The sequence below is a fragment of the Megalobrama amblycephala genome, linkage group LG14 (genome assembly GCF_018812025.1).
Source record: "Megalobrama amblycephala isolate DHTTF-2021 linkage group LG14, ASM1881202v1, whole genome shotgun sequence".
NCBI lineage: Eukaryota > Metazoa > Chordata > Actinopteri > Cypriniformes > Xenocyprididae > Megalobrama > Megalobrama amblycephala.
In genome coordinates this window covers 3,096,436-3,240,226 of record NC_063057.1, presented here as the reverse complement: position 1 = coordinate 3,240,226, position 143,791 = coordinate 3,096,436, and the positions used below count along the sequence as shown (strand labels likewise).

General features: G+C 38.3%; 9 protein-coding genes and 1 pseudogene across 16 annotated transcripts in view; all 10 read left to right on the top strand.

Moving 5' to 3' along the window:
- LOC125246176 (adhesion G protein-coupled receptor E1-like) overlaps positions 1-12,734 on the top strand; it is a 13,816-nt gene extending 1,082 nt beyond the window's left edge. Inside the window, exons 2-23 of one of the 3 annotated variants that reach the window (XM_048157088.1) lie at positions 472-510; positions 629-955; positions 1,153-1,461; positions 1,686-1,991; positions 2,222-2,527; positions 4,836-4,892; positions 5,012-5,068; positions 5,186-5,242; positions 5,364-5,420; positions 5,538-5,594; positions 7,751-7,785; positions 7,945-8,022; positions 8,118-8,307; positions 9,396-9,512; positions 9,659-9,840; positions 9,933-10,103; positions 10,259-10,465; positions 10,543-10,775; positions 10,968-11,034; positions 11,118-11,209; positions 11,297-11,459; positions 12,048-12,734. In XM_048157088.1, the coding sequence (XP_048013045.1) occupies positions 477-510; positions 629-955; positions 1,153-1,461; positions 1,686-1,991; positions 2,222-2,527; positions 4,836-4,892; positions 5,012-5,068; positions 5,186-5,242; positions 5,364-5,420; positions 5,538-5,594; positions 7,751-7,785; positions 7,945-8,022; positions 8,118-8,307; positions 9,396-9,512; positions 9,659-9,840; positions 9,933-10,103; positions 10,259-10,465; positions 10,543-10,775; positions 10,968-11,034; positions 11,118-11,209; positions 11,297-11,459; positions 12,048-12,107 (3,162 nt within the window). In that variant the 5' untranslated portion in view covers positions 472-476 and the 3' untranslated portion in view covers positions 12,108-12,734. The remainder of the gene's footprint in view (positions 1-471; positions 511-628; positions 956-1,152; positions 1,462-1,685; positions 1,992-2,221; positions 2,528-4,835; positions 4,893-5,011; positions 5,069-5,185; positions 5,243-5,363; positions 5,421-5,537; positions 5,595-7,750; positions 7,786-7,944; positions 8,023-8,117; positions 8,308-9,395; positions 9,513-9,658; positions 9,841-9,932; positions 10,104-10,258; positions 10,466-10,542; positions 10,776-10,967; positions 11,035-11,117; positions 11,210-11,296; positions 11,460-12,047) is intronic. The other 2 variants (XM_048157089.1, XM_048157090.1) reach the window with 2 other exon arrangements.
- Positions 12,735-27,608: 14,874 nt separating this feature from the next.
- On the top strand, positions 27,609-29,791 carry LOC125245561 (deleted in malignant brain tumors 1 protein-like). The gene is made up of 5 exons (XM_048156216.1): positions 27,609-27,642; positions 27,770-28,096; positions 28,338-28,643; positions 28,836-29,144; positions 29,391-29,791. The coding sequence occupies exons 1-5, from the start codon at positions 27,609-27,611 to the stop codon at positions 29,750-29,752; spliced, it is 1,338 nt and encodes a 445-aa protein (XP_048012173.1). The 3' UTR covers positions 29,753-29,791.
- A 9,133-nt stretch (positions 29,792-38,924) lies between these two features.
- Positions 38,925-44,861, top strand: LOC125245560 (adhesion G protein-coupled receptor E3-like). The gene is made up of 10 exons (XM_048156215.1): positions 38,925-39,102; positions 39,704-39,820; positions 39,952-40,133; positions 40,226-40,411; positions 40,567-40,773; positions 40,851-41,083; positions 41,291-41,357; positions 41,442-41,533; positions 41,624-41,786; positions 43,924-44,861. Exons 1-10 carry the CDS (start codon positions 38,925-38,927, stop codon positions 43,981-43,983), a joined length of 1,485 nt encoding a protein of 494 aa, XP_048012172.1. The 3' UTR covers positions 43,984-44,861.
- Positions 44,862-46,840: 1,979 nt separating this feature from the next.
- Positions 46,841-80,256, top strand: LOC125245559 (annotated as a pseudogene).
- Positions 80,257-82,259: 2,003 nt separating this feature from the next.
- LOC125246177 (soluble scavenger receptor cysteine-rich domain-containing protein SSC5D-like) lies at positions 82,260-91,922 on the top strand. Of its 3 annotated transcripts, XM_048157092.1 has the most exons (16): positions 82,260-82,538; positions 83,488-83,526; positions 83,676-84,020; positions 84,235-84,543; positions 84,770-85,075; positions 85,181-85,279; positions 85,615-85,713; positions 87,953-88,051; positions 88,371-88,469; positions 88,762-88,860; positions 89,180-89,278; positions 89,556-89,654; positions 89,945-90,043; positions 90,421-90,519; positions 90,738-91,093; positions 91,265-91,922. In XM_048157092.1, the coding sequence occupies exons 2-16, from the start codon at positions 83,493-83,495 to the stop codon at positions 91,268-91,270; spliced, it is 2,247 nt and encodes a 748-aa protein (XP_048013049.1). In that variant the 5' UTR covers positions 82,260-82,538; positions 83,488-83,492; the 3' UTR covers positions 91,271-91,922. The 3 variants fall into 3 exon arrangements, with proteins under 3 accessions (XP_048013049.1, XP_048013051.1, XP_048013050.1); XM_048157094.1 differs by lacking the exon at positions 83,488-83,526 and having other exon boundaries at positions 91,265-91,921; XM_048157093.1 differs by lacking the exon at positions 82,260-82,538 and having other exon boundaries at positions 82,555-83,526.
- Positions 91,923-101,584: 9,662 nt separating this feature from the next.
- Positions 101,585-109,095, top strand: LOC125246183 (adhesion G protein-coupled receptor E3-like). Its single transcript, XM_048157101.1, has 6 exons — positions 101,585-101,753; positions 102,550-102,666; positions 102,817-102,998; positions 103,091-103,261; positions 107,604-107,810; positions 108,801-109,095. The coding sequence occupies exons 1-6, from the start codon at positions 101,585-101,587 to the stop codon at positions 109,035-109,037; spliced, it is 1,083 nt and encodes a 360-aa protein (XP_048013058.1). The 3' UTR covers positions 109,038-109,095.
- Positions 109,096-115,767: 6,672 nt separating this feature from the next.
- LOC125246178 (deleted in malignant brain tumors 1 protein) lies at positions 115,768-121,117 on the top strand. Its single transcript, XM_048157095.1, has 9 exons — positions 115,768-116,371; positions 117,353-117,385; positions 117,543-117,881; positions 118,066-118,374; positions 118,590-118,898; positions 119,138-119,443; positions 119,545-119,640; positions 119,872-120,227; positions 120,401-121,117. The coding sequence occupies exons 1-9, from the start codon at positions 116,200-116,202 to the stop codon at positions 120,404-120,406; spliced, it is 1,926 nt and encodes a 641-aa protein (XP_048013052.1). The 5' UTR covers positions 115,768-116,199; the 3' UTR covers positions 120,407-121,117.
- Positions 121,118-121,425: 308 nt separating this feature from the next.
- Positions 121,426-130,180, top strand: mapk11 (mitogen-activated protein kinase 11). 2 transcript variants are annotated; one of them, XM_048157099.1, is made up of 12 exons: positions 121,426-121,683; positions 125,937-126,066; positions 126,215-126,273; positions 126,482-126,593; positions 126,707-126,736; positions 126,910-126,957; positions 127,065-127,179; positions 127,451-127,522; positions 128,446-128,525; positions 128,676-128,754; positions 128,845-129,018; positions 129,243-130,180. In XM_048157099.1, the coding sequence occupies exons 1-12, from the start codon at positions 121,571-121,573 to the stop codon at positions 129,314-129,316; spliced, it is 1,086 nt and encodes a 361-aa protein (XP_048013056.1). In that variant the 5' UTR covers positions 121,426-121,570; the 3' UTR covers positions 129,317-130,180. The 2 variants fall into 2 exon arrangements, with proteins under 2 accessions (XP_048013056.1, XP_048013057.1); XM_048157100.1 differs by having other exon boundaries at positions 121,432-121,699.
- A 1,028-nt stretch (positions 130,181-131,208) lies between these two features.
- On the top strand, positions 131,209-138,816 carry mapk12b (mitogen-activated protein kinase 12b). Of its 2 annotated transcripts, none has more exons than XM_048157098.1 (12): positions 131,209-131,637; positions 132,645-132,769; positions 132,890-132,948; positions 133,112-133,223; positions 133,307-133,336; positions 133,617-133,664; positions 135,492-135,606; positions 136,257-136,328; positions 136,620-136,699; positions 136,793-136,871; positions 137,586-137,759; positions 138,331-138,816. In XM_048157098.1, the coding sequence occupies exons 2-12, from the start codon at positions 132,755-132,757 to the stop codon at positions 138,405-138,407; spliced, it is 861 nt and encodes a 286-aa protein (XP_048013055.1). In that variant the 5' UTR covers positions 131,209-131,637; positions 132,645-132,754; the 3' UTR covers positions 138,408-138,816. The 2 variants fall into 2 exon arrangements, with proteins under 2 accessions (XP_048013055.1, XP_048013054.1); XM_048157097.1 differs by having other exon boundaries at positions 132,640-132,769.
- A 2,157-nt stretch (positions 138,817-140,973) lies between these two features.
- LOC125245513 (hemagglutinin/amebocyte aggregation factor-like) lies at positions 140,974-143,290 on the top strand. Of its 2 annotated transcripts, none has more exons than XM_048156109.1 (5): positions 140,974-141,098; positions 141,185-141,263; positions 141,545-141,733; positions 141,816-141,968; positions 143,177-143,290. In XM_048156109.1, the coding sequence occupies exons 1-5, from the start codon at positions 141,044-141,046 to the stop codon at positions 143,220-143,222; spliced, it is 522 nt and encodes a 173-aa protein (XP_048012066.1). In that variant the 5' UTR covers positions 140,974-141,043; the 3' UTR covers positions 143,223-143,290. The 2 variants fall into 2 exon arrangements, with proteins under 2 accessions (XP_048012066.1, XP_048012065.1); XM_048156108.1 differs by having other exon boundaries at positions 140,984-141,098; positions 141,176-141,263.
- The last annotated feature ends 501 nt before the right edge of the window (positions 143,291-143,791 follow it).

Below are 143,791 nucleotides of genomic sequence, written 5' to 3'. Positions count from 1 at the left end.
TGTGATGGAAAATTGAGGGGTTAGTTCCCCTTTTCGTGAAAACTGAATGCACCAATGAAAATAAAAACTGGCCTTTGTTCAGGCCATGTACAAGTCTACTACTGCAGATGTGGCCTTTTAAAAATATCTGTACTTTATCACCTGATTAATTTGCATATGCCAATGGAAACTTTTAGAAACCCAATATATGCGTGTGCAGTAGATTTAGAAAACAAACTTCGAGAAACAGTTCATGAAGAGAAACACTAAATGGATATTTCCTTCATACAAATATAAATATATATATTTCTATATAAATATAATAAAGATGTTAAAACATAAACACGGGAAAATTAATCTTCTCTTCGCCCTCATCAATAGTTATTATTTAAAGTACTGTAGAAGATGCTTAAACATTGCAATTATTCTTTCATGCTTTCATTATTGCTGATATTTAAGAACCACATAATCTAATATGAAATATATTTACAGAGAATATGTTGTGGTCCGTGCAACTCTTTCTGCTTCTGGGTAAGGAGACCAACATACTGACACAAAACATAACCGTTCTCTGTCAGACCAATAATATTTTCTCAATTTAAGAGTTCATTGTAAAACTCATCTGCATCTGTGACTTTAACAAGTACAGGCTGCACAACTGTCATTGGCACTGACATCAGACTGGTGAATGGTGACTCCTGTTCTGGACGAGTGGAGGTTCTCTATAATGGAATATGGGGAACAGTGTGTGATGATAACTGGGATCTGTCAGATGCTGCAGTGGTGTGTAGAGAGATGGACTGTGGGAATGTGATAGAGGCAAAGAGTTTAGCTTATTTTGGACAAGGATCAGGACAGATATGGATGGATGATGTAAACTGTGCTGGGAATGAATCCTCTCTAAAGAACTGTAGGACACCTGGATGGGGAATAAGTAACTGTGGACATTCTGAAGATGCTGGAGTCATCTGCAACTGTGAGTTTAAAACATTAATAACTGAAATAAAAAAAAAATAATAATGTACATTTTGTAAGGAATGGCCATGATAAGAAATCATGAATTAAAGAAGGACTGGATTGTTCAAATGCCATATGTCGTTGGTCTTTTTAAAATAAGGTACACAAATATATGCAAATATATAACTTGCGTCTTTATATTATTTATGTGGATAGTATCTGTCAGGTTGGTGAATGGCAGTGACTCCTGTTCTGGACGAGTGGAGGTTCTCTATAATGGAACATGGGGAACAGTGTGTGATGATGTCTGGGATCTGTCAGATGCTGCAGTGGTGTGTAGAGAGATGGGATGTGGGAATGTGATCGAGGCAAAGAGTAAAGCTTATTTTGGACAAGGATCAGGACAGATATGGATGGATGATGTAAATTGTGCTGGGAATGAGTCCTCACTAAAGAACTGTAGGACACCTGGATGGGGAATACATAACTGTGGACATCATGGAGATGCTGGAGTCATCTGCAATTGTGAGTCAGAAACATTCATAACTGAATAATTTAATATTGTACATTTTCTTTTTTTTAAAGAAATGACCCCACAGAGCTAAATAGAAGAAATCTTGAATTAAAGAAGGTCTTGTTCTTTCGAATGCCATATGTCACTGATCTGTTTCAAATAAAAGAAGGCAAACAAATATGTGGGGGGAAAAAACAACTTACTCATATCTTTATATTATTTGTGTGGATTATAGCTGTCAAGTTGGTGAATGGCGGTGACTCTTGTTCTGGACGAGTGGAGGTTCTCTATAATGGAACATGGGGAACAGTGTGTGATGATGGCTGGGATCTGACAGATGCTGCAGTGGTGTGTAGAGAGATGGGATGTAGGAATGTGACAGAGGCAAAGAGTGCTGCTTATTTTGGACAAGGATCTGGACAGATATGGATGGATGATGTTCAATGTGCTGGGAATGAGTCCTCACTAAGGCACTGTACGACAAGAGGATGGGGAATACATGACTGTGGACATCATAAAGATGCTGGAGTCATCTGCAACTGTGAGTTTAAAACATTCATAATTGAAGCACAAATTTAATATTGTACATTTTATTTTGTAGGAATGACCCTAGAGAGCTAGATATAAGAAATCATGAATTAAAGAAGTTCTTGTTCTTTCAAAATGCCATATGTCGCTGATCTTTTTTTAAATAAAAGAAGATAAAAAAGAAGAAGAAAAAAAAAACAAAAAAACATACTTGTGTATTTATATTATTTGTGTGGATAACAGCTGTCAGGTTGGTAAATGGAGACAACTCCTGTTCTGGACGAGTGGAGGTTCTCTATAATGGAACATGGGGAACAGTGTGTGATGATGGCTGGGATCTGTCAGATGCTGCAGTGGTGTGTAGAGAGATGGGCTGTGGGAATGTGATCGAGGCAAAGAGTTTAGCTTATTTTGGACAAGGATCTGGACAGATATGGATGGATGATGTAAACTGCACTGGCACTGAGTCCTCACTAAAGAACTGTTGGACACCTGGATGGGGAATACGTAACTGTGGACATAAAGAAGACGCTGGAGTCATCTGCCAATGTGAGTCAAAATATTCAAAGAATTTAAAGGTGAAAATGTAAGATTTAGGTTAATGTAAGATTTTTTTTTAATGTTAAAATACAGTCTTCTAACCCAGTTTATCATTCATTGACTACTATTAGTATGCGATCCATGGGTTTATCTCCCCCAAAAGTATAAACATTAAGTCCCCTAGGCACCATCAAAACAGCGAGAGCAGTCTGCACAGATCCGTCAATAACTTTCAAGCTCTAACTACAGCAAGAATTTAGGGTGTAGCTACTGTAATGGGCTAAGAGTGGCTGACGAGTTACATGGAAAAAGACTGTGAGCCAAATTTTGCTGTATTTAGACCTTCAGAGATTAAACAGTCATGAACATGTCAAAGCGAATGTGGCATTGCAATGCTACGAGCTTCAATGGATATTACAATGCTGTTCAGAAAGACCAATGTTATAAGGTTTACTTTGAGGTGTCCAGTGTAGACAGCCTCAAACAGTCAAAAAATGCGGCCGGTGCAGATAAGCAAGACACTCACATTAGCTGTAGTAGACAGAAGGTGTGTTCGACTTCATGCAGCGCTGTGCAGACAGATTGGCGAGATTTGCAGCTTGCAGTCTGGGGCGGAATTGAAAACAGAGCCATCAATTCTGACACTGTCGGCTTCCTGTAGTGACGGTGTTTTATCACAGACAAAATGGATTAGACATTAGAAATGGATCATAGACATTTAAGACGTTTTCATGAAGCAACAGAAACACTTCTTATGTACTACATAATACAGCACCATCTGTACAAGAATAAAGTTTAACATAAGCCTATACTATTTAAATATGAAAAAAAGTGGGTCTCTATATTTTTTTTTATCAGTTATTTTGATAAAAACATGACATAATATAACATTATGGTAACATTAAAAGTGTTTTTACTGTTATAAAAACACAGATTTCAGCATTACCCACATGGAAAGAACCTATATGTGGATATATGCACATATATGAAACCTATATGCAGTGTATATGCACATATAGGCAAAAATGAGGTGCATATATGTGCATATACAGGAAATATAGGTCTCCTGTATTGCTTCTTCATATCCACATATAAGCCCTATACATACAAGATATGTCTTCTATATAGCTAATGGCAGGATCTGATCATTTTGTAGCTCATATCTCATTTTTGACTCTCATACATGATGCCTAGCTCATATTTTCTATTATCAAGGCAAAAACTAAGAATGCAAGAACTTATGTATGTGCGAACACGTGAAATTATCACATGTAATTGGCATGTTATGGAATTTCCCACATGGAAAAAACCTATATAACATATATGTTTCAATATAGGTTTTGATATAGGTTTTTAATATATGTGACATATATAAAATTGGCCGTTTTCCTATATTATATGTACATATATGTACATATATGTACATATATGTGTACATATATATGTGTGCATATAAAATTGGCCGTATTCCTATATTATATGTACATATATGTACATATATGTGTACATATATATGTGTGCATATATGTACATATATGTACATATAATATAGGAAAACGGCCAATTTTATATATGTCACATATATTAAAAACCTATATCAAAACCTTTATTGAAACATATATGTTTATATAGGTTTTTTCCATGTGGGTTAGTCGAACTGAAGGTGGCATCTGTAAATCTGGCCAATCGTGAAACAGATGCGTCATCATCAGAGCTTGTGCAGCCGATCTGGAGAAGCACTATGACACATAGCAACACAGCTAAAAGTATATGTAAAATATGTTGGACCTTTTATTGAAAGTAGCCCGAATTTATCTGTTGTAACATGAATTCAAGGACCCGTAAGAACTGTGATTGTGATGTTAGAGTTGGGGGAGGCGCGACGTGTGAAAGGGGCGTTTGCAATTTTGTTTGATGGTTTACATAATTACCTTTAAATAATGTTTCACTTAAGCAATAAGGTACAAGAGGCCATACTGTATTGTGAATATAGTCATGGCTGAAGGGGTCAAGGAGGCACCCTGCTTCATGTTGTGCCTAACAATGCCCTTCAGCTGTGACTTTTAGCACAATACAGCACACCTTGAGTACCTTTGGCTTTTAGCGTTTATAAAATGGTTAACCCAATACAAATTTAGAAGCCGAAAATGTATATATGAGCTGTTTTACTGTACATATCCATTTAGGGTGGATAGTATTTATCATTATTTCAATACTGTGCTGGTAAATATATTTACATGTGCCCTTTGCATGCTTCAGTATCATTTTGTTTGTTTGTTTGATGATTCATTGTTATTCATCAGTCCTTTTTTTCCAGCTGTTACTGACATCAGCAGCACAGATACAACAATCATACCAGAGACAACCTCAGCTGGTAATGTAGTCTGATGTTTCCTCTGTTGGATTGTGTTTTGGTTGAATGTTTGTGGATCTACAGAATTGAACAGGTGTGTGTGTGTGATTCATTGTTATTCATCAGTCCTTTTTTTCCAGCTGTTACTGACATCAGCAGCACAGATACAACAATCATACCAGAGACAACCTCAGCTGGTAATGTAGTCTGATGTTTCCTATGTTGGATTGTATTTTGGTTGAATGTTTGTGGATCTATAGAATTGAATAACAATGAATCACACACACACCTGTTCATCAATCTTTTTTTTCCAGCTGTTACGGACATCAGCAGCACCTATACAACAGTCAAACGAGAAACAACATCAGTTGGTAATGTAGTCTGATGTTTCCTCTGTTGGATTGTGTTTTGGTTGAATGTTTGTGGATCTACAGAATTGAACAGGTGTGTGTGTGTGTGATTCATTGTTATTCATCAGTCTTTTTTTTCCAGCTGTTACTGACATCAGCAGCACCTATACAACAGTCAGACGAGAAACAACATCAGCTGGTAATGTAGTCTGATGTTTCCTCTGTTGGATTGTGTTTTGTTTGAATGTTTGTGGATCTAAAGAATTGAACAGGTGTGTTCTGTGAACCATTGTTATTCATCAGTCTTTTTTTTCAGCATTTACTGACATTAGCAGCACAGATACAACAGTCAGACCAGAAACAACTTCAGCTGGTAATGTAGTCTGATCTCTCTGGCTCCTCCACTGCCAACCACACTTATGGCTGCATTCATTTATTTTTAAGCATTGCTTTTAAAATATTTTGATACATTCTGATTGCTACCAATCTAAAGATGCTAAATGTGAGCATATTCATGTATTGTGTGAACAGCTTGTAACAAAAATTGTGTTGTCAATGAAAGCCTGTAGATGTGACAAATAAATTAGGTTTTATTAACAAAGTTCGGGAGGAGCATTTAGAAAATTAACCTAATTAAGTGAATGCAAACCAAGGGAAGTACTCTGGGTTCAGGCCAAATTCCGAGCTCGGACAGCATGTCAAATATGCATAACCATTATGCAACCATCTAATTATTTGTAAGAGTGATTCATAAAATGAAATGTTATGTGATGAACTCGGGACGTTTCTGCTAGGAAAATCAAAAGGATGTGCCATTCACGCACGCTCCCTATAGCCTTTTTTCCCTTCTATGACATGAAACAAATGCATATGCAATGTTCAAGATAATGCCAAAAGAGACATTATTGTACTGTAAGTGTAATGTCAATGTGTCATGCAAAGAAAAAAGATTAATTCAAAGTACTGTCTCATATAGTCAGAAATATATAGTCTCAAATATACTTTATAACCAAATATCATAACAGTGTAACAGTCTATGCAAAATCATGAGTATATCGGGGCCTTGAATCATGTTCAGTCTTTTGTGCCTGCAGTTCACTTAATGGCCACCGGTGTCACTGATGACAATGGTTTCTGAATTTTAAATATAGCCCCTTTCTTGCTGACATGTAGTTGCTTTATGGGCTGTTTCCTGATGAAAAATCTATAAGTGAAAGAGAAAACACTGACTCCATGGGAGTATGCCCATCCGGTCTACATGTGCTTTGTGGATCTGGAGAAGGCATATGACCGAATCCCCTGGGAGATACTGTGGGAGGTGTTGCGGGAGTATGGGGTGAGGGGGTCCCTTCTCAGGGCAGTCCAATCTCTATACATGCAAAGCGAGAGCTGTGTCCGGGTGGGGGTTTGCCTCCATCAGGGCTGCGCTTTGTCACCAATCCAGTTTGTGATATTCATGGACAGGATATTGTGGCGTAGTCGTAGTGGGGAGGGGTTGCGGATCGGTGGGCTGAGGATCTCATTGCTGCTTTTTGCAGATGATGTGGTCCTGATGGCATTGTCGGTCCGTGACCTGCAATACTCACTGGGTCAGTTCGCAGATGAGTGTAAAGTGGCTCGGATTAGGGCTGGGGGATATGTCGCATGCGATTGTCACACGCATTTCGTCAGTAAAGCCGGTTCCCTGATTACCGCTAAATCGCCATCACCTGCTTTCAAATGGAGCGGCATTTAATAGACAGAGCCGCAGTACACTGACAAACTACGCAATATCACGTTCATTATCGAAGGCGATTCATCTGCGATAATGAACGCGATATTGCGTAGCTTGTCAGTGATCTATGGGGCAGTCGTGAAGGTCATGTGATCTATGGGGCAGTCGTGAAGGTCCCCTACCTATGGGGCAGTCGTGAAGGTCATGAAGGCTGGCTCATCGCTGGTCATACATACAGCCGAAATGGGTTTCCTCAGGAGGGTGACTGGCCTGTCCCTTAGAGATAGGGTGAGAAGTTTGGCCATCAGTGAGGAACTCGGAGTAGAGCCGCTGCTTCTTTCCGTTGAAAGGAGCCAGTTGAGGTGGTTTGGGCATCTGGTCAGGATGCCCCCTGGGCACCTCCCTAGGGAGGTGTTTCAGGCACGTCCAGCTAAAAAGGAGGCCTTGGGGAAGACCCAGGACTAGGTGGAGAGATTATATCTCCACACTTGTCTGGGAACGCCTCGAGATCCCCCAATCAGAGCTAGTTAATGTGGCTTGGGAAAGGGAAGCTTGGGGTCCAGTGCTGGAGCTGCTGTCCCCGTGACCTGACCCAGGATAAGTGGATAAAGATGGATGGATGGATGGATAGATAGAAAACTGAATTTCTTTCACATACAGTGGTCATAACAGAATGTTCAAAATTAATAAAACACTGTAAAAATGGATATGAGGACATTCTGATATTGGTTATTTTCCATAGTTTTGTCTGACCCTGCTGAATTTTCATTTGGAGTTCTGTTCTATTGTCTTCATGCTGATTTCTGTCATTGCAGGTTTAAATATAACGCTGCTGCAGAAAAAATGTGATGTAAGTTGAGTTTCTACTTATATGAATATGTAAATTTGAAATATGAATGTGATTTTCTATTTATTCTTGATGCATTTTGTTTGCTGTTAATGTTGCAAAACATGATTAAAATCACAAAGTCTGTTTTACTTACCATTTAAAGCTTAATTGTGATTTCAGAGACAGACCTCAGGAGGCTGCATTCAAAATCTTCTTAAGCAGATAGAGAACATTACAGCTCAAGTGCTCTCTGTGATTGTAAGAGAAAGAGAAAAAGGATAAAATAATCAAATCTGTGTCAGTTGATATAGTTGACATTTATAGTAACTGTATTCATCTGATCAATAAATTAGGAAGTGACCAGCATTTTGACTATGGCCTTCAACGCTTCAGAGAAGATTTTAGAGACGTCATCATCAGCCAACCCAAAAGAACTAACATCTTATGGAAACGACATGTTAAAAATCAGTGAGAAACTCATATCTACATTGGTGAAGCCGACAGACACAAGTGAAATTGTCAGTTTTACTCTTGCTGCTGTAGGTGAGTGGAGAAACTGTTATTATTGATGATGAAACTGAGATTATATATGATGTCAGGGACTTCAGTAAATAGAGCAGAGAGCAGAGGTGGATCATAGGAGGCAGACAGCAACAATGATAAATCCAGCTACAGTTGTAACATTCGATTTACATAAATAAAACGGGATCAGATTACAGTGTGTGAGAGTTTGTGTTTAAAAGGTGAGACAGAATACAATTATATAGTGAATAAATGAAGTGTATTTACAGTTTCCACATGGAACTTAAAACAACACAATATAACTACTTCAATATAACTACAGTTCAATTGGTGACCTTGATCAAATAAGACAATCTCTGCCTTGATTGTTTGCCTCCTTTATGCTGCTTTACTTCCTGATTCATGTCATGTGATCACTCATGATGTCTCATTTAAAGACATACAGACATTAAAATAGGTAAGATGAATAAAATGGCTAAGACAACATATAAACCTATTAAAACTGAAATATACATAAATTCATTATAATATATTGAGAGGTAAAACAGTGTCACACAGTAACTATAATTGAGTATGAGCTACAAATGTTTTAAGTGAGAGCAGAAAACATTGGCTGTATCATTTGTTTTTGATATCAGTATTTCTTTTGTTTTTGTGATTATTTCAAGGTCAGTTTTTTGGTGCAAAATCATCATTTGGTGGAAATGTCCTGAAAAACCCGAATCCTAAAAAACATTGAAAAAAGAAATAAAAACATTAAACACAGGTTCATTTACAGTAAGAACTTCATGGTTCGTTGTGGTGTGCACAATGTGTTTTCTAAATATTTGCTCAACAATCAACATTCACAAGACATTTACCAAACTCTCAAATGATAAAAACAGAAAGTCAGTGCCGTTTATGGTAATAATCAATAACAGTGTTTTAAGGACATCATCCAAACTACTACATCTGAGATGTATACCCCAAAATAGTGAATATGTGTTTTATTTATTTGTCATGTGTGCAAATTGAATGATTGAATTGGACTTTCTTAAAAAAAAAAAAAAAGAAAGAAATTTTGCAAATAAATTGATATAGCAAATAATTGCTTGTTTGTTTTTAATCAGAGGGACAAGTCTTCATGGTTGGACCAAAATTCACCTTAGATAAAATCCCTCGACTTAACACAACAAATTCTTCTGTGGACATCGATCTCATTGGGATCGCCAAGAACAACACTGGAAGTATTTGAAATGTTTTCATTTGATTAAATTAAAAACAAATCATAAAAAGTGTCATACCATCGCCACTAAACCACATTTACTTATTTTTTGATAGTTCATGTTTTAACATAATATTGCATAATATCGCTTTTGTTTCTTTCACACAGGATCAGCTTCTGTGGCATTCATGAGCTACAACACAATGGAGAATCTACTGCAGCCAAACTTTTTCAACACACCAAATGACACTGATAAAACCATGATGTCCACTGTGATCTCAGCTACTCTTCCTAAAACCACCAACACTGAACTCACCAAACCAGTCAACTTCACCCTCAAACACATCAGAGTGAGAGACTGAAATGTGCTTTTGTCCAACTCCAACAACATCTAATATTCAGTGTTATAATATTTTCTGCATGTTCTTTCTTCTTTTTGCAGGAGCTCGACCCCAACGGTTCTCTGTCCTGTGTGTACTGGAATGTCAGTGAGTGGGTTGTAGATGGATGTTCTGTTTTAAAGACCAACAGCAGCTTCACCGTGTGTTCCTGTGTTCATCTGTCAACATTCGCTCTCATCATGCAAACCCCATCAATCCCACTCCCACCAGAGGTACAAAAGTGAATAAGTAAAACTCCTCAAAAGATTGAAACATTGAATACACTAGCCGAATTCAAATGCAATCTAGAGCAGATGGTCAACATTTATAGTGACCATTCAAGAGCAGCACAGATTTGGCACACATATCCTCTGACGTCTTTTCTCAGAGCGACTCACTGTTGGAGCGGTTGAATCTGGTGTGTGTGATCGTGGGGCTGGTGTTCTTCAGTTTGGCCCTGTTGTCCTTTGCTCTTTGTCAGTGGAGTCCTGGAGTGAATAATGTGGCTCGAGTCAACCTCTGCATGAGTTTGCTGTTGGCTCACCTTCTCTTCTTGCTCACACAACAGTTTCTGAGCCTCATACGCCCTCAGCAGGTGAGAATGATGAAGGAGCCCTACAGCTCAGCATACCCTCACTGAGAATCATCATAACCCTCTCTCACTGTCTCCAGGTGTTGTGTGCCGTGATATCAGGAGTTCTGCACTTCCTCTTTCTCTCCGGCTTTGTGTGGATGTTCATTGAAGCTGTGCTGCTCTACGTCTGTGTGACGAACCTATCACGGATCAGCTCTAAAAAGTGGGAGGTGCTTAACAGTGGATTCCTGTGTGTGATTGGATATGCGGTTGCTCTGGTTGTGGTGGGCGTGTCTGGCTGGCTGGTTCCTGATGGCTACGGCAGTGAACAGTGAGTTGTTGTTGTTAGTTGATTTGTTTCGAAAGATAATAAAGCAGCTCTGTGCTTTTGTGACATTTCTGCTATCTGTTAAAAATCCATTTTTACATACACTGTACCAACGTCACGGACGAGATTAAAATCATTAATGTTTCAATAGTCAACTTCACTCACAGTTATTATATTGTGTTTTCCTCTAAACAGCTGCTGGATTAAAGTGGATAAAGGTTTTATCTGGAGTTTTCTGGGTCCTGTTACTGTCATACTTGCAGTAAGCACATTTTTTTATTTCTTATGATTTAATTTGTATTAAAGAGAAAACAAGGTGGTTAATTATTTGTTTTCTACTTTCAGTTGAACATGATTCTCTTCATCAGCATCATCATCAGTCTGAGCTCAACTCTCAAAAATCTGAACGTTGAAATTTCACAGATGAAACAAACCAGGTATCAAACGTTCAGATTTGAACACTCCATAGAAAATATACATATATAGTCAATAGAGACACATAAACTCTCTTTCTTTCTCTGCAGGATTATGGTATTTAAAACACTGGCTCAGTTTGTGGTTCTTGGTTGCTCCTGGATTCTGGGTTTCTTCACTAATGGCAGTAAGGTGCTGGAGATCCTCTTCCTGATCTTGAACTCCCAGCAGGGAACCTTCATCTTCCTGATCTATTGTGTCCTCAATAATGAGGTTAGACCTCACTCAATTTACCATCATATTCCATGAAAAAAACTGAATATGAAAGACTATTACAGTTGCTACCGTTAACCATTTCACTCTGTCTCCAAAACAGTATATGGAAGAAAAGTAAAGTATCAGTATTCACTTCTGAAAATGCAAATGCAGTCTCTTAAAGAGATCATAAGATGCTTTTTAATCTGGAAGCCATTGATGATTATAGTTTATAAAGTTTTAAATATAGTTTTTCTTACAAAAAAATCATCGCTTTACTTCAGAAGTCATTTATTAACCCACTGGAGTCGTATGGATTAGTTTTATGATGGTTGGATGAGCTTTTTGGAGCTTCAATTGCCATTACAAAGCTGGAACTGAACTTTTAAAATAGCATCATATGACTCCTTTAAAACACATTTTCTTACCTGTTTATTATAAACAATTTCATTTTGGTTCATGAGTTCATTCATGTCATACTAGTAGTATATAGCATATTTCTTATTTCTCATGATGATTAATTGTTCCTTTTCTACTTTTCATTTAAACATGTTTAATGTTAAACTGATCTCATGAACTCACTCAGCTCCTCTCATTCTTGTCCAGGTCAGGCAGCAGTACAGAAACTGCTTCAGATGTCTTTGCTGTGCACTCAAAAAACACTGAGGACTACAGCATCATGTTCAGGAAAAACCTGATACAGCAGGCAGTTACCGATATGGTGTTGTGTAATCTGTTCCTGGAAATCTACTGACAAGGAACTACATATGTATGAAATTACATTTCAATTAAAGGAGGTTTCCTTATAATGATGATGGACAGATAGTAGCAGTCTGTTGTGTCAGCTGAGGATCACTGTATATCAGCTTGTATACTGTATTTCTGTTAATAATGATACTCATCAATCTCTTTCAATCAAACACACTGTAGCATGTGCTGAGGTGTGATTTGTGTGTTGTTTAGTGGAGTAATTAAGGCTCTGACCAGATCAGGACTCTTACTGTAAGTTCATTTATATATTTAAAGATGTATAAATCTTTACAATTACTCCAGAGCTCTCGTAGATCTACACTAATTTTCAGGTCTGATGTCCTTGGGAAACAGTTTGTGATTCTAAGATAATACATTACAATCTAATGACTTGTTTGCTTATATTTTAAGGATTTGTTGTTGTTGTTTCACTCAATTTTTGTTGTTGTTGTTGTTGTTGTTGTTGTTGTTGTTGTTGTTTTTTCACTCCAAAAATACAATTTACAACTTATTAAATAATATTCATGAAATACAAAGTTTAGAATGGCTATTATTGTTCAATAAATAATATTTCATAATATTGGCGTACCTGGTCTGTGTGAGTGATTTACCATTGCAGGTTATATTTTTATGCCAGTAGGATGCAGCAAGGGACTGTCTTTATGAGTGCAGCAGGGAAACAACTGTCCTTTGTATTATTGTTTTTTTACATGTGAACTTAATTTGACCTTCTCTAAACTTTTGAATGGACAAGTCCAACTGTTCAATGTTTCAGCATAACATGCTGTTCTCAAACAAGGTGATTAACCGCAAAAATCACAACAAGTGTCCGATCCATGAATCGACCACTAAATGTTCTGGTTCAATGAAAATTTGTATTTAAACAGTCCTCTTCATCATGCTGTTCACATTTTGACATCATGAGACCAAGACGACACCTAACAATTGATCAACAGTAGGTGGCCATTGCGAGGCTTCAAACGGGAAGTTCTCAGACAGTTTAGAGTGTCACAGAGTGTCATCAGCAGGTTGCAACAGAAACACAGAGAGACTGGAAGAGTCACAGAAAGGCATAGAAGTGGGCATCCTTTGGCCACATCCCATGCTGATGACCACTTCATTGTGAACAGTGCCCTGCTGAACCGGATAATGAATGCCACTCATCTGTTAAAATTTTGTTTAACAAATATATTTGTTTTTAAAGTAGTTGACAAGAAAATCATGTCTATATGTCTACAGCACTTTTCAAAAAGGCAGACTCGATCTAAGACGAAGAAGAATAAGAGGTATTAATAACATCAGATTTTTTTTTTTTTTTGCAAATTACTTGTTTTTTTATTTTGTGATATATTTCATATAGCTACCTATGCTTGTATTGATAATAGATTAGAGGGGTTATTGTTAAAATCTGTCTACTTTGTACAATATGCACAGCATACTGTAATGTATATTCAATTACAATATGACTAAATACTGTACAATTAGAAACACTCAATTATTAATGTAAGCACGGAGACACAACAGGAACTCTTCTGACTTCTTTCTAGAGGTGAAGTTGGTGAACACGAACAACACCTGTCAGGGCACAGTGCAGGTGTTTCATGATGGCCGCTGGGGGACAGTGTGCCACAACTTCTTTACAGAGATTAGAAATGTGCTCAGGATTAAAGTGAACGCTGACTCCGTCAACCCCAACGAACCTTCACACATGACAAAACTACTGAACAAAGTAATGAATGTTCAATCTAATTTATGTTAATCTAGTATACGCTTTAATCCAGTATGCCATAAGGCAGACATTTATGGCTATACAGCTCAATTCAAGTACACAGGATGGATCAAGGTTAAAACATAAAATAATATATACATAACTTTCCCTGGTATGACAAAGATGTGACTGAAAATAAGCAAATAGACTACATAATCTGAACCTAGAATCTTATAATTCCAAGGGGACGAACTGTCCATTGTTTGTTCATGTTAGTTCACAGTGCATTAACTAATGATAACAAATACAACTTTTGATTTTAATAATGTATTAGTAATAGTTAAAATTAACATTAACTAAGATTAATAAATCCTGTAAAAGAATTGTTCATTCATAGCCCATTTATCTAATGTACTTAACTAATGTTAACAAATGAAACCTTATTGTAAAGTGTTACCGGCATCATAAGGCATTTCTCTGTGGGAAGGTCTGATTTGATTGACTAGCGCTCAGTTAGTGTTACTTGAGCCCCACCTACCACACTTTCGATTATAATTATTAATAATTAAGTGTGAAGAGAAAATAGCATTACTCCATTATAATTAGGGTTAGAGTCTGTGTTTTCTTTCCTCTCATTCAAAAAAGACCTGTAAATATAACAGGTTCATGATTAAAATATTGAATTATAATATTTACATACAGAGATACAAAACCATTTAGTTTACAAACCTGAGGCTGTTCTCTGTTTGTGAAATATCTGTTCATCAGGCTGCGGAGGGAGCCCTCTCCCGAATACTGACTGTATGCCGCTCCCTCTGCTTCTCTGATCACATCCTGTTTGTCTAGCATTTAAGCATGGCTAGGTCATCGCTTAGTTGTGAAGTATTGCCAGTTTCACCTGCCTTACCGAACGTTTCTTTCATTGATTGTTTGCCATCTTGTTATGACCATTGCCTGTTTGATTCTGTTTCTGCCTTTTGGATTACCCCTTGTACTGTTGCCTGGATTGGACTGCCTTATTGTGTTTGAACTTCTGCCTGCCTTACGTTTATGCCCTTTGCCTGTTGATTTGCATTTGTTTGCTGTGGATTGTAATAAAACACTGCACATGGATTCTAACGCTGCCTCAGCGTCCTTACATAATACTTCGCCAACGATGAATCCAGCAGAAGTTTCCAGTCTACAGGCCGCATTCGCTTATCAAGGCGATGTGCTCAAGGAATTCAGAGACCAACTGGCTAAAGCTCAAGCGGCTAACGACTACCTCACTCAACATCTACGATCGCTACCACCGCCCATGCCCCGGAAGGTAAGCCTTGCTTTACCTGGTAAATTCAATGGTTCAGCGGAGCAATGTAAAGGCTTTCTCCAGCAAGTCGACATCTATTTCATGCATCAGGGATGTGACTTTGATACTGAAGAAAAGAAGTGTGCATTTTATCATGTCTTTATTAACTGGTAAAGCGATCGAGTGGGCCGTGGCCGTCTGGGAATCGGACCCATTGTTCCGATCATCCTACACGTATTTTGTTAAATGACTCAGAGATGTGTTTGAGTATCCAGCAGGTGGCAAGGATATTTCTACTCGTCTCATACAACTAACCCAGGGCCGCAGAACAGCCACAGATTACGCCATTGAATTCAGAACGCTCGCTGCACAAAGTGGCTGGAATGATGTTTCTCTCAAGGCCATGTTTCAACGCAGTCTGAACCTCCAACTACAGACTGAACTGGCGTGTAAGGGTGAGGATCTCTCTTTCCCTGACTGTGTCACATTGGCGATCAAGATTGACAATCTCATGCGTAGCAACCAGGCACACTTCAAGCCATTGTATCAGGGAAATCTGCCCACCCAGCCAGTTTCCAGCCCTATCCAGTCTAACGATCAGGCCAATCCAGAACCCATTCAACTAGGAGTCACCAGACTATCAGGTGAAGAGAGATCACGACGGCTCGTCAATAATCTGTGCTTCTACTGTGGGGAACCCGGTCATCGCAACTCATCATGCCCACTCAAAACCTGGAGGAGCACCATCAAACACAACTGGGTGAGTGTTGATAACCTTCTACTTCCTAACACTAAATCACTCACTACAACAGTACAGATCTCTACTGATAGTGACTCCTTTGAATTTACAGCGCTGATCGACTCTGGCTCAGCTTTAAATCTGATTCATCAAGACCTCATCACGACATTCAACATTCCCACGCAATCCTGCAACCCTCCACTTAAAGTCAGCGCTGTCAACAATAAGCCCATCGGAAAAGGCATTACTCAGCAAACTCTGCCCATGCAACTCCAAGTCGGACTTTTCCATCAAGAAACGATCACATTCTACGTCATCAATTCTCCACGTCATGAGATCATCCTTGGATACCCCTGGTTATCTGTTCATGACCCAGTCATCTCCTGGCTCCATGGTGAGATCACGCAATGGTCACCGTTTTGTTTTTCCCACTGTCTAACCCACAGCATCCTGAAACCATGTTTAACCACCAGCATCGAAAGTCCTGAGTGACATCCCGCCATGCTACCAGGACCTTCAGGAGGTCTTCAGTAAAGCCAAGGCAACACTGCTACCACCTCATCGTCCTTGGGATTGTGCGATCGACCTCCTGCCCAATGCCATGCCACTTAAGAGTAAGATTTATCCACTGTCACGTCCTGAGAGTCAAGCTATGGAGGAGTACATCGAAGAGGCCCTCAATTCTGGTTTCATTCGCCCATCTACCTCTCCAGCAGCTGCAGGTTTCTTCTTCGTAGAAAAGAAGGATGGAGGACTTCGGCCATGCATTGATTACAGAGGTTTAAACCAAGTTACAGTTAAGTTCCGTTACCCACTACCTGCAGCACTCGAACAGCTACGTGAAGCCAGGATTTACACCAAGCTTGATCTTAGAAGTGCATATAACCTCACCAGGATTAAAGAGGGTGACGAATGGAAAACTGCCTTCCTGACCACTAGGGGGCACTATGAATACCGGGTTATGCCGTATGGCCTGTCCAATGCACCTGCTGTCTTCCAATCCTTCATCAATGAGATTTTCCGGGACATAATGGACAAGTACGTGGTCGCTTACATTGATGATATCCTGATATACTCCAAGACTGAAGAGGAGCACAAGAATCACATCAGGACCGTACTCAACAGGCTACTGAAACACCAACTCTATGTCAAGGCTGAGAAATGTGAATTCCATGTTCAACAAACTTCATTCCTGGGGTACAATGTCAGCTATCATGGTGTAGAAATGGATAACTCGAAGATCACAGCGGTCACCAAATGGCCCCGACCTAAAACAGTAAAAGACCTTCAGAGGTTCCTGGGCTTCGCCAACTTCTACCGAAGATTCATCCACAACTACAGCATGACAGCGGCACCATTGACATCTCTGCTAAAAGGTAAACCGTCACGACTGAAATGGACTGACCAAGCCACCCAAGCCTTCAATAATCTCAAGAACAGCTTTACAACTGCACCCATTCTGAAACACCCAGACCCGAATTTACCATTCATCGTAGAAGTGGACACTTCGGACAGTGGTATAGGAACAGTGTTATCCCAGCGCCATGGACAACCAGGCAAGCTGTTCCCATGTGCTTACTTCTCCAGGAAGCTCACGGATGCAGAGCGCAACTACGATGTCGGGAACAAGGAACTCCTAGCCATGAAAGCTGCTATAGAAGAATGGAGACATTGGCTAGAGGGATCTATTCACCCCTTCCAGACCATTACAGATCATAAGAACCTTGAGTACATCAAGAGCGCAAAGAGACTCAATCCACGCCAAGAACGATGGTCATTGTTTTTCACGAGGTTCTACTTCACGGTCACTTATCGTCCAGGCAGTAAGAACAGCAAGGCTGATGCACTATCCAGAAGACATGATCACCCACAAGCTGACTTCAAACCAGAACCCATCCTACCACCATCCATCATCATTGCTGCAGTCACATGGGATTTAATGGAGGAAATTCAACGAGAGCAACAAAATGAACCCACACCACCAGGTTGTCCACCCAATAAGCACTATGTTCTGGCAAGTCTCCGAGTCCAAGTTTTGCAGTGGGTCCATACATCGCTCTGCTCAGGCCATCCTGGTATCTATGTCAAGTCTTGCTCTGTCTGCGCTCAGTCTAAAACACCCAAGGAATTACCATCTGGGTTATTACAGCCATTGCCTATCCCTCAAAGGCCTTGGTCGCACCTCTCGATTGACTTCGTCACTGACCTTCCTCTGTCTAATGGGTTCACAACCATCCTTGTCATTATAGATCGATTCTCCAAAGCCTGTTGACTAATCCCTCTGAAAGGTCTTCCCACAGCCATGGAAACTGCCCAAGCTATGTTTCATCATGTCTTCCGAACATATGGTATACCTGAAGACATCGTATCTGACAGAGGAACCCAATTCACGTCCCAAGTATGGAAGGCGTTCTGCAAACAACTGGACATTAACGTGAGTTTGATTTCAGGCTATCATCCACAATCGAACGGTCAGGTCGAGAGGTTGAATCAGGAAATCGGCAGGTATCTCAGGTCATTCTGTGGTTGTGAACAGCATCGTTGGTCCGAGTTTCTACCATGGGCAGAGTACGCACAGAATTCACTGAGACATTCATCTACTGGACTCACGCCATTCCAATGCGTTCTAGGATATCAACCCCCCATGTTCCCCCCATGTGGTCAGGTGAACCATCTCTGGTACCTGCAGTTGACGACTGGATCCAACGTAGCGAGAGGGTGTGGGACAGTGCTCATGTGCGCCTGCAACGAGCGGTCAGGAACCAAGAAATCCAGGCCAACTGACGACGACGCCCACATCCTCCCTACCAACCTGGACAAAGGATCTGGCTCTCGACGCGGGACCTCAAACTGCGGCTGCCCAGCAGCAAGCTCAGCCCAAGGTACGTAGGCCCATTTAAAATCTTGAAACAGATTAATGCGGTTACCTATCAGTTGGAGCTTCCTGCTAACTATCATGTCTCTCCATCCTTCCATGTTTCCCTCCTCAAACCGGTCCACCTGGATGCTGACCCCAACGTTGAGAACCAGGAGCCACCTCCACCGCTGGACATTGATGGAACTCCGGCATATGCGGTAAAGGAGTGGTTGGAATCCAGACGGAGAGGGGGTCAACTCCAATATTTGGTGGACTGGGAGGGATACGGACCAGAGGAGAGATCTTGGGTGGCCGCCCACGACATCCTGGGTCCATCGCTGATGGAGGAATTCCATCGAGCCAGACCCAACCGTCCAGCACCACGACCACGGGGACTAGTGATGCGCGGGTCGTCTCATAACCCGCGGACCCCGTGGGTAACCCGCGGGTCGGGTTGGGGCGGGTAAAGAAATTGTCACTTTATTTGCGGGGCGGGTTGGGGCGGGTCATTAAAAACAAAATAAATAAATAAATCCATGTTTGTTGCGTGCAATTCCCTATAGCCTATATTAAATATTTGGGAATATCTATTTTCATATTTTATTAGGTTCTTTGATAAGGTTACAATACGAAGGCCGTAGCAACATAACTTGCGTGATGTCCCCAAACCTTTGGCGTCACGTCATAAAAGCGGCGCACCAAGCAGCTCCCGGCGCCAGCCACAACAACAAAAACGGAGAAATAAAAGTGAAGATGGAAGATGAGGTGTGGGAGAAATTGAGGTCGGGAATTTACATAATTAAAAGAAAAAAAATTCTGACTGCTAAATCTAATGTTTGGGACCGGTTCTCAGAAATAGCTGCAGCAAGAGACAATCGAGACAGTATCGGCTACGACGTGAAGTGCAACTCGTGTGAAACTCGTGTGAAAAAATATACAAACACGAGAGCCACAAAATGAGCACTTCCAGCATGTCAAGACATATTTTCCGTGTGTTAAATAAAACAAAAGTTCAGTGGTTATGTAGCGTAGGCTGTAAACTGTTGGCCAATACAAATCTGAAATAAAAAATTATTTAGCCTGTTAGATGAATACAGACGCTGCTTTGTAAATGTTGAAAATGTTTATCATTATCTTGTTATTAATATGACCTGATTTATGGTTCATATTCATAATCGTGTGTTGTTGCCTGTTTACAGGGCGATGTTTCCAAGCACTTTCAGGCTGAAATAAAGGCTGTTTTCATTTATATTACAATGCCTAGTATGTAGGGTGACCACCTGGCTATTGATCTGTTGCAGGACAGTAGATGTGATTTTGCTGGACAATGCGAGACACGTGAGACAGATAAATTTGTAAATTAAAATGTAAATAGTGATTTACACTTGTTGGCAAACTTGGCATATGCGCCGATTAATGTTTCTGCCGGTGGGTGCCCACACTACAATGTTGCTCTTATGGCAACATTAAATCCTGGAGAGAAGAAAATTCTAGATTCACGGCTGCACATGCAGGAGGACAAATTTTGAGCGCGCAGATGTAATATCTGAGCGAGAGCGCGGGCGCGTCCAGTTAAACCGCCTGTGAGCGGAGATTGCTCGTGAATTTGATGCGCTCTCGTGATACAATAATGTGCTCTCGACATTTTTCATTATAACAACGCCATAGAACCCGCATTAAATGAACTATAAACGTGAGAAGAAAGTCGTGTCAGTCTGAACGTCGCAATTTTGTATTGGTTAAAACAAATGGAGAATATAGTGCTCGACCATTTCCGTGTGTGGCGCTTCGCTGCCGTTCGTTGGAAATATTTGCCATCCGAATGGATGATTACATGCTTTAAATCCTCGATTTAGGCAGCTTTGAGCAGCTCTTGAGGTTCTTATCTAGTATGTGAGATGAAATCCTTGCTGGTGTAGTTGTGTTTAGCTACTGACTCAGTTGATGTCCACTCTCTCTATGATTGCATTGGTTGGTTATTTTCACAGCTAGAATATGATGGCTGCACAAACAGATTTTTAAATGCCAGTCATAGTTTTTATTATATTTCTTACTGTTGTATTGTAATTTCAGGGATAAAAAAAAACTACAGACGTAAATGAAATGCTGGACACTACTTAAGTCTTGCGGGACGCGGAACAAAGCTCCCAATTTCGGGACTGTCCCGCGAAATGCGGAACGGGTGGTCACCTTACTAGTATGTCTATTTAATGGCTGCGGGTGCAGGGCGGGGCGGGTTGTAAAAATAGATACAGTGGTGCGGGGCGGGCTGGGGCGGGCCAAATAATTTCATGAAAGCGGGACCCGCGGGTTGGAAAAAAAGCCGACCCGCGCATCACTAATGGGGACGTCCTCGTCGAGCGCCAGGAGTCACTGGGGGGTCATCGCTTAGTTGCGAAGTATTGCCAGTTTGACCTGCCTTACCGAGCATTTCTTTCATTGATTGTTTGCCATCTTGTTATGACCATTGCCTGTTTGATTCTGTTTCTGCCTTTTGGATTACCCCTTGTACTGTTGCCTGGATTGGACTGCCTTATTGTGTTTGAACTTCTGCCTGCCTTACGTTTATGCCCTTTGCCTGTCGATTTGGATTTGTTTGCTGTGGATTGTAATAAAACACTGCACATGGATTCTAACGCCGCCTCAGCGTCCTTACAGTTCTCCAGTTCACACTATACTTCCCCGTTCTTTGTACCACCTTCCTTATCTGTGAAATTCAGATAATAAGAAAACACTCAAGCTACACATCACACTTATTGAGCACATAATGAACCTCACCATGTCCAAAAGATTCTTCTTGATATCTGGGTCATTGACATTGACTCCAGTCTTGGCCTTCACCACAATCCTGACCAAAACTCGTCTCACAGTCTCTGTGAAGCAAAACATTGACAGGGGCTTTAAAGGATGAATACGGTTTGTTGTAACGGCATATTTTTGTTGCATTTGCCAGGAAAACATCAGAGAACATGTGATGTGAATTATGTAATACATAAAGTCTGTGAGAAACTGAATTTGCGATAATTTTTTCTTCCTAATTATGACGTATATCGTAGCTTCTCGAACAAGAAAAACTGTAGGGCGGGACTTGATGTCAAATGGGAATTGATTGGATGGTTCTGATTTGCTATTGGTCGATCTCATGTGAGTCACAGGTTGTCCCGCCCTCACGTCAATAAACACATTATCAGATAAGAAGAGGGGAAGATAATTTTAGTAAAGATTACGAGGGCAAGCAAATTTTAAAAAAATAACGATGTGCACTGATAAATAAAATAAATCAACATTCTGTAAAAATAGGAATTGTTTATTTTGATTTCATGGTGACTTTAAGATATACATCATTTGAGAAGCTGACTTGTAAGATGATCTTACTTTGGCAAAAAACTCCCGCATGAAGGTTATTCAAACAACTGCTCACACCCCAACCAGTAAAAGGACAATCCTGCACAGTTCGCTCATTTCCTGTACAGGCCACATTATCCATCCAAATCTGCCCGACTGAGGGAGCCAAATACGCCTTTGGCTCTGCAGTTTCTCCACAGTCCAGCTCTTGACACAACACTGTAGCATCTTCTAGTGTGACACACTGCGCCCCATTGCCCACGATACCGAATCTGAACACTGCCTTCACATGCACTGAAACCATTCACCAGCTTCACATCTGTTGAAAGAGTGGTTTTACACATAAAGCCTTACAAATTGCAGCCATTTAATATTTTAAAGGTAAAACAGACAAAACCTCTTTTTAAATGCAATTCTGATCTTGAACTGCTTTTGAAAAAAAAAAAAGACTAATTTATGCGCAACTTAAAAAACAACAGGATATTCTTTTAGAATGACAAAAGTAAGCAATGAGTAATGACATTTTACTCTGAACTCTGCCTTCAAAGCAATATGTAAAATGTGTCAGGCACTTTTTTAACTCACTGTTACAAGTGACTCCAGCATCTTTTAAATGTTCACAGATCTGTATACCCCATTTTGTTGATGTACAGTTCACCAATGAAGCCTCACTCCCAGTTCATTATGCAGCGTTCATCCATACCTAAACCTGGTCCAAAATAAGCACCACTCTTTGCCTCTTTCACATTCCCACAGTCCATCTCTCTACACACCACTGCAGCATCTGACAGATCCCAGCCATCATCACACACTGTTCCCCATGTTCCATTATAGAGAACCTCCACTCTTCCAGAACAGGAGTTGTCTCCATTCACCAACCTCAGAAAAGCTTTGAATGGAGGTCCATTTCTGAAATCAATAATAAAGTGTGTTACACAAACCATTAACATATTTCTTAACAATAAATTAAATCGTTCTTAAAAGTACACTGAAAAAAAAAAACGTTTAGACATTGCTAAATTTTACAATGAATTAAATGTGAAATTTTGAAGTCAAAAGAAAAAAATAGTTGTCACGGTGCACACAAGAACAAGATGTTAGGATCCAGTTGCAGCATTTATTTAAAGGGTAATCCAAGGTCAAAATCCAGAGAACAGGCAAGGGTCAAAATCCATATAACAGTCCACAAAAAACAGAAAGCCAGAGGTAACAAAAAAAGTGCACGTAACAATACAACAAACCACAACCAAGGACAGAAACAACTGAGTATAAATAGACAGACACTAATGATGAACACAAAACAGCTGGGTGCAATGACAATGAGATAATGAGTCCAGGGAAGTGAGTTATGGGTAATGTAGTCCAAGGGGTGAAAACAAGAGTCCAGGATGGAGTGCCCTCTAGTGGCTGACTAGGGCACTCTCACTAGTGATCATGACATTACCCCTCCTCAAAGGAGCGGCTACCAGACGCTCCACCAGACAACAAAAACGAAAAACACAAAAACTCAGGAGGGAGGTGGACAGGAGGAGGATCAGGGGGAGGGATGGTGGGCCAGGACCAGAGCCCCCAACCGAAGGCCAGGGGGGAGCCGGTGGAACAGACCACGGGGGCTCTAAGAGGGTCGGGGTCCTGGCTGAATGCCAGGGCGGCACTGGAGGAACTGACCAGGCGGGTTCCCTGGGGTCTGGAGTCCTGGCTGGTTGCCAGGGCGGTGCTGGAGGAACTGACCAGGCGGGTTCCAGCGGTTCCAACGGCCGGGGCAGTGGCAGCAGGGCAGGAAGCCTGGACGACGGTGGCAGGACAGACGGCTTGGTTGACGGCGGCAGGACAGAAGGCTTGGTTGACGGTGGCAGAGCAGACGACCTGGGCGGCGGCGGCAGGACTGGCGGCAGGGCTGGCGGTAGGTCTGGCGGTCTGGGCGGCGGCGGCGGCAGGGCTGGCGGCAGGGCTGGCGGCCTGGGTGGCAGCAGGGCTGGCGGCAGGGCTGGCGGCCTGGGCGGCGGCAGCGGCAGGGCTGGCGGCCTGGGCGGCGGCGGCGGCGGCAGGGCTAGCCAAGGGTGCTCCGTGGTCGTATCAGGGAGAGCGGGCAGCTCGGTGACGACAGCGGGCTCAGGCTGCTCGGGCTGCTCCGGGACGGCAGCGGGCTCAGGCTGCTCGGGCTGCTCCGGGACGGCAGCGGGCTCGGGCTGCTCCGGGACGGCAGCGGGCTCGGGCTGCTCCGAGTGCATCCTCCAAGCATGCAAGGCCACCAAAACATAAAACGTGTGGACAGCCCTCTTGGCCATCACTGGACTGATAGGGAGAGCCTGCAGGACTGGAGTGAACTCACTGGCTGGAACGGGCTCACTGACTGGAGCGGGCTCACTGACTGGAGCGGACTCACTGACTGGAGCGGGCTCTGGGAAAGCCTCCAGGCCTTGAGGGATGACTAAAGCCTTCCTCCTCCTCCTTTTACGAGTGTGAAGCGGAGACTCAGTGCCAACCTCCTCTGAGGCCTCTGAAGCGGATTCACGGGCTGGGACACACTCATGGGCTGGAGCAGGCCTTGGAAAGGACACACGGGCTGGAGCGGGCTTACGGACTGGAGCGGAGTCACGGGCTGGAGCGGGCTCTGGAGTGGACACACGGGCTGGAGTGGGCTCACGGGCTGGAGCGGGTGCTGGAGGTAGTCGAAGCAGCCCATTCCCATGCAGACGCAGGTAATTGGAAAAATTCCAAAAGTTTAACCCCCTTACCAGCTCCATCTCCCACTGCGGCAGAGGTTTATCCAGACATTCATTGAATATGTCCTTAAGGACCACATCAGGGAGACCATACCCCTCCGCCCGCGACCAGAACTTCTGGACGAATGCCCGCACTCCCATTCTCCTCTGACGAAGAGTTGACAACAGGGCCTGAGCCTCCTCAGCCCCCACCGATGACCGGAGTCTCCTGCTGCTGGATCCTTGCATGGTGGTTTGTTCTGTCACGGTGCACACAAGAACAAGATGTTAGGATCCAGTTGCAGCATTTATTTAAAGGGTAATCCAAGGTCAAAATCCATATAACAGTCCACAAAAAACAGAAAGCCAGAGGTAACAAAAAAGTGCACGTAACAATACAACAAACCACAACCAAGGACAGAAACAACTGAGTATAAATAGACAGACACTAATGATGAACACAAAACAGCTGGGTGCAATGACAATGAGATAATGAGTCCAGGGAAGTGAGTTATGGGTAATGTAGTCCAAGGGGTGAAAACAAGAGTCCAGGATGGAGTGCCCTCTAGTGGCTGACTAGGGCACTCTCACTAGTGATCATGACAATAGTACTTTCTTTGACAACTTTACATTGTAACTTTATGATATAGAAAAAGAGAGATCAGTGTGTTTATGTCTGCATGTTTCTTTATACCCAACACAAGAATGAGCCACAAGAAATTGAACATTGTGCCTGAAAGAAATAGAAAATTGTGGTCACGCTTTAGTTTAGCTTCCAATTCTCACTATTAACTATGACCTTTTCCTCAATAAACTCTTAATTACTGCTTATTAATAGTAAGGTAGTTGTTAAGTTTATGTATTCGATACGATTAAGGGATGTAGAATGGTCATGCAGAAGAAGTCATTAATATGTGCTTTATGAGTACCAATAAACCGCCTAATAGTGAGAACTAACCCTAAAGTGTTACCACAATTATTAATGTCACTGTTTTGCCTAATAAATAAGAAAACGTCAACTTCATGGTCTGTTCTATTGTTTAAATATAGTTTCTGTTACAAAATAAAATAAAAAATAAAAATGTTTGCAGAATCAGATTATAACACAAGCATCATCACATTTATTTTTTTGCAACTAGAAAACTGTTTCATTGTGCTTTGGTCTAGAATCTTACCTAGCAGAGTTCAATTTCAAGCCAGTTGAAAAATTCAGTAACTACAAATTACACAATCAACAGATTGAGAAAGGGAAAGTGTTTTGATAAGCATTTAAGGCACATAAAATCAAATATAATTACAAAAATTGACAGTATCTAATAAAAATTCTTCATTATTAGATGTCTTTAACCTGCTAATGTCAGTCCTTCCGGGAGCGTCTTCATCTCTGTGATGGTGTGAGATCAAGTTTCCAGGTGATATTATTTGTATGTAGAAGCTGCCTTCTTGGCTCCTCCCTTCAGATGCCTTTACTAGACAATGATCAACATCAGAAAGAAAGCTCTTACTGTGCAACAGTTCATATTCAGAGTCATTGAGAATGTAACCTTATTAAAGGCTCAATTAGTCATGAAACCAAGAGTGAATTTCTCATCTGCAATATGTAAGAACAACATTCAACATATTTTTTCATGTCATGATTTGATTTCAATGCAAATCCACTCAGTTATTTGGGAATTAAGGGAATGCTCTGCTCTGTGTAAAGGAGATCTGTCAGTATTCAAATATCTTAATGATATCATTTTAGTGGGCCAGTTTCATTTAAATTCCTGTGAAAAGACATGCAAAGCACATGAAAACAAAATGTCAAAAATTACAAACACTAGAACTATAGATTTGTTTGTATTTCCATGGACATCCTGGTCAACCCATCATACGAGCAAAGTTCACATGTATGAGATGAAGTATTGAAATGGAATAAGTTTACCCATCAGATGCAATAAAAACAGTTCCTTTATATACTCTATATATGCTTGGTTAAACATGTAAACACAGTAAACATGTTCACATCATGTCAGAGAGTCTGTTACTTACTTAGTTCTAGTCATGTCACTATAAACAAATGCATCATACAGAGCTTTCCTTAGAATGGGAAGTTTGCATATTTTTCAGGTTTAAATAGTAATTTGATTATGCACAGGTATTGTGTGAATTTCTAGATGTTTTGTTAATCAAATGTGGATCCCAATGTTATTTTTATGAATGGACAAAAAATGCACATGTAGGTGTAAATTCATGTTTATATGAAGCCATTTGTATGGCAGAACCAGCAGGTGTTCAGGCTGTAGAGTGGCTGTGAACAAGAGGAAAGCAGTCGGTTTAACTGTCACACGGCTCACTTTTCAAGCAGACGACCGTCTAACCAGGTATTAACATAAACTCATTAGCATATGCATATATATCATCAGTGTGTTTTTTTTTTATGTACTTTTGCATTTATGTAATGGGCTATGTTTCAAATATTATTTTAATAATATTTTTGTCTTACATTTACACTGACAGTCCACACTTGGGATGTTTGAGAGTCATTTTAAATGATTAATTTTACAATTTTACTCAGTACTTACATTTATAATTACATTTTAACAAGGGCACCTTAAAATAAAGGGTTGCCAGTACATTTAACTGTAAACACTGCATTTGTGTGACATATTATTATTATTTAAAGTACTGTAGAAGATGCTTAAACATTCCAGTTCCTTCATGCTTTTATTCATTATTGCTGATATTTAAGAACCACATTATAGTTATCTAATATGAAATATATTTACAGCAAATATGTTGTGGTCTGTGCAACTCTTTCTGCTTCTGGGTAAGGAGACCAACATACTGACACAAAACATAACCTTATACATTATTCTGTCTGATGATCAATAATATTTTCTGAATTAAGATCTCATAGAAAAAATCATCTGCATCTGTGACTCTAACATGTACAGGATGCACAACTGCCATTGACACTGCCATCAGACTGGTGAATGGTGACTCCTGTTCTGGACGAGTGGAGGTTCTCTATAATGGAACATGGGGAACAGTGTGTGATGATTACTGGGATCTGTCAGATGCTGCAGTGGTGTGTAGAGAGATGGGCTGTGGGAATGTGATAGATGCAAAGAGTGCTGCTTATTTTGGACAAGGATCGGGACAGATATGGATGGATGATGTAAATTGCACTGACACTGAGTCCTCACTAAAGAACTGTAGGACATGTGGATGGGGAATACATAACTGTGGACATTATGAAGATGCTGGAGTCATCTGCAACTGTGAGTTTAAAACATTCATAATTGAAATACAAATTTATATATTGTACATTTTCTTTTTTAAGGAATGGTCATAGAGAGATAGATATACAGTAAGAAATCATAAATTAAAGAAGGTCTTGTTCATTCAAATGCCATATGTCATGGCTCTTTTTCAAATAAGACAAGGTAGGGCCTACACAAATATAAGCGAGAAAAAAACAGCAACTAACTTGTGTCTTTATATTAATTATGTGGATAACAGCTGTCAGGTTGGTGAATGGCAGTCACTCCTGTTCTGGACGAGTGGAGGTTCTCTATAATGGAACATGGGGAACAGTGTGTGATGATGGCTGGGATCTGTCAGATGCTGCAGTGGTGTGTAGAGAGATGGACTGTGGGAATGTGATAGAGGCAAAGAGTGATGCTTATTTTGGACAAGGATCAGGACAGATATGGATGGATGATGTAAATTGTGCTGGCACCGAGTCCTCACTAAAGAACTGTAGGACACATGGATGGGGAATACATAACTGTGGACATCATGAAGATGCTGGAGTCATCTGCAACTGTGAGTTTAAAACATTCATAATTGAAAAATAAATTTATATATTGTACATTTTCTTTTTTTTAAGGAATGGCCATAGAGAGATAGATACACAGTAAGAAATCATAAATGAAAGAAGGTCTTGTTCATTCAAATATATATGAGGTAAAAAAAAATAGCAACTTACTTGTGTCTTTATATTAATTATGTGGATAGTATCCATCAGGTTGGTGAATGGCAGTGACTCCTGTTCTGGACGAGTGGAGGTTCTCTATAATGGATCATGGGGAACAGTGTGTGATGATGGCTGGGATCTGACAGATGCTGCAGTGGTGTGTAGAGAGATGGGCTGTGGGAATGTGATAGAGGCAAAGAGTGATGCTTATTTTGGACAAGGATCAGGACAGATATGGATGGATGATGTAAATTGTGCTGGCACCGAGTCCTCACTAAAGAACTGTAGGACTCCTGGATGGGGAAGACATAACTGTGGACATCATAAAGATGCTGGAGTCATCTGCAACAGTGAGTTTAAAACATTCATAACTGAAATACATTTTATATATTGTACATTTTCTTTTTTTTAAGGAATGGTCATAGAGAGATAGATATACAGTAAGAAATCATAAATGAAAGAAGGTCTTGTTCATTCAAATGCCATATGTCATGGCTCTTTTTCAAATAAGACAAGGTAGGGCCTACACAAATATAAGTGAGAAAAAAAAAACCAGCAACTAACTTGTGTCTTTATATTAATTATGTGGATAACAGCTGTCAGGTTGGTGAATGGCAGTCACTCTTGTTCTGGACGAGTGGAGGTTCTCTATAATGGAACATGGGGAACAGTGTGTGATGATTACTGGGATCTGTCAGATGCTGCAGTGGTGTGTAGAGAGATGGGCTGTGGGAATGTGATAAAGGCAAAAAGAGGTGCTTATTTCGGCCAGGGATCGGGACAAATGTGGATGGATGATGTTCAATGTGCTGGGAATGAGTCTACACTGAAAAATTGTTCATCAAATAGATGGGGAGTACACAACTGTAGCCATCAACAAGATGCTGGAGTCATCTGCCAATGTGAGTCCAAATATTCAAAGAATTTAAATGTCAAGTATTTAAGATTTTTTTGGTAACACTTTACAATAACGTTTCATTTGTTAACATTAAATAATGTATTAACTAACATGAACAAACCATGGGCAATGCATTTGTTGCTGTATTCGTTATTTTATTTTATTTTTTTATTGAAAGAGTGAAAGGTGACATAACATAAGAGGCCAATAGGCAGATAAAAAACAGAAATAAAAAAAAGATAATAGAACAAAGATACAGAGATACATAAAGAATAGCATTCAGGTTAGTATGCATTAACGAGACCGAACAATGACTGAGTGACTGTGAGTGTCTTTTATAGTGCTGTTGATTGAGCTGGTGATGAGTGTCAGGTGCGTGTGATCAGTACTCTGGTGAGGGAGTGCGCCGTGATTGGCTGGGTGCAGAGCCTGGTGTGTCTGTGACATTACCCTCCCTCCACGGTCCGCTGCTGAGGACCGAGGAACCCGTCGACGTGGTGGTCGGCCTCTGCCTCTTGGAGCTGGTTTGTTGCGATGCCTGGTATGGAAGTCCTCCAGAAGGCTCGGATCAAGAATGTCAACTCTGGGAACCCATGATCTCTCTTCGGGACCGTATCCCTCCCAGTCGACGAGGTACTCCAAATGACCACCACGACGACGGGAGTCCAAGATCTCCTTGACGAGGTATGCTGCTCCGTCTTCCACGATGATAGGAGGAGGGGGTTCTTCTTCGTCACCAGGCTCTGTGGAGGGGAGAACAGATGGGTGGTAAGTTTTCAACAGTGACACATGAAACGTGGGATGAATTCTTATTTCAAGAGGAAGCTGTAACTGGTACGTGACAGGGTTGATTTGTCTGAGGATGGTGTAGGGGCCAATGAATCTGGGACTCAGATTTTTGCAGGGAAGGCGCATCTGGATGTCTCTTGTGGATAACCAGACCTTATCTCCCAGTCGATAAACAGGTGCCTGCGAACGGCGAAGATCCGCTGTTAGCCTGCGTCTCCTGAGGGCTCGCTGGAGTTGGAGGTGTACTGAGTCCCGGACCCTTTCGCTCTCCCGGAACCAGTAATCCACCGCCAGGACATCTGATGGTTCCCCATCCCAGGGGAACAGTGGAGGCAGATAGCCGAGCACGCACTGGAAAGGGGTGAGACCAGTAGAAGGCTGACGGAGAGAGTTTTAGGCGTACTCGGCCCAGCCCAGGAACTGGTTCCAGGAGTTCTGGTGGCCATGACAGAAGGAAACGGCCAATCTCCTGAATCTTCCACTCCGTCTGCCCGTTCGTCTGCCCGTTCGATGGTAACCAGACGAGAGGGGGATGGTCATATCTAAGAGCTTGAAGAAGACTTTCCAGACGTACAAGATGAATTGTGGACCTCAGTCTGACACAATATCTTCAGGTAATCCGAAATATCTGTATACATGGTTAAAAAGGAGTTCAGCTGTAGACAGAGCTGTAGGAAGTCCTGGGAGTGGAATCAATCGACATGACTTGGAAAATCTGTCCACTACAACCATAATGCAGGTATGTCCATCTGAAGCCAGGAGGTCTGTGACAAAGTCAACTCCTAGATGTGATCACGGGCGAGTTGGAACGGGCAGAGGTTGTAGTTTTCCAGAGGGAAGATGGCGGGGGCTCTTAGACATGGCACATTCCCTGCACCCCTTTACGTACCTCCTGACATCACTTGCCATATTGGGCCACCAGAGGTGCTGTTTAAGCAGCGAGAGGGTTTCATTGACCCCTGGGTGGCCAGTGCCCAGTGACGCGTGGGAGGAGTGAATGAGTGGGATGCATTGTGCCCGTGGAATATACTGAAAACCTGGGGGGCAACCCGGCGGAGTGTTGGTGGAGGCATTGGACTCGGGTAGTGTCTCCTCAGACCAGGTTATGGGACTGACTATGAGGCTCTCGGGAAGTATGGGCTCTGGATCTTCAGGACCTTCCTCGGGACTGTGGATACGTGATAGAGCGTCAGCTTTCACATTCTTGGAGCCAGGATGATAGGAAATGGTGAAATTGAAATGTGTGAAGAACAATGCCCATCTTGCTTGACGTGGATTTAACCTTTTGGCTTCATGCAGGTACTCCAGATTCTTATGGTCAGTAAGTACTAGGAAGGGATGTCGGGCTCCTTCGAGCCAATGCCTCCACTCTTCCAGGGTGAACTTGATGGCAAGTAGCTCCCTGTTGCCAATGTCATAATTAATCTCCGCCGGGTTGAGTTTGCGGGAGAAGAAGGAGCATGGATGGAGCCTACTCGGTTTCCCCTGCTGCTGAGATAGGACCGCTCCCACTCCTGTGGTAGATGCGTCGACCTCGACCACGAAAGGGAGTTCTGGATCCGGATGGACAAGGAGGAGAGCGGTTGTGAAGGCGATCTTGAGGTCCTCGAAGGCTTTCTTCGCTGCTGGGTTACAGGACAGAGACTTGGCTTACCACAGAGTAGGTTGGTGAGTGGAGAAGTGATGGTGCTGTAGTTCTTGATAAATCTTCGATAGAAATTGGCGAAACCAAGGAATCTCTGCAGTTCTTTGACAGTGGTGGGAAATGGCCAATCCTTGATAGCGGAAACCTTCCTCTCATCCATGCAGACGCCACTGTGATCGATGTTGTAACCCAGAAACTGCACTGAGGGCTGATGGAAACTGCACTGAGGGCTGATGGAAACTGCACTTCTCTGCCTTTAGGAACAGGTTACAATCCCTCAGGCGTTGAAGGACCTCCACAACAACGTGATGGCGATGGTCGGCCAGGCTCCGGGAGTAGATGAGGATATCGTCGATGTACACGATCACTGACTTGTGCAGGAACTCCCGGAGCACCTCATGCATGAAATCCTGGAATACAGAGGGGGCATTGACGAGTCCATACGGCATGACCAGATACTCGTAGTGTCCAGTAGGGGTCACGAAGGCCGTCTTCGATTCGTCCCCCTCACGTATCCGGATGAGGTTGTAAGCGCTGCAGAGGTCCAACTTGGTGAACATAGTGGCGCCGTGGAGATGTTCCAGCGCTGATGGGACGAGAGGTAGGGGGTATATGAATTTGACTGTTATTTTGTTTAGTGCCCAGTAATCAATGCAAGGCCGCAAGCCTCCGTCCTTCTTGCCAACGAAGAAAAAGCTGGAAGCAGCAGGGGAAGTAGACGGACAGATGTAGCCTTGTGATAATGCTTCAGTGATATATTCCTCCATGGCCTTCTCCTTTGGGATGGACAGGGAATAGATCTTTCCCCTGGGCACTGGCTCACCTGGGATGAGGTCGATGGCACAGGCCCATGGCCAATGGGGAGGCAGCTGAGAGGCCTTCTTGGGACAGAAAACATCACTGAAGTGGGAGTAACAGTCAGGAATATTGACGGATCTCTTTTCCAATGGACTCTCAATGGACGTGACACAGACAGGAATCTTCTTAGATCTTGGAATCCCTTGGAACTCGACTTGGAACTCGACTTGGAACTCGACTTGGAACTCGACTTGGAACTCGACTTGGACCTCGACTTGGACCTCGACTTGGAACTCGACTTGGAACTCAACTTGGAACTCAACTTGGAACTGGTAGTGCCGGGAAACAACCAGAAAAACAATTATTACCCCACTTCTGGACGTCTCCTGTCCGCCAGGAGATGATGGGATCATGCTGCTCCAGCCAAGGGTGCTCCAGAATCACGTCAGATGTTGAATCCTCCAGTACCAGCAGATGAATCTCCTCCTGATGAAGAACGCCAATCTGCAGACCCAGAGGACCCACCATGTGACGAACTTGACGGAGAGGACGACCAGTTACTGCATGGATCTGGTAAACTTTCGGCGAACTGACGGTCTTGATGTTGAGCTGCGAGATGCAACCGCACACGGGGATCCAAACCTTGACGATATCTGGAGATGAGGGCTTGTTCATTCCAACCACTCGCTGCCGCTAGAGTTATGAACTGTAAAGCATAATCAAAGACAGATAAAGCACCCTGTTTTAAATTACACAGTCTCTCACCTAGGGAGGAGTCCCATGAAGGTTTTCCAAAAACTTCCTTGAAATGATTAATAAAGCTTGAGAGTGATTGAACGACAGGACTGTCCACAGGGGTTCCGCCCAGTGGAGTGCTTTACCGTCCAGCTGCTGAATCATGAAGGCGACTTTCGCCTTATCATCAGGAAACAGGTGCGGTTGCATCTCCAATACCAGTGAACATTGCAGGATGAATCCGTTGCAATCCTCCGCCACGCCAGAGAAGGGCGCCGGTTTGGCCATGGGACTAGCAATCACAGACGGAGAAGAAGATGCAGCGTGGAATGCGGAAGTGCTCGCTGTTGGTGCTGGCGTGGATGTACTGGTGAGAGTGCGACGAAGTGCTGTGACTAAATCCTGGAATGGATCTGCAGTGCTCATCGTGGTTGCTCAGCGGTGTTGGTCCGGTCGGAGACACAGGTACAGTTTACGATGTTTATTGAGACAACCAGATAAAATATCAAGACAGTAATACTTGACTTGATCTTCACACCAGATTCAATGAGGATTGCGAGACGTGGAGTAGGATCAACACATAGACACTCACAGAGGACTGGAGAACACAGAGGATCTAGGAGACACACTGAAGACAGGTAAGTAGTCCGAAAGGTAAGCATTCAGGTTAGTATGCATTAACGAGACCGGACAATGAGTGACTGTGAGTGTCTTTTATAGTGCTGTTGATTGAGCTGGTGATGAATGTCAGGTGCGTGTGATCAGTACTCTGGTGAGGGAGTGTGCCGTGATTGGCTGGGTGCAGAGCCTGGTGTGTCTGTGACACAGAGCAACACAGCAAGCATTTCAAGCACTCAAATGTCTGAGTTGTAGCGCAATGCGGAGCAAGAAGAGCAAAAACAGCAGAAATTGAATGTACATGAAAGACAGCTGGTTCAGAAGTAGAGGTAAGAATGAGCTCAAAATGACCAGAAGCTGAGATGAAAATGAACACAGAATGAACAAAAATAGATTTAGTTCTAATCAGAAGAAGAAAGACTAGTACAATACTTATTGGGATAATAAAGGAATTGAAACAACACATTACAAACAATTTAAAAGTTGCCCCACACAGGACTCAAACCCACAGTCTATGGATCTGGTGACAGACACTCAACTCACTGCACCATTGGGCAGACACTGACGCACACCTGCCAAACTTCAGTAGTTCATGACCTCACAATGTAGATGTTTTTTATAAAAAAATAAATGCACCACATGTTATATTTATTCATTTTTAGTTTAGATCATTCTAGGAAACACTCAATGTCTGGAACAGAAGAACTTTTTTACAAAACAACCAATTAGAATGCTAAGCTAACTAGCATAAGACAACAATCAGAGGCAAGGTCACATTCAGAGACAAATATCTCGGGAACTGTAGCGAATATCAAAAAAACCGTTCAGTCTTTTCTGTGCAGCTCGGTCCAAAGATCATCTGAGCCCATTCTGGACAAAATTGGACATAACCTGTGGGAGGAGTAGCGAAAAAACAGTTTTTCATATACTTCAATATGGTGGACAGGTACATTTAAGGAAAATGAAAAATGACACATTGTCAGAATTGGCATTAGCCAGGAAATAAAATGACATAAACCATACAAATTTTTGATAATGTTTTCAAAAGTTATAAGCATTTTTGAAAAATTTGTTATATATCTGGAATACTAGGTGGCATTGAGTTCAAACTTCTCAGGTAGCTTCAGGATATTCTGATGATTATATGTACCAATGTTTGTGAAAATATGTCAAATTGTTTAAAAGTTATTGCAATTTATGACAAAATTAAAAACGGCAGACACGTGTTTCATCTGATGTTGACAAATTATCCACGGATATCCACGGATTCGACATGACCCAAGGAATCCATAGACACTAAAATCATGATTTTCTGACAAACTGTTCAAGAGATATTGGCCAAAATAGCCATTTTCCAGATGTCATGAACTGTAGGTGGCGCTGTTCCCAAATTGGGTATGGACCCTCAGATCCTGGTTCCGATGAAGCCTGCCAATTTTGGTTTCGATTGCTCAAAGTTTGGCCGCGATGCAGCCTCTGAACAATTTTGGGTCAACCTTGTTAAGTTTGTGACATCATAACTTTTGAAAAAAGATAAATAAGATAAATAAAAAAAACCTGTTGAGTCATTTCTGTGCGGCTCAGTCTAAAGATCATGTGACCAAAGTTTGGACAAAGTTGGACAAAATTTGGAGGAGTAGTAAAAAAACGGCTGCTGATTCTGATAAGATACTGACTGATTCTCTAGGTGCTCCTTAAATACTTCCGGGTCGCGCTATGATGATGTCACAGGCTGTCGTCGGCCAATAGGATTGGAGTGGTTTGATACTTGGCTTTCAGACATCAGTTCATGTGTGACGTTCCCCATATGCGGTAAACACAGAGGGCCCTATAATACACCCGGCGCAATGCGACGCAAGGCGCAGCGCAAGTGTGTTTGCTAGTTTGCGTCCGGTGCCGTTCGCGTTTTCCCGTTCAGCGCCACGTCCTTAAATTAGTAAATGCATTTGCACCAGTTAGTGCGCCCATGGGCGTGCTGGTCTAAAAAAGAGGTGTGTTCAGGCGCATTGCCGGCGCATTGCTATTTTAAGGAGCTGAAAATAGACTGCGCCATAGACCAACTCAAACCTGGTCTAAAGTCTAAAGTCAATGGCGCAATATTTTTTTGTTAGAGCGCGTTGGTAGAAACTGCGCCTCTGGGCGCGTCCACAGTGCGCGTTGACTTTGCTTATTACACACAGGGATGCGCATCACACAAACATGCCAAATATTAAAAACAAAAGGATTACAGTATAAAACAATATTATTGTGTAGGCTACATAAATATAAAAATGTAATGATGAATAGTCATTGCGTGTATTAGAATTAGGCTACCTATTTTCAATTCAGCCTATTACTACTTATAATGATGAACGAAATTGGCTAATTAATTGTACAATCGTGCCAATACACACACATATATATTAACTGACTCATCGCACGAGCAGATCGGTTTCTTCGCTTGAAAAGCGTTCAGCTTTTCCGCCAACAAATTCCGCCATGAAAATAGCAATCCGCCATGGCGCGAGCGCATCTCGCTCTTAAAGGGAATGGGAGATGACACTCTGATTGGTTACGCCCATTACTCATTAAGAGAATAGGGACAACCCATTTCAAAAATGCGCCCCGGCGCACGGACCGTTTTTCCGTTGTTAAAATAGCAAAAGTGGATTTGGACACGCCCTGAGTGCACCTGCGCCGTGCGCTTTACACTTTGCGTTTAGATCGTTAAAATTGGGCCAAGAGTCTCATTCCCTGTTCTCAGGGAACCATGGTTACATACGTAACCTGAGACATTTTCTCTAAAGCATGGTACTCGCAAAAAATCAAGAAAATTAGATTTAAACAATAAGACTAAATGTGTTGAGCTATATAACAACAATTAGTTTTCTGTCTATAAATACATCAAAACAGTTGTTCCCTTGTCTATTAAAACGTGTAATATATTAAAGCGTCTTTGGTGTTTCCATGGTTTCTACAAAATAAAACTGGAAACCGAGGGTAACACGGGTATGACGCATTAATTCTATAGCCCTACTCTATTTACTGACTAAGCAATTTCTATGTTTAAGGCTTGGTCAGGCACAGTGACCATTATTTAACATACTGTGCCGCTAAATATATTTACATGTGCCCTTTGCGTGCTTTAGTATTATTTGTCTGTTTATTGATTCATTGTTATTCGTCAATCTTTTTTTCAGCTGTTACTGACATCAGCAGCACCTATACAACAGTCAGACCAGAGACAACTTCAGCTGGTAATGTAGTCTGATCTCTCTGACTCCTCCAATGCCAACCACACTCCTGACCACTTTCATTTATTTTTAAGCATTGCTTTTACAATATTTCAAAATCTTTTTTTCATTCTGATTGCTACTAATCTATACTGTGTTTAAAGATGCTGTATGTAGAAATATTCATGTATTAATTGCATTTCTTCTTGGAAAATAAAAAGGATATGCCATTTATGCATGCTACCCTCTTTTCCCTTCTATGACATGAAACAAATGCTTATGCAATGTTCAAGATAATGCCAAAAGAGCAATTATGTACTGTTGATGTAATGTCAATGTCATGCAAAGAAAAAAGGATTAATTCAAACTACTGTCTCACATAGCCAGATATATAGTCTCAAATATGCTTTATAATCAAACTATCATAACTAATTTTAAATCTGTCATCATGATGTCGGTGAATTACATATCCACATCGCACAAGCAAATGCTTTCTTAATTGCTGCTTTCTCACCGCTGTCATTTCTGTTGGGTGTTTTTATTTTGTTATTGAGAGGAAAGCACACAGCACATATTTACATATTCATCCAAACATAACTCTCAGCAATGTGGATAGTATTGGAGTGTTCTTATATCACTGCAAAGGTATTTCCAACTTCTTTTTCGTTCTAAGCAAAGAATGAAAAAGAACTTAGTCGTGAGTATATCGGGGCCTTAAATCACGTTCAATCTCTTGAAAGGTTTACATAACTCCTTTAACACTGTGAATTATTGCAGAAGTGTAGCTGCTAAATATTGCTTCCTGAAGCGACAATTTTTTTAAGTGAGAGAGAAAACACTGACTTTCCCTCACATATACAGTGGTCATAACAGAATGTTCAAAATTAATAAAACACGGTAAAAATGGAAATGAGGACTTTCTGATATTGATTATTTTCCATAGTTTTGTCTGACCCTGCTGAATTTCCATTTGCAGTTCTGTTCTACTATTGTCTTCATGCTGATTTCTGTCATTGTAGGTTTTAATATCACGCTGAAAAAATGTGATGTAAGTTGAGTTTCTACATTGTATATATGAAATATGAATGTGATTTTCTATTTATTCTCGATGGTTCTGTGCACAAACTACATTTTTTTTTTTTTTTTTTTTGCTGTTAATGTTTCAAAACATGATTAAAATCATTTGCTGTTTTACTTACTGTTTAAAGCTCAAATGTGATTTCAGAGTCAGACCTCAGGAGGATGCTTTCAAAATCTTCTTGATCAGATAGAGAACATTACAGCTCAAGTGCTTTCTGTGACTGTAAGAGAAAGAGAAAAAGGATAAAATAATCAAATCTGTATCGGTTTATTGATATAGTTATGTCACTCTCTTGACATTTATAGTAACTGTATTCATTGATCATTAAATTAGGATGTGACCAGCATTTTGACTATGGCCTTCAACGCTTCAGAGAAGATTTTAGCGACATCATCATCATCATCATCAGCCAACACAACTGAACTAATCTCCTATGGAAACCGCATGTTAAAAGCCAGCGAGAAACTCATATCTACATTGGTGAAGCCGACAGACACAAATGACAGTGTCAGTTTTACTCTTGCTGCTGTAGGTGAGTGGAGAAACCGTTATCATTGATGATGAAACTGAGATTATGTATGATGTCAGGGACTTCACAGTATATAGAGCAGGGAGAAGAGGTGGATCACAGGTGGCAGACAGCAACAATGATAAATTCAGCTACACTAACTATAATTGAGTATGAGCAACAAATGTTTTAACTGAGAAAAGAAAACACTGGCTGTATCTTTTGTTTCTGATGTTAGTATTTTGGTGCAAATTCATCATTTGGTAGAAATGTCCTGAAAACCCTAATCCTAAAAATCACTGAAAAAAGAAATTGCAACATTAAACAAGAATATTTTAAGAATATTTGCTGCCTTGAGAATAGAACAATCAACATTCACAATTTACCAAACATTTACCAAAATCAGATTTCAGAAAGGCAGTTTATGGTAATAATCAATAAGTGTTTGATTTTTTCATTCAAACTACATCACAGTTGAAGAGACCCACCTATAGTGAATATTCATTTTATATATATGTCATTTGTGCAAAATTGTAGAATTGTATTTTCATAATAATAAATAAAAAAAAATAATTATGGCAAATAAATTAACATAGCACATAACTACTGCTTTATTTTTAATCAGAGGGACACGTCTTCATGGTTGGACCAAATGTCACCTTAAATAAAATCCCTCAACTTGACACGACAAATTCTTCTGTGGACATCGATCTCATTGGGATCGCCAAGAACAACATTGAAAGTATTTGAAATCATTTGATTAAATTTAAAGAGATTTCATGCCATCACCCCTTAACCACATTTAATTATTTATTGATTGATATTTCTTGTTTTTAACAGTAGTGTATGTAAGCATTTGTTTCTGTCACACAGGATCAGCTTCTGTGGCATTCATGAGCTACAACACAATGGAGAATCTACTGAAGCCAAACTTATTCAACACACCAAATGACACAGATAAAACCATGATGTCCACTGTGATCTCAGCTACTCTTCCCAAAACCACCAACACTGAACTCACCAAACCAGTCAACTTCACCCTCAAACACATCAGAGTGAGAGACTGAAATGTGCTTTTGTCCAACTCCAACAACATCTAATATTCAGCATTAAAATATTTTCTGCATGTTCTTTCTTCTTTTTGCAGGAGCTCGACCCCAACGGTTCTCTGTCCTGTGTGTACTGGAATGTCAGTGAGTGGGTTGTAGATGGATGTTCTGTTTTAAAGACCAACAGCAGCTTCACCGTGTGTTCCTGCGTTCATCTGTCAACATTCGCTCTCATCATGCAAACCCCATCAAACCAGCTCTCATCAATCACACTCCCACCAGAGGTACAAAAGAGAATAAGTAAAAACTCCTCAAAAGATTGAAACATTGAATACACTAGCCGAATTCAAATGCAATCTAAATAGATGGTCAAAATTTATAGTGACCATTCAAGAGCAGCACAGATTTGGCACACATATCCTCTGACGTCTTTTCTCAGAGCGACTCACTGTTGGACTGGTTGAATCTGGTGTGTGTGATCGTGGGGCTGGTGTTCTTCAGTTTGGCCCTGTTGTCCTTTGCTCTTTGTCAGTGGAGTCCTGGAGTGAATAATGTGGCTCGAGTCAACCTCTGCATGAGTTTGCTGTTGGCTCACCTTCTCTTCCTGCTCACACAACAGTTTCTGAGCCTCATACGCCCTCAGCAGGTGAGAATGATGAAGAAGCCCTACAGCTCAGCACACCCTCACTGAGAATCATCATAACCCTCTCTCACTGTCTCCAGGTGTTGTGTGCCGTGATATCAGGTGTTGTGCACTTCCTCTTTCTCTCCGGCTTTGTGTGGATGTTCATTGAAGCAGTGCTGCTCTACATCTGTGTGACGAACCTATCACGGATCAGCTCTGAAAAGAGGGAGGTGCTTAGCAGTGGATTCCTGTGTGTGATTGGATATGCGGTTGCTCTGGTTGTGGTGGGCGTGTCTGTTGGGCTGGTTCCTGATGGCTACGGCAGCGAACAGTGAGTTTTTTGTTGTTTTTGTTTTTAAGTTGATTTGTTTCGAAAGATAAAGCAGCTCGGTGCTTTTGTGACATTTCTGCTATCTGATAAAAATACATTTTTACATACACTGTACCAACGTCTTAAATCATCTATTAATGATTAAAATCATTCATATTTCAATAGTCAACTTCACTCCGTTATTATATTGTGTTTTCCTCTAAACAGCTGCTGGATTAAAAGGGATAAAAGTTTTATCTGGAGTTTTCTGGGTCCTGTTACTGTCATACTTGCAGTAAGCACATTTTTGATTTCTTATGATTTTATTTTGTGTTGAAGAGAAAACAAGGTGATTAATTATTCATTTTCTACTTTTCAGTTGAACATGATTCTCTTCATCAGCATCATCATCAGTCTGAGCTCAACTCTCTATAATCTAAATGCGGAAGTTTCCCAGATGAAACAAACCAAGTATCAAATTTTTAGATTGGAACACTCTATAGAAAATATAAATATACTATTTAGTCAATAAAGACACATTAAGTCTTTCTTTCTTGACAGGACTATGGCATTTAAAACACTGGCTCAGTTTGTGGTTCTTGGTTGCTCCTGGATTCTGGGTTTCTTCACGAATGGCAGTATGGAGCTGGAGATCATCTTCCTGATCTTGAACTCCCAGCAAGGAACCTTCATCTTCCTGATCTATTGTGTCCTCAATAATGAGGTTAGACCTCACTCAATTTACCGTCATTCCGTCACTCAATTTTCCATGTCAAAACTGAATATTAAAGATTATTACAGTTGCTACTGCTCTACAGGAAAACCATTTCACTCTGTCTCCAAAACAGTATATGGAAGAAAAGCATCAATATATAGGCTACTTCTGAAAATGCAAATCTATTCTCTTAAAGGGATTGTAGTAGTGTTAAAGTTCGTGTGTGGGAAGGAAGCGGTCGGGGACGGCGAACAACTGCTGACTGAGCTTTTATTGAGAACAAAGTTCAACAGAAAGACTGTGCAACGCACAACAACAACAACACAAATAATCCACAAAGGGCTTCACTCCAAGATACGGTAGACACAATCCACAAGGGCTTCACTCCATGCAACGCGCTGTGCCTCAGTCAGCAGTTCCCCTCTCTCTCACACACTCCTGCTTCTCACAGCGTCTTATCCTGTCTCCGCGCCAGTCACTAGAACGAGACACAGGTGTTCATGATTTGTATTCAACCCACTCACTTACCAAGCATCTCCCGCTATTCTCTCCGGTTGCAGACCTCGCTGAACCACGCCCCCCTCACCAAAGGGATCATAAGATGCTTTTTAATATCGTAGTGTGTAATGTATCTGTTTGTGCACATATCTGATCTGCGAAGTTACAAAGCTCAGGTTTTTCAGAGTCAACTCCCAGAATCGACTCCATTTGCTCCATTTATTTTAAGTCAAAACAGGGATGGCAATATAAGAACACAGGATTGCCATTATTATTACATATTAAAGGTAGGTTATTTTTTTCCCCGACGTAGGACATATGACTTTGACGTAACGTAAGCTTAGGTGAGAATTGACAAATGCAGAAGTGCAGAGAATAGATTAAAACAAAAACAACAGTCACTAATTAGTAGTCTAAAATGAGAAGTTTAAAAAAAATAAGGGGTTTCGATATAAGAGAAGAGGAGCTCTGAAGTCAAGTCAGAGACTCCACTGGAACTCGCTTACGACCCTTGCCAGAAGCCAGTGATGATTATACAGTTGCAAGAAAAAGTATGTGAACCACTTGCAGAATCTGTGAATAAGTAAATGAAGATGCTCCAGAAGGAAACACGATGCGTTAAGAGTCGGTGGTGAGAAATGTTGAACCTAGAAATGTTGATTTGTCCAAATTTCTCTTATTTTGTTTAAATCTCTTTTTCTTTTTTTTTTAGTACTGCTCTTCTGACACAACAGAAGATACTTACATGTTTCCCAGAAGACCAATTAAGTACAATTGGACCGGGTCTTAATGCATCATGTTTCCTTCTGGAGCATCTGTGAATGTTTGAACCTTTTTTAATAGTTGTGTTTGAGTCCCTCAGTTGTCCTCAGTGTAAAAAGATGGATCTCAAAATCATTCAGTCACTGCTGGAAAGGGTTCAAATATGCAAAAGATGCTGGAAAACTGAAGAATCTGAAGGATTTTTCTGAAGAACAGAGCTCAGTTTAACTGCTCAGAACAAACAAGGGACTCATGAACAACCATCACAAAACAAACAAACAGTCAATATTACACACAGTATTGAGAATCAATGGATCATGTACTTTTGAACTGGGTCATTTTTAATAATTTTGTTTTGTCTTGTGGACTATATGTAAACATCTTTTATGTAAAATATTTTATTCAGGACAGTACTAAATAAAAAATAACAAGCAATTTTTATGATCTCTTATTTTAAAATTATTCACATTTTCACAGATTCTGCAAGTGGTTCACATACTTTTTCTGAAATGTAGTTTCTAAAGTTTTAAATACAGACATTTTTCTTACAAAACCCATCGCTTCACTTCATGAAGGCATTTACTAACCCCCTGGAGTCATATGGATTCCTTTTATGATGGATGGATGCGCTTTTTGGAGCTTCAAAAACATATGACTCCTTTAAAACACATTTTCTTACCCATTTATTATAAACAAATTTAATTTTGCTTCATGAGTTCATTCATGTCATACTAGTAATAAGCACATTTCTTATATCTTTCTCATGATTTATATTAAAGTGAACTAGGTGATTAATTCTTCTTTTCTACTTTTCATTTAAACATGTTTAACTGGTTAAACTGATCTCATGAACTCACTCAGCTCCTCTCATCTCATTCTTGTCCAGGTCAGGCAGCAGTACAGAAACTGCTTCAGATGTCTTTGCTGTGGACTCCAACAACACTGAAGACTACATCATCGTGTTTAGGATAGTGGGGTTTTTTTTTTTTTTTTACATATTCCACAAAATAAACAATCTTAAAGATTTGCAGCTAAATTCAAATATATAATAAATAAATATATGGCAAATTATATTTTCATGTGGGATGGCAGTGATTCAACCATTGCTTCGCTATTTGAATTGCTTTTTATTATCATTCAATTATGGTGTATTATCAAGGTTTGAGGCTGACAGATGGATGAGTGGGTCAGCCATGAGCTAAAGAAGAACCTAACGATCAGTTTCCAGCTTGAAGTCCTTGGGTTAAAACAGAAACCTGATAGAGCAGGAAGTTACCGATATGGTGTTGTGTAGTAGACTGATCCTGAATATCTACAGACAAGGAACTGGATATGTATAAAAGTAAATTAAAATATGTATAAATTTTAATTCAAGGAGGTTTCCTAAGAATGATGATAGACCGATAGTAGCAGTCTGTTGTGTCAGCTGAGGATCACTATATATAAGCTCAATCTCTTTAAATCAAACACACTGTAGCATGTGCTGAGGTGTGATTTGTGTGTTGTTTAGTGGAGTAATTAAGGCTCTGACCAGGTCAGGACTCTTACTGTAAGTTCATTTATATATTTAAAGAAGTATAAATCTTTACAATTACTCCAGAGCTCTCGTAGATCTACACTAATTTTCAAGTCTGATGTCCTTGGGAAACAGTTTGTGATTCTAATATTTTAATGAAAAGATATAATTACATTGCAATCTAATGACTTGTTTGCTTATATTTTAAGGATTTGTTGTTGTTTTTTTCCACTCAGATTACAGATATAAGCTATCCAAAAATAGAATTTACAACTTATTAAATTATATTTATGAAATACAAAGTCTATAATGGCTATTATTGTTCAATAAATAATATTTTATTTTATAATATTGGTGTACCTCGTCTGTGTAATAGTGATTTATCATTGCAGGTTATATTTTTATGCCAGTAGGATACAGCAAGAGACTTTATGTCTTTATGAGTGAGTCATTCAAAAATGCTGATTCATTCAGAAAAAAAGATTGTAAACAAGGAAATTATTTTTTACTTTGAACAACACTCCTTATGAAGCACAACCAACAAACAACGCTTTGCTGGGGTAATTTTACTGTAGAACTGAACAGATTCACCTTGTGATAAAGTAGACATTCCCACTGGGCACAGTGCTCATACACACATACTCACCGCACTGATTTCCCTTCCCCTTCGTTTGGTTGTCGGCGGAGCGGGAGCACATGCAGCCCCGATAGCCCATGAACAGTTTCACGCACTACATTTCCCTGCTGCAGTCATATCTCGATCATACATACTACATAACACATGCGTGTTGTCTAGTGATGGCCGATTTCGAAACACTGCTTCATGAAGCTCCGAACCTTTATGAATCTTTTGTTTCGAATCAGTGATTCGGAGTGTGTATCAAACTTTGATTTCAGTAAACAAGGCTTCATTACGTCATCACTGTTTCGAAACATTTGTAGTTCACCGGTAGAGGCCGATGATAAAGTGAACCCATGAATCATGAACAAGTGTCTATGGGCTTTACCCTATGGTTTTACTATGGTTCCAACGCTCTTCAGTGGGCCTTTAAGGGAATATTGATTATTTTTATTTATCTAAGAAATGGTACGTCTGTAGAAGGGGCGGAGTCCTATAAAAGGGGAGGCCAGACTCAAATTAGCACTTGTTAACCAAGTCAAATGCAAGCGTGCAACAGTAGTGCCGTGAGCAATCCCATCAAACCGAGTATATTGAAGATACCTTTTGTGTATATTTTTGTATATATACACACTATTCACAAAAAGTTAGGGATATTCGACTTTTGGGTGAAATTTCAGAATGTACCTAAAATGCACTATAACCTTTACATGTGAACTTAATTTGACCTTCTCTAAACTTGGACATGTCCAACGTTTCAGTTCTTATTGCATAACATGCTGTTCTCTAACAAGGTGATTAACCGCAAAAATCACAAGAAGTGTCCGATCCATGAATCGACCACTAAATGTTCTGGTTCAATGAAAATTTGTATTTAAACAGTCCCCTTCATCATGCTGTTCACATTTTGACATCATGTGATCAAGACGACACTTAACAATTGATCAACAGTAGGTGGCCATTGCGAGGCTTCAAACGGGAAGTTCTCAGACAGTTTAGAGTGTCACAGAGTGTCATCAGCAGGTTGCAACAGAAACACAGAGAGACTGGAAGAGTCACAGAAAGGCATAGAAGTGGGCATCCTTTGGCCACATCCCATGCTGATGACCACTTCATTGTGAACAGTGCCCTGCTGAACCGGATGATGAATGCCACTCAACTCCAGGCACATTTAAGGGAGGTGTCACGTCAGACCATTCGAAACCACTTACATCAGCATGGTCTGCATGCTAGACGACCTGCAAGGGTACCTGACCACACCACCAGGCACAGGTGTCATCGTCTTGCATGGGCCAGGGAGCATTTGCGCTGGACGAGGAACAAGTGGGCCTCAGAGGATTGTAACCCTGTACCCCAGAACCTCAATTACCTGAGGGCAGCCCTTCAAGAAGAGTGTTTTTTTTTGTGTATATCGGTGCTGTAAATAAATTACACCCTGTTGTGCATAGAGCCATTATTTTTCTAGTCACAAACAAACCCTCACGCTATCCAAGGAAGATCTCCAGGGGTCGCTTTGTGACACACCTCCTTTTTATATAATAATGACTTTCCATAGTAAAAAGCTTTTATAGACAGAGACACTTGTTTGATGTAATCTTATCCTGGTAAGCAAAATAGGCCATGAAACAAACCGCTGTATCTTGACATTATGTGGCAATCCACACGTGAATTCAGAGGAAAAAATTTGTTTAACAAATATATTTGTTTTTAAATTAGTTATCAAGAAAATCATGTCTATATGTCTACAGCACTTTTCAAAAAGGCAGAGTCGATCGAAGACGAAGAAGAATAACAGGTATTAATAACCATATTTTATTTGTTTGCAAATTACTTGTTTTTTTTATTTTGTGATATATTTCATATAGCTAGCTATGCTTGTATTGATAAGGGGTTATTGTTAAAATGTGTGTACTTTGGACAATATGCAGAGTGTACTGTAATGTTTATTCAATTACAATATGACTAAATACTGTACAATTAGAAACAATTATACAATTAGACAATGTCTCATAATAAATATTTAGGATATACCTTATACAGCAATTATTTAAAATTCTACTGATATCATTTTATGTCTGTAACATTTACTGCTTATCACATAAATTTGAGAAGCAGGAAATGATTCCCAATAAAAAGAGACATTTCAGTGCATTTCACTTAAATTACATTTCCCTTGTCTAAGCCATAGATTTCACTACTATAACATTTTCATTTGTGTATTTTACATTATGTTTTCTGATATGCAACTTTATCTTTTCACATTATTGATACATGATAAAATCAGGTTATGCATTATTTCGATGATACACTTTAGACATTCTAACTTTGCAACTACATGTCAACTAACTCTTATTAGAGTATTAGTAGACTGTAGTACTGTTATTTTAGGGTTAGTAGAATAAGTTGACATGTAGTTGCAAAGTTACTTATAGTCAGTATGATGTCTGTTGAGGGACCATCAAAATGAAGTGTTAGCAGATATTAAGCAGAAAGTCTACTAATACTCTAATACTCTGACTGGTAGTAGACATATATATGAATTCAGGTTGATTGGGACACTTTTTCTTAGTCATCTCAATGGCAAAATGTGTCCCAATCACTCTGAATTCACCCCTAGTTGCAAAGTTACTAGTTAGTAGAATGTCTAAAGAGGACTATCGAAATAAAGTATTAACTTTTTGAATGAACCACACATTATGGTCATAATTTGCATTCAGTTGCTTGTCTAGTGTAGAAAGTGTATTAAAATGCTATACACTAAATACAGTATATTGATATAATTATTAATTGAGAAAGCAGTGTGGAAAATAAGACAAAGTTATGTGTGAGGATTGAACATGAATAATATATCATGTCATATATATCATATCATATCATATCATATCTATTATATTTCTAGCCGCTATGCTGTGGTTCATGCAAATCTTTCTGCTTCTGGGTAAGAGAACTCATGATACACACTGAAACAAATCTTGGTCACTGGTATATTTTTAGCACAGTGAAATCTTAAATTTCTCAAAACTAATTCTAGATGTTTTATTTATTTAATAACCTATTGAAAAAATTATTTGGATCTCATATAATATAGCATGTATAGGTTATAGAACTGTCAGTGCATATGAAGTCAGACTGGTGAATGGCAGTGACTCCTGTTCTGGACGAGTGGAGGTTCTCTATAATGGAACATGGGGAACAGTGTGTGATGATGACTGGGATCTGTCAGATGCTGCAGTGGTGTGTAGAGAGATGGACTGTGGGAATGTGATCGAGGCAAAGAGTAAAGCTTATTTTGGTCAAGGATCAGGACAGATATGGATGGATGATGTTCAATGTGCTGGGAATGAATCTACACTGAAAAACTGTTCATCAAATGGATGGGGAGTACACAACTGTAGCCATCAACAAGATACTGGAGTCATCTGCCAACGTGAGACAAAAATATTCTTACAAATAAAGTATATAATAATATTAATACTTTCAAGGGTAAAAACACGACTTTTTTGTTTTATTTCCTTAACTGTGTGAATAGTATCTGTCAGGTTGGTGAATGGTGGTGACTCCTGTTCTGGACGAGTGGAGGTTCTCTATAATGGAATATGGGGAACAGTGTGTGATGATGGCTGGGGTCTGTCAGATGCTGCAGTGGTGTGTAGAGAGATGGGCTGTGGGAATGTGATAGAGGCAAAGAGTAAAGCTTATTTTGGACAAGGATCAGGACAGATATGGATGGATGATGTAAATTGTGCTGGGAATGAATCTACACTGAAAAACTGTTCATCAAATGGATGGGGAGTACACAACTGTAGCCATCAACAAGATGCTGGAGTCATCTGCAAATGTGAGATTAAATATTCTTACAATTAAAGTATGTAATAATTATAATAATAATAACTTTAAGGAAAAAATACATTTTGTTTTATTTGCTTATTTGTATGAATAATAGCTGTTAAATTGGTGATGGGTGACAACTCCTGTTCTGGACGAGTGGAGGTTCTCTATAATGGAACATGGGGAACAGTGTGTGATGATGACTGGGATCTGTCAGATGCTGCAGTGGTGTGTAGAGAGATGGGCTGTGGGAATGTGATAGAGGCAAAGAGTAAAGCTTATTTTGGACAAGGATCAGGACAGATATGGATGGATGATGTAAATTGTGCTGGGAATGAATCTACACTGAAAAACTGTTCATCAAATGGATGGGGAGTACACAACTGTAGCCATCAACAAGATGCTGGAGTCATCTGCAAATGTGAGATTAAATATTCTTACAATTAAAGTATGTAATAATTATAATAATAATAACTTTAAGGAAAAAATACATTTTGTTTTATTTGCTTATTTGTATGAATAATAGCTGTTAAATTGGTGATGGGTGACAACTCCTGTTCTGGACGAGTGGAGGTTCTCTATAATGGAACATGGGGAACAGTGTGTGATGATGACTGGGATCTGTCAGATGCTGCAGTGGTGTGTAGAGAGATGGGCTGTGGGAATGTGATAGAGGCAAAGAGTGAAGCTTATTTTGGACAAGGATCAGGACAGATATGGATGGATGATGTAAAGTGTAATGGGACTGAGTCCACTCTTCTGAGCTGTCAGTCAAATGGAAGGGGAATACACAAATGCAAACATTCCAATGATGCTGGAGTCATCTGCAATGGTGAGTCAAAAACAGTCACTGAACTTAAGTGTCGTTTTAATATTGTACTTTTTTCCGTTTTAAAGGGTGCATAACACACAGTTTCCGCCAATCTCACATTAATCTTGAGAATCTGTAGAGTAGTATTCCATCCTTCATATCGCCGAAAAGTCTTTAGTTTTATCATAGTTATCAAAGATAGATACACTGTACCAACTCTTTCCGAAAAGTGTTGATTGCCAACAACAGACATTTGATGCAGTTTTACTCACCGCCTGCGGTTCTGACTCATGACCGGGATCTATTGCTGGGACTCAAGTCTCAACTGATCTGGAAATCCAGCGTTGAACTGGGACTTGTTTACAAAACATTCGTCACTGAAATTCCGGGAACAAACAAACATACATGCACAACTCCATTTCTGCCCTAGAAAAACAAACTGCATCCACTGTTCCCTTAAGGCTGGGTTCTTTGTGAAACTGAAAAAGGTTATATTTCCCTCACAACCAAAAACACATTTCTTTGGTGACACTGTTGAAAAATCTCTTGGCTTCCGTAACCCAAACGAAGCGCGTTGATGGGCGTGCTCTTTCTCTCGCTCTGTGTGATGTGTGCGCACGCTTATCAGGGGGAAGTGCCCATACAAGGAATTCAGCACTTTATGACGTGATACAGGGATATACAAAAAAAATAAAAAATTCCTGAACTTATCCAAATCCGGAAAGAGTATTTGGCACAGAAATACTCCGTCATACATAAAACTAGAGTTTTGAAACTTTGGCCATGTTTAGCATGATAATGCAACTCTTTAACAGTGTAAATAAGTCAGAATGCATGGAATAGCATTAGACCCCCCCTTTAAGGAATGACCCAAGAGAGCTAAACAGAACCAGTCTTGTTCTTCCAAACACTGTGTAATTTTTCTTTTTCAAACATACACACAAATAAACGTACTTGTATATTTATATTATTTGTGTGGATAGTATCTGTCAGGTTGGTGAATGGAGACAACTCCTGTTCTGGAAGAGTGGAGGTTCTCTATAATGGAATATGGGGAACAGTGTGTGATGATTACTGGGATCTGTCAGATGCTGCAGTGGTGTGTAGAGAACTGGGCTGTGGGAGTGTTGTAGATGCAAGTCGTGCTTATTTTGGCCAGGGATCAGGGCCAATGTGGAAGAATAATGTACAATGTATTGGGAGTGAATCTACTTTAAAAAGCTGCAGAACAAATGAGATTGCCTCCTGCAGTAATTCTAAAGGTGCTGGAGTCATCTGTCAACGTGAGTCATAAAGCTTTAAACAATAATTTGAATATGACATTGTCTAATCAACCCATCTTTAAAGACATAAAAAGACATTTCTTTTGTTTTGCCGTGGCTTCAGCTCCTGTCTTATTGAGCAATGGCAGTCACTCCTGTTCTGGAAGAGTGGAGGTTCGCCACAATGGAATGTGGGGAACAGTGTGTGATGATGGCTGGGATCTGTCAGATGCTGCAGTGGTGTGTAGAGAGATGGGCTGTGGGAATGTGATAGAGGCAAAAAGAGGTGCTTATTTTGGACAAGGATCAGGGCCAGTGTGGATGAATAATGTCAGCTGTAATGGAACAGAGTCTACACTGAAGAACTGTGTATTTAGTGGAAGAGTTCGACAGGACTGCAGCCATGAAAAAGATGCCGGTGTTATCTGTGGAGGTAAGTAAATAATACTGTTTTAATATGTCTTCAGTCTAATATAATTCTTTTAATAATACTGCTGCATTTCTTAACATAATATTTGATATTACTGATATGCAAAAAATGAATAAATTTATTATTATTAAAGTGCATTCACACCAAGAACGATAACTATAATGATAACTATATTAGTGTCCACACCAGTGGATGATAACATTCTGTATAAGCACTGCAGTTATGTCACTTGAAGCTTTAAATACCAAAATTCAGCATAAAACAGAAGTTGCAATATGGAAGCTGGGATTTCTTCCCTATTGTGAAGTATATCAAAGTGAAACAGCTTCTCAAACAAGAAGAAATGACTTGATTTTCTCCATGGGAATTGATTGTATGGTTATGGTTTGCTATTGGTCAATCTCATGTGAGTGACAGGTTGTCCTGCCCTGCACTAGTAAAAACATCAGAGAAGAGATGTTGCTGGAAAAGGGAGAAGTTATTTTGATTAAAGATTACGAGCCCACATGAATTAAAAAAAAAAAAAAAAAAAAAAGGCACTGAAAGTTGGTGATTCCAACAACTATATAGTTTCTCTGTGCCATTATCATTATAGTTGTGGTGTGGATTTTCAGAATTGTCCTTGATGTGAATGGGCCTTTAGTCAACTCTGTTTCTGACGTGCTTGTTTGTTAGCCAAAATTCGATTGCAGAATGGTTCCAGCTCTTGTTCTGGAAGAGTGGAGGTTCTCCATAGTGGAACATGGGGAACAGTGTGTGATGATGGCTGGGATCTGTCAGATGCTGCAGTGGTGTGTAGAGAGATGGGCTGTGGGAATGCTATAGAGGCAAAAAGACGTGCCTATTTTGGGAACGGCTTCGGACCGATATGGATGAATAATGTAAATTGTTATGGGAATGAGCTTACTCTAAAGAGATGTAGATCATGTGGATGGGAAGTACAGAACTGTAGTCATTATCAAGATGCTGGTGTCATCTGCCAATGTGAGTCAAAAACGTGAATAAAAATGGTGGGTTTAGACTACACAATATCAGCCTGATGTTGGCACGATCCATTTGAAGTAGTGTGCTGTGGTGATTCATAAACGATAATGGGTGTCGGGACTCAAGAATGAATTGTTACATCTCGTATATTGTGTCATAGTGGACGACAACCGACGCAACGGTTCACGACGTCCCGACAGAAAGACTATCATCTTTATTTTTTTTCGGTCATCTACGTCAGGTTCTGTCACATCTGTGACCAATAGGAGCACAGAAGCTCTCTCATACACAGCTTTCACACATGTTGAAATGAGAGAGAGAGAGAGAGAGAGACGACTGTATTGGTGCTGCTAGGTGGAATTATGCAATGAGAGCTATGACAACAATACTCCAGCTTTTATGATGGTTACTCAAGAGACTACCATGAGTGAAAAAAGTTAAATGCTGACGAACGATAGCAGAGGCACTTCAGCAAAGTTCAGCAAGTGAATACTGGAATTAGCATTAAGCTAACACACTGTTTCGGTGGCCATTGTTTGTTTACGCTCTTATTTCCAGAAGTAAAGTCTATTTCCGCCTTTGTTAATGACATCACACGCATCATTAAAGATGGCAAGGGATGATTGGTTGGGAAGCAACATGTTGTCTGACATTTAAGAGTCAAAATCGCATAATCTGACACAGTGACTATCATAACAGACAAAAAATATTGTGTAGTCTGAACCCAGAATTACCATCCATAACATTACTAGTCCTTATTTAAACACATTGAACTCGTGTAACATTCATCATTATTGTCTTTGAAAGATGAAAATTTAACTTCAACAACTGCAAATACAAGCCCAACAACAGAAGTCAAGTCTACAACTGCTGCTGCCACCACCAGTTCTCCAGGAAACAACTCTTGTGCGTGAAAATTTACCTCTTTTGAACAATGTGCAAACATTTTCCAGCTATTTTTAAACAAATCTTGCAACGTGTTTTACCATATTTGAGACGTGATATATTTAAATCTATTAAATAATTAGCAAAGAAAAAATATGAATATTTCTTTATCATAATGTTATAATAAAATAACAGGTTAAGTTTCATGTCCCTTTTAGATGACTTTAGAGACAAAAATATTGTGTAGTTTGAACCCGGCTTTACACTATACCATCCACAAGATTACTAATCCTTGTTTAAACATTGAACTCATGTAACATTCACCATTATTGTCTTTGAAAGATGGAAATTTCACTTCAACAACTGCAAATACAAGCCCAACAACAGAAATCAAGTCTACAACTGCTGCTGCCACCACCAGCTCTCTAGGAAACAACTTTTGTAAGTGAAAATGTTCCTCTTTTGAACAATGTGCAAACATTTCAAAACATTTTCCAGTGATTTTTAAACAAATTGTACGTGTTTTATCATATTTGAGACGTGTTAAACTAAGCAGTTACTATAGAAAGAAATATATTAAATAATTAGCAAAGAATAAAATATTAATAACAGACCTAACGGACAAAACTATTGTGTAGTCTGACCCCGGCTTTACACTATACCATCCACAACATTACTAGTCCTTGTTTAAACACTGAACTCATGTAACATTCATCATTATTGTCTTTGAAAGATGAAAATTTAACTTCAACAACTGCAAATACAAGCCCAACAACAGAAGTGAAGTCTATAACTGCTGCTGCCACCACCAGCTCTCTAGGAAACAACTCTTGTACGTGAAAATGTACCTCTTTTGAACAATGTGCAAACCTTTCAAAACATTTTCCATCAATTTTTAAACAAATCTTGCAACGTTTTTTACCATATTTGAGACGTGACATATTTAAATCTATTAAATAATTAGCAAAGAATAAAATATTAATATTTTCTTATCATAATGTTATAATAAAATAACAGGTTAAGTTTCATGTCCCTTTTAGATGACTTTAGAGACAAAAAGATTGTGTAGTCTGAACCCGGCTTTACACTATACCATGCACAACATTACTAGTCCTTGTTTAAACATTGAACTCATGTAACATTCATCATTATTGTCTTTGGAAGATGAAAATTTAACTTCAACAACTGCAAATACAAGCCCAACAACAGAAGTGAAGTCTACAACTGCTGCTGCCACCAGTTCTCCAGGAAACAACTTTTGTAAGTGAAAATTGACCTCTTTTGAACCATGTGCAAACCTTTCAAAACATTTTCCAGTGATTTTTAAACAAATTGTACGTATTTTACCATATTTGAGACATGATTTATTTAAATATATTAAATAATTAGCAAAGAATAAAATATAAATATTTCCTCATCATAATAAAATAACAGATTAAATTTCATGTCCCTTTTAGATGACTTTATCTAACAGACAAAAATATTGTGTAGTCTGAACCGGGCTTTACACTATACCATCCACAACATTACTGGTCCTTATTTAAACACATTGAACTCATGTAACATTCATCATTATTGTCTTTGAAAGATGAAAATTTAACTTCAACAACTGCAAATACAAGCCCAACAACAGAAGTGAAGTCTACAACTGCTGCTGCCACCACCAGTTCTCCAGGAAACAACTCTTGTGCGTGAAAATTTACCTCTTTTGAACAATGTGCAAACATTTTCCAGCTATTTTTAAACAAATCTTGCAACGTGTTTTACCATATTTGAGACGTGATATATTTAAATCTATTAAATAATTAGCAAAGAAAAAATATGAATATTTCTTTATCATAATGTTATAATAAAATAACAGGTTAAGTTTCATGTCCCTTTTAGATGACTTTAGAGACAAAAATATTGTGTAGTTTGAACCCGGCTTTACACTATACCATCCACAAGATTACTAATCCTTGTTTAAACATTAAACTCATGTAACATTCATCATTATTGTCTTTGAAAGATGGAAATTTAACTTCAACAACTGCAAATAAAAGCCCAACAATAGAAGTGAAGTCTACAACTGCTGCTGCCACCACCAGCTCTCTAGGAAACAACTTTTGTAAGTGAAAATTTTCCTCTTTTGAACAATGTGCAAATATAAAAAAATTTTCCAGTGATTTTTAAACAAATTGTACGTGTTTTATCATATTTCAGACGTGTTAAACTAAGCAGTTACTATAGAAAGAAATATATTAAATAATTAGCAAAGAATAAAATATTAATAACAGACCTAACGGACAAAACTATTGTGTAGTCTGACCCCGGCTTTACACTATACCATCCACAACATTACTAGTCCTTGTTTAAACACTGAACTCATGTAACATTCATCATTATTGTCTTTGAAAGATGAAAATTTAACTTCAACAACTGCAAATACAAGCCCAACAACAGAAGTGAAGTCTACAACTGCTGCTGCCACCACCAGCTCTCTAGGAAACAACTCTTGTACGTGAAAATGTACCTCTTTTGAACAATGTGCAAACCTTTCAAAACATTTTCCATCAATTTTTAAACAAATCTTGCAACGTTTTTTACCATATTTGAGACGTGACATATTTAAATCTATTAAATAATTAGCAAAGAATAAAATATTAATATTTTCTTATCATAATGTTATAATAAAATAACAGGTTAAGTTTCATGTCCCTTTTAGATGACTTTAGAGACAAAAAGATTGTGTAGTCTGAACCCGGCTTTACACTATACCATGCACAACATTACTAGTCCTTGTTTAAACATTGAACTCATGTAACATTCATCATTATTGTCTTTGGAAGATGAAAATTTAACTTCAACAACTGCAAATACAAGCCCAACAACAGAAGTGAAGTCTACAACTGCTGCTGCCACCACCAGCTCTCTAGGAAACAACGTTTGTAAGTGAAAATTGACCTCTTTTGAACAATGTGCAAACCTTTCAAAACATTTTCCAGTGATTTTTAAACAAATTGTACGTATTTTACCATATTTGAGACATGATTTATTTAAATATATTAAATAATTAGCAAAGAATAAAATATAAATATTTCCTCATCATAATAAAATAACAGATTAAATTTCATGTCCCTTTTAGATGACTTTATCTAACAGACAAAAATATTGTGTAGTCTGAACCCGGCTTTACACTATACCATCCACAACATTACTGGTCCTTATTTAAACACTGAACTCATGTAACATTCATCATTATTGTCTTTGAAAGATGAAAATTTAACTTCAACAACTGCAAATACAAGCCCAACAACAGAAGTGAAGTCTTCAACTGCTGCTGCCACCACCAGTTCTCCAGGAAACAACTCTTGTGCGTGAAAATTTACCTCTTTTGAACAATGTGCAAACCTTTCAAAACATTTTCCAGTGATTTTTAAAGAAATCGTATGTGTTTTACCATATTTGAGATGTGTTAAACTAAGCAGTTACTATAGAAAGAAATATATTAAATAATTAGCAAAGAATAAAATATTAATAACAGACCTAACGGACAAAACTATTGTGTGAACCCAGCTTTACACTATACCATGCACAACATTACTAGTCCTTGTTTAAACATTGAACTCATGTAACATTCATCATTATTGTCTTTGAAAGATGAAAATTTAACTTCAACAACTGCAAATACAAGCCCAACAACAGAAGTGAAGTCTACAACTGCTGCTGCCACCACCAGCTCTCTAGGAAACAACTCTTGTAAGTGAAAATTTACCTCTTTTGAACAATGTGCAAACCTTTCAAAACATCGTCCAGTGATTTTTAAAAAAATCTTGCAACATGTTTTACCATATTTGAGACATGATTTATTTAAATATATTAAATAATTAGCAAAGAATAAAATATTAATAATTCCTTATCATAATGTTATAATAAAATAGCAGGTTAAGTTTCATGTCCCTTTTAGATGACTTTATCTAACAAAAATATTGTGTAGTCTGACCCTGGCTTTACACTATACCATGCACAACATTACTAGTCCTTGTTTAAACATTGAACTCATGTAACATTCATCATTATTGTCTTTGAAAGATGAAAATTTAACTTCAACAACTGCAAATACAAGCCCAACAACAGAAGTGAAGTCTACAACTGCTGCTGCCACCACCAGTTCTCCAGGAAACAACTTTTGTACGTGGAAATGTACCTCTTTTGAACAATGTGCAAACCTTTCAAAACGTTGTCCAGCGATTTTTAAAAAAATCTTGCAACATGTTTTACCATATTTGAGACGTGATATATTTAAATCTATTAAATAATTAGCAAAGAATAAAATATTAATAATTCCTTATCATAATAAAATAACAGATTAAGTTTCATGTCCCTTTTAGATGACTTTACCTTACAGACAAAACTACTGTGTAGTCTGAACCCAGATTTACACTAGGTATAGTGTAAATCTGGGTTCAGACTACACAATATTTTTGTATACTAGTAATCCACAACATTACTAGTCCATGTTTAAACATTGAACTCATGTAACATTCATCATTATTGTCTTTGAAAGATGAAAATTTAACTTCAACAACTGCAATAACAAGCCCAACAACAGAAGTGAAGTCTACAACTGCTGCTGCCACCACCAGTTCTCCAGGAAACAACTCTTGTACGTGAAAACGTACCTCTTTTGAACAATGTGCAAACCTTTCAAAACATTTTCCAGTGATTTTTAAACAAATTGTACGTGTTTTACCATATTTGAGTCATGATTTATTTAAATATATTAAATAATTAGCAAAGAATAAAATATGAATATTTCCTTATCATAATAAAATAACAGATTAAGTTTCATGTCCCTTTTAGATGACTTTATCTAACAGACAAAAATATTGTGTAGTCTGAACCCGGCTTTACACTGTACCATCCACAACATTACTAGTCCTTGTTTAAACATTGAACTCATGTAACATTCATCATTATTGTCTTTGGAAGATGAAAATTTAACTTCAACAACTGCAAATACAAGCCCAACAACAGAAGTGAAGTCTACAACTGCTGCTGCCACCACCAGTTCTCTAGGAAACAACGTTTGTAAGTGAAAATTGACCTCTTTTGAACAATGTGCAAACCTTTCAAAACATTTTCCAGTGATTTTTAAAGAAATCGTACGTGTTTTACCATATTTGAGACGTGGTAAACTAAGCAGTTACTATAGAAAGAAATATTTTAAATAATTAGCAAAGAATAACATATTAATAACAGACTTAACGGACAAAACTATTGTGTAGTCTGACCCCGGCTTTACACTATACCATCCACAACATTACTAGTCCTTGTTTAAACATTGAACTCATGTAACATTCCTCATTACTGTCTTTGAAAGATGAAAATTTAACCTCAACAACTGCAAATACAAGCCCAACAACAGAAGTGAAGTCTACAATTGCTGCTGCCACCACCAGTTCTCCAGGAAACAACTCTTGTACGTGAAAATGTATCTCTTTTGAACAATGTGCAAACCTTTCAAAACATTGTCCAGCGATTTTTAAACAAATCTTGCAACGTTTTACCATATTTTAGACGTGATATATTTAAATCTGTTAAATAATTAGCAAATAATAAAATATGAATATTTCCTTATCACAATGTAACAATAAAATAACAGATTAAGTTTAATGTCCCTTTTATATGACTTTAGAGACAAAACTATTGTGTAGTTTGAACCCGGCTTTACACTATACCATCCACAAGATTACTGGTCCTTGTTTAAACACTGAACTCATGTAACATTCATCATTATTGTCTTTGAAAGATGAAAATTTAACTTCAACAACTGCAATAACAAGCCCAACAACAGAAGTGAAGTCTACAACTGCTGCTGCCACCACCAGCTCTCTAGGAAACAACTTTTGTAAGTGAAAATTGACCTCTTTTGAACAATGTGCAAACCTTTCAAAACATTTTCCAGTGATTTGTAAACAAATCGTACTTGTTTTACCGTATTTGTTAAACTAAGCAGTTACTATAGAAATAAATATATTAAATAATTAGCAAAGAATAAAATATTAATATTTCCTTATCCTAATGTCATAATAAAATAACAGAGATTCAGTTTCATTTCTATTTCAGATCACTTTACCTACATCAACGAGTCAAAAAGCTGGATTGATGCACTGGGATACTGCAAAACTCACCACCAGACTTTGGTGCACATTTTAAATGCCACGGCACAAGCGTACATCACACAGATGCTGCAGGGTAAAGAAATCCCCAATGGAGTGTGGATCGGGCTTGAACGGAGTATGCTCTTCACTTGTTCACCCTGGCTGTGGACTGGTGGGCCGTATGTGGACTATGCATCATGGCATCAAACGTATCCAGTGGACAGAGGGAGCAGGTTTTGTGGAAAACTTCTTAAGGATGAAAAGAACGTGTTTGGATGGGTGGATGCTTGCTGCCACAAGAACCTTCCTTTCTTTTGTCAGGTCAGTATGTTATCAGCTTTTTCACTGCATTCATTGATGTGATCTTGATCATAAATAGCTGTGAGTACAGTATTCATATTCTTTAACTGAATGCTCTCAATACTGGTTAAATTCTGCAAGTGCCTTAAAGAATTAATGGAAACTAAAATAACTCTCTTTTGTCACGTCTTATCAGGGATGAAACACTAGGCGGAGCTGTTTCCTAGTTTGGAGTCGGTTGGTGATGATCACAGAAACTGAGTCATGCTGTTTTGATAAATTTTGTTTTGTTTCTAAACAATTTACAGTACTATGCAGCCCTGTGGTGTAGACTTGCATTTACATTACACAATCATCAATTTCTCTGTTATTAGCTCTTAAATCTTTATTAATGCATACAATGATTTTAAAACCAGCCTTTCTGCATAGCTGATGGAAAGCTGCCTATATGCTAAATATATTTTAGATTCCATGTGAAAATGTGAATCTTCTTTCTTTGTTTTGTCATAGTTTATACTGAGATGATCTGTATGACTAATTAAATAATTAAAGTAAATGTTAGTTCTGTGTGCCTATGGTTTGAGGTTTCTTTGAGATTCTTATGCTTATTTATTTCAAAAGTTTTTTTTTCCCCCCTTTTTTCCCCCATGTTTTTTCCCCTTTAATTTCGAATTTAAATGTTTTTAATTGCAGTCAGATTTTAATGTCATGCATAATTCATAACTAGCAATTCATTTAAATAATGTTTTGGAAAAGTTTCTCTAAAGATGTTTGAATAGTAGGCTAATATCAACTGGTAACATTATTTGCATTACAAATGTCTGCATTTGCTGTTTTAATAAATCTGCATTATGAATATTTTCATGCAACTGTAATAAAGTGTTTTTCAATCTTCAAAAATCTAATAAACCATTATTTCAAAATAAATCTTGAGCAGTTTGCTTTTTGTATGTAAATAGCATTATTTGGCTAAGATGAATTTGAAAATAAAGTGATAATATATTTTTTGAAAAAAAGTAATTTATTTTTAATATCAATATATTATATTAATATTATTAATTAATATATAACCTCATCCGGATACGTGAGAGGGCCGGGTGGGAGACAGCCTTTGTGTTTCCTCCTGACCACTTTGAATATTCCGTTATGCTGTATGGCCTGGTCAACATCCCCTCCGTATTCCAGGACTTCATGCATGAGGTGCCCTGGAAGTTTCTCCATCGATCTGTCCTGGTCTACATCGAGGAGGATCTTGACCTACTCCCAGAGCCTAAGTGAACATCGCCGACATGTTGCGGAGGTCCTCCTATGACTTTGTGAATTCAACCTCTTCCTTAAAGCTGAGAAGTGCCAATTCTATCAGTCTGAGATCCATTTCTTAAGTTACATTGTCAATTATTGTATCGCCATGGATGAGAAGCTATCCGCAACTGGCCCATTCCCAAAACTGTGAAAGAACTTCTAACTAAAAGAGCTAACACCCACATCCCTTCTCCATGGTAAGCCTAAGTCCCTGTCCTGGCCTCCTGAAGCCGACTCTGCCTATAACATCCTCAATCAAGCCTTCAGCTCTGCACCACTTCTCACCCATCCAGATCCCAATCTACCGTTCATCGTAGAGATGGTTGCCTCCACCACTGGTGTAGAAGTGGTGCTTTCCGAGCAGCAGGGAACGCCTCCTAGACTCCATCCATGTGCATACTTCTCTTGCAAGTTCAACCCGGCAGAGAAGAACTATGATAACGGCAATCGAGAGCTTCTTGCCATTAAACTAGCAATGGAAGAGTGGAGGCACTGGCTTGAGAGGGCTCGTCATCAGTTCACCGTCTTGACAAATAACAAAAACCTTCAGTATCTCAGAGATGCCAAACATCTCAATCCATGCCAGGTTTGTTGAGCCTTATTCTTTATCAGGTTTGACTTCAAGATAGCCTATCGCCCTGATACCAAGAATGGTAGAGCTGACCCCCTATCACGTCTTCACTCCCTCGAGGAAACTTCTGAACAGCCAGAATCCATCCTCGACTATCGTCTGTTTGTCAATTCCATCCAGTGGTGTGCTGAGAATGTCCAAGCCAGTGCCTCTGAAAATCCGCCCACCTGGACGACAGTATGTGTCAAGGGCTCAGAGAATCCACCTCATTCAAAGTGCTCACTCCTCTGTTGGTACTGGTCACCCAGGGGCCAATCAAACCCTCTCACTGCTACAAGACTGATTCTGGTGGCCCAATATGGCATGGGACATCAGATGGTTCATGAGTGGATGTACGGATTGCACCATCTCCAAAACACCACGACATCTGCCTTCCGGTAAACTCCTTCCTCTTCCTGTCCCAAATCGTTCCTACTCTAGGAGTGGATCACAGATCTCCCAGCTTCACAAGGTAACACTTGCCAACACCTGTCGTCTTCTTCCCCTCAAGGGTTTACCCACAGCTATGGAAACCGCTGAACTTCTGTTCAACCATGTATTCCGATACTTCGGAATACCTGAGAACATTGTATCTGATAGGGCCCCCCAGTTCATCTCCAGAGTATGGAAAGCCTTCATGAAGCTCCTAGATGTGACCGTAAGTCTGTCTTCAGGTTACCATCCTCAGACTAATGGGCAGATGGAACAGAAGGTACAGGAGATTGGTCGCTTCCTCCGAACCTTCTGCCATAACCACCAGAACTCCTGGAGCCAGTTTCTAGCCTGGGCCGAGTATGCACAAAATTCACTCCACCAATAAGCTACAGGCCTCACTCCATTCCAGTGCATGCTTGGGTAACAGCCACCCATGTTTCCATGGTCTGGGGAACCATCAGATGTGCCATCTGTTAATCACTGGTTCCAGGAGAGTGAGAGGGTCTGGGACTCAGCCCATCATCATCTACAGAGCTCCATTCGGTATGGCTGTCAACCAAGAACATCAGGTTGCGTCTACCCTATAAAAAGCTGAGTCCCAGGGACAGTGGCCCTTTTGAAATCATCAAGGAGATCAATCCGATATCCTTCCAACTCAAACTCCTAGATAGGTTTCGTATACACCCAGTTTTTCACGTATCTCCGCTGAAACTCTACCACTCACCTGTTTCTCCTTCAACAGAGGTGACAGTGACGTACCTCTCTTACCTGAAATCGAGGACGAAAACGGAAACAAGTCTTCACTCCTTTTGGTTCTGTCCTATGTCCTAGTTTTCCTAGGACCTAATTAGTTATTTCATTCACCTGTGAGTTAATTAACTTGTTAGCTCCCTTTGTTTGTTCATGCTTATGAGCCTTCATTTCTCCTTTAGTGTTTGTCAGTTCTCATTATGTGTTTATTCCTGTTTCCTGAGTATTGATCATTAAAGTCTGTTTTCTAGTAGTATTCTTCGTCTTCATGAGTTTTCTGGCTACCTAACAGAAGAACCAACCAAAGACAGTATTTAGTTAGCTGCCTCTTATTTTCCACTTTTGTTTCTTTTTGTTTTTTTCCCATGGACCTACCAGCTGTCCAGCTCCTCTGCTTGGAGCAGGGAGACCATCCGCTTGAGGAACACACATGGGATTTCATCCACCTGGCGTGCCTCACGCGCTATCCTGGCCGCTCGCTCTGTCTTCTACATTAGCAGCTTGAGGGAGTGGTCAAAGGCACACCTTCTAGCGGACGGTCCAAGGGAAAATTTTGCTGCATTCGTGGAGTGGGTGCTGGTGAATAACAACTTGCCATTCACAATCGGCCCTGTGGAGGATGATATTATCACCAGCCCCACTCCAGCAGTGCCAGAGACCAGCCATCCACCCCCAACAAGTGACCCAACAGAGATGGTTTTAGAACCCACCTCCTCAAACAGCCAGTTCCTCAACCCCGCCTTTGCTTGTGTCCTTCAGCCCCTCTGCATCTCCCACATACTGCGAGGACCTGTCCAGTGTCTTCAGGCCACCAGCTCCATCCAGTACAGTGGATCCCGTGTCTCCGCCGCCAGCCTCGGTGCCCATCACTCCACCTCGGCCTGTCGACACATCGGCTACACCCTGGCTCCTCCACTCCCTCGGCTCCACCGGAAACCATCGGTCATATGGCTTCCCCAGACTTCCTTGTCCCTCTGGCTCCGCCTTGGACAGCCGTGGACCTGCCTGCACCTTCAGCTCCGTCTGGCTCCCCCTTCCTCCGGCTCCACCTCTGTCCTCTGTCCCACCGGCTCAGCTTCTTTCCTCTAGTTTTCCAGCTCCACCTCGGACACTTGTCGCCGCAGCTCCACCTTGGTCTCCAGTAGTCATCATCAGAGTTGTATGGGCCCTTCAACCTGACAGCTTCACCAGTGTCTCCATCTTCGGTTGCTGCATCATCATCGGTCATCCCCAGGGTGCATACCATCAAGTTGGCCATGGCTCCTCCCGCCTTCAACTCTGCCCTGGTTCTGTCCTCTGTCCTAGTTTTCCTCAGTCCATTTAATTAGTTATTTCATTCACCTGTGTGTTAATCAACTTGTTAGCTCCCTTTGTTTGTTCATGCTTATACACCTTCAGTTCTCCTTTAGTGTTTTATTTGTATGTGGAATCACCTGCCTTCTTGGCTCCTCCCTTTAGATGCCCTTAGACAATTATCAACATCAGAAAGAAAGCTCTTACTGTGCAACAGTTCATATCCAGAGTCATTGAGAATGCAATCCTATTAAATGCTCAATTAGTCATAAAACCAAGAGTGAAATTCTCATCTCATACATTCTCATCTCATACATTGCAGAAACACTCTCTGATGTAAGAACAACATTCAACATATTTTTTTCATGTCGTGATTTCAATGCAAATCCACTCAATTATTTGGGACTTATGGGAAGGCTCTGCTTTGTAATTTACTTTAGAGCTATTTATATATTGGAGCTTTTTAAAAAGCTGTGTAGAAGAGATGTCATTATTCAAAAATGAAATCATTTTGGTGGGCCAGCCAAAAAGGCGAGTAGGCGAGTTTCCTTTACAAAGACATGCAAAGCACATGGAAACAAAATGTTAGAAGTCACGAACGCTAGTACTCTAGATTTGTTTGTATTTCCATGGACACCCTGGGGCACGTTTCAATAAGGACATTCAACCAACTAAAAAGTTAAAAATTGAACTCTGAGTTGACTTACCCTGAGATGGGACACTCTGAGTTTTTGGTTTCAGAACAGCTGAATTGAGTTAGTTCAATCAACTCTGAGTAGGCTGACTCTGAGTTAAGCACGTGCACAATTACTATGAAAAGCCATTATCAATGCAGCTCTGATATTATGATTCACCAAGGCAACAGCACCAAACAAAAATATGTCCGTATACTTCTGAGTCAATACAAGTTTAATTCTTATTACTGTTATAATATCAGAGGTGAAAACTGGCAGAACGGTAAGTTATTTGACTAATATTCAATTATTTTCATGGTATCCCACAGGCAAAAATAAATAAATAAATACATACATAAATTATTTAAGTCCATTTTTCTTATTTTGCAAATTATCTGGCAATGGGGTAAGAAAAATAAGGCAGCGGCTATTTACACTTAATGGAAATAGCATATTTTCTTAGCGATAGATGCTATATTCTATTTACCATAAAGATAGCAGTTCTTTGCAATAAGTGTAAATAGTAATTAGATGCTATTTATACTTTATATTAGCAGATATATTTTTTCTTAGACTGAGTAATTTGCATATTTTCAGGTTTAAATAGTCATTTGATTATGCACAGGTATTGTGTGAATTCCTAGATGTTTTGTTAATCAAATGTGGATCCCAATGTTATTTGCTGGGTGGACAAAAAATATATAGGTGTACATTTACATTTATATGAATCCATTTGGATGTCCGCACAGCAGGTGTTCAGTTTGTAGAGTGGCTGTGAACAAGAGGAAAGCAGTAGGTTTAACTGTCACACGTCCACTTCACTTTTCAAACAGACTAACTCAATCCTAGAGGAAGAAGTAGTCACAGACGACCATCTAACCAGGTATTTCTGTAAAAGCTTTAGCATATCAATATATACATCAGTGTTTTTTATGTACTTTTGCATTCATGTGATGGACTATGTTTCAAATATTATTTTATTAATAATAATATTGAATAATAATAATAATAATAATAATATATTTTTGTCTTACATGTTCACTGATAGTCCACACATGTGATGTTTAAGAGTGATTACTGCCCATCAGTACCCATCCTAAATGTGTAATTACACTGTAACAAGGGCACCTTAAAATAAAGTGCAACCAAAAAATGTAACTGTAAACACTGCATTTGTGTGATACATTATTACAATTTAAAGTACTAGAAGATGCTTAAACATTCAAATTCTTTCATGCTTTCATTCATTATTGCTGATACTTACGAACTACATTACACTAAATGGCTTTCATATGTATGTACTTCTCTTTATAAATAAGAGTGGAAGCCATATGAAGCTAAAATGTTTTGTATAAAAATTCTAGAGACAGTAAACCAAGGGATATTTCATATCTAATATCATATGAAATATATTTGCAGCCAAAATGTTGTGGTCCGTGCAACTCTTTCTGCTTCTGGGTAAGGAGACCAACATACTGACACAAAACTTAGTCTCTGTACATTCTTTTGTCTGATGACCAAAATCTTCTGAAATAAGACCTCATAGAAAAATTAATCTGCATCTGTAACTCTCTAACATGCACAGGCTGCACAACTGTCATTGGCACTGACATCAGACTGGTGAATGGTGACTCCTGTTCTGGACGAGTGGAGGTTCTCTATAATGGAATATGGGGAACAGTGTGTGATGATGACTGGGATCTGTCAGATGCTGCAGTGGTGTGTAGAGAGATGGGCTGTGGGAATGTGATAGAGGGAAAAAGAGGTGCTTATTTTGGACAAGGATCGGGGCCAATATGGATGGATAATTTAAAATGTGCTGGGAAAGAGTCTACACTGAAAAACTGTTCATCAAATAAACTACACAACTGTAGCCATCAACAAGATGCTGGAGTCATCTGCCAATGTGAGTCAAAATATTCAAAGAATTTAAATAATGTTGTACAATAAATTAAAAATATTATATTTATAGTTTTTCATATAACTGTAATAGCTGTCAGACTGGTGAATGGCAGTCACTCCTGTTCTGGACGAGTGGAGGTTCACTATAATGGAACATGGGGAACAGTGTGTGATGATGGCTGGGATCTGACAGATGCTGCAGTGGTGTGTAGAGAGATGGGATGTGGGAATGTGATTGAGGCAAAGAGTGAAGCTTATTTTGGACAAGGATCAGGACAGATATGGATGGATGATGTAAATTGCACTGGCACTGACTCCTCACTTAAAACCTGTGGGACAAGAGGATGGGGAATACATGACTGTGTGCATCATAAAGATGCTGGAGTCATCTGCAACTGTGAGTCAGAAACATTCATAACTGAATAATTTAATATTGTATGTTTTCTTTTTTAAAGGAATGACCCTACAGAGCTAAATAGAAGAAATCTTGAATTAAAGAAGGTCTTGTTCTTTTGAATGCCATATGTCTCTGATCTGTTTCAAATAAAAGAAGGTACACAAATATGTGGAAGAAAAAAAACAACTTACTTGTATCTTTATATTATTTGTGTGGATAACAGCTGTCAGGTTGGTGAATGGCGGTCACTCCTGTTCTGGACGAGTGGAGGTTCTCTATAATGGAATATGGGGAACAGTGTGTGATGATGGCTGGGATCTGACAGATGCTGCAGTGGTGTGTAGAGAGATGGGCTGTGGGAATGTGACAGAGGCAAAGAGTGTTGCTTATTTTGGACAAGGATCAGGACAGATATGGATGGATGATGTAAATTGTGCTGGGAATGAGATCTCACTAAAGAACTGTAGGACACCTGGATGGGGAATACATGACTGTGGACATCATGAAGATGCTGGAGTCATCTGCAACTGTGAGTCAAAAACATTCAATTGAATAATTTCATATTGTACATTTTCTTTTTTAAATGAATGACCCTAGATAGCGAAATAGAAGAAATATTGACTTAAAGAAGGTCTTGTTGTTTTGAATGCCATCTGTCATTGCTCTTTTTCAAATAAAAGAAGGCTAACAAATATGTGGGGGGAAAAAACTGCTATATTATTTGTGTGGATTATAGCTTTAAAGTTGGTGAATGGCAGTGACTCCTGTTCTGGAAGAGTGGAGGTTCTCTATAATGGAATATGGGGAACAGTGTGTGATGATGGCTGGGATCTGACAGATGCTGCAGTGGTGTGTAGAGAGATGGGCTGTAGGAATGTGACAGAGGCAAAGAGTTTAGCTTATTTTGGACAAGGATCAGGACAGATATGGATGGATGATGTAAATTGTGCTGGGAATGAGTCCTCACTAAGGAACTGTAGGACACCGGGATGGGGAATACATGACTGTGGACATCATAAAGATGCTGGAGTCATCTGCAACTGTGAGTCAAAAACATTCATAATTGAAGCACAAATTTAATATTGTATATTTTATTTTGTAAGGAAATGACCCGAGAGAGCTACATATAAGAAATCCTGAATTAAAGAAGGTCTTGTTCTTTCAAATGACATACAACATTGATTTTTTTCAAATAAAAGAAGATACACAAATATAACTTACTTGTGTATTTATATTATTTGTGTGGATAATAGCTGTCAGGTTGATGAATGGAGACAACTCCTGTTCTGGACGAGTGGAGGTTCTCTATAATGGAATATGGGGAACAGTGTGTGATGATGGCTGGGATCTGTCAGATGCTGCAGTGGTGTGTAGAGAGATGGGCTGTGGGAATGTGATAGAGGGAAAAAGAGGTGCTTATTTTGGACAAGGATTGGGGCCTATATGGATGGATAATTTAAAATGTGCTGGGAAAGAGTCTACACTGAAAAACTGTTCATCAAATAGACTACACAACTGTAGCCATCAACAAGATGCTGGAGTCATCTGCCAATGTGAGTCAAAATATTCAAAGAATTTAAATAATGTTGTACAATAAATTTAAAAGAATCGATTTATAGTTTTTCATATTGTGTGGATAATAGCTGTCAGGTTGGTGAATGGAGACAACTCCTGTTCTGGACGAGTGGAGGTTCTCTATAATGGAATATGGGGAACAGTGTGTGATGATGGCTGGGATCTGTCAGATGCTGCAGTGGTGTGTAGAGAGATGGGCTGTGGGAATGTGAAAGAGGCAAAGAGTGCTGCTTATTTTGGACAAGGATCAGGACAAATATGGATGGATGATGTAAATTGTGCCGGCACTGAGTCCTCACTAAAGAACTGTGGGACACCTGGATGGGGAACACATAACTGTGGACATCATGAAGATGCTGGAGTCATCTGCAACTGTGAGTTTAAAACATTAATAATTGAATAATTGAATACTGTACATTTTCTTTTTAAGGAATGATCCAAGAGAGCAAAATAGAAGAAATCTTGAATTAAAGAAGGTCTTGTTCCTTCATATGCCATATGTCATTGCTCTTTTTCAAATAAAAGAGGGCAAACAAATATGTGAGGTGGGGGGGGGGGCAACTTACTTAACTTTATATTATTTTTGTGGATTTTAGCTATAAAGTTGGTGAATGGCAGTCACTCCTGTTCTGGACGAGTGGAGGTTCTCTATAATGGAATATGGGGAACAGTGTGTGATGATGACTGGGATCTGACGGATGCTGCAGTGGTGTGTAGAGAGATGGGCTGTAGGAATGTGACAGAGGCAGCGAGTTCTGCTTATTTTGGACAAGGATCAGGACAAATATGGATGGATGATGTAAATTGTGCTGGGAATGAGTCTGCACTAAGGAACTGTAGGACAAGAGGATGGGGAATACATGACTGTGGACATCATAAAGATGCTGGAGTCATCTGCAACTGTGAGTCAAAAATATTCATAATTGAAGCACAAATTTAATATTGTACATTTTATTTTGTAAAGGAATGACCCTAGAGAGCTACATATAAGAAATCCTGAATTAAAGGTCTTGTTCTTTCAAATGCCGTATGTCACATATCTTTTTCAAATAAAAGAAGATACACAAATATGTGGAAGAAAAAAAAAGAACTTACCCATGTATTTATATTATTTGTGTGGATAACAGCTGTCAGGTTGGTGAATGGCGGTCACTCCTGTTCTGGACGAGTGGAGGTTCTCTATAATGGAATATGGGGAACAGTGTGTGATGATGGCTGGGATCTGACAGATGCTGCAGTGGTGTGTAGAGAGATGGACTGTGGGAATGTGAAAGAGGCAAAGAGTGGCGCTTATTTTGGACAAGGATCAGGACAGATATGGATGAATGATGTTCAGTGTGCTGGGAATGAAGCTACACTGAAAAACTGTTCATCAAATGGATGGGGAGTACACAACTGTAGCCATCAAAAAGATGCTGGAGTCATCTGCCAATGTGAGTCAAAATATTCAAAGAATTTAAATAATGTTGTATAATAAATTAAAAACAATCAATTGTGTGGATAATAGCTGTCAGGTTGGTGAATGGCAGTGACTCCTGTTCTGGACGAGTGGAGGTTCTCTATAATGGAATATGGGGAACAGTGTGTGATGATGACTGGGATCTGTCAGATGCTGCAGTGGTGTGTAGAGAGATGGGCTGTGGGAATGTGATTGAGGCAAAGAGTAAAGCTTATTTTGGACAAGGATCAGGACAGATATGGTTGGATGATGTAAATTGTGCTGGCACTGAGTCCTCACTAAAGAACTGTTGGACACGTGGATGGGGAATACATGACTGTGGACATTATGAAGATGCTGGAGTCATCTGCAACTGTGAGTCAAAAACATTTATAACTGAATAATTGAATATTGTACATTTTCTTTTTAAGGAATGACCCAAAAGAGCAAAATAGAAGAAATCTTGATTTAAAGAAGGTCTTGTTCCTTCATATGCCATATGTCATGGCTCTTTTTCAAATAAGAGAAGGTACACAAATATGTGAGGGGAAAAAATATCTTACTTGTATCTTTATATTATTTGTGTGGATAATAGCTATCAGGTTGGTGAATGGCAGTCACTCCTGTTCTGGACGAGTCGAGGTTCTCTATAATGGATCATGGGGAACAGTGTGTGATGATGACTGGGATCTGTCAGATGCTGCAGTGGTGTGTAGAGAGATGGGATGTGGGAATGTGAAAGAGGCAAAGAGTGAAGCTTATTTTGGACAAGGATCAGGAAAGATATGGATGGATGATGTAAATTGCACTGGCACTGAGTCTTCACTAAAGAACTGTAGGACACCGGGATGGGGAATACATGACTGTGGACATCATAAAGATGCTGGAGTCATCTGCAAATGTGAGTTTAAAACATTCGTAATTGAAGCACAAATTTAATATTGTACATTTTCTTTTGTAAAGGAATGACCCAAGAGAGCTTGATACCAGATATCATGAATTAAAGAAAGTCTTGTTCTTTCGAATGTCATATGTCGCTGATCTTTTTCAAATAAAAGAAGATACACAAATATGTGAAAGAAAAAAACAACTTACTCGTGTATTTTCTATAGATTTGTCTGACCATGCTGAATTTTCATTTGCAGTTCTGTTTTATTATGTCTTCATGCTGATTTCTGTCATTGCAGGTTTAAATATGCTGCAAGAAGGATGTGGTGTAAGTTGAGTTGTAGATATATTTGAAATATGAATGTGATTTTCTATTTATTCTTGATGGTTCTGTGCACAAACTACATTTGTTTGCTGTTAATGTTTCAAAACATGATTAAAATCACAGTCTGTCTTACTTACCGCATAATGCTGTGATAATTGTGATTTCAGAGTCAGACCTCAGAATACTTTCGAAATCTTCTTGATCAGATAGAGAACATTACAGCTCAAGTGCTTTCTGTGACTGTAAGTTTTCAAGAGAAAAATGAGCATTTATGCCTTACTGACTCTCTTAACTACATATAACTATTTATCTGATCAATAAATTAGACAGTGACCAGCATTTTGACTACGGCCTTCAACGCTTCAGAGAAGATTTTAGAGACATCCTCCTCATCATCATCATCATCAGCCAACCTAACTGAACTAGCCTCCTATGGAAACCGCATGTTAAAAGCCAGCAAGAAACTCATATCTACATTGGTGAAGCCGACAGACAAAAGTGACAGTGACAGTTTTACTCTTGCTGCTGTAGGTGAGTGTAGAAACTGTTATCATTGATGATGAAACTGAGATTATATATGATGTCAGGGACTTCAGTAAATATAGCAGAGAGCAGAGGTGGATCATAGGAGGCAGACAGCAACAATGATAAATCCAGCTACAGTAACTATACTTGAGTATGAGCAACAAATGTTTTAACTGAGAACAGAAATCACTGGCTGTATCTTTTGTTTTTGATGTCAAAGGTCAGTATTTTGGTGTAAATTCGCCATTTGGTAGAAATGTCCTGAAAAAACCCTAATCCTGAAAAACCTTTAAAAAAAAAAAAAGAAATTACATTAAACACAAGATCATTTACAGTAAGTAGTTCATGGTTTGGTGACCACGATGTGTTTTGTGAATATTTGCTGCCTTGAGCATAGAACAATCAACATTCACAATTTACCAAACATTTACCAAACTCTCAAATGATAAAAATAAGTCTATGGTAATAATCAATTTTATGGTAATAATCAATTACAGTGTTTAATTTTAAGGACATTTCAGTCAAATTACATCAACAATAGTGAACATTCATTTTATTTATTTGTCATTTGTGCAAATTGATTTTATGGGATTTTTATAAAAAAAAAATATTGCAAATTAATTAATATAGCAAATAACTGCTTGTTTGTTTTTAATCAGAGGGACAAGTCTTCATGGTTGGACCAAATGTCACCTTAGATAAAATCCCTCGACTTGACACAACAAATTCTTCTGTGGACATCGATCTCATTGGGATTGCCAAGAACAACATTGAAAGTATGTGAAATGTTTTCATTTGATTACATTTTTTTTCATTGTAAAAAAAAGAGACATCATACCATCATCACTAAACCACATTTACTTATTTTTTTTAAAGTTCATGTTTTAACATAGTATTGCATGTATGCTTTTGTTTCTTTCACACAGGATCAGCTTCTGTGGCATTCATGAGCTACAACACAATGGAGAATCTACTGCAGCCAAACTTATTCAACACACCAAATGACACAGATAAAACCATGATGTCCACTGTGATCTCAGCTACTCTTCCTAAAACCAACAACACTGAACTCACCAAACCGGTCAACTTCACCCTCAAACACATCAGAGTGAGAGACTGAAATGTGCTTTTGTCCAACTCCAACAACATCTAATATTCAGTGTTATAATATTTTCTGCATGCTCTTTCTTCTTTTTGCAGAAGCTCGACCCCAATGGTTCTCTGTCCTGTGTGTACTGGAATGTCAGTGAGTGGGTTGTAGATGGATGTTCTGTTTTAAAGACCAACAGCAGCTTCACCGTGTGTTCCTGTGTTCATCTGTCAACATTCGCTCTCATCATGCAAACCCCATCAATCCCACTCCCACCAGAGGTACAAAAGTGAATAAGTAAAACTCCTCAAAAGATTGAAACATTGAATGCACTAGCTGAATTCAAATGCAATCTGGAGCAGATGGTCAACATTTATAGTGACCATTCAAGAGCAGCACAGATTTGGCACACATATCCTCTGACATGTTTTCTCAGAGCGACTCACTGTTGGACTGGTTGAATCTGGTGTGTGTGATCGTGGGGCTGGTGTTCTTCAGTTTGGCCCTGTTGTCCTTTGCCCTTTGTCAGTGGAGTCCTGGAGTGAATAATGTGGCTCGAGTCAACCTCTGCATGAGTTTGCTGTTGGCTCACCTTCTCTTCCTGCTCACACAACAGTTTCTGAGCCTCATACGCCCTCAGCAGGTGAGAATGATGAAGGAGCCCTACAGCTCAGCACAATCTCACTGAAAATCATCATAACCCTCTCTCACTGTCTCCAGGTGTTGTGTGCCGTGATATCAGGTGTTGTGCACTTCCTCTTTCTCTCCGGCTTTGTGTGGATGTTCATTGAAGCTGTGCTGCTCTTCATCTGTGTGACGAACCTATCACGGATCAGCTCTAAAAAGAGGGAGGTGCTTAACAGTGGATTCCTGTGTGTGATTGGATATGCGGTTGCTCTGGTTGTGGTTGGCGTGTCTGGCTGGCTGGTTCCTGATGGCTACGGCAGCGAACAGTGAGATGTTGTTGTTGTTTTTAAGTTGATTTGTTTTGAAAGGAAATAAAGTAGTTCTGTGCTTTTGTGACATCTCTGATAAAAATACATTTATACTGTATCAACATCATGGATGAGATTAAAATCTTTAAAATTTCAATAGTCAACACCTAAATTCATTCAGTTATTATATTGTGTTTTCCTCTAAACAGCTGCTGGATTAAAAGGGATAAAAGTTTTATCTGGAGTTTTCTGGGTCCTGTTACTGTCATACTTGTAGTAAGCACATTTTTTTTTATTTCTTATGATTTAATTTGTATTAAAGAGAAAACAAGGTGGTTAATTATTTGTTTTCTACTTTCAGTTGAACATGATTCTCTTCATCAGCATCATCATCAGTCTGAGCTCAACTCTCAAAAATCTGAATGCTGAAATTTCACAGATGAAACAAACCAAGTATCAAACGTTCAGATTTGAACACTCCATAGAAAATATACATATATAGTCAATAGACCTATTTTTGTTTTTTGTGGGCGGAGCCTACCTGGTGGCAGAAAATAACAGTACTGCAAGTAGCAGTCTGTGGAAGCCACAGAATAAAAGAATAAAAAAGTTAATTTCGAGTTTATATCTCACAATTCTGACTTTTTTTTCCCCTTCAGAATTGAGATATAAACTCACAATTGCGAGTTATAAAGTCAGAACCGGGAGATATAAACACGCAAATGCAAGAAAAAAAGTCAGAATTGTGAGATAAAAATGTTATAGGCTAAGTTTAAAAATTATCTATGTAAAATGTTATAGGCTTAAATATTATTTCATTCTGTAACTGCTATGTGTGTCCCCTATGACTTGCTTATGTGAATATTATGTAGACTTGCTGTTTACATTAAATCCATGCTTTAATAGTAGACTAATCATCGCAGGTTTCATCAGTTCAGTCTGTGACTTGCAACATAAACATCTGCGTTTTGCTTCAAAGGACATCTTCAATGACGGTATTCTATAAAAATGAAGACTATATTTTTTGCATTCTAATTCTGACGTTCAAAGGCACAACAAAACTTTTTTCTCTTATTCTGTGGATTTTTCCCATTTTCCTCTACTTGTTACCGTTATTTTTCTGCCACCACTGTGCATGCACAGCTACAAGTGATGTAACTATGACTTCTGCTCCAAACTGGTCAATAGAGACACATAAACTCTCTTTCTTTCTCTGCAGGATTATGATATTTAAAACACTGGCTCAGTTTATGGTTCTTGGTTGCTCCTGGATTCTGGGTTTCTTCACTAATGGCAGTAAGGTGCTGGAGATACTCTTCCTGATCTTGAACTCCCAGCAGGGAACCTTCATCTTCCTGATCTATTGTGTCCTCAATAATGAGGTCAGATATAACTCAATTTCCCATCATATTGCATGTCAAAACTGAATATAAAAGACTATTACAGTTGCTGCCGCTCTTCCATTTCCTTCCTGTGATGAATGTTCAAACGAGCCAAGAATCGTCAAATTCCAACAGTCAAAAGTTCAAATTTAAACCGACACAGAATGCCTTTGAAAGGATTAATGCTATGCAGTCAGACAGACGGATCAAACTTCAAGCATTTAAAACTACTTCAAACTTTTAGGCCAGGCTTGTCCTCAGTAATGAGTTCAGTCATTTTATCATCCTGCTCCATAGGAAAACCACTGATCAGTGTCTTTCTCCAAAACAGTACAGTATACCACTATGTTTGGCCTTCCGAAAATGGATGAAATCAGGGGCGGACTGGCCATCTGTGTGATCTGGAGAATCACAGAACGGCCGGTACTCCAGGGCGGCCGGCGGGCCGGCCCACCACCCGCCACGCACGCAGTCATCATCTGTTTTTTTCCCCCACTAATCTGTTTCACACTCCAGTACTGTAGGTGGCAGCAATGCACCTTTAAGTTGGATGCCAGCTGCACTGGCCGTGGCCGCCAAGTAAGCAGCAAAGACGTTAGATCAGTGGTCTCAAACTGCCGGCCCGCCCAACCCCTCTACCCGTCCCGCAACTGATCTCAAAAATAAAACATAATCCGGCCCGCTAAATTATTATTATTATTATTATTATTATTCTCTAGTTGCTACCTGTCTGATATGCAAAGAAAAAGTCGCCGTTCTAATGCTGCGTTCACACCGAACGCGTCTGGGGCGTCTGAGGCGTCTGATTTACATGTTAAGTCAATGTAAACGCGCGTCTAGGTGTCCTGCGGCGCGAATCAAGCGTCTAGCGCGGCGCGAATCGGCCGTTGACGCGCGAATGGCGCGGCGCGAATTGAGCGTTCACGCGGCTGACGCGCGAATTGAGCGTCTGACGCCCAAACGCCCGAGTTGAAAAATCTGAACTTTGGCGTAAATTCGCGGCGCGTTAACCAATCAGGGACTCTGCTTTGGTAGTAACGTGTTTATGATGTGATCAGCGGTGGAGACCAGAACAAAGATGTCGCTGCCACCCTGAGCTCTATGATGTGTCATTATATTTTTATCGAGACAGGAATAAAAAGGACCTTGCCTGGAAAAGAATAAGCGAAGAAATCGGACAATCTGGTTAGTTGTAAAACTTTTTGCATGATTTTAGCCGTTGATACTAGCCCACCTTCAAAATCCGGCCGGCATAACCGAGTTAAATTGCCGCTACAGGTTTCCATCTGACGAGATTATGTGTTTATTCAGAGGATCTGTGCAGAAAGAGATGAAAGCCCCTCCCATGACGCGAATTCGCGTCTGAACACACTTTGTTTAGACGCGCGAATTGAGCGAATTTTACGCGCGTCCGAAGCGTCTGACTTCAAAATGTTCAAACGTCCAACTAGACGCGTCTGGCGCGAATTTGACGCCCCAGACGCGTTCGGTGTGAACGCAGCATAAGGGGTATTCACATATCGCGCCGCATTCTCCTTTCCAATGCGCTTTCGCTCCAGTGGCGTCTGTCGTTGCTATGCAACCATGAGCCGCGCTCTCAATCGCTTCTATTATGAGCGCGCTTGCCTAAATTACGGTAAAAGCACTCGACTTTAAGTCACGAGCGCCGATTTAAACCACCGAAACGCGCCCGATGCAACCATTAAACGTTACCGATGCTCAAACGGCATCTTGGACAAATGTGGCCCAGCTGTGTGAGCACAAGCGCTGCAGGTGTCTGTCAAGAAACAGAGGAGTGTACAAATGTATTCAGGGATTGTATTTGTTCAGTACAGTGTTGTTCAGTGCAAGATTTTAATGTTATTTAAGCTAACATAAAGTAAGGGAAAATACTTCCACTAGATGTTAAAAACTAATAATGTATGTAACAATGAGAGATTTTTATTTTTTTGGCAAAATAAAGTTGATATATAGCTCCAGTTTTTTTGTTTATTTCTGACCCCTCGACGCCACAAGTGTTGCTGGTTTTGTTCCTAAATTACTGATTTTTTATTCCATATATCTTGTTGGATGTGAGAAGTCGCACCAGACTATTTCAATTAATAGTATTATATTAGTAATAGTATTATATAATTATATTACACTCTGTAACAATGAGAGAGACACTGCTGTTTACATTTAGTATGGTAAATAAGATATTTATAGTATAGGTATAAAAATATTTTAGTAGGCCTAATGAAATTTGAAGTAGGCTAAATGAGAAATAATGCAAAGGAAAGTAAATTTTCTGAAATGTTGCGCTTTCTTGCGCTTGAAGGATAATATGGCCCTCCTATGAGGTGTCAATCACAGAAACGGCCCCCCGACAATTTGAGTTTGAGACCCCTGCTTTATGAGTATTCAAGTTAATCTAATGTGCTTTTAATACAACATCTAGTCAACATCAGTGCTATTGCTATAATTTGGATGGTATAGTATCATGAGCCACAATTAAAGTCTTGTGACACTCATGCCAGGCGTTATTGTTGTTGTTGTCGAGTTTCCGCACACTGATTGCTTTGGGCCAGGCCTAGTCAAAGTCCAGGGCCGTTTTTTAGTCCTAGTCCGTCCCTGGATGAAATTAGAAATCAGTGATTAAGATTTATTTATAAAGTTGTTCCTTAGCAGTACAACCCAAATGTTTCCGTGTATACAGCACGTTTTACAGAGGAACGCTTCCTGACACTAAGAGAGTACAACGCTGACTACATACAAAGGCCACTTACCACTGTGAAATGTTCTGCTCATGCTTGCAAAGTTGGCTTGATCAAACACATTTTCAGAATCCGACTCAGGGCTCGAACTGATACAGTAAAACAGACATTATTAACTATGTGTTAACAATTGCTTAAAGCCTCTGAAGCTTGCAATTATGGTAAGGGGCGTTACGTTTCCAACACGTGTTTGAGGCATTTGGCCAATCACAATGTACTGGGTCTGCTGGCCAATAGGAGCATACTGAGCTTTTCAGAAAGAGGGGCATTGTAGACATCAGCATGTTTCAGACAGACTGGGAATAAATAGAGGAGCTGCAATTAGGGGTGTTCAATTCCAGGTTTTTCGGGTTCGACTCCCACTCCCACTATAGGAGTCGAAGGTATCAACTCCTGGAATCGATTCTATTTGCTCTGTTTACTTACGGGGTTGGCAATATAAGAACACAGGATTGCCATCATTATTTCACATTAAAGGTAGGCTATTCTTTTTCCAAATGTAGGATGTATGACGTAGGCGTAACATAAGCTTACGTGAGAATTGAGAAATGAGGAAGCACAGAGAATAGAGCAAAAGAAAAACAAATTAGTAGTCTAAATTGAGAAGTTTTAAAGAAAAATGTCAGATTTCGATATAAGGGAAGAGGAGCTACGTCTTACGTCGGGTCAGAGGTCACCCTTTTGCTGGAACTAGACTCTCTCATGAACATGTCTGCAGCTGTTGCTGGAAGCCACTGATGATTATAGTTTATAAAGTTTTAGTAACACTTGAGTTTAGGGTCCAATTTTCACTAGTTGCTTATTAGCATGCATATTACTAGGATTTTGGCTGTTTATTAATACTTATAAAGCACATATTAATGCCTTATTCTGCATGAACATATTCTACATCTCTTAATCCTACCCATACCTAAACTTAACAACTACCTTACTACTATAAGTAATTAGAAGTTTATTGAGGCAAAAGTCATAGTTAATAGTTAATTAATAGTGAGAATTGGACCCTAATCTAAAGTTTTAAATATGGATATTTTTCTTACAAAACCCATCGCTTCACTTCATGAAGGCATTTACTAGCCCACTGGGGTCGTATGGATTAGTTTTATGATGGATGGATGGATGCACTAATGCCATTACAAAGTTGGGAAGAGCCATGATATTATTTATTATAACTCCGATTGTGTTTGGCAAAAAAAAAAAAAAAAGTCCAACGCTATCTCACAACCAATTTGTAAGTATTTTATGAGGTGGTTAATTCAAATGAATTTGTACGACGTCACTCATACGAATTCATATGATTTGTCTAAACCCCAGTGACTGGTAGGTTTAGGGACAGGGTTATGGGTACATCATTTGTACGAATTCATACGAATTTGGCAACTTGAGCTGTGAGATCATGTTGGAAAGTCATATACACCTAAGGGTTAAGGGTGAGTAAATTATGGGATAATTTTCACTTTTAGGTGAACTATTACTTTAACCTATTCTACACCCAAACAAAATAATGAACTTTTAAAAAGCATCATATGACTCCTTTAAAACACATTTTCTTACCCATTTATTATAAACAAATTCCATTTTGGTTCATGAGTTCATTCATGTCATACTAGTAATAAGCATATTTCTTATTTCTCATGATTTATATTAAAGTGAACTAGGTAATTAATTCTTCTTTTCTACTTTTCATTTAAACATGTTTAACTGGTTAAACTGATCTCATGAACTCACTCAGCTCCTCTCATCTCATTCTTGTCCAGGTCAGGCAGCAGTACAGAAACTGCTTCAGATGTCTTTGTGGAGTCCAACAACACTGAAGACTACAGCATCATGTTTAAGAAAAATAAAAAGCATATTTTTACAGATTTCGCCAAATAAACAATCCTAAATATTTGCAGCTCATACTGTTTACTGCTATATATCTATTTAAATGTGGATTGATGTGTGATTTTATATACATTAATACATAAATCCTAATTCTAAAATACTACATTTAACTATATCTATTATTAGGGATGCACCGATACCATTTTTTAAGGACCGAGTACGAGAACCGATACTTTTTTATTAATTCTATTCTAATTAATAGATCTATTAATCTCTCTCTCTCTCTTTTTTTTTTTTTTTTGATGTTGCAGTTTTCCAAGCACCACACAGTGAGACTAATGAATGTAGGACAGCTTCTTTATTATTACTCTAATTTTATGTGCTTGTCACAAACTTAAAGAACAAAAATTTCACAGTGTCCAATAACCTTCAAAGGGCATAATTACCAATATATATAATTGCTGTTATATAAAAATAAATTTACAAACAAATTACAAACAATACAACAAATAGACTACTATAGTTATACAAATTAATTAAACTTGTTTTTCAGATACAGTAGGTTTATTTACCATGTATACATTTATTTAACATATTCTGTTGTTTTATTAACAATAATGATAAATATAGGCTATGGTCCCTTTAAGACCGAATCCATGGATACTGACACATATCCTGTTATGTCCACTTAAGCCATAACCGACTGTATTTACGTGAGATACTTAACACAATGGACATTTGACCATTCAGGCGAGAGGAGAACTGATTAATTCTAATGTGTTATGTAGTTCCTGCATATAGGCACCGGGGGGCAGTGGGTGAATTCACAAATAATACATATCCTCCTTCACTAATCGATAACGAATTGTGATTGAAAGCATGCAGTTCGCAATGTGTGTGTTGTCATCATTAATTTTGAAGAATTTCCACACCTCTGAGGCTGACATTGTTTCTGCTGCTGCCGCCAGTGTCTCTGTGCATGGAAAATTCTGTCAGTTACGTCACGTGAGGTATTGGTCTTTGGTATCAGGGGTATTTTTATGAGTACAAGTACATGAGCTTGGTATTGGGCCTATTATATTTCTAACCGCTATGCTGTGGTTCATGCAAATCTTTCTGCTTCTGTGTAAGAGAACTCATGATACACACTGAAACAAATCTTGGTCACTGGTACAGCACAGTGAAAGCTTATATTTTATATACATTGATACATAAATCCTAACTTGTAAAATACTATGTTTAACTAAAAGTAAATCTGGCATGAGTCACGACCATTATTTTTATAGGCTAATAGGCTTACATGCTAAGTGATTGATTTATTCTGAAATAAGAATTTCTCTTGATGATTTTGTCTAATGTGTTCATTTACATTTCTGCTCATCTACTTTTGATTTGTGAACTGTAATATGTTTGCTATTTGTTAAAATGAGTACAAGTAATTATAATAAAATAATTCATTTGTTTGCTGGAGTGGATATTTAATTCAGTGCTCATTTCATAATGCCTCATCGATACACAACAATATATACACTATTTTATACAATACCTTTAACAAACATCTATAAATCATAAAGCAACTCATTCTCCCCCTGACAACATACACATTGCAGTTTTTAACAGTTGTAACTTCTCTTTTGCATTTACAGTTGAGTGATGACTGTATTCTACAAACAAATTAAATTCTGAAAATTTCAGGTGGTGAAAACATTACATTTGAATTTAATCTGTAAAGTGGTATGCATTTAAATTGTCTCTTTCTTAATAATTAATTGTAAGATAAATGTTCAACATTAACTTGTTCTGTTTGCTATGTATTTTTAGGTAACAATTTAGTATAGGGAACATGTATTCATTATTATCTACGACTTTTCCCTTAATAAACTCCTAATTTACTGCTTTTTAATAGTTAGTAAGGTAGTTGTTAAGTTTAGGTATTGGGTAGAATTAAGAATGTAGAATAAGGTCATGCAGAATAAGGCACTAATATGTGCTTATTAATTACTAATAAATATTCTAGTAAAATGCATGCTAATAAGCAACTAGTTAAAAGACCCTAAAATGAAGAGTTACCTGTTTTGATAATCTTGAATACAACTGACATTTCAAAGCTTTCAGCAAAACATTTTCTGAATAAATGAGCAAACGCCAAGAAGCCTTTCAATGATCCTGCTCTCCCCTACTTCATTGTGTGATGAAATAAAACTATGGCATCAAAAGGATAAAAACCTTTAAGCAAGTAATCAGCAGTATCACTTTATTTGTAAAAATAGAAACAAAAGTTTTGACTTGTTGATTTTGGTCACAAACATGGTGTTAAAAATGCAGCATTATGCAGTTTGTTTTGTTTGTTTATGCTAGTATGACAATGACTTTCAAAAGTAAAAAAAAAATAATAAAAAAATAGACAGAGGCTCAGTGTTTGATCTAATCTTCTAAACAAAATAGGGCATGCATCATGCAAACCACTGTAGCTTGGCACTATGTGTGCAAACCACATGTGAATAGAGATAAAATTTTGTTTAACAAATATATTTTTTTAAAGCAGTCAACAAAACATGTCCACATTTTCACAGCACTTTTCAAAAAGACCGACTCAATCCCAGGTGAAGAAGAGACGTTAAGCAGGTATTAATAACATTATATTTTTGCAAATTTTAATTTTGTGATATATTTTATATAGCTAGCTATGCTTGTATTGATAATAGATTAGAGGGGTTATTGTTAAATGTGTGTACTTTGGACAATATGCAGTGTACTGTAATGTATATTCAATTACAATATGACTAAATATACAATTAGAAACACTCGATTATACATTGTCTCAATAAATATTTAGAACATACCTTATACATTAATTATTTAAAATGAAATTGATATCTTTCTATGTCTGTAACATTCACTGCTAATCACATAAATTTGAGAAGCAGGAAATGTTTCCTAATAAAAAGAGATATTTATGTACATTGCACTTAAATTACATTTCCAGTGTCTAAGCCATAGATTTCTCTACTATAACATTTTCATTTGTGTATTTTACATCATGTTTTCTGATATTCAACTTTATCATTTTCCATTATTCAAACAGGATAAAATCAGGTTATGCTTTATTTTGATGATCCACTTTAGACATTCTAACTATAAAGTAACTTTGCAACTACATGTCAACTAACTCTCATTAGAGTATTAGTAGACTGTTAGGTTAGGGTTAGTAGAATAAGTTGACATTTAGTAGTCGCAAAGTTACTTCTAGTCAGTATAATGTCTGTTGAGGGACCATCAAAATAGTGTTAGCAGATATCAAGCAGGCAGTCTACTAATACTTCTAATGACTGATAGATGACATGTAGTTGCAAAGTTACTATTTAGTAGAATATCTAAAGTGTACAGATGAAATAAAGAATAAACTAAAAGCATTATGTTACATATGTATATGCATGACTGTTTGAATGAACCACACATTATGGTCATAATTTGCATTCAGTTGCTTATACTGTAGAAAGTGTATTAAAATTCTATACACTAAATAAGGATTCAACATAAATAATAAAGTATATCATATCTATTATATTTCTAGCCGCTATGCTGTGGTTCATGCAAATCTTTCTGCTTCTGGGTAAGAGAACTCATGATACACACTGAAACAAATCTTGGTCACTGGTACATTTTCAGCACAGTCAAAGCTTACATTTCTCAGAACTAATTCTAGTTGTTTTAATTATTTAATAACCTATTGAAAAATATTTTCAATTTTTGACTCTATAGCATGTATAGGTTATACAACTGCCACTAGTACATATGAAATCAGACTGGTAAATGGCAGTGACTCCTGTTCTGGACGAGTGGAGGTTCTCTATAATGGAATATGGGGAACAGTGTGTGATGATCTCTGGGGTCTGTCAGATGCTGCAGTGGTGTGTAGAGAGATGGACTGTGGGAATGTGATAGAGGCAAAGAGTAAAGCTTATTTTGGACAAGGATCAGGACAGATATGGATGCGTAATCTACTTTGCATTGGCTCTTGGTTCTCACTATGGAACTGTTGGACACGTGGATGGGGAATTTCGTTGAACTGTGGACATCATGAAGATGCTGGAGTGATCTGCAACTGTGAGTTAAATACATGCATAATTTAAGTATAAATTTAATGTTGTACATTTACGTTTTTAAGGAATGACCCTAGAGAGATAGATATAAGAAGTCATGAATTAAAGAAGGTTTCATTTTTCAAAATGCTATTTGTCATGGATCTTTTTCAAATTAAAGAAGGTACACAAATAGTTGGGAGAAAAAAAATACTTCTTTATATTATTTGCGTGGATAGTACCTGTCAGGTTGGTGAATGGAGACAACTCCTGTTCTGGACGAGTGGAGGTTCTCTATAATGGAATATGGGGAACAGTGTGTGATGATGGCTGGGATCTGACAGATGCTGCAGTGGTGTGTAGAGAGATGGGCTGTGGGAATGTGATAGAGGCAACGAGTGCTGCTTATTTTGGACAAGGACCAGGACAGATATGGATGGATGATGTAAATTGTGCTGGGAATGAGTCCTCTCTAAAGAACTGTAGGACTCCTGGATGGGGAAGACATAACTGTGGACATCATGAAGATGCTGGAGTCATCTGCAACTGTGAGTTCAAAACATTCATAAATGAAATACAAATTTAACACTGTACATTTTCTTTTGTAAGGAATGGTCAGGGTGATAGATATACAGTAAGAAATAATGAATTAAAGAAGGTCTTGTTCGTTCAAATGCCATATGTCATTGTGGTTTTTCAAATAAAGGAAGGTGCACAAATATGTGGGAGGAAAAAAACTTACTTGTGTCTTTATATTATTTGTGTGGATAATAGCTGTCAGGTTGGTGAATGGCAGTCACTCCTGTTCTGGACGAGTGGAGGTTCTCTATAATGGAATATGGGGAACAGTGTGTGATGATGGCTGGGATCTGTCAGATGCTGCAGTGGTGTGTAGAGAGATGGGATGTAGGAATGTGATCGAGGCAAAAAGAGGTGCTTATTTTGGACAAGGATCAGGACAGATATGGATGGATGATGTAAATTGCACTGGCACTGAGTCCTCTCTAAAGAATTGTAGGACAAGAGGATGGGGAATACGTAACTGTGGACATCATAAAGATGCTGGAGTCATCTGTCAATGTGAGTCAAAAAAAGATGAATAAAAATGAGACACCATCGAGAACATTAATGGTTCTTGTTTATACATTGAACTCATGTAACATTCATCATTATTGTCTTTGACAGTTGAAAATGTAACTTCAACAACTGCAAATACAAGCCCAACAACAGAAGTGAAGTCTACAACTGATGCTGCCACCACCAGTTCTCTAGGAAACAACTTTTGTACGTGAAAATTTACCTCTTTTGAACAATGTGCAAACATTTTCCAGCTATTTTTAAACAAATCTTCCAATGTGTTTTACCCTATTTGAGACATTTTAAACTAAGCAGTTACTATAGAAAGAAATATATTAAATAATTAGCAAAGAATAAAATATGAATATTTCCTTATCATAATGTCATAATAAAATAACAGATTAAGTTTCATGTCCCTTTTATATGACTTTACCTAACAGACAAAAATATTGTGTAGTCTGAACCCGGCTTTACACTATACCATCCACATTACTGGTCCTTGTTTAAACATTGAACTCATTCATCATTATTGTCTTTGAAAGATGAAAATTTAACTTCAACAACTGCAATAACAAGCCCAACAACAGAAGTGAAGTCTTCAACTGCTGCTGCCACCACCAGTTCTCCAGGAAACAACTCTTGTACGTGAAAATTTACCTCTTTTGAACAATGTGCAAACCTTTCAAAACATTTTAAAAGCTTCAAAGCTTCCTGAGGAGCCATGAACGAGCATACACAGGTCCATCCTTTGCGAAAATCTTTCTTGTTGAGAAACCTGACGCACATATACATTCTCCTCCCCCTTCATATCTGTCACAATAATTTATATATGCTTTACTGTTGCAGTTAAACTTTACATTTCACATATTTCAACGAGGCATCTTTTTTAAATAATATTTATTATATATATTTTTAAATAACCAAACTTTAACAACATATGGGTAGATCCCATGCTAAAGGGAGTGAGGATATCATTTAACTTAATTCAATTCCTCTGTCCTCGCATCATTTCCTTGTGTCCTTCCCTCGCATCCTGAAGGGGTGGAGCTAAGATGCGAGGAAAGGAAACGAGGATGCACAAATAAGAATTGAGAAGCACCCCATGACGCTGTGGGAATGCTCTGCGTGATTGCATCGTGGAGCACCTATGAAATCAGTCCAATGGTGTGACGGAAGGTGAGTGACGTCATGAACAGGAAACTATAAAGCAAACACAGACCAAACAACGTCAGCTTCTATGCCTTCAGCAAGGGCTCTATGTGAAATTGTCCCTGTCTATTTATTGTTGTTTGTCCACAAGCTTATATTTAAACAGGAGTATGGCAAGCAAACAGCAGTTTGAATCATGTGTTCCTCCCTGCACTCGCTGCTACGAGTGGGGATACATGTGATTTATGTGTTGTTTGTATGGGAGTGGAGCATGCAGGTCAGCTCTCATTTGGGCTGACAGTGTTCATTCTTAAAAATGTCCCGAAGTGTAAGAAAAGCATGCACGTCCCGTTGGCTCTATTCTCAAGGGAATAAATATCTAATATAAGGCTCGGATCTCGCGTTTGCCGAGGCAGCGCACAGATTTCTGGTCTGCAATGAAGAATGCAGACCAGACCATCATACAGTGCCCATCTCCCTTTGGAGCTATTAGCTGAAGTCTCCTCTGGGTAAGACAAATCTGAGGATCATTGTTATCGCAAAGAAGGCTTCAGTGAAGAGGTTCTGACATCAGTGGTGTCAGACCTCTGAGGGCATCCCCTCTGGGGGAAATGGATTACACCTCATTTTACTGTGCACATCTCCCTTCAGTGCCTTCAGGGGGTAATTCTGCCAACCCCGCCACCTCGGTGCTTTTGGGGGCAGAGTTCCCCAGCGAGTTCTAGTTCGGTTGTTCCCTGCCGGTCTCCCATTTCAGGGTACCGAATTGGCTACTCAAGTTATGTCAGAGACCAGTCTTGACTCTCATATTCCATTCTTCCTCAACTCAGGAAGTTCCTCAGGTTGCTTTTGGGGACAAAGCATATCAGTACTAGGTTCTTCCTTTCGGCCTAGTCTTGTCACCCCGTGTTTCTGGCTCAACGTGTGAGCAGATGGCGGATCGACATCGAGATGTCATCCTTGCCCGCATGAAAGTATGGGGGGTTTAGGCTGAGCTCAACAAAAAGTGTGCTTTCTCCATTTCAGAGGACCACTTTTTCGGGCGTGGTGTGGGATTAGATGACAACGCAGGCACATCTTTCTCCTGCTCGTATCGGTTTGATCTACACAGCCGTGAACAAGATCACTAGGCCAGTCACTCACTGTCAGACAGTTGCTAGACTGTTTGGTCTGATGGCAGCTGCATCCAACGGGATACCTTTTGGCCTGCTGTACATAAGACCTTTGCAGTAGTGGCTCAAGACCAAAGGGTTTTCCTTGAGGGGCAACCCATTCCGCATGATCAAGTTAATGCGCAGGTGCTTCGTACTTTGGTTATGTGGAAGATGTCTTGGTTCTTGTCTCAGGGTCCTGTGCTGGGAGCTCCTTGTCGTCGCATAATGCTTACAACAGATGGAGGAGGACAAACCCAACTCGTAGACTCAGGTCTCTCAACTGAGGATGAAAGGGATATATTGTGTCTCGGTTACTGTAACCTTAGTTCCCTTAAGAGGAAACGAGTCATTGAGTTTACCATCATGTTTTACCATATTTGAGACTTATTAAACTAAGCAGTTACTATAGAAAGAAATATATTAAGTAATTAGCAAATAATAAAACATTAATAACAGACCTAACAGACAAAACTATTGTGTAGTCTGAACCCGGCTTTACACTATACCATCCACAACATTACTAGTCCTTGTTTAAACACTGAACTCATGTAACATTCATAATTATTGTCTTTGAAAGATGAAAATTTAACTTCAACAACTGCAAATACAAGCCCAACAACAGAAGAGAAGTCTACAACTGCTGCTGCCACCACCAGCTCTCTAGAAGACAACTTTTGTAAGTGAAAATTTACCTCTTTTGAACAATGTGCAAACCTTTCAAAACATTGTTCATCGATTTTTAAACAAATCTTGCAACGTGTTTTACCATATTTGAGATATGATATATTTAAATATATTAAATAATTAGCAAAGAATAAAATATTAATATTTCCTTATCATAATGACATAATAAAATAACAGATTAAGTTTCGTGTCCCTTTTAGATGACAAAAATATTGTGTAGTCTGAAGCCGGCATTACCATCCATAACATTATTAGTCCTTGTTTAAACATCGAATTAATGTAACATTCATCATCATTATTGTCTTTGAAAGATGAAAATTTAACTTCAACAACTGCAAATACAAGCCCAACAACAGAAGTGAAGTCTACAACTGCTGCTGCCACCACCAGCTCTCTAGGAAACAACTTTTGTAAGTGAAAATTTACCTCTTTTGAACAATGTGCAAACCTTTCAAAACATCGTCCAGTGATTTTTAAAAAAATTGTACATGTTTTACCATATATGAGACGTGTTAAACTAAGCAGTTACTATAGAAAGAAATATATTAAGTAATTAGCAAATAATAAAACATTAATAACAGACCTAACAGACAAAACTATTGTGTAGTCTGACCCCGGCTTTACACTATACCATCCACAACATTACTGGTCCTTGTTTAAACATTGAACTCATGTAACATTCATCATTATTGTCTTTGAAAGATGAAAATTTAACTTCAACAACTGCAAATACAAGCCCAACAACAGAAGTGAAGTCTATAACTGCTGCTGCCACCACCAGCTCTCTAGGAGACAACTTTTGTAAGTGAAAATTTACCTCTTTTGAACAATGTGCAAACCTTTCAAAACATTGTTCATCGATTTTTAAACAAATCTTGCAACGTGTTTTACCATATTTGAGACATGATATATTTAAATATATTAAATAATTAGCAAAGAATAAAATATTAATATTTCCTTATCATAATGACATAATAAAATAACAGATTAAGTTTCGTGTCCCTTTTAGATGACAAAAATATTGTGTAGTCTGAAGCCGGCATTACCATCCATAACATTATTAGTCCTTGTTTAAACATCGAATTAATGTAACATTCATCATCATTATTGTCTTTGAAAGATGAAAATTTCACTTCAACAACTGCAAATACAAGCCCAACAACAGAAGAGAAGTCTACAACTGCTGCTGCCACCACCAGCTCTCCAGGAAACAACTCTTGTACGTGAAAATTTACCTCTTTTGAACCATGTGCAAACATTTTCCAGCGATTTTTAAAATCGTACGTGTTTTACCATATTTGAGACGTGTTAAACTAAGCAGTTACTATAGAAAGAAATATTAAATAATTAGCAAAGAATAAAATATTAATAACAGACCTAACAGACAAAAATATTGTGTAGTCTGAACCCGGCTTTACACTGTACCATCCACAACATTACTAGTCCTTGTTTAAACACTGAACTCATGTAACATTCATCATTATTGTCTTTGAAAGATGAAAATTTAACTTCAACAACTGCAAATACAAGCCCAACAACAGAAGTGAAGTCTACAACTGCTGCTGCCACGACCAGCTCTCTAGGAAATAACTTTTGTAAGTGAAAATTTACCTCTTTTGAACCATGTGCAAACCTTTCAAAACATCGTCCAGTGATTTTTAAAAAAATTGTACGTTTTACCATATTTGAGACGTGTTAATATATTTCTTTCTATAGTAACTGCTTAGTTTAAGTAATTAGCAAAGAATAAAACATTAATAACAGACCTAACAGACAAAACTATTGTGTAGTCTGACCCCGGCTTTACACTATACCATCCACAACATTACTGGTCCTTGTTTAAACATTGAACTCATGTAACATTCATCATTATTGTCTTTGAAAGATGAAAATTTAACTTCAACAACTGCAAATACAAGCCCAACAACAGAAGTGAAGTCTACAACTGCTGCTGCCACCACCAGCTCTCTAGGAGACAACTTTTGTAAGTGAAAATTTACCTCTTTTGAACCATGTGCAAACCTTTCAAAACATTGTCCAGTGATTTTTTTAAAAATCTTGCAACATATTTTACCATATTTGAGACATGATTTATATAAATATATTAAATAATTAGCAAAGAATAAAATATGAATATTTCCTTATCATAATAAAAATAACATATTAAGTTTCATGTCCCTTTTAGATGACTTTACTTAACAGACAAAACTATTGTGTAGTCTGAACCCAGATTTACACTAGGTATAGTGTACATCTGGGTTCAGACTACACAATATTGTTGTATACTAGTAATCCACAACATTACTGGTCCTTGTTTAAACACTGAACTCATGTAACATTCATCATTATTGTCTTTGAAAGATGAAAATTTAACTTCAACAACTGCAATAACAAGTCCAACAACAGAAGTGAAGTCTACAACTGCTGCTGCCACCACCAGCTCTCTAGGAAACAACTTTTGTACGTGAAAATTTACCTCTTTTGAACAATGTGCAAACCTTTCAAAACATTTTCCAGCGATTTTTAAACAAATTGTACATGTTTTACCATATTTGTTAAACTAAGCAGTTACTATAGAAATAAATATATTAAATAATTAGCAAAGAATAAAATATAAATGTTTCCTTATCCTAATGTCATAATAAAATAACAGAGATTCAGTTTCATTTCTATTTCAGATCACTTTACCTACATCAACGAGTCAAAAAGCTGGATTGATGCACTGGGATACTGCAAAACTCACCACCAGACTTTGGTGCACATTTTAAATGCCACGGCACAAGCGTACATCACACAGATGCTGCAGGGTAAAGAAATCCCCAATGGAGCGTGGATCGGGCTTGAACGGAGTATGCTCTTCACTTGTTCGCCCTGGCTGTGGACTGGTGGGCCGTATGTGGACTATGCATCATGGCATCAAACGTATCCAGTGGACAGAGGGAGCAGGTTTTGTGGAAAACTTCTTAAGGATGAAAAGTACGTGTTTGGATGGGTGGATGCTTGCTGCCACGAGAACCTTCCTTTCATTTGTCAGGTCAGTATGTTATCAGCTTTTTCACTGCATTCATTGATGTCATCTTGATCATAAATAGCTGTGAGTACAGTATTCATATTCTTTAACTGAATGCTCAATACTGGTTAAATTCTGTAAAGAATAAAGAATTAATGGAGACTAAAATAACTCTCTTTTGTCACGTCTTATCAGGGATGAAACACTAGGTGGAGCTGTTTGGAGTCGGTTAGTGATGATCACAGAAACTGAAAATTTTGTTTTGTTTCTAAACAATTTACAGTACTACGCAGCCCTGTGGTGTAGACTTGCATTTACATTACAAAATTATCGATTTCTCTGTTATTAGCTCTTAAATCATTGTATGCATTAATAATGATTTTAAAACCAGCCTTTCTGCATAGCTGATGGAAAGCTGCCTATATGCTAAATATATTTTAGATTCCATGTGAAAATGTGAATCTTCTTTCTTTGTTTTGTCATAGTTTATACTGAGATGATCTGTATGACTAATGAACTAATTAAAGTAAATGTTAGTTCTGTGTGCCTATGGTTTGAGGTTTCTTATTTATGCTTATTTATTTCAAAAGTTTTTTTGTTCATGTTTTTTTTTTTCCCTTAATTTCGAATTTAAATGTTTTTAGTTGCAGTCAGATTTTAATGTCATGCATAATTCATAACTAGCAATTCATTTAAATAATGTTTTGGAAATGTTTCTCTAAAGATGTTTGAATAGTAGGCTAATATCAACTGGTAACATTATTTGCATTACAAAATGTCTGCATTTGCTGTTTTAATAAATCTGTAATAAAGTGTTTTTCAATCTTCAAACTTTGTGAGTTTATATTGAAATAAAAATCTAATAAACCATTATTTCAAAATAAATCTTTTGCTTTTTGTATGTAAATAGCATAATTTGGCTAAGATGAATTTTAAATTAAAGTGATAATATATTTTTTGAAAAAAAGTAGTTTATTTTTAATATTAATATAATATATTAATATTATTAATTAACATATCATCTCATCCGGAAACGTGAGAGGGCCGGGTGGGAGACAGCCTTTGTGTTTCCTCCTGACCACTTTGAATATTCCGTTATGTTGTATGGCCTGGTCAACATCCCCTCCATATTCCAGGACTTCATGCATGAGGTGCCCTGGAAGTTTCTCCATCGATCTGTCCTGGTCTACATCGAGACGAGTAGATCTTGACCTTCTCCCAGAGCCTAAGCGAACATCGCCGACATGTTGCGGAGGTCCTCCTATGACTTTGGGAATTCAACCTCTTCCTTAAAGCTGAGAAGTGCCAATTCCATCAGTCTGAGATCCAGTTCTTCAGTTACATTGTCAATTATTGTATCGCCATGGATGAGAGGAAGGTGGAAGCTATCCACAACTGGTCCATTCCCAAAACTGTGAAAGAACTTCAAAGTTTCCTTGGTTTAGCTAACTTCTATCACTGCTTCATTCTCTCCATGGTAAGCCTAAGTCTCTGTCCTGGCCTCCTGAAGCCGACTCTGCCTATAACATCCTCAAGCAAGCCTTCAGCTCTGCACCACTTCTCACCCATCCAGATCCCAATCTACCGTTCATCGTAGAGATGGATGGTGTAACGATTTGTACAGTTATTAATCAATTTATGGGTGGAATATGAATATAATAATTCATAAAGCTTTGTGAATTATTATGCACATACCGACCCAAGGGGGAATTAACCATATATGGTGAATTAATTACAACGAATTATAATCAATCACATATATGATTAGTTCTGGTTTAATAATTATGTAGAAAACTATCGGTCCATCCAGCAAACCGGTAAGTTATCCACAGACTATTACGACAGAAATGTTATCCTCTGGCCACGAGGATAAATTCCTATGATAGCATCCAAACGTAAAGCAAGGATAAAGGATTGAAACGTTTAAGTGACCTGGCTTTTGTTGAAATGAGCAAAAAAAACAATCAAGCATGAATAATGTGTTTAATATATGCAAACTAAGACTACAGAGGTTATACATCTAAATATATACACAGAAGGTGTACACATATATATACAAGAGTGAAAATGAAGAAAAGACAGGAAAAGAAAGATGATCAAAGAATGGCAAATTACACAGTTAAACCTTTTTGAGAGAGCCAGCACAGAAATCAGTTTAAACAAATTTCAGATAAATTATAATACTACTTATTGGTTTAAGTCTGTGTGTAGCAGTTTCAATGCGCCTGGCTTGGTTGGTCCTTTCCGAGAGGGTTTCTCCGGCGGGGTTTTCAAACGAGGTTTAAACTTAAGTAACTTAACCGAAGAGAGAGAGAGAGTCCAAAGAAGTGGTGGTCCCGAAAAGAGGAGCGCGATGGAGGCGCGTGGTCACCGGAGACGCCCGGGAGAGATGTGCACGAGGTGCTCGTGAGACAGTCGGGAGACAAAAGAAAAAGGTGTGTGTCGTTGTTTTTATGGAATCCCAAGCTAACACACCTCCTGAATTGTAGCGGCCAATAGATAGCTGGCTTGAGAGGGCTTGTCATCAGTTCACCGTCTTGACAAATAACAAAAACCTTCAGTATCTCAGAGATGCCAAACGTCTCAATCCATGCCAGGTTTGTTGAGCCTTATTCTTTATCAGGTTTGACTTCAAGATAGCCTATCGCCCTGGTACCAAGAATGGTAGAGCTGACGCCCTATCATGTCTTCACTCCCTCGAGGAAACTTCTGAACTGCCAGAATCCATCCTCGACTATCGTCTGTTTGTCAATTCCATCCAGTGGTGTGCTGAGAATGTCCAAGCCAGTGCCTCTGAAAATCCTCCGCCGGGTTGCCCACCTGGACGACAGTATGTGTCAAGGGCTCAGAGAATCCACCTCATTCAAAGTGCTCACTCCTCTGTTGGTACTGGTCACCCAGGGGTCAATCAAACCCTCTCACTGCTACGAGACCGATTCTGGTGGCCCAGTATGGCATGGGACATCCGAAGGTTCATGAGTGGATGTACGGATTGCACCATCTCCAAAACACCACGACATCTGCCTTCCGGTAAACTCCTTCCTCTGCCTGTCCCAAATCGTCCCTACTCTAGGAGTGGATCACAGATCTCCCAGCTTCACAAGGTAACACTTGCCAACACCTGTCATCTTCTTCCCCTCAAGGGTTTACCCACAGCTATGGAAACCGCTGAACTTCTGTTCAACCATGTATTCCGATACTTCAGAATACCTGAGAACATTGTATCTGATAGGGCCCCCCAGTTCATCTCCAGAGTATGGAAAGCCTTCATAAAGCTCCTAGATGTGACCGTAAGTCTGTCTTCAGGTTACCATCCTCAGACTAATGGGCAGACGGAACAGAAGGTACAGGAGATCGGTTGCTTCCTCTGAACCTTCTGCCATAACCACCAGAACTCCTGGAGCCAGTTTCTAGCATGGGCCTAGTATGCACAAAATTCACTCCAACAATAAGCTACAGGTCTCACTCCATTCCAGTGCATGCTTGGGTACCAGCCACCCATGTTTCCATGGTCTGGGGAACCATCAGATGTGCCATCTGTTAATCACTGGTTCCAGGAGAGTGAGAGGGTCTGGGACTCAGCCCATCATCATCTACAGAGCTCCATTCGTGAGCAGAAACATCATGATACCTGCAGAACATCTGCTGCCAGTTTTCGCCCTGGTCAGAAGGTATGGCTGTCAACCAAGAACATCAGGTTGCGTCTACCCTGTAAAAAGCTGAGTCCCAGGTACAGTGGCCATCAAGGAGATCAATCCGATATCCTTCCAACTCAAACTCCCAGATCGGTTTCGTATACACCCAGTTTTTCACATATCTCAGCTGAAACTCTACCACTCACCTGTTTCTCCTTCAACAGAGGTGACAGTGGTGTACCTCTCTTACCTGAAATCGAGGATGAAAACGGAAACAAGTCTTCACTCCTTTTGGTTCTATCCCATGTCCTAGTTTTCCTAGGACCTAATTAGTTATTTCATTCACCTGTGAGTTAATTAACTTGTTAGCTCCCTTTGTTTGTTCATGCTTATGAGCCTTCATTTCTACAGTGGATCCCGTGTCTCCGCCGCCAGCCTCGGTGCCCATCACTCCACCTCGGCCTGTCGACACATTGGCTACACCCTGGCTCCTCCCTCCCTCGGCTCCAACGGAAACCAATGGTCTAACCACTGGACTCCTGTTCTGGACGAGTGGAGGTTCTCTATAATGGAATATGGGGAACAGTGTGTGATGATGACTGGGATCTGTCAGATGCTGCAGTGGTGTCTAGAGAGATGGGATGTAGGAATGTGATCGAGGCAAAGAGTGAAGCTTATTTTGGACAAGGATCAGGACAGATATGGATGGATGATGTAAATTGTGCTGGGAATGAGTCCTCACTAAAGAACTGTGAGACACTTGGATGGGGAATACATGACTGTGTGCATGATGAAGATGCTGGAGTCATCTGTAACTGTGAGTTTAAAACATTCATAATTGAAGCACAAATTTAATATTGTACATTGTATTTTGAGAGCTAGATATAAAAAATCATGAATTAAAGAAAGTCTTGTTCTTTCGAATGCCATATGTCGCTGATCTTTTTCAAATAAAAGAAGATACACAAATATGTGGAAGAAAAAAAACAACTTGTGTATTTATATTATTTGTGTGGATAACAGCTGTCAGGTTGGTGAATGGTGACTTCTGTTCTGGACGAGTGGAGGTTCTCTATAATGGAGAGATTAAAGAGAGATGGACTGTGGGGATGTGATAGAGGTGAAGAGTGAAGCTTATTTTGGACAAGGATCAGGACAGATATGGATGGATGATGTAAATTGTGCTGGCACTGAGTCCTCACTAAAGAACTGTTGGACACCTGGATGGGGAATACATGACTGTGTGCATGATGAAGATGCTGGAGTCATCTGCAACTGTGAGTCAAAAACATTTATAACTGAATAATTGTATATTGTACATTTTCATTTTAAAGGAATGATCCAAGAGAGCTAAATAGAAGAAATCTTGAATTAAAGAAGGTCTTGTTCCTTCATATGACATTTGTCATTGCTCTTTTTCAAATTAAAGGTGCCCTAGAACCCCTTTTCAAAAGATGAAATACAAGTCTATGGTGTCCCCTGAATGTGTCTGTGAAGTTTCAGCTCAAAATACCTCATAGATTTTTTTTAATTAATTTTTTTTAAAACTGCCTATTTTGAGCCATAATTACATATGCACCGATTCAGTGCGCGGCCCCTTTAAATCTCCCGCTCCCCCGCCCCCGAGCTCTCGACTGCCTTAAACAGCATAAACAAAGTTCACATAGCTAATATAACCCTCAAAATGGATCTTTACAAAGTGTTCGTCATTCATGCTGCATGCATGCATCGATTCCTGTGAGTATAGTATTTAATTGGATGTTTACATTTGATTCTGAATGAGTTTGAGGCTGTGCTCCACGGCTAACAGGCTAAAGCTAACATTACACACTGTTGGAGGGATTTATAAAGAATGAAGTTGTGTTTATGAATTATACAGACTGCAAGGGTTTAAAAATGAAAATAGCGACGACTCTTTTCTCCGTGAATACAGTAAGAAATGATGGTAACTTTAACAACATTTAACAGTACATTAGCAACATGCTAACGAAACATTTAGAAAGACAATTTACAAATATCACTAAAAATATCATGATATCATGGATCATGTCAGTTATTATTGCTTTATCTGCCATTTTTTGCTATTGTTTTTGCTTGCTTACCTAGTCTGATGATTCAGCTGTGCACAGATCCAGATGTTATTACTGGCTTGTCTAATGCCTTGAACATGGGCTGGCATATGCAAATATTGGGGGCGTACATATGAACCCTTTAACGCGTACGATCACACCGGTGTGATCAGTCTTGGCTCTTGGCTGGCCCCAGGAGTGTACGATCACACCGGTGTGATTAGAACGTTCAGCGCATCACGCGATCAACTGCCAAATTCAAATGTGTGTGCGCGCTTTGGCTGGCGCTAAACCAGAGACGGACGCGCGCAGCGCTTTTCATATATTACATATATGCAGTGTTTTCAACCAAATAATGTTTATTTTAGGTTTCAGACATTTAAATACAAATGAGTACTAACAAAACAATATATTTAGAGTTTGTAAAATACACAATGATGTCTATAGAAGCGGAAATAACAACCCTTTTCATTATAATTAGACGACACGTTTTATTCATATCAGATACACATTGTGAAATTAACTTTAAAGCTTACTCTATTCTTCCCCAGTTCGCCGACTCACTTACTTTCATGTATTTCGGGAGAAGTGGATAAATTCACGGGTTGTAAATCCAACAGATCCGATTCTCTGTGCGGTGCAAACTAACATGGCGGCGCCCATAGCGCATATGGCTCAACTAACGCGATCATTATAAAGGTGTTTAAACAGTAAAACACATCCACTTGCACATATTTGACAATCGGAATATTAGATATTTCATGCTATAGTCAACAAATTTGTGAATATTTTGAATAACAAAGGAAAAATTAAATGAAAGCAGATCATCATTCATACAGTGCTGCGGTGTGTCACGTAACAAGCAATGAAGCGTCACCATGGAAGCCATAAAGTGATACGTTCTAAATAACGGTCACCTTAAAAAAACTCATGCTGGGGGGTCAGCCAGAATATTTTAAACTTACGTGCGAAAGGGTTAATGATCCCGACTGTTATGTAACAGTCGATGTTATGTTGAGATTCGCCTGTTTTTTGGAGGTCTTTTAAACAAATGAGATTTACAGTGGGTACGGAAAGTATTCAGACCCCCTTAAATTTTTCACTCTTTGTTATATTGCAGCCATTTGCTAAAATCATTTAAGTAAATTTTTTTTCCCTCATTAATGTACACACAGCACCCCATATTGACAGAAAAACACAGAATTGTTGACATTTTTGCAGATTTATTAAAAAAGAAAAACTGAAATATCACATGGTCCTAAGTATTCAGACCCTTTGCTGTGACACTCATATATTTAACTCAGGTGCTGTCCATTTCTTCTGATCATCCTTGAGATGGTTCTACACCTTCATTTGAGTCCAGCTGTGTTTGATTATACTGATTGGACTTGATTAGGAAAGCCACACACCTGTCTATATAAGACCTTACAGCTCACAGTGCATGTCAGAGCAAATGAGAATCATGAGGTCAAAGGAACTGCCTGAAGAGCTCAGAAACAGAATTGTGACAAGGCACAGATCTGGCCAAGGTTACAAAAAAATGTCTGCTGCACTTAAGGTTCCTAAGAGCACAGTGGCCTCCATAATCCTTAAATGGAAGACGTTTGGGACGACCAGAACCCTTCCTAGAGCTGTCCGTCTGGCCAAACTGAGCTATCGGGGGAGAAGAGCCTTGGTGAGAGAGGTAAAGAAGAACCCAAAGATCACTGTGACTGAGCTCCAGAGATGCAGTCGGGAGATGGGAGAAAGTTGTAGAAAGTCAAACATCAATGCAGTCCTCCACCAGTCTGGGCTTTATGGCAGAGTGGCCCGACGGAAGCCTCTCCTCAGTGCATGACACATGAAAGTCTGCATGGAGTTTGCTAAAAAACACCTGAAGGACTCCAAGATGGTGAGAAATAAGATTATCTGGTCTGATGAGACCAAGATAGAACTTTTTGGCCTTAATTCTAAGCAGTATGTGTGGAGAAAACCAGGCACTGCTCATCACCTGTCCAATACAGTCCCAACAGTGAAGCATGGTGGTGGCAGCATCATGCTGTGGGGGTGTTTTTCAGCTGCAGGGACAGGACGACTGGTTGCAATCGAGGGAAAGATGAATGCGGCCAAGTACAGGGATATCCTGGACGAAAACCTTCTCCAGAGTGTTCAGGACCTCAGACATTTACATTTTCTTTTGTAAAGGAATGACCCCTGAGAGCTAGATATAAGAAATCATGAATTAAAGAAAGTCTTGTTCTTTCAAATGTCATATATCACTGATCTTTTTAAAATAAAAGAATATACACAAATATGTAAGAGAAAAAAAACAACTTACTTGTGTATTTTCCATAGTTTTGTCTGACCCTGCTGAATTTTCATTTGCAGTTCTGTTTTATTATTGTCTTCATGCTGATTTCTGTCATTGCAGGTTTAAATATGCTGCAAGAAGGATGCGATGTAAGTTGAGTTTCTGCATTGTAGATATACAGTGGGTACGGAAAGTATTCAGACCCCCTTAAATTTTTCACTCTTTGTTATATTGCAGCCATTTGCTAAAATCATTTAAGTAAATTTTTTTTCCCTCATTAATGTACACACAGCACCCCATATTGACAGAAAAACACAGAATTGTTGACATTTTTGCAGATTTATTAAAAAAGAAAAACTGAAATATCACATGGTCCTAAGTATTCAGACCCTTTGCTGTGACACTCATATATTTAACTCAGGTGCTGTCCATTTCTTCTGATCATCCTTGAGATGGTTCTACACCTTCATTTGAGTCCAGCTGTGTTTGATTATACTGATTGGACTTGATTAGGAAAGCCACACACCTGTCTATATAAGACCTTACAGCTCACAGTGCATGTCAGAGCAAATGAGAATCATGAGGTCAAAGGAACTGCCTGAAGTTTGCTACTTTTTCCTCATTAATGTACACACATCACCCCATATTGACAGAAAAACACAGAATTGTTGACATTTTTGCAGATTTATTAAAAAAGAAAAACTGAAATATCACATGGTCCTAAATATTCAGACCCTTTGCTCAGTATTTAGTAGAAGCACCCTTTTGATCTAATACAGCCATGAGTCTATTTGGGAAAGATGCAACAAGTTTTTCACACCTGGATTTGGGGATCCTCTGCCATTCCTCCTTGCAGATCCTCTCCAGTTTTGTCAGGTTGGATGGTAAACGTTGGTGGACAGCCATTTTTAGGTCTCTCCAGAGATGCTCAATTGGGTTTAAGTCAAGGCTCTGGCTGGGCCATTCAAGAACAGTCACAGAGTTGTTTTAAAGCCACTCCTTCGTTATTTTAGCTGTGGTCATTGTCTTGTTGGAAGGTAAACCTTCGGCCCAGTCTGAGGTCCTGAGCACTCTGGAGAAGGTTTTTGTCCAGGATATCCCTGTACTTGGCCGCATTCATCTTTCCCTCGATTGCAAACAGTCGTCCTGTCCCTGCAGCTGAAAAACACCCCCACAGCATGATGCTGCCACCACCATGCTTCACTGTTGGGACTGTATTGGACTGGTGATGAGCAGTTCCTGGTTTTCTCCACACATACCGCTCAGAATTAAGGCCAAAAAGTTCTATCTTGGTCTCATCAGACCAGATAATCTTATTTCTCACCATCTTGGAGTCCTTCAGGTGTTTTTTTAGCAATCTCCATGCGGGCTTTCATGTGTCTTGCACTGAGGAGAGGCTTCCGTTGGGCCACTCTGCCATAAAGCCCCGACTGGTGGAGGGCTGCAGTGATGGTTGACTTTCTACAACTTTCTCCCATCTCCTGACTGCATCTCTGGAGCTCAGCCACAGTGATCTTTGGGTTCTTCTTTACCTCTCCCACCAAGGCTCTTCTCCCCCGATTGCTCAGTTTGGTCGGACGACCAGCTCTAGTAAGGGTTCTGGTCGTCCCAAACGTCTTCCATTTAAGGATTATGGAGGCCACTGTGCTCTTAGGAACCTTAAGTGCAGCAGAACTTTTTTTGTAACCTTGGCCAGATCTGTGCCTGTCCACAATTCTGTCTCTGAGCTCTTCAGGCAGTTCCTTTGACCTCATGATTCTCATTTGCTCTGACATGCACTGTGAGCTGTAAGGTCTTATATAGACAGGTGTGTGGCTTTCCTAATCAAGTCCAGTCAGTATAATCAAACACAGCTGGACTCAAATGAAGGTGTAGAACCATCTCAAGGATGATCAGAAGAAATGGACAGCACCTGAGTTAAATATATGAGTGTCACAGCAAAGGGTCTGAATACTTAGGACCATGTGATATTTCAGTTTTTCTTTTTTAATAAATCTGCAAAAATGTCAACAATTCTGTGTTTTTCTGTCAATATGGGGTGCTGTGTGTACATTAATGAGGAAAAAAATGAACTTAAATGATTTTAGCAAATGGCTGCAATATAACAAAGAGTAAATAATTTAAGTGGGGTGTGAATACTTTCCGTACCCACTGTATTTGAAATATGAATGTGTTTTTCTATATATTATTGATGGTTCCATGCACAAACTACATTTTGTTTGCTATTAATGTTGCAAAACATGATTAAAATCACAAAGTCTGTTTCACTTACCACTTAAAGCTCAGTTGTGATTTCAGAGTCAGACCTCAAGAGAATCCTTTCAAAATCTTCTTGATCAGATAGAGAACATTACAGCTCAAGAGCTTTCTGTGACTGTAAGTCTTCAAGAGTAAAATGATAAAATAAAATAATCAAATCTGCGTTGGTTGATTGACATAGCAGTTATGCCTTACTGACTCTCTCTTTTACATATAACTATTTATCTGATCAATAAATTAGACAGTGACCAGCATTTTGACTATGGCCTTCAACGCTTCAGAGAAGATTTTAGAGACATTCTCATCATCCAACACAACTGAACTAGCCTTCTATGGAAACCACATGTTAAAAGCCAGCGAGAAACTCATATCTACATTGGTGAAGCCAACAAACAAAAGTGACAGTGACAGTTTTACTCTTGCTGCTGTAGGTGAGTGGAGAAACCGTTATCATTGATGATGAAATTGAGATTATGTATGATGTCAGAGACATCACAGTATATAGACCAGGGAGAAGAGGTGGATCACAGGTGGCAGACAGCATCAATGACAAATTCAGCTACAGTAACTGTAATTGAGTATGAGCAACAAATGTTTTAACTGAGAACAGAAATCACTAGCTGTATCTTTTGTTTTTGATGTCAAAGTTCAGTATTTTGGTGCTAATTCATCCGTCATTTGGTAGAAATGTCCTGAAAAAACCCTAATCCTGAAAAACCTTTAAAAAAAGAAATTACAACATTAAACACGGGTTCATTTACAGTAAGTAGTTCATGGTTGGTGACCACAATGTGTTTTTGTGAATATTTGCTGCCTTGAGCATAGAACAATCAACATTCACAATTTACCAAACATTTACCAAACTCTCAAATGATAAAAAAAGAAAGTCTATGGTAATAATCAATTTTATGGTATTAATCAATTAGTGTTTGATTTTAAGGACATTTCAGTCAAACTACATCATGAAGACCCAACAATAGTGAATATTCATTTTATTTGTCATTTGTGCAAATTGATTTTATTGAATTAAAAAAAAAAAAAAAAAAAAAAAAAAAAAAAAATATATATATATATATATATATATATATATATATATGTATATATGTATATGTATATATATATATATATATATATATATATATATATATATATATATATATATATATATATATAATATATCGCAAATAAATTAATATAGCAAATAATTGCTTGTTTGTTTTTAATCAGAGGGACAAGTCTTCATGGTTGGACCAAATGTCACCTTAAATAAAATCCCTCCACTTGACACAACAAATTCTTCTGTGGGCATCGATCTCATTGGGATCGCCAAGAACAACACTGCAGGTTTGTGAAATGTTTTAATTTGATTGCATTTTTTTTTTAAATCGTAAAAAAAAACAGACATACAATCATCACTAAAGCACATTTACTTATTTTTTGATAGTTCATGTTTTAACATAGTATTGCATGTAAGCTTTTGTTTCTGTCACACAGGATCAGCTTCTGTGGCATTCATGAGCTACAACACAATGGAGAATCTACTGCAGCCAAACTTTTTCAACACACCAAATGACACAGATAAAACCATGATGTCCACTGTGATCTCAGCTACTCTTCCTAAAACCACCAACACTGAACTCACCAAACCAGTCAACTTCACCCTCAAACACATCAGAGTGAGAGACTGAAATGTGCTTTTGTCCAACTCCAACAACATCTAATATTCAGTGTTATAATATTTTCTGCATGTTCTTTCTTCTTTTTGCAGGAGCTTGACCCCAATGGTTCTCTGTCCTGTGTGTACTGGAATGTCAGTGAGTGGGTTGTAGATGGATGTTCTGTTTTAAAGACCAACAGCAGCTTCACCGTGTGTTCCTGTGTTCATCTGTCAACATTTGCTCTCATCATGGAAACCCCATCAACCCAGCTCTCATTAGAGGTACAAAAGAGAATATGTAAAACTCCTCAAAAGACTGAAACATTAAATGCACTAGCAGAATTCAATACAATCTATAGTAGATGGTCAACATTTTAGTGACCATTCAAGAGCAGCACAGATTTGGCACACATATCCTCTGACAGGGATGGGCAAAAATACATCAAAACATATTTTAAAATAAAATACCAAATACCTTAATTTTAAAAGTATCAAAATAAACTACAAAATACAGCAGTCACACCATGTATCAAAATAAAATACTGTATTTTTGTATTTTGAAAATACTACAAAATACTTTTACAAGGGAGCATGACATTTCTTCGCAAACCTTCCATCAGTTGGTCCATTTGATCTATCCTTTCACCATTACACTGACTTGATTAAGTAAACAATGTTTGATAGCACCAGCTTTTCATACAATGAAAGCACCAGCGTGTCATACAATAAATCTGACATATGCAACCAGTTAAAAGAACAAATATGTAGGATTTTTAGATTAAAATATTCAAAAAACACTAAAATAATGTTCCATTTTTTGTCGACTTGTGTACTGACATTATCCCAAATGTTTCCAAGAAATTCTAAATCCAGAGAAATAAGCAATTTTAACCAGGACACACACCGTGTCCGTGTGTCGCCTATCAATGACATCATTACCCTTGATTTCCCGTTTTATTTTGTCAAAAAAAGATGGAAACATCAAAGACACTTTAGTACTGTATATTATGAGTTTTATTAGACAGGGAATCAACTGTTTGGATACATTCATCGCCAGAAAACTCATCATGTTGTATCGCTTAACACATTAAGGGCCAGATTTAGTAAGCGGGGGAAATTAGTGTGAGAGCGCAATTCCACAAACGTGTTGATGGGAGTGGCAAGTTTTGCACGTGATCTGCTGACATGCAAATTAAAGAACACAGACACGGTCAGATCATTTACATAATGACTAATGCAATGTACCAAGAGCAGTGCAAATTAGAGTTGGGTCGCAAATAAACAGAGCGGAATCCTGATGCTGATGTTCTCATCAGGTGTGGGTTGACACAGGCGCAACTTAACATGCAATCTGACAAACACATACACATATACTGTATAATATAGTTTGTCAAGCTACAGTGTCCTCCACAAATATTGGCACCCTGCTGTGAAAATAAATCTGCATTGTTTATCTTTTTGATCTTTCATTCAAAAAATTCACAAAATTCTATCCTTTCATTTAAGTAAAACAATTGAAAGTGGGTGGAAAAGCTCATTATGAAATAAATGTTTTTCTCTAGTTCATGTTGGCCACAATTATTGGCACCCAATTATTGCAATGTCCTTTTCCCAAGATAACAGCTCTGAGTCTTCATCTATAATGCCTGATGAGTTTGGAGAACACCTGAGGAGAGATCAGAGACCATTCCTCCATACAGAATCTCTTCAGATCCTTCAGATTCCAGCTCCATGTTGGTGCTTCCTCTCTTCAGTTCACTCCACTCATTTTCTTTAGGTTTCAGGTCAGGGAACTGGGATGGCCATGGCAGAAGCTTCATTTCGTGCTCAGTGACACATTTTTGTGTTGGTTTTGATGTTTGTTTTGGATCATTGTCCTGATGGACGATCCAACCACTGCCCATTATTGGATTTCTAGCAGAAGTGGTCAGGTTTTGATTTTTTATCTGTTAGTATTTGATAGAATCCATGATGCCATGTATCTGAACAAGATGTCCAGGACCTCCAGCAGAAAAATATGCTCACAGCATTAAAGATCCAGCAGCATATTTAACCGTGGGCATGGGGTACTTTTTATCTGTGTGTGCACCAAACCCATCTGGTGGGTTTGCTGGCAAAAAGCTATTTTTTTAGTTTCATCTTACCACAGAAGCCGGTCCCATTTGAAGTTCCAGTCTTGTCTGACAACTGAATATGCTGGAGTTTGTTTTTGGATGTGCAAAGAAGGATTTTTCTTGAAACCCTCCCAAACAACTTGTGGGGATGTAGGTGCTGTTTGGTAATTTTTTTTAGGCTTTCTGAGACTCAAGACTCAACTAATTTCTGCGATTCTCCAGCTGTGATCCTTGAAGAGTCTTTGGCCACTCAAACTTTCCTCCTCACTTCACATTAGGACGATTTAGACACACGTCCTCTTCCAGGGAGATTTGTAACATCTTTAGTTGATTGAAACTTCTTAATTATTTCCCTGATGGTGGAAATGGGGATTTTCAATGCGTTAGCTTTTTTCTTATACCCATTTTCTATTTTGTGAGGCTCAACGATCTTTTGCTGCACATCAGAACTATATTATTTGTTTTTTCTCATTGTGATGAATGATTAAGGAGATTTGGCCTTTGTGTTTACACATATTTGTACTCCTGTGGAACAGGAAGTCATGGCTGCACAATTTCATGCTCCTAGTCACCTTGGTGTGCTAAAAAATGTAAATGTGAATGGGAATATACTGCAGAGATATTTTACTCAGAAGAATTTCTAGGGATGCCAATAATTGTGGCGAACATGTATTGGAGAAAAACATTTATTTCATAATGAGCTTTTCCCCCCATTTTCAATTATTTTCCTTCAATGAAAGGTTAGAATTTTGTGAATTTTTTTAATGAAAGATCAAAAAGATAAACAATGCAGATTTTTTTTTCACAGCCACCTTTGCTCATATTTACTAAGGGTGCCAATATTTGTGGAGGGCACTGTATGTTGGCCTATAGATATAGATATAGGCAAACGATATGTTGGGATAAGGTCTTACTCTGGCATTTCAAAGAAATTAATAATCCTTCTACCAAGCGCTCTCTGTTCTCTGCGGTGTCTCCTCCTAACAGCAACAATTAAATAATAATGTTAAATAATAGTGTAAATACCAGTAAATTGACGAGCGCAAACATTAGTAAATCACATTGTTTGATTCATTTAAATACTCTCCTCCCAATTAATTTTGCATCTGAAAGGGAAACTCCTAAAAATGCATATGTAATAAGGTCAGCCGCAAACACAACTCAGTCCACGCGTTTTCAGTGCAAACTTTATACTGCGTGTCTTTAGTAAATCCTGACAAGTAGTTTTTTAACGCCAAAAGAGGGTTAACAAGCTGTTAGTAAATCTGGCCCTAAGTCTTTTTGTTTGAATCTCGTTTTCTTGATTTATCGCGAGTACCATGTTTTACCATGACTAATATCGATCTAGCTTACTGCAGTGTGCAACAAGTGTCTCAAAACAGCCGCCGAGCAAATGCACAGAGTAGCACTATACCAACTTTCAACACACAAATGTATCTAATATGATAAGCAGCACTGCTTTACCCTAGATGCACATGACGGGAAGAAGCGGAAGCGGTGACTGTGGCATAATAAAAGATCCGCATTAGTAATCACTCCAGTGGGCTCGTTACTGCTCTCACAGCATTCGATCCTGCTCTGCTTCATGCAGTAACGTTAATAATCTCTCCATAAACATGATTTCTGCCCGAGTCCTGTCCCGATTATTTTCCACCGGCTGTAGACGTGAGGACAATACATCCCATGATTCCGTGAAATCAAGGTGTCATCGAGCTACGCCTTTGTTTTGAATTAGCGATCTTTAGAGGCGAAAATTTACATATTGTGGCTTTAACAGAACAAATATTCATATATCCCTGTGATTTCCCAGATAAAGGCTAGTTATAAAGTAACCAACAGTATAATGTTTGCAAATGACTCATAATTTATGTATCCTAATTTAATGTATCCTAATTTAGTTACTTGGTGTTTGGTAACGAAGGGTCTACTTTGCATCAGCAACACTGACTCAATGACAACAACTCATTTATAAGAAGACAACTGATGGCAGCTGTATTCATAGCAACTAGTTTTTAACCAATTAATCATTTGATTGTTAATCATAAATATCGGGGGCTTCCTTCTCGGTATAATTGTTTTCAAGAACATTATGTAAATTGGTAAACTATTTAGCCTAGGCTACCAAAATGAACACCAAAACTTAACATGAACTGATAAAAATTATAGCAATTCATGCTAAAAATTGATGGAAAGCTGGCAGCCTGCAAGTTTTTTGACCACCTTCTTCCATATGGATCAATTTTCTGTTCTGATCGCAACAAGTCTCAGCAAACTATAGAGCAGGCACCAATCAGAGGCCGCAATTTTATGATGTCATCATGTAGACTTCTTACAAAGTATTTTACAGTATTTTACAATTACAAAAATACAAAACACTAAAGTATTTTGATACAAAATACTAAGCAATTTTCATCAACTCTATCAAATACAAATTACAAAATACTATTTTGTATTTGAAATACATGTATCATAAATACTGCCCATCCCTGTCCTCTGACATGTTTTCTCAGAGCGACTCACTGTTGGAGCGGTTGAATCTGGTGTGTGTGATCGTGGGGCTGGTGTTCTTCAGTTTGGCCCTGTTGTCCTTTGCCCTTTGTCAGTGGAGTCCTGGAGTGAATAATGTGGCTCGAATCAACCTCTGCATGAGTTTGCTGTTGGCTCACCTGTTGTTCCTGCTCACACAACGGCTTCTGAGCCTCATACGCCCTAACCAGGTGAGGATGATAAGGGAGCCCTACAGCTCAGCACACCCTGGCCATGTTCACACAGCAGCAGAATACGGTTGTCAGTCCTGTATTTGAGTCCTTAATACGATTACGTTTACACGCAGTACGGTTACTTACGGGAGTGACAACCGCATTCTATAACAGAACTCACACCCGTAAATTTTCAGGACTCACAACCGCATTCTCGGAATTCTCGCTCTGTGTGAACGGAACAGGACTGGACAACTAGTTGTCTGTCATGTCATACAGTGCGAGAGAGAGGTGTTTTGTGTGTGGTTTCACTTTCCAGTCACTGTTCTACCGGAGCGGCTCATGTCAGTTTTGTGTTTCTTTGTATGCGCGAGATGTCGCGGACGTGACACGCATGTGCAGGCAGTTAAAGACTCCGGGTAGCGCGTTTACATGCTGCTGTTGGTTAATGAAGTTTTGATGGATGAACTCGCGGTTCAGTTAGTCTCTTGTCATGTGAAAGGTGATAATACTTTTCAGTTTTATGGACGTCGCCATCTTTAATATTACGTTGGTCACTGCAGTGTCGTCATGGTTACTAGTAAGAGAATACGGGCTTGACACTCGCTGCACGTTCATAAAGACAGTGTTCCAGACGCTACTGTAAAGCTGCGCACACACTTAACAATTGTAAGGCCGAGTATGAATGTAAATTGATACTTATGACTGATCGCGCTCAAACGCGTCCAGTCAGAGCCAGTTGCGTTAGGTCTGCGATTACAATCGGCGTTCAAATTCCATATGCAAGTATTTAAATCTGCTTCAGTCGCAGGAAACAATCGCTGTATGTTGAGCACAGTCTTAAAATGTTTTAGCTAGTCATTAAATGTGTGCCCGGCTTAAGTTGCTGTGTGAACGAGACATTTCGAGACTCGCACCTGTAAGTAAATGCGGTTGTCAATCCCAAAAAATGACTGTGAACGTGGCCCCTGACTGACAATCATCACAACAGTCTCTCGTTGTCTCCAGGTGTTGTGTGCCGTGATATCAGGTATTGTGCACTTCTTCTTTCTCTCCGGCTTTGTGTGGATGTTCATTGAAGCTGTGCTGCTCTTCATCTGTGTGACGAACCTATCACGGATCAGCTCTAAAAAGAGGGAGGTGCTTAGCAGTGGATTCCTGTGTGTGATTGGATATGCGGTTGCTCTGGTTGTGGTGGGCGTGTCTGTCTGGCTGGTTCCTAATGGCTATGGCAGCGAACAGTGAGTTGTTTTTAAGTTGATTTGATTTGAATGGAAATAAAGTAGTTCCCTTTCAGTCGGTCACGTTCGACGTACGTCAGTAGTGACCGACGAATTGGGATATCACTTAGAGAGCCCTATCAGCTTCGTGTGAACTAAAACAAGCCAATGGAATTGGCGTGCGATATTTGCATAATGCGCACCGCCCCCGACAGGTGTATATAAATAGGAAGCGGATGCAATCGCACTCTGTCTTTCGCTTCGGAGCCATACACTGGTGTCCTGCTTCAGACTTTGTTTAAACTGAAACTAAAACTGCCTCAGAAGAGGATTAACAGCGCGCTGTTCGTGTTGGTAGTGAAGGCACTCCAGCGAGGTCGCGAGCTTCCGAGGAGCCGAGCTATAAGCTCTCAACTGCTGTTGTAACAGCAACACTCTAAAAGTGTGTGTGCGTGTTGCGATTTGGGCCGGCTCCTCTATATCTCACAATTCTGACTTTTTTTCCCCCTTCAGAATTGAGATATAAACTCACAATTGCGAGTTATAAAGTCAGAACCGGGAGATATAAACACGCAAATGCAAGAAAAAAAGTCAGAATTGTGAGATAAAAATGTTATAGGCTAAGTTTAAAAATTATCTATGTAAAATGTTATAGGCTTAAATATTATTTCATTCTGTAACTGCTATGTGTGTCCCCTATGACTTGCTTATGTGAATATTATGTAGACTTGCTGTTTACATTAAATCCATGCTTTAATAGTAGACTAATCATCGCAGGTTTCATCAGTTCAGTCTGTGACTTGCAACATAAACATCTGCGTTTTGCTTCAAAGGACATCTTCAACAACGGTATTCTATAAAAATGAAGACTATATTTTTTGCATTCCAATTCTGACGTTCAAAGGCACAACAAAACTTTTTTCTCTTATTCTGTGGATTTTTCCCATTTTCCTCTACTTGTTACCGTTATTTTTCTGCAACCACTGTGGCAGAAAAGTGATGTAACTATGATGTAACTATGATGTAACTAAGTGATGTAACTATGACTTCTGCTACAAACTGGTCAATAGAGACATAAACTCTCTTTCTTTCTCTGCAGGATTATGGTATTTAAAACACTGGCTCAGTTTATGGTTCTTGGTTGCTCCTGGATTCTGGGTTTCTTCACTAATGGCAGTAAGGTGCTGGAGATCCTCTTCCTGATCTTGAACTCCCAGCAGGGAACCTTCATCTTCCTGATCTATTGTGTCCTCAATAATGAGGTCAGATATTACTCAATTTACCATCATATTGCATGTCAAAACTGAATATAAAAGACTATTACAGTTGCTACCGCTCTTCCATTTCCTTCCTGTGATGAATGTTCAAACGAGCCAAGAATCGTCAAATTCCAACAGTCAAAAGTTCAAATTTAAACCGACACAGAATGCCTTTGAAAGGATTAATGCGATGCAGTCAGACAGATGGATCAAACTTCAAGCATTTAAAACTACTTCAAACTTTTAGGCCAGGCTTGTCCTCAGTAATGAGTTCAGTCATTTTATCATCCTGCTCCATAGGAAAACCACTGATCAGTGTCTTTCTCCAAAACAGTACAGTATACCACTATGTTTGGCCTTCCGAAAATGGATGAAATTAGAAATCAGTGATTAAGATTTATTTATAAAGTTGTTCCTTAGCAGTACAACCCAAATGTTTCCGTGTATACAGCACGTTTTACAGAGGAACGCTTCCTGACACTAAGAGAGTACAACGTTGACTACATACAAAGGCCACTTACCACTGTGAAATGTTCTGCTCATGCTTGCAAAGTTGGCTTGACCAAACACATTTTCAGAATCCGACTCGGGGCTCGAACTGATACAGTAAAACAGACATTATTAACTGTGTGTTTACAATTGCTTAAAGCCTCTGAAGCTTGCAATTATGGTAAGGGGCGTTACGTTTCCGACACAAGTTTGAGGCATTTGGCCAATCACAATGCACTGGGTCTGCTGGCCAAAAGGAGCATACTGAGCTTTTCAGAAAGAGGGGCATTGTAGACATCAGCATGTTTCAGACAGACTGGGAATAAATATAGGAGCTGCAATTAGGGGTGTTCAATTCCAGGTTTTTCGGGGTCGACTCAGATTCCCGACTCCCACCATAGGAGTCAAAGGTATCAACTCCTGGAATCGATTCCATTTGCTCTATTTACTTTAAGTAGAAATGGGGTTGGCAATATAAGAACACAGGATTGCCATCATTATTTCACATTAAAGGTAGGCTATTCTTTTTCCAAATGTAGGATGTATGACGTAGGCGTAACATAAGCTTACGTGAGAATTGAGAAATGAGGAAGCACAGAGAATAGAGCAAAAGAAAAACAAATTAGTAGTCTAAAATGAGAAGTTTTAAAGAAAAATGTCAGATTTCGATATAAGGCAAGAGGAGCTACGTCTTATGTCGGGTCAGAGGTCACTCTTTTGCTGGAACTAGACTCTCTCATGAACATGTCTGCAGCTGTTGCTGGAAGCCACTGATGATTATAGTTTATAAAGTTTTAGTAACACTTCAGTTTAGGGTCCAATTTTCACTAGTTGCTTATTAGCATGCATATTACTAGGATTTTGGCTGTTTATTAATACTTATAAAGCACATATTAATGCCTTATTCTGCATGAACATATTCTACATCTCTTAATCCTACCATACCTAAACTTAACAACTACCTTACTACTATAAGTAATTAGAAGTTTATTGAGACAAAAGTCATAGTTAATAGTTAATTAATAGTGAGAATTGGACCCTAATCTAAAGTTTTAAATATGGATATTTTTCTTACAAAACCCATCGCTTCACTTCATGAAGGCATTTACTAACCCGCTGGGGTCGTATGGATTAGTTTTATGATGGATGGATGCACTAATGCCTTTACAAAGTTGGGAAGAGCCATGATATTATTTATTATAACTCCGATTGTGTTTGGCAAAAAAAAAAAAAAAAGTCCAACGCTATCTCACAACCAATTTGTAAGTATTTTACGAGGTGGTATGATTTGTCTAAACCCCAGTGACTGGTAGGTTTAGGGACGGGGTTAGGGGTACGTCATTCGTACAAATTCATACGAATTTGGAAACTTGAGCTGTGAGATCATGTTGGAAAGTCATATAAACCTAAGGGTTAAGGGTGAGTAAATTATGGGATAATTTTCACTTTTAGGTGAACTATTACTTTAACCTATTCTACACCCAATAAACAAAATAATGAACTTTAAAAAAGCATCATATGTCTCCTTTAAAATACATTTTCTTACCTGTTTATTATAAACGAATTCCATTTTGGTTCATAGCATATTTCTTATTTCTCGTGATTTATATTAAAGTGAACTAGGTGATTAATTATTCTTTTCTACTTTTCATTTAAACATGTTTAACTGGTTAAACTGATCTCATGAACTCACTCAGCTCCTCTCATCTCATTCTTGTCCAGGTCAGGCAGCAGTACAGAAACTGCTTCAGATGTCTTTGTGGAGTCCAACAACACTGAAGACTACAGCATCATGTTTAAGAAAAATAAAAAGCATATTTTTACAGATTTCGCCAAATAAACAATCCTAAATATTTGCAGCTCATACTGTTTACTGCTATATATCTTTAAATGTGGATTGATGTGTGATTTTGTATACATTAATACATAAATACTAACTTGTAAAAACCTATGTTTAACTAAAAAATACTACGTTTAACTAAATCTATTAGGGATGCACAAATAATATTTTTAAGGACTGAGTACAAGTACTGATACTTTTTTCTAGTACTCGCCGATACCGATACCGCTGCCAATACATTTATTAATTTCTCTCTCTTTTTTTCTTTCTTTCTTTTTTTTTTTTTGATGTTGCAGTTTTCCAAGCACAACACAGTGAGACTAATTACGGTGGCCCAGTAGTGCACAACACAATGAAATTTAAAAAGCAAATACAATGGAATAAAGCCACAACACAACGAAATCAAGCCACAACACAACGAAATAAAGCCACAACACAACGAAATAAAGCCACAACACAATGAGATCGAGCCACAACACAACGGAAATGCTCCCGACCACTAGGGTGCTCTCAGAGCTCGGTAAAGTTAGTTTTCCTTGCCACTGTTCGGCAGTGATATCAATACCACCACGATTAGTTTTAACAGTATGTAACCACCGTATATCAACATGAAATATTAATTCAAACTCACCTACGTGCACAATAGCTTCATATTTATACCTGTGAAAGATTTGACGTGCTACCACGGTGAATGATGAAGGGAACGTCTGCCAATTCCACCAAGTGGTTAAAACGTATCATTTGTATTCATTAAAATTACTTTTAACATTTAAAAACAGACATGTTCAAATTCCAAAGCTTGTCAGTCTTACCAACATGAACTAACAAGCTTTGGAATTTGAACAAGTCTGTTTTTAAATGTATAAAAGTCATTGTAATGAATACAAATTATACGTTTTAACCACTTGGGGGAATTGGCAGACGTTCCCTTCATCATGTGCCGTGGTATCGCGTCAAATCATTCACAAGTATAAATATGAAGCTATTGTGCATGTAGTTGATTTTTTATTAATATTTAATGTCAATATACAATGTTTACATACTTAAAACTAATTATGGTATTGATATATTTGTAAGACTGTCGACTTTATAGAACAGTGGCAGAGAATACTAATATTACCGAGCTCTGAGAGCCCCCAAGTGGTCGGGAGCATTTCCGTTGTGTTGTGGCTTTATTTCGTTGTGTTGTGGTTTAATTTCGTTGTGTTGTGGCTTGATTCCGTTGTGTTGTGGCTTGATTCCGTTGTGTTGTGGTTTAATTCCGTTGTGTTGTGGCTTGATTCCGTTGTGTTGTGGCTTGATTCCGTTGTGTTGTGGCTTGATTCCGTTGTGTTGTGGTTTAATTCCGTTGTGTTGTGGCTTGATTCCGTTGTGTTGTGAACTTATGTTTGCTTTTTTAATTTCATTGTGTTGTGCACTACTGGGTCACCGTAACTAATGAATGTAGGACAGCTTCTTTATTATTACTCTAATGAAAAAAGTAATAATTTTATGTGCTTGTCACAAACTTAAAGAACAAAAATTTCACAGTGTCCGTTAACCTTCAAAGGACATAATTACCAATATATATAATTGCTGTTAGCTATATAAAAATAAATTTACAAACAAATTACAAACAATACAACAATAACCTACTATAGAGATACAAATTAATTAAACTTGTTTTTCAGATACAGTAGGTTTATTTACCATGTATACATTTATTTAACATATTTTGTTGTTTTATTAACATTAATGACAAATATAGGCTATGGTCCCTTTAAGACCGAATCCATGGATACTGACACATATCCTGTTATGTCCACTTAAGCCATAACCGACTGAATTTACGTGAGATACTTAACACAATGGACATGTTTACAACTATGTGTGCATTTGACCATTCAGGCGAGAGGAGAACTGATTAGGCCTAATTCTAATGTGTTATGTAGTTCCTGCATATAGGCACTGGGAAGCAGTGGGTGAATTCACAAATAATACATATCTTCCTTCACTAATCGATAACGAATTGTGATTGAAAGCATGCAGTTCGCAATGTGTGTGTTGTCATCATTAATTTTGAAGAATTTCCACACCTCTGAGGCTGACATTGTTTCTGCTGCTGCCGCCAGTGTCTCTGTGCATGGAAAATTCTGTCAGTTACGTCACTTGAGGTATTGGTCTTTGGTATCAGGGGTATTTTTTACGAGTACAAGTACATGAGCTTAGTATCGGGCCCGATACCGATACTAGTAAGGATGCATCCCTATCTATTATATTTCTAACCCCTATGCTGTGGTTCATGCAAATCTTTCTGCTTCTGGGTAAGATAACTCATGACACACTGAAACAAATCTTGGTCACTGGTACATTTTCAGCACAGTGAAAGCTTATATGTTATATACATTGATACATAAATCCTAACTTGTAAAATACTACGTTTAACTAAAAGTATAGGCTAATAGGCTTATATGCTAAGTGATTGATTTATTCTGAAATAAGAATGTCTCTTGATGATTTTGTCTAATCCGTTCATTTACATCTCTGTTCATCTACTTTTGATTTGTGAACTGTAATATGTTTGCTATTTGTTAAAATGAGTACAAGTAATTATAATAAAATAATTCATTTGTTTGCTGGAGTGGACATTTAATTCAGTGCTCATTTCATAATGCCTCATCGATACACAACAATATATACACTATTTTATACAATACCTTTAACAAACATCTATAAATCATAAAGCAACTCATTCTCCCCCTGACAACATACACATTGCAGTTTTAACAGTTGTAACTTCTCTTTTGCATTTACAGTTGAGTGATGACTGTATTCTACAAACAAATTAAATTCTGAAAATTTCAGGTGGTGAAAACATTACATTTGAATTTAATCTGTAAAGTGGTATGCATTTAAATTGTCTCTTTCTTAATAATTAATTGTAAGATAAATGTTCAACATTAACTTGTTCTGTTTGCTATGTATTTTTAGGTAACAATTTAGTATAGGGAACATGTATTCATTATTATCTACGACTTTTCCCTTAATAAACTCCTAATTTACTGCTTTTTAATAGTTAGTAAGGTAGTTGTTAAGTTTAGGTATTGGGTAGAATTAAGAATGTAGAATAAGGTCATGCAGAATAAGGCACTAATATGTGCTTATTAATTACTAATAAATATTCTAGTAAAATGCATGCTAATAAGCAACTAGTTAAAAGACCCTAAAATGAAGAGTTACCTGTTTTGATAATCTTGAATACAACTGACATTTCAAAGCTTTCAGCAAAACATTTTCTGAATAAATGAGCAAACGCCAAGAAGCCTTTCAATGATCCTGCTCTCCCCTACTTCATTGTGTGATGAAATAAAACTATGGCATCAAAAGGATAAAAACCCTTAAGCAAGTAATTAGCAGTATCACTTTATTTGTAAAAATAGAAACAAAAGTTTTGACTTGTTGATTTTGGTCACAAACATGGTATTAAAAATGCAGCATTATGCAGTTTGTTTTGTTTGTTTATGCTAGTATGATAATGACTTCCAAAAAAAAAAAAAAAAAAAAAAAAAATAGAGGCTCAGTGTTTGATCTAATCTTCTAAACAAAATAGGGCATGCATCATGCAAACCACTGTAGCTTGGCACTATGTGTGCAAACCACATGTGAATAGAGATAAAATTTTGTTTAACAAATATATTTTTTTAAAGCAGTCAACAAAACATGTCCACATTTTCACAGCACTTTTCAAAAAGACCGACTCAATCCCAGGTGAAGAAGAGAGACGTTTAGCAGGTATTAATAACTTCATATTTTATATGTTTGAAAATATAATTACTTTTTTTTTTTTTTCATGATATATTTCATATAGCTAGCTATGCTTGTATTGATAATAGATTAGATCGGTTATTGTTACTGTGCGGTTATTGTTAAAATGTGTCTTAAAATTCTGGACAATATACACAGTGTACTGTAATGTATATTCAATTACAATTTGACTAAATACAATTAGAAACAACAATTATACAATTAGACATTGTCTCATAATAAAAATGTAGAATATACAGTAGTTATTTAAAATGAAATTGATATAATTTTATGTCTGTAACATTTATTGTTTATCACATGTATTTGAGTAGCAGGAAATATTTCCTAATAAAAAGATATTTAAGTACATTGCACTTAATTTACATTTCCAGTGTCTAAGCCATAGATTTCACTACTATAACATTTTCATTTATGTATTTTACATTGTTTTCTGATATTCAACTTTATCATTTCCCATTACTGAAACTTACAGTAACTCCCATTACTGTAACTTTGCAACTACATGTCAACTACTCTCATTAGTATTAATAGTTAGTGGACTGTGGACTCATTAGAGTATATAAATGTTAGTAGACTGTTAGGTATAGGGTTCGACATGTAGTAGTTGCAAAGTTACTTATAGTCAGTAGAATGTCAATTGGCGAACATCAAAATAAAGTGTTAATAGATATTAAGCAGACAGTCTACTAATACTCTAATGAATACTCTCAGCATGTTACGTATTTATATGTATGACTGTTTGAATGAACCACAAACATTGTGGTTATAATTTGTATACAGCTGCTTGTCTACACAGTGTAAAAAAAAATTTAAATGCTATAGACTAAATATAGTAGATTGATATTCTTATTAATTGAGAAAGCAATGTAGAAAATAAGACACCAATTAAAGTTTTGTGTGAGGATTCGAAATGAATAATACAGTATCTTTTTTCTATTATATTTCTAGCCGCTATGCTGTGGTTCATGCAAATCTTTCTGGGTAAGAGAACTCATGATACACACTGAAACAAATCTTGGTCACTGGTACATTTTCAGCACAATGAAAGCTTATATTTCTCAAAACTAATTCTAGATGTTTTAATTATTTAATAATCTATTGAAAAAAATATATATATTTTGGATCTTTGACTCTATAGCATGTATAGGGTATACAACTGCCAGTACAGATGAAATCAGGTTGGTGAATGGACACAACTCCTGTTCTGGACGAGTGGAGGTTCTCTATTATGGAATATGGGGAACAGTGTGTGATGATGACTGGGATCTGGCAGATGCTGCAGTGGTGTGTAGAGAGATGGACTGTGGGAATGTGATAGAGGCAAAGAGTGAAGCTTATTTTGGACAAGGATCATGGCCAATATGGATGGATGATGTTCAATGTGCTGGGAATGAGTCCTCACTAAAGAACTGTAGGACATGTGGATGGAGAATACCTAACTGTAGACATGATGAAGATGCTGGAGTCATCTGCAACTGTGAGTTTAAAACATTCATAATTGAAATACAAATTTAATATTGTACTATTCCTCTTTTAAGTAATAATCCTAGAGAGCTAGATATAAGAAATCATTAATTAAAGGGGGTATTGGTTTTTTGCTCTTTTTCCAAATAAAAGAAGGTACACATGTGGGATAATTTTTTTTTTTTTTTTGTGGATAGTATCTGTCAGGTTGGTGAATGGAGACAACTCCTGTTCTGGACGAGTGGAGGTTCTCTATAATGGCACATGGGGAACAGTGTGTGATGATGGCTGGGATCTGTCAGATGCTGCAGTGGTGTGTAGAGAGATGGGCTGTGGGAATGTGATAGAGGCAAAAAGAGGTGCTTATTTTGGACAAGGATCAGGGCCAATATGGATGGATAATGTTCAGTGTGCTGGCACTGAGACCTCACTAAAAACCTGTAGTAAAAGAGGATGGGGAACACATGACTGTGAACATCATAAAGATGCTGGAGTCATCTGCAACTGTGAGTTTAAAACATTCATTATTAAAATGCCAATTTAATATTGTACATTTTTATTGTTAAAGGAATGACCCGAGAGAGATAAGAAATCAGGAATTAAAGAAGGACTTTTTTCGAAATGCCATATGTCACTGATCATTTTCAAATAAAAGAAGATACACAAAAGTATATGAGAGAGAAAAAAATTACATGTGTCTTTATATTATTTGTGTGGATAGTATCTGTCAGGTTGGTGAATGGCAGAGACTCCTGTTCTGGACGAGTGGAGGTTCTCTATAATGGAAAATGGGGAACAGTGTGTGATGATGGCTGGGATCGGTCAGATGCTGCAGTGGTGTGTAGAGAGATGGGCTGTGGGAATGTGATAGAGGCAAAGAGTGCTGCTTATTTTGGACCAGGATCAGGACAGATATGGATGGATGATGTAAATTGTGCTGGGAATGAGTCCTCACTAAGGAACTGTAGGACAAATGGATGGGAAAGACATGACTGTACGCATTATGAAGATGCTGGAGTCATCTGCAAATGTGAGTCAAAAACATTCATAATTTAAGTACAAATTTATTTTATTTTTTTAGAGGAATGACCCTGGAGAGCTATAGAAGAAATCATGAGATGGTCTTGTTTTGTTTTTGTTTTTTTTTGTTTGTTTTTTTTTTCAAAATGCCATATATCATTGATCTTTTTCAAATAAAAGAAGGCAAAACAAAAATATGCGGAAGAAAAAAAAAAACTTGTGTATTCATATTATTTGTGTGGATAATAGCTGTCAGGTTGGTGAATGGCAGTGACTCCTGTTCTGGACGAGTGGAGGTTCACTATAATGGAACATGGGGAACAGTGTGTGATGATGGCTGGGATCTGACAGATGCTGCAGTGGTGTGTAGAGAGATGGGCTGTGGGAATGCTACAGAGACAAAAAAAGGTGCTTTTTTTGGGAACGGCTCCGGACCAATATGGATGAATAATGTAAATTGTTATGGGAATGAGCTTTCTCTAAAGAGTTGCATTTCACCGGGATGGAACGTACAGAACTGTAGTCATTATAAAGATGCTGGAGTCATCTGTCAATGTGAGTCAAAAATATGAATAAAAATCAGACAACATCCACAACATTACTAGCTTTTTTATACATTGAACTAATGTAACGTTCACCATTATTGTCTTTGAAAGATGGCAATTTATCTTCAACAACTGCAATAACAAACTCAACAACAGAAGAGAAGTCTACAGCTGCTGACGTCACCAGTTCTCTAGGAAACAACTCTTGTATGTGAAAATGTACCTCTTTTGAACTATGTGCAAACATTTACAAAATATTTTCTATAGTGATTTTTAATTAACAAATCTTACAACATGTTCAAATATATTCAAATATCAAATATATTAAAAAATAGGAAAAAAAAGAAATTAAAAAATAAAAGAAAAAAATATTCATATTCCCTTATCCATATGTCATCATAAAATAACAGATTCAGTTTTGTGTCTACTGTATTTCAGATCACTTTACCTACATCAACGAGTCAAAAAGCTGGATTGATGCACTGGGATACTGCAAAACTCACCACCAGACTTTGGTGCACATTTTAAATGCCACGGCACAAGCGTACATCACACAGATGCTGCAGGGTAAAGAAATCCCCAATGGAGTGTGGATCGGGCTTGAACGGAGTATGCTCTTCACTTGTTCGCCCTGGCTGTGGACTGGTGGGCCGTATGTGGACTATGCATCATGGCATCAAACGTATCCAGTGGACAGAGGGAGCAGTTTTTGTGGAAAACTTCTTAAGGATGAAAAGAACGTGTTTGGATGGGTGGATGCTTGCTGCCACGAGAACCTTCCTTTCATTTGTCAGGTCAGTATGTTATCAGCTTTTTCACTGCATTCATTGATGTGATCTTGATCATAAATAGCTGTGAGTACAGTATTCATATTCTTTAACTGAATGCTCAGTACTGGTTAAATTCTACAAGTGCCTTAAAGAATTAATGGAGACTAAAATAACTCTCTTTTGTCACGTCTTATCAGGGATGAAACACTAGGTGGAGCTGTTTCCTAGTTTGGAGCCGATTGGTGATGATCACAGAAACTGAGTCATGATGTTTTGATAAACAAATTTTGTTTTGTTTCTAAAGAATTTACAGTAATATGCAGCCCTGTGGTGTAGACTTGCATTTACATTACAAAATTATCAGTTTATATTAGCTCTTTAATCTTTATTAATGCATGCAATGATTTTAAAACCAGCCTTTCTGCATAGCTGATGGAAAGCTGCCTATATGCTAAATATATTTTAGATTCCATGTGAAAATGTGAATCTTCTTTCTTTGTTTTGTCATAGTTTATACTGAGATGATCTATATTAAAGTAAATGTTAGTTCTGTGTGCCTATGGTTTGAGGTTTCTTTGAGATTCTTGAAGTGCTTATTTCTTTCCAAAGTTTTTTATTGACATTTTTTCCTTAATTTCCCATTTAAATGTTTTTAATTGCAGTCAGATTGTAGTGTCATGCATAATTCGCAACTAATAATTAATTTAAATAATGTTTTTGAAATGTTTCTTTAAAGATTTTTGATTACTATCAACCGGTAACAAATTATTTGCATTACAAAATGTCTGTATTTTGCTGTCTTAATTAATCTGCATTATGAATAATTGCAATTGTAATAAAGTGTTTTTCAATATTCTAACTTTGGGAGTTTATATTGAGATGAAAGCTAATAAACCTTTATTATAAAATAAATCTTGAGCAGTTTGTTTGTTTTTTGTATGTAAATAGCATAATTTGCTTAAGATTATTTTGTTTTTAATTAAAGTGATAATATATTTTTGTTAAGCAGGTTAGCCATGATAGGCATATGCAGTTGTTGTTTTTGTATTATTATCATGAATAGTTTAATAATAATAATTATAATAATTATAATATTGGGCTAATTATAATATTTTTTATAACATGAAAAATGCATGTCCCATCCCCCATCCCCCATCTCTCTCTCTCTCTCTCTCTCTCTCTCTCACACACACACACACACACACACACACAAGCACACACATCACAGACGGTTCCTCCCATTTCTGGCAAATAGAAGAAGAGGAACTAAAGCCGGCTGCCTCCACACATAGGCATATCTCTCATGCGGATGCGTTAATATTTTTCTGACAGTTTTGTAATAAAGAGCGTCTTTTCCAAAGGAAGATATGTCGACAAGACCGGGATTCTACCGGCAAGAACTAAACAAGACTGTCTGGGAGGTGCCAGAACGATACCAGAATCTCACACCGGTTGGATCGGGGGCATATGGCTCAGTATGGTGAGTCCACCAGCAGGCGAGTTTACAAACACTACTATGAGTAAGGTTTGGCTTATGAATATTAACGACGCAACCGGTGATTGGCTGAAACGCCTTCAGACCGCTACGGAATCCTTCACTGAAGGCGTGGTTCATGAATATTATCTTAGGCGACGCGCTGGACGCTCCAGGAAGGTTACCAAGCAACGTCAGCGTGAACAAATTAATATTCATTAGCTAAGCCTTCGTCATAGTAAGATTCGTAATTTAGCGTCCAAGAAGAGGAGAGGGTGAGGCAGGAATAAAGCCTGACAAAACAACATCCGGAAAACATTTATTTGACTTTTTCCACAATGATAATCAACGACTGCCAGGAAAATATTTAACAAAACAGCATATTGGAAGTTATATTTGTTAACATTGCTGTTTATATTTGATTATATTGTGATAAAGGCTGCTGCTGCTCCTTTTGTTTACTGACATGTGTCAATCATTCCTGCAGCAGTAATGTCTGTCTGACTGGATGTGGCGTGTTTGTTAAGTATAGCCTAATATATATACATATATATATATATATAGAACCAACAGATTTATATCTGGCAGTCCATCAAGAACAAAAAGGCAGTTATGAAAGCAAACACAGGTGTTCACAGGGAGTCACATCAGTTGTATTTATATATAGAATGAGCACATACTAAGGCTTCAGATTCTGTGTTCAACCTTCCAACATGCCCATCTGGTATGACAATATTGCTCGAGTAGACACAACATGCTAGGCCCATTCGGTTCTGGTCTTAAAGCGAAACCTTCCAGTTTTACCCGTGCCACACCCCCATCAGCATCTGATGTCCATCTGCATGGGAAAACTTCCAGATATTCCATCCTGCCATAATGCACTCACACTGAGAGATTTACATTGCACTGCACTCTGTAGCATCTCAACTCCAACATTAGAGCCCTCCAGCCTCCCTCGTGCTGTGACTGACTGAAACGGTTGCCATGGTGACGCAGCTTCTGGCTTCAGTATTTTCCCATTTTCACTATACTAATTTGCAAATATGTCAATCAGTACTTTATAGTCATATTCAGTCATGTCATTTTTGTAGTACCAACAATAGGTTGCATACTCATCCATAAATTATGTTTGGAAGTAAACATGTTTCTCTTCCTCTTCCCAACTTTTTGAAGACAAGCCAAGTTTCACAATCGTTGTGTAATCGGGCATTGCTGTTTCCGCTCAACATTACATCTGCAAGCTACTGTTGTGACAACTTAGTCAAAATCAGACTCATAATGAAGATAGTTATCACAGAAAGAAAATATACACTGGCTTAATTTCATGAGGGCATAATTTCATGAATATTTTACATATTAAAGGGTAAAAAAAGAAAAAGAAAATTCTGTTCCAGACCTCCAAGACGTTCGTTCATCTTTGAATGAAGATCTTTTTGATGAAATCTGAGAGCTTTCTGTCCCTCCATAGACAGCTACGCAACTGACACTTTGATGCTTCAAAAAGTTCATAAAGAGATCGTAAAACGAATCCATATGAATTGAGCGGTTTAGTCCAAATTTTCTGAAGAGACAAGATCGCTTTATATGACGAACAGTTTGAATTTAGGCTTTTATTCACATATAAACATTGATCAGCGAACATAAACAGAAGCTCAACCGAATCTGCTTGATGTGCAAGAACAAAGCTCTTGCGGAAACTCAAATGTAATGTGTAACATGAGAATGAACCTCATTGGTTCTTTCAGAAGCTCAAACATGATGCGTAACACAAGAATGAACCTCATTGGTTCTCGCACGTCAAGCAAACATGCTTGAGCTTCTGTTTACCACAACTAATGTGTGTGTTGATGAATGTGTATGTGAATAAAAGCCTAAATTCAAATTTTTAATCATATAAGTGATCGAGTCTCTTCAGAAAATTTGGTCTAAACCGCTCAATTCATATGGATTAGTTTTGCGATCTCTTTATGAACTTTTTGAAGCTTCAAAGTGTCAATTGTGTAGCTGTCAACTGAGGGCCAAAAAGCTCTCGGATTTCATCAAAAATATCTTCATTTGTGTTCCGAAGATAAACAAAGGTCTTGAGGGTGAGTAATAAATAACAGAATTTTCATTCCTGGGTGAACTATCCCTTTAATACTGATCTATACAACCAGATTTCTCTACTAAACTTGCAATGAACATAATTCATAAACAGTCGCTTCATCCAAAATGACTGTTTCCTGCTCTGTTTTGCTTTATTTTTTAAACTACAGCCTGTTTGCTTCAGGCGGCCGCTGAAATTAGTGTACTGAAAGACATTGTGGTTGACAATGCTAAATGGAGCTAACTAACAAATATCACAAACCCAAAGGCATCTGAAAAAAAAAGAAGAAGCAAAGAACACTGCTTGAGGCCATCACATGTCATCCTGGAAGCTATTACCAGTTTTTCCTTCTCATTTGTTTGGGAGGTTTGCCAGCTCTGAAAAATTATGCGATGCAGCTCATTTCATTGTCAGTGACGCAGATGCCCCACAACATCCTGAGACCACCTGAGACCTAATTATTTCATTATCTGTATTAAAAGATGCAAAACACTAACAATGGATTTACACGGAGGATTTAAATGTTGCTGATTGGATCCCATGTCGACTTCAGCTATTTCTAACAGCCTGGGGATATGATTATAGAGACATTGCAGTGTATCATTTGACATGAGAGGCTTGATTAAGCTATTGTTATGCATTGTATTAATAATAAGCCTTGTCCCACAGTGCTTTAATAAAGCATGCAAAACCAACAATTCAATAGTCATTTAGTCATGATATCCCAATTCAAATTAAGCCTGATATGGGCCTGTAATATCTTAATTTGAATATAGATTCAGATCTGTTAGGATTAAAGCACAACTAGAAGGATGAACAATCCTTATTCAAATGTCTGTCATTTTATTCCCGAGGAATCTCTCGCTCACACACACTCCCACGAACACTTTCTTACTCAAATGAGCTGTGAATTTGCATTGTTCACGTTAAGCCTCTTTCTATTGTGTGATTATTTGACTTCTTCACAGCAGAGCTGATTTATTTTAAAGGAAGGGGGCTGGGCAGACCTGGTGTGTGGAGGGGTACAATCAAAGGAAGGGAGCGTCCCAAATGGGGGTTGGGTGCTCTTGTCTTTAACAGAGTCTGAGACTTTAGTGTGGCCATAAAATAAATGAAATAAAACCATATATATACTGCACGATTCATTTGTAGATGGATGATTCACTACTTTTGCTTGGCCCAAAATAAAATAAAATAATAAAATAAAAATAAATTATAAAATAAAATAATAAAATAAGTGCTGTCAAACAATTAATCATGACTAATCGCATCCAAAATAAGTTTGTGTTTACATAATATATGTGTGTGTGTACTGTGTATATTTATCATGTATATATAAATACACACACATGCATTTATATACTTACCAAAAATATAAACTATATATAAATATACATGTATACATGTAAATATTCATTAAATAAATACATGTATGTGTGTGCACTTATATATACATAATAAATATACACAGTACACACACACTTATATTATGAAAACACAAACTTAAATAAAATAAAATAAAATAAAATAAAATAAAATAAAATAAAATAAAATAAAATAAAATAAAATAAAATAAAATTCATGATTCATTTGTAGATAAAACCTTGGGACTGCATCTCACATCTTGATTAATGAATTTCTAAGAATTCCATCATTAATCAAGTTCCAAAGAACTGCCAGATGTTTTGATTTATTTTATTTAATACACTAAAGCACATTCATAATGCTGAGTTACAGCAGGAATTATTACTTTATTCGCTGACTCAATTTCCTATGCTTCCCTTTCACCTAATTTTTCAGCTGCCCTTTTGAAACGTTAAAATAATTAGCCTGTCTAATCAGTCTCAACTGATATGACTCTAGAGCCTCTGAAAGGTGAGACAAATGCCACTTTTTCTATGTACATATTAATTACTTCAGAGTCTTGCACTCATGTTCGACATGTTTCTCCAGAGCACGTGCTTCAGTAAAGAACATACGAGTGCTTTCATAAAGAGCGAGTTTAATATGGTCCACTGCTATGAGGAAGTGACACCATTTGAAATAAAAGGTCAAATTTAACAGGAACACACCAGCCATACCAAAAATCCTGTTATGATGGCAATTATTTGTCTCAGCAAAAACATTAGTTCTAAATCGGATCTAATAATTGCATAACTCTTTCATTCTCTAGCTCAGCATATGATGTGCGCCTCCGTCAGAAAGTGGCTGTTAAGAAACTCTCCAGGCCCTTCCAGTCCCTCATCCACAGCAGAAGAACGTACAGAGAACTAAGACTGCTCAAACACATGAAGCATGAGAATGTAAGTCCCCCGAAACCCATGCAAAAACACGTAAATCCATTCCTGCACTTCATGAAACATCTGAATGGAGTTTGTTAGGTCTGTTCAAACCACATTCTGAGATTCAGAGCCACTTATGTCACTCATGTTATATGCTTTTGTCATCCAGGTTATTGGACTGCTGGATGTTTTCACCCCGGCAGCTTCTCTTGAAGAATTCAATGAGGTGTGAGTGTCTGCCCGGTGATAATATCTGCATTTGAGAGCACATCAAATAGCGATCAGATGTCAGTGGAGCTAAAATGGCCTATTTGATTTGATTAAAACCATCTGCACTTGCAGCTGACCAGTTATAAAACAACTGCATTTGCAAGAGAGTGATGATTTATAAAGCTTAGATCAGATATAAGCTAAGACCGTCTCTGTCTCTCTCTAGCTATCTCGTGACCAACCTGATGGGAGCGGATCTCAACAACATTGTCAAATTTCAAAGACTATCAGATGAACATGTACAGTTCCTCATCTATCAGCTTCTCCGGGGCCTTAAGGTAAGCACATTTTCTGTTCTTTTCTTCTTCTTTTTCACAAACACACATATAAACTGAATATAAACCTACTGCCTCTTCTCACAACTTAACTTTTTTTCCTCCCTCACACACAGTACATCCATTCAGCTGGCCTGATCCACAGAGTGAGTGCTTTTCCTTTCCTCCTTCACAGTTTTTATTGTATCGTCCACTATACAGGCCGCTGGAGTCTTTACAAAAAAGGACACCATAGTGATTGTATAATATAAAATAGTTGGTTTTAGTAGTTTTAACAAAATGCAATAGTCACAATTATAATTTGTATGCATGTCTGCAGGACTTAAAGCCAAGCAATGTAGCGGTGAATGAAGATTGTGAACTCAGGGTGAGAAAAACTCCCCTTTTGATGCCTTTTCAGTCTACAAGCTCCATGCTCCCGCATTACCACAATGCATTTCTTTGGTTCTAATTTTTTTTTATCAAAACTGTCAGATCCTGGATTTTGGATTAGCCAGGCAGACAGATGATGAAATGACGGGTTATGTGGCGACTCGCTGGTACAGAGCCCCTGAGATCATGCTCAACTGGATGCATTACAACCAGACAGGTAAAATGGGCTTAACCTAACCCTTCAATCTCAAGTACTTGTGCTTTACAAAACTATAGATAGATATAAACTATAGATAGTGCTTTTATTTTACACAAATTGAATATATATATACAAATTTAGGAATGTAAAAATATAAAAATGTATTTATGAAAATAATGACAAAAATGCTTGAAATGACCCTGGTCAACAGATAGATAGATAGATGGATAGATGGATAGATATGTTCTGTACAACTGGTTGATTAAATATGATCATATCTGTTTTACAGTGGATATCTGGTCTGTTGGATGCATCATGGGTGAACTTCTGAAGGGGAAGGTTTTGTTTCCTGGCAACGATTGTATCCTTCGTTCTTGAGAGCCACTTAAACCTCCTCTTAGTGTGATTATGTGTGGTTTTTGAGTGAGTCTTGCTTCCTGTAAGGCAGGTGAGGAAAGCGCAGTCTAAGTGGTTCAAATTAAATTATAGCAGCTGACTGTAAGGAACTAGAAATCCAGTTCTAAAGACTAATGCATCAGATGGTCAATTCTCTACGCTACACTTGACTTTCAGCTGCAAGTTGGGCTGAAGAATCTGGGTGTGTTCACACTTGTAGTTCAGTTCTCTTGGTTCTTTTGGTCCAGACCAAAAAAGAAAATTTAGTTCTGGTTCACTTTGTGTTCACACTGTTATTTTTAACACCGAACCTAAAGATACAAAACAGAAAAAAACGGCTTTTATGACGTATATTTTGCGACAGAACTTGTCGAACATCCAAAACAATGCTGTGTGCTGGGCTAAACGCACTCACTGTATATGCGTACATATGATGGTATATTGACAACTCAGTCAAAAGAGCGGCAGGAATCCCTCCATCACACACTCAAACAAAGATTTGCTGCGAGGAGATGCCTGTACCAAACTGTGATGGGCAACATTGCGACTGTGATGAAGAAAAAACAGGTATACTTGAACCTTCTGTTGACATCTTGTGACAGCATGTCCTGTTTGGTTCGTTTACATGTCTTTGGTCCATGTTGCATTCATATTTCAGTCGAACCGTACCAGAGTTTGTTTGGAAGCAGACCAAGACCTAACTTTTCAGCGGTCTCAGTCCACTTGTTTGGTGTGCGCCAGGGTTCAGATGGCAGCGTTCACACTTATTCAAATCACACTGACAGAGTAATTGCACCAGAGTTTGTTTTAATCAAACCAAACACCCTTAAAGTCCTAAGCATCAGGATATGATGCTGATCAATATAATCTTTAACATCATTTCTTCAGATATTGATCAGTTAAAGAGAATCATGGAGATGGTAGGCACTCCCACCCCTGACGTTTTGAAGAAGATATCCTCCGAACATGTGAGAAGAGACCAATCGTTCGGATATTGGTTTCATTTATAAATACTATCAATGCATTAATGCTAAATTAAAAAAAAAAAAATCATAAATTCAAAGCAAAGTTTAACCTCTGATCTTTTTTTTTTTTTTTTTTTGGTATTATGCATCTAGGCTCAGAAGTACATCCAGTCTCTTCCACACATGCCCCAGCAGGACCTGGGGAAGATATTTAGGGGGGCAAATCCAATGGGTGAGGCGAACACATAATTTTACGATTAAGTATAACAAATATAACAATTAATTTGTCAAAAAAAAAAATCATATTATTTTACCCCTTTAGCGGTTGATCTGTTGAAAAAAATGCTGGTATTAGACTGTGATGGGAGGATCTCAGCCAGTGAAGCACTGTGCCATCCGTACTTTTCCCAATACCATGATCCTGAAGATGAACCGGAGGCACCTCCGTATGATCAGACCCATGAGAGCAAGGATCGCACATTGGAGGAGTGGAAGGGTGAGAGGGAGTCTTACATTACATGTTGTAAACGTATTATCTTTACACTAAACATCGCCATGCTGAAGCTATTTGTTTGTTCAGAAGATCAATGTAAACATGATCTGCCTGCCTTGTAATGTACAATCGACACTATTTTTTTATATTTTTGTCACATATTTCAACTTAAATTTTGGAGCTGATACAGTGACAATGGAATTCATTCTCTCGTTCCCCCTCCACAGAGCTGGTGTTCGAGGAAGTAAACAATTTCAAAGACCCTCCCAAAAAAACTGAAAGTCTTCAGGTTGAACAATAAAACTGAGCGTAACTACAATCCAGGAAGATACCACCCTCGTCACTGTCCGTCTTTCAAATATACAAACTACAGGATTGTTGGATATGAACAGACTGCAGTCCAACCAGAGACAATGACAATGTATTTCCAAGGCATGATGCCCTTCCTGTATGGTGGTGTGTGTTCATACACACATTTAATTAAGAGCAAAACATGACTGGTATTGTTGGAATATAAACACAATGTATTAACATTTTAACATGTATTACAAGGTGCATGTTGTGTGTGTGTGTGTGTGTGTGTGTGTGTGTGCAGAGTTGTGTGTTTTGAGTGTTTTTATATTTGATGTGAGGCGTCTAGGTGAAAGCAGGGTATGGTGTCTTTCGTATAAGACCAAAATAAACCAAGCAAGATGAGGAGAAGGCCACACTGGAGATAAATATGTTTACAATGTTGGACGGAGTGGGATGTGTGTCTTAAAAAGTTCATATATGCATCAATGTACAAAAGTCTGCATAAAATTGAATCAGTTACATAATCTGTCTTTACTTATTTTGCATCTGCAAGGATATTTGAATATAATATACCTCAAAAGCATCATGTGTGTTTGCACTGATTCACAGTTTTGTTTAAAAAAAAAAAAAAAAATCACCATATGCTGGACAATGTATCAAACTGTTTCTCTTTTTTTTTAAGTTATTTAAAGGGCCAGTAGGCCCTTTAATGTCCTTTATTGTAATATATAATAGGTTTCCACAACCATTTTTTCCCTATAGTACAAGTCAATTGTCAATATTCATATATGTTTGGGTCAATCTCACAAAATCCATCATAGAACTGTCAAGGGGTTGTATTTCATCCAAAATTAAAAAGAAAGTAATACAATTTGCATATAGAAAGTTACTTTTAGGACCACTATGGGATTTGATGTATTTATTTTTGCATTGTGACATTATCAACTGAGAAAAATGTGTTTGTCATGAAAATAATGCAAAAAAAAAAAAAAAAACATTCCTAAAGGGAAAAAACATGTATAAATTTGTTGTAGTGCTTTTATTTTACACAAATTGAATATATATATATATATATATATATATATATATATATATATATATATATATATATATATATATATATATACAAATTTAGGAATGTAAAAATATAATTATTTATGAAAATAATGACAAAAATGCTTGAAAATGAAATGACCCTGGTCAACAGTCCTAGTTCTTATGTCATTTTTTTTTTTTTTTTTTTTTTTTTTTTTGAGTAAGCAATTTTAATTCAGTCTTCTGGATGTTTTTTTTTTCTGTCTGCTAAAATGAATTACACAATTTTTGAAACGTATTTGAGGAACAGCAACAGATGTTTACAGAATGAATGTGTCTTTCTTTTTTTTTTTTTTTCAAAATAGGAAACTGCATTTCAGGAAGTGGTAAACAAAGGTTAGCGTCACAGTTATTTCTCAATATTTGTTCTCAATATATGTTTTGGAATATCCTGAATGACTACAAATGCACCTTTGATGTCATGAAACTAGTTCCCATCATCTGAAGTTGAATGGTTAAAATGGGCGTGGATTCTCACATTTACATTTTGTGCAAATGACCACTATCAACAACTGCCCTGCCTTCAATATAGTACAGTGTATTAGTATAAAATATACTACTTAGTACAAACCGAGTGTTAGTTTTGTGATGTTGTTCAGATGTACTGGTTATGTGGACTTAGCACTTTGCCCTTAATATCTCCACCCTCCTCCTGGTCTCCTGCATGCCTTTAAAACAAAGTTAAAAACTGCCTTCAGCGGTTTCAGTGGGACTGTTTAGGTCTTTCTCCCTTTGTGAGTCAGCCAGTCCCACCAGCATGTAGCCACGTCCCCTCACCCACTCTCTTAATAAAACAAATAACTTTTCCCGAAACTCATCACGGTGTTAGGTATTTTAAAACTAAAGGGAGTCAGTTAAACCTCATTCACAAACCTGTTTAGTGATAACATCCCGATAAAGCTGCTTTACGATGTTCTAGAGTGGATTCAGCGCGTCTCCAGTGCGTAATTGTGGAAACTTTGAACCGCCCCCAAAATCTACCGGTGCTCTACCAAGTTGCGCTCCGCTTGCGCTCTTTCTGTAAGAGCTTCTTAATCAAAATTCTCGATAAATGATGAGAACGTAAAAAGGACAGTTTCACATGTGAAAGATATACTTTCAACAATCTCTGAGAATGTCACTGCGAACCAGGGCAGGATTTTATCGCCAGGACATAAACAGAACCGTTTGGGACGTGCCGGAGAGATACAGAGATCTTATTCAGATAGGAACCGGAGCATACGGAACGGTCTGGTAAGTATAAAGTTAGTAGGCTATTTAAAGTGTCAGAATTATTCGATTAATTTCAGGGGTTGACTTAAAAAGTTTAGTGTCGTCTTGCGCAATAAAGCTTTCTTAAAGATTGTTGTATTTCCATACTATGGTAGTATTGGTATTGGTAGTAGTATTTATACAAATATTTTACAAATTCATAATAACCATGTTTGTTTATTTTCAATGTACCGTGCGATACTGATCTAAAATGAATGCGTTCGAGCGTCGTACTGTTGCTGTGGTTACCTCAGGCGAACGCATCTAGTCTATGTGAACTAAGATTAACTTGTAAAGTTGTAGCTGCAGAAAGTTTACTGAAAACACATACATTTAAGACCCTCAACCTTTTGTTTATAGCCCCCAAACCCCCATAAATCGAGGCGTTTTTGTTTAATTATCAGCTGTTAAAATTACTTTACATGCTAAAAGAATGCAGAACCCTGTAACTTCAGTAGAAAGGAGGATATTTCTGAAATGAACGTTGATAGATAGGCATTGTTTTTTTAATTAGGTACATCATACAATTCCAACTGTTTTCTTCATTTTCCTGGCCTCATTGCTTATTTGGGTGAAACTGTGAAACCTCTGTAAACTTTTCTCCCTTTGCAAGACAAGAGGTCACATAACAAAGCCTCCCTGCTGATGCCATTGTCTGCGTTTAACAAGCAGAAGTTGCTGAATTAAAGACATTGTGCTTGTCTTCAGAAGGCTTTCCGCTTTAATAGATTCTTCACTTGTCCAAGTTGCTCAAGTTTCAGATTGAGTAATGAACCTGTTGCACACAACACTCAATCCACAACCTCTTTTTAGGGTCCAGACGTTGACGTAGAAAAATGCAATCAACATGAACATGTAATATGTCTACGGATGGAGTCTATTTCACTGTACTTTAACACCCCAGTGAACTTATAAGTGGTTATTACAAAGTGTTATAAGAACATGTGTCAAGAATTGATCTTATTCCTCTCCCTCTATCCAAAGTTCAGCCATTGATCGTAAGACAGGAGTGCGTGTGGCCATCAAGAAACTCCATCGGCCATTCCAGTCCAAACTATTCGCCAAACGCGCTTACAGAGAGCTACGACTCCTCAAGCACATGAAACATGAGAATGTACGTTAACTATTTTCCCATACCTCTGTTTTGCCTCCATCTCTATGAGAAATCTGATATATATTCACGCTGTTAATGTTATTCATGCTCCCTAATATCGAATTCTAACCAACTGGACAGGTTATTGGGCTGCTGGATGTCTTTACCTCAGAAATCTTGTTGGACAGATTTCAGGATTTGTGAGTCCATTCTTTAAGTTTTAAAGCAGACATTATAAATGTACTAGATTTTTACATTAACAATAATAACTAACATAGATTAAATGTTCATTAAAAGTACTTATAAAGTTCAGTCATTACTACAGACCAACAATGGAACAGCAGTTAATGTGTTTTCCCTCAGTTACCTGGTGATGCCGTTTATGGGAACTGATCTGGGAAAGCTGATGAAGATGGAGAGACTATCCGAGGACAGAGTGCAGTTTCTGGTCTATCAGATACTAAGGGGTCTCAAGGTTAGACACAGATATACACACTCTGTCCTTCTTTATAGCTTTGTGGTATCTATAAATCTCTCTGTCTTGCTCTTTTTCCACAGTACATTCATTCAGCTGGGATCATTCACAGGGTATGTGACCTCTGAGAGTTTAATAAGATGCACAGAGGGGGTTGGGTGACCACTTCATTCAACCCTGACTTTCATTCATCCTCTGTCCATCCCTTCCCTTTTCTCATCCCTGAGAAAATTTATGGAGGCGTGTATTGATGAATTGATATTGTGGTTAGAATTTTCTTTAAAAACAGAGTAGCCTATATATAATAATAAATAGGAGTATTTTACTTTCTTTTTAGATGTATTATTAGTCTTGTGTTTTTTGTTAATGTGTACTTTGGTGATTGTTCCTCAGGATCTCAAACCAGGAAATCTGGCAGTGAACCAGGACTGTGAGCTGAAGGTATTAAACCAGCACGGTCTATGGTGCAGTTTAAATGAAGAATGTCTACATCAACTTTCCTCAAAAGCTGAAGTTTCACTTATTTTATATATATACAGTGGGTACGGAAAGTATTCAGACCCCCTTAAATTTTTCACTCTTTGTTATATTGCAGCCATTTTTTCAAGTTCATTTTTTACAGGCCATTTTTTTTCCTCATTAATGTACATACAGCACCCCATATTGACAGAAAAACACAGTATTGTTGACATTTTTCAGATTTATTAAAAAAAGAAAAACTGAAATATCACATGGTCCTAAATATTCAGACCCTTTGCTCAGTATTTAGTAGAAGCACCCTTTTGATCTAATACAGCCATGAGTCTTTTTGGGAAAGATGCAACAAGTTTTTCACACCTGGATTTGGGGATCCTCTGCCATTCCTCCTTGCAGATCCTCTCCAGTTCTGTCAGGTTGGATGGTAAACGTTGGTGGACAGCCATTTTTAGGTCTCTCCAGAGATGCTCAATTGGGTTTAAGTCAGAGCTCTAGCTGGGCCATTCAAGAACAGTCACGGAGTTGTTGTGAAGCCACTCCTTCATTATTTTAGCTGTGTGCTTAGGGTCATTGTCTTGTTGGAAGGTAAACCTTCGGCCCAGTCTGAGGTCCTGAGCACTCTGGAGAAGGTTTTCGTCCAGGATATCCCTGTACTTGGCCGCATTCATCTTTCCCTCGATTGCAACCAGTCGTCCTGTCCCTGCAGCTGAAAAACACCCCCACAGCATGATGCTGCCACCACCATGCTTCACTGTTGGGACTGTATTGGACAGGTGATGAGCAGTGCCTGGTTTTCTCCACACATACTGCTTAGAATTAAGGCCAAAAAGTTCTATCTTGGTCTCATCAGACCAGAGAATCTTATTTCTCACCATCTTGGCAAACTCCATGCAGGCTTTCATGTGTCTTGCACTGAGGAGAGGCTTCCGTCGGGCCACTCTGCCATAAAGCCCCGACTGGTGGAGGGCTGCAGTGATGGTTGACTTCTACAACTTTCTCCCATCTCCCGACTGCATCTCTGGAGCTCAGCCACAGTGATCTTTGGGTTCTTCTTTACCTCTCTCACCAAGGCTCTTCTCCCCCGATAGCTCAGTTTGGCCGGACGGCCAGCTCTAGGAAGGGTTCTGGTCGCCCCAAACGTCTTCCATTTAAGGATTATGGAGGCCACTGTGCTCTTAGGAACCTTAAGTGCAGCAGAATTTTTTTTGTAACCTTGGCCAGATCTGTGCCTTGCCACAATTCTGTCTCTGAGCTCTTCAGGCAGTTCCTTTGACCTCATGATTCTCATTTGCTCTGACATGCACTGTGAGCTGTAAGGTCTTATATAGACAGGTGTGTGGCTTTCCTAATCAAGTCCAATCAGTATAATCAAACACAGCTGGACTCAAATGAAGGTGTAGAACCATCTCAAGGATGATCAGAAGAAATGGACAGCACCTGAGTTAAATATACGAGTGTCACAGCAAAGGGTCTGAATACTTAGGACCATGTGATATTTCAGTTTTTCTTTTTTAATAAATCTGCAAAAATGTCAACAATTCTGTGTTTTTCTGTCAATATGGGGTTCTATGTGTACATTAATGAGGGAAAAAATGAACTTAAATGATTTTAGCAAATGGCTGCAATATAACAAAGAGTGAAAAATTTAAGGGGGTCTGAATACTTTCTGTACCCACTGACACTGTATATATATATATAAACAACTCTTTATTTAGGATTCATAATTATTTTAATATAAGATTACAAATATTGGTCCCCTAAACATTCTTGACATTTGTAAAATGTGTGCAGATCCTGGACTTTGGACTTGCACGTCAGGCAGATTCAGAAATGACAGGTTATGTGGTGACTCGTTGGTACAGAGCACCAGAGGTTATCCTCAACTGGATGCATTACTCACAAACAGGTAAGATACAGAACTACCACTAGAGACAAAATATATGTAGCTATTATATCCCTAACCACTAGATGTCGCTATATGTCATCACAATGTGGCACAGTGGAGTCTTGGGCTGCATCCGAAAACACATAGGGTGAATTCAGGTTGATTGGGACACTTTTTCTAATTCATCTCAATGGCAAAAAGTGTCCCAATCACCCTGAATTCACCCTAATTCTCTACTATATATTAGGCAAAAAACAGTATGTGACAAAATAAGTATGTCCGAATTCACAGTAGTAAAGTACTGTGAAAAAGTACCCGAATGACTTACTATTTCCGGTGAGATTCTGAAGTGTGCATACGATGGACACTTTACTATCCCATGAGGCCAGAGGAGAGGATTTTTAAATGGCAGTAAAGCGAGTGACATAACTGACGCTGGTAGGTCACATGATAATGACAACATGGTAAATGTAGTATGCCCGGATTCCATTCATACTACACACATTCATACTATTTAGAACATACTTTTTTAGCATTCATGAAGTAATTACCGATTCAAAATAAGTACCTACTCAAGAGAGTGTGCGATTTTGGATGCAGCCCCATTGACTTTTGATTGACTGATTTACAGACTTTTATTGACTGATTTAAACACTCCTTTTCTGTTTTAGTTGATATCTGGTCAGTGGGCTGCATCATGGCAGAGATGTTGCTTGGAAGGCCACTTTTTAAAGGAAATGACCGTATCTTTTTCCTCATAATATAACCTAAACAATTTCTGCTTTCATGTGTTTTAGTGTTTTGATTTTTACCCGAATGATTAAATTTAATGGAAAACTGATAACTGTATGATGTTCTTTGCCTGTGTATTTACATGCATCACAGTAGCAATCACGGCATTTACAAACAACTGAACTGACTTAGCTTTTGCCAGAAATGGTTTACTACAATCTACAGTAGAGATTACACAGGTTTGCAGAAAAGGGATTGTACTGCCTCTATTCTTTCACTGAATCCTTGACATAGACTTGTAGACTTGGACCAGCTAAGAGAGATCATGAAAATCACAGGAACACCAGCACCAGATTTCATAATGAAGCTACAAAGCCAAGATGTGAGTGTTTAACATATAAAAAGAAACACTACTTTACATACATTTAGACATGGAAATGCACAAGTGATGCATGTTTTTTTTTCATCCATACAGGCCAAAAACTACATCAGAGGTCTACCTAAAGTACCAAAGAAAGACTTAAACACCATTTTCTTCAAAGCCAGCACAGAGGGTACGCTATTTATTTCCTTCACTATGTTAGCTATGTTTCCATCTATCCCAGAGGTGTCCAAACTCGGTCCTGAGGGCCACTGTCCTGCAGAGTTTAGCTCCAACTTGCCTCAACACACCTGCCTAGAACTTTCTAGCCTATAGTAAGACCTTGTTTAGCTGGTTCAGGTGTGTTTAATTAGGGTTGGAGCTACACAGAGGCCCTCAGGGGCAGGATTGGACACCCCGATCTATCCATTTTTATGCAGATTTTGGGATATAGCTTAAAAAACACTGGATGGAAACACCAAACTCAAAATCCCTCAATGCACAACAAAAAACTCACTTGACTTTGCCTCAATTAAGGATGCGATTGAACAACTGGACTAAGCAGTGGACCAAATTCATTGCACAATATCTCAAATGTTGGTTGGGTCATTCTGAAATGTTTAATGACATCCCACAACTGTCTCACATGACTACGATTCTAAACACCTGGCATCCACCTCCAGGCACAAGACATTTATGGGGGGAGGCCACAGTGGCTTCTCCAATTGCAGCAGCTTCCATTTTGATTACAGATATTTTGCACAATGACGATTTTGTTCTCTTGAACACAGGTGATATGCAATATTACAATTTTGAGCAAATGTTAAATTTGCAATTATGGATGGTAATGGGGTCAATTGTAAGGTTTTTCTATGAGTTATTTGTGTCGAATGTGTATCTTTTTCAGCGGTGAGCATTCTGGAGCAGATGCTTGTTCTGGATCCAGAAAAACGTCTGAGCGCTGCAGAGGCGCTTGAGCTCCCCCTGTTTACAGAGTTTAGAGAGCCTGAGGAAGAGACGGAGGCCCTGCCGTATGACCACTCCATGGACAACACAGAACTGCCTCTGGAACAATGGAAACGTATGAGATGAAGTCTTGACAGTTAATAACTAAAATAAGAGAATTGCTAGGTTTAATTTCTATGCTTGATGTTAAGCTAATGTTCCGACATGGTTCTTCCAATAACGTTAATAGAATGTTCTTTCAAAATTATCTGGTCTTTAATAATGTTATCAAAATGTTAACAAAAAATGTTATTTATACATCATTCATGGAATGTTTTTTTTTCCTTAAGTTTTAGTTTGATAATTGTCTAACAAAATGTTAAAATGTTTCTAACATTCAAAATTAACATTCCAATAATGTTTGCAAAATGATGAATTAACATTAACCTTTAACATTCACATAATCAAGAAATGTTAAAACATTTAAAAACTGGATGTTTTGAACGTTTAGAGAACATTCAGAAATAATGTTTTCATATGGGAACATTAGCAAAGCATTCTTAGAACATATTTTTTTAGCTGGGAGAGGTGTGAAAGACATGAAGAGAGATAATAAGCTTATAAAGTGCAATGATGCTGGAAGGCAGCAGAATTAGAATTCGATTGTTACTTCTGATTCAATGTCATTTCTGTCTCTCACTTTGCAGGTCACACTTTTACAGAGATCCTGTCTTTCCAGCCACCTGTCACAGAGATCAGAGACTCCAAAGAAACATCCCTCTGAAAGATATCATAGATATTGTATCTCACTATGTCATTGATATGCATAAATGTGTGACAAAGAGAGAGAACAGAAAATGGAATGAATGTAATCTGTATGACTTTGTAAGTAAGTAAATGTAAGTGAGTTTGTCACAGTGTTACTCAGTTATAAGACTCAATGACATTGTTATGTTATGTGAATTATAAATGATTTGAATATGCAAAATTCATGTTTTACCTGCAACCGAAAGCAGCCCAAAAACCACTGTATTTGAATGCTAGTCTTAATGATTTCAGTGTGCCAGTAGACAATATTTTTACTTTACCGATCAGTTCTTATTTAATTTATTAAATAATACAGGGAGTGCAGAATTATTAGGCAAGTTGATTTTCTGATCATATTTTTTTTCCCAAGCACATTTCACCAATTCCAATCCACATCAATCTTAATAACTACTATTAATATTGTTTTTAATCATTTATAAGTGATATATAATTGTTCATGAAGGCTGGAAATGAAAAATGCCTTATATTCAGGTGTGCAGAATTATTAGGCAAGTTTTCTTTTACAGGCAAAATGAGCCAAAAAAGAGATTTAACTCAGACTGAAAAGTCAAAAATTATTAAATACTCATGAGAAGGACGCAATACTAATGCAATACTAGAAATTGCAAAGTTAAAGCATGACCAAGGGACAGCAAAATGCTCATTGGGTCAGCGGGGTCAGACAAAAACAGGTGGAAAAGAAAAGACACGTTAACTGCAAAATAATTAAGAATTATGTGTGAAACCATCAGGAACCCTTTAGTCTCCAGCGCCACCATTTTCCAGAACTGCAACCTACCTGGAGTCTCCAGAAGTGCAAGGTCTCAGGATCTCAGAGACTTAGGTTAGCTAAAGAATCCTAAAAAATGACCCGCACTTGATAAGAATCACAAGCTGAAGTGTTATAAAATACATGAAGACTGGGTTTTTATAGGCCTTATAAACCGACAGCTTGAGAGTGACTCCTGAAGGACCAGCACCACATCCTCTTGTACCACTGTTTGAAGAATTTATCTTCCAGAATCTGGCAGTAAGTTTTGGAAGATCATTTTTAGTCCATCTCTGCAAGACAGACATTTCAGGATAAGAGATGGACTAAAAGTGAACTCAAACACCTTACTGCCAGATTCTGGATAAATTCTTCAAACAGTGGTACAAGAGGATGTGGTGCTGGTCCATCAGGAGTCATTCTCAAGCTGTCTGTCTATAAGCCCTATTAAAACCCAGTCTTCATGTATTTTATAACACTTCAGCTTGTGATTCTTATCAAGTGCGGGTCATTTTTTAGGATTCTTTAGCTAACCTAAGTCTCTGAGATCCTAACACCTTGCAATTCTGGAGACTCCAGGTAGGTTGCAGCTCTGGAAAATGGTGGCGCTGGAGACTAAAGGGTTCCTGATGGTTTCACACTTAATTCTTCACCTTAATTCTTAATTATTTTGCAGTTAACATGTGTCTTTTCTTTTCCACCTGTTTTTGTCTGACCCCGTTGACCCAATGAGCATTTTGCTGTCCCTTGGTCATGCTTTAACTTTGCAATTTCTAGTATTGCATTAGTATTGCGTCCTTCTCATGAGTATTTAATAATTTTTGACTTTTCAGTCTGAGTTAAATCTCTTTTTTGGCTCATTTTGCCTGTAAAAGAAAACTTGCCTAATAATTCTGCACACCTGAATATAAGGCATTTTTCATTTCCAGCCTTCATGAACAATTATATATCACTTATAAATGATTAAAAACAATATTAATAGTAGTTATTAAGATTGATGTGGATTGGAATTGGTAAAATGTGCTTGGGAAAAAAATCAAGAAAATCAACTTGCCTAATAATTCTGCACTCCCTGTACAATAGTTTACATTGGTTAGCACATTTAACAACACACCTCGTCTTTTTTATTATTTTATTGAATAAAGCAATCTTAATGAATGTCTCATGATTTATTATGAGTGTACTTATTTGAGAATTTTGCTGATTCTTTTATTATTTTCAATAGATAATGTGAAGTATTTATCTTCTCTCAACAACAACAACCCTTAGCCTTTCCTCAGGAAACATAAGTTTAGTTTTCAAAATCAAGCACCCAACATAAAACTAAAATAGTAATATTTAATGTACAGCTCTGGTTATCTATGTTTACTCTAAAATGTAAGGTGCACATTTTCTCACAGATGATAAAATTCCCTAAGACAGGCTGATAAAATAAACAAAACAACTTTTGCAAGTCGCTTTGGCAGAACTATGCAAAAGATGCTCCAAAAGTTTCAATAACATAAGTTTAATTTGACCTGGCATAATCTTTGGAGTAGAAATGGCAGGGAGGTTTGTGCTGTATATCTGTAAAACTCACAGTTAGACGGTAATCACTTTTTATGATTACTTAAAGCCTTATTTGTACTTTCTGCATTTTTATACTGGCTTGTTATTTTGTAAGGACAGCAGGTCTGTGTTTGAGAAATCACCTTGAAATATAGAAGATAAAATCAGTCCCACCTGTTCAAACGTGATTAGATCCCATGTGTTAAGTAACACACTGACTTTATGCTATGTGACCATAAGTCCCGAGGTCTTTATAAAAGCCGTAGGTTTGTCTTGTAATTTCACACCACAACACCATGAGGAGAGCTGCTTTATTTCTACTGCTGACCAGTCTCTTGGCCAATGGACAAGGTGAGAAACATTAAGAAAAACTGTTTGTTTTTAAAATCAATAGATATGCTTGTTGTTAAGTGTTCAGTCTGAATCAGACTCTACAGAGTTACGCTGGGAAAACAGCTATGATCAGCCTCTAGATTTTAAGTGCCCTCCAGGACAGTCAATATCCTACATAAAGAGGTGAGTAGAAAGCATGAATATGCATATAGTCAATGAATATAGTTGTGTCCAAACACACTATAATCATAGATGATATTGGTAATAAAATATAATTTGTGATTCATTTATTTAGCTATAAAGTATTAAAAGTATCATATTTGGTCTGGAACTGAATAAGAGTCAATATTCCATTTTAATAGTAACATTCTCATTATGAAATACAACACTTATGTACTATAATCAGAACAATCAAGTTATAATTCATTTGTCCCTCACTGTTTCCCTGCCTAATGAAACCAAAGTGAACATCATAATCATCACGAGGACAGGCTGTGGGAGTTTGGTTGTAAAGACACCTTTGATTCGGGTTCAGACTGTTTCTTGTCACCTTACGCCAATGATTTTGACCAACCGTTAAACTTTGTGTGTCCACCACACCACATCATGGCAGGAATGAGCAGCTACCACAACAATAAGCATGAGGACAGACGGTGAGCTCTGGTTTTGGACTGGTTGTGACATTTTTCGCCAGTTCACCTGAGCTGATGTCATTAGCATTTTTTTTCCACACAGGTGGCAGTTTTACTGCTGTAGAAGTAACGGCCACTGTACTGCTAACTGTGAGTGGACTACTTATGTGAACTGGTTTGATGAGTATTTCCACTGGAATGTACCAAACCAGAACTACCTGGTGGGTGCTGAAAGCTACCATGAAAATAAACACGAGTAAGTACAGATCCTCAAAATAATACAACATGTTGAATATTGTCTAATGTTATGTAAGTGAGGGACAACAGTGATTATCAATGAATAAACCTTAAAGGATTAGTTCACTTTCAAATGAAAATTAGCCCAAGCTTTACTCACCCTCAAGCCATCCTTGGTGTATATGACCTTCTTCTTTCTGATGAACACAATTGGAGAAATATTCATAAATATCCTGACTCATCCAAGCTTAATGGCAGTGAGAGGGATCAACAAGTATGAGCTGAAGAAAGTGCCTCAATCCACATCCATCCATCATAGACATACTTCACACGGCTCCGAGGGTTAATAAAGGCCTTCTGAAGTGAAGTGATGCATTTGTGTAAAAAAAATAAAATAAATAAATAAAAAAATAAATTATATATATATATATATATATATATATATATATATATATATATATATATATATATATATATATATATATATATGTGGAGTTGCGTCAGTTAAGCTTTTTCCATAAGTTGAACAGGGAAGGCGTAGGACGTAGCGTAAGCTTTTTGAACTGTGAGAGTTTTACACTTTCTTCGTAAGTAGAATACAGAAGGTAATCTGGCGGAAGCTAGATATTTTACTTCATAACTTCTTAAATATGGATTTTTTTTTTTTTTTTTTTTACACAAACACATCACTTCAGCTCATACTCATTGATCCCGCTCACTGCCATTATAAAGCTTAGATGTGTCATGATATTTATTAATATATCTTCGATTGTGTTCATGAGAAAGAAGATACACCTAGGATGGCTTGAGGGTGACTATAGATTGGGGTAATTTTTATTTGAAAGTGAACTAATCCTTTAACAAGTACCTGAAATACCTGAAAGTACCTGAAAGAGTACCTGAAAGAGTTTATTTTACATTACTGACCGGCTAGCAGCACATTATGAGGCTGCTTACCAAATAAATACATGGGCATGGTCAACTGAAATGACTGTGGTCATTATATAGTGCAGAACACCATGATTGACCAATCAGAAATGTTTCAAACAAGCAGCAGATTTATAATATTTTCAGGAAGAACAAGATTTTCAGTTTTTTCCTCTCTTGAATATTTGATTAATTTGAATATAGATTTTATAAGGTTTTCAGTGAAAAGGGTGATGCAAATATGATTTGTGAACATGCATTTTCCAGTATTAAAAAGATGTATTGTTAAATGTTTTTCAGAGACCGGCGCTGGAAGTACATGTACTGTACCAAAGTGCAATGCTGAGACACTCACAAATTCCTCCAAATGCAAATACACTAAAATTCAAATCTGAAATAAACACAAGATGGAAAGTTAGTGTCTTTACTGACCTACAAATTTATGAATAAAAATGTTGATAGGTCTAATACTGTAAATATATACAAGTGTCTTGAAGTAAAAAGTGTTGCAATTATCAATAAAATGGAGTATCAGATGTTCTGAATATATCAAAAAAATCAAAATTTTTTCCCTTAACCAGACCCTAATTGGTTCAGTGAGGAAGACCTGTCAATCTATTATCAATCTCATTATTTTGGCAATGGATATTTGGGTGGGTTTTTCTAAGAGTGAGTGGGTCAACCACGCACAATGTAACAATAACAGACAACTGAACTGATAACTAATGAAACATAATACATTTGTTATATACAGTTTTTATCATGTGTATTAAGACAATTCCTATTGTGCTTTTGACTTTAAAATGATCTCTGATCATTATTCCTAACCAAATTATTAAATAAAATTGCATTGCCAGTATCCCAAATAAACTTGGGATATCTATTCCCTTGATCATGACCGTATAGTCTCATTGG

Excerpts from the sequence above, each read along its gene's own strand:
- LOC125246177 (XM_048157092.1), top strand. The coding sequence starts at position 83,493 with ATGCTGTGGTTCATGCAAATCTTTCTGCTTCTGG. Across the intron at positions 85,714-87,952 it reads TTCTCCAGGAAACAACTCTT|ATGAAAATTTAACTTCAACA; the intron begins GTACGTGAAAAT and ends TGTCTTTGAAAG. Across the intron at positions 88,470-88,761 it reads CTCTCTAGGAAACAACTTTT|ATGAAAATTTAACTTCAACA; the intron begins GTAAGTGAAAAT and ends TGTCTTTGAAAG.
- LOC125245513 (XM_048156108.1), top strand. The coding sequence starts at position 141,044 with ATGAGGAGAGCTGCTTTATTTCTACTGCTGACCAGTCTCTTGGCCAAT. Across the intron at positions 141,099-141,175 it reads TCTCTTGGCCAATGGACAAG|ACTCTACAGAGTTACGCTGG; the intron begins GTGAGAAACATT and ends AGTCTGAATCAG. Across the intron at positions 141,734-141,815 it reads AATAAGCATGAGGACAGACG|GTGGCAGTTTTACTGCTGTA; the intron begins GTGAGCTCTGGT and ends TTTTCCACACAG.
- mapk12b (XM_048157097.1), top strand. The coding sequence starts at position 131,519 with ATGTCACTGCGAACCAGGGCAGGATTTTATCGCCAGGACATAAACAGA. Across the intron at positions 131,638-132,639 it reads GGAGCATACGGAACGGTCTG|TTCAGCCATTGATCGTAAGA; the intron begins GTAAGTATAAAG and ends CTCTATCCAAAG. Across the intron at positions 132,949-133,111 it reads TTGGACAGATTTCAGGATTT|TTACCTGGTGATGCCGTTTA; the intron begins GTGAGTCCATTC and ends GTTTTCCCTCAG.
- LOC125245560 (XM_048156215.1), top strand. The coding sequence starts at position 38,925 with ATGGCCTTCAACGCTTCAGAGAAGATTTTAGCGACATCATCATCATCA. Across the intron at positions 40,134-40,225 it reads TCACCCTCAAACACATCAGA|GAGCTCGACCCCAACGGTTC; the intron begins GTGAGAGACTGA and ends TTCTTTTTGCAG. Across the intron at positions 41,358-41,441 it reads CTGTTACTGTCATACTTGCA|TTGAACATGATTCTCTTCAT; the intron begins GTAAGCACATTT and ends TCTACTTTTCAG.
- LOC125246183 (XM_048157101.1), top strand. The coding sequence starts at position 101,585 with ATGGCCTTCAACGCTTCAGAGAAGATTTTAGAGACATTCTCATCATCC. Across the intron at positions 101,754-102,549 it reads TTTTACTCTTGCTGCTGTAG|AGGGACAAGTCTTCATGGTT; the intron begins GTGAGTGGAGAA and ends GTTTTTAATCAG. Across the intron at positions 102,999-103,090 it reads TCACCCTCAAACACATCAGA|GAGCTTGACCCCAATGGTTC; the intron begins GTGAGAGACTGA and ends TTCTTTTTGCAG.
- mapk11 (XM_048157099.1), top strand. The coding sequence starts at position 121,571 with ATGTCGACAAGACCGGGATTCTACCGGCAAGAACTAAACAAGACTGTC. Across the intron at positions 126,737-126,909 it reads CAGCTGGCCTGATCCACAGA|GACTTAAAGCCAAGCAATGT; the intron begins GTGAGTGCTTTT and ends GCATGTCTGCAG. Across the intron at positions 127,523-128,445 it reads TTTGTTTCCTGGCAACGATT|ATATTGATCAGTTAAAGAGA; the intron begins GTATCCTTCGTT and ends TCATTTCTTCAG.
- LOC125245561 (XM_048156216.1), top strand. The coding sequence starts at position 27,609 with ATGTTGTGGTCTGTGCAACTCTTTCTGCTTCTGG. Across the intron at positions 28,644-28,835 it reads TGCTGGAGTCATCTGCAACT|TATCCATCAGGTTGGTGAAT; the intron begins GTGAGTTTAAAA and ends TTATGTGGATAG. Across the intron at positions 29,145-29,390 it reads TGCTGGAGTCATCTGCAACA|CTGTCAGGTTGGTGAATGGC; the intron begins GTGAGTTTAAAA and ends TGTGGATAACAG.
- LOC125246178 (XM_048157095.1), top strand. The coding sequence starts at position 116,200 with ATGCAAACCACTGTAGCTTGGCACTATGTGTGCAAACCACATGTGAAT. Across the intron at positions 117,386-117,542 it reads GTTCATGCAAATCTTTCTGG|CATGTATAGGGTATACAACT; the intron begins GTAAGAGAACTC and ends TTGACTCTATAG. Across the intron at positions 118,375-118,589 it reads TGCTGGAGTCATCTGCAACT|TATCTGTCAGGTTGGTGAAT; the intron begins GTGAGTTTAAAA and ends TTGTGTGGATAG.